General features: G+C 36.9%; 2 protein-coding genes across 3 annotated transcripts in view; both read left to right on the top strand.

Annotated features, from left to right (window-relative positions):
* Positions 1–53,362: 53,362 nt before the first annotated feature.
* Positions 53,363–120,137, top strand: LOC141919629 (protocadherin-17-like). 2 transcript variants are annotated; one of them, XR_012622036.1, is made up of 4 exons: positions 53,363–55,990; positions 80,017–80,416; positions 118,549–118,632; positions 120,111–120,137. XR_012622036.1 is itself a non-coding variant. In XM_074815571.1 (3 exons), exons 1-3 carry the CDS (start codon positions 53,363–53,365, stop codon positions 80,422–80,424), a joined length of 2,868 nt encoding a protein of 955 aa, XP_074671672.1. In that variant the 3' UTR covers positions 80,425–80,586. The 2 variants fall into 2 exon arrangements, 1 of the variants encoding a protein (XP_074671672.1); XM_074815571.1 differs by lacking the exons at positions 118,549–118,632; positions 120,111–120,137 and having other exon boundaries at positions 80,017–80,075; positions 80,244–80,586.
* A 12,681-nt stretch (positions 120,138–132,818) lies between these two features.
* LOC141919630 (protocadherin-17-like) overlaps positions 132,819–144,179 on the top strand; it is a 15,079-nt gene continuing 3,718 nt past the window's right edge. Inside the window, exons 1-2 of the mRNA XM_074815572.1 lie at positions 132,819–132,883; positions 143,336–144,179. The exon at positions 143,336–144,179 is cut by the window's right edge and continues 3,718 nt beyond it. Coding sequence (XP_074671673.1) covers positions 143,401–144,018 — 618 coding nt within the window. The 5' untranslated portion in view covers positions 132,819–132,883; positions 143,336–143,400 and the 3' untranslated portion in view covers positions 144,019–144,179. The remainder of the gene's footprint in view (positions 132,884–143,335) is intronic.

Genomic DNA, 144,179 nt, shown 5'->3' with positions numbered 1-144,179 from the left:
TCTGCACTTGACCTTGAGGGCTTCTCCTTCTGTGTGTAGATATTCCTTACAGGTGCATATAAGATGGCTGAATAAACAGGGATTTAAACCGAGAAATGTGTAGTCTCCTAATAGGTCTTCCTACTGCATGCATATATAAATTCTAGTTGTGACTACCAGAGAAATAAATGTTGAAATTTCATCTGATCTCGGTCGGCACAGGCACATTGAAGAGCAACTGCCATTGCTCTGCCCCTATTTCACTCTGCCCCTAAATCAATGTAAGGCCCTGCTGCATGTGAGCTGTTGATTTCAGACACTTCTGCTGTTGATTACAAACAGTGACTCATGAAACCTGGATTCCTACTCCACTAATACAGGGTTAATATTAGAATTACTTGAAGATTAAATGTTCCTGAAGTACCACTACTATTAACCAGACAGGGTGTTTTGTTGAAACTTGTCTTCTCTGCTGAACCTATGTTTGTTTGAGACAAAGAAACAAAGAAGGTTTCTGGAGCACATATTATACTGAAGGGCCTCCAAGGTCATTGATTCCTACCCTCTGCTCTAACATGCATTTCCTGCATTCTATAATCCCATTCAAAAATGTATTAAGCTCTACTTTAAAGCTACTTAAGTTGTTTCCCTCTGTTACTCTTATTGGAAGGCAGTTCCAGACAGGTGGAAGGTGGCTAGACAGTGGTATTGATCTCTAAATTCCCTGGAAATTCTAGTTACAAAATGTTAAGCGTTTCGTTAAGGATTTCCAAGTGAGTGTTTCTGATTGCTCAATATGTAACAATTGTTCTGCTGATAACAATCCTCTATGTGTTTCATTTATAATAAACCATTTTATTTTCCTTGTAATAATAGCATATTGCCATTTCATGCAGCCGTTACATGTACTTTATGAGTGTTCCACTGTTATTTTAACATAATTGACTCAGTCCTTTGAGTTGCCAAGCACCTTATCTCTGATTTCTGTGAAAGAGCCTTAAGCAATACCCTAAGGTAAGCACTGTATCCAAGGACCTTGTTTCAGGTATGCACACTTCTTTTTTTAGTCATGTATTTGAAGTGCTCTGTCTCTGTGCATAGATCTGATTAATACAAAGTACTCAGTATAGCATCTCTAAGAACATCATGTGTTTGCTTTTACTTTATCTATCTTTAACAATTATAGCACACTTTTTTTAAGTTTTACCCTTAACTATGAAGGCCACATTTGAGTTTCAGTTATCTGAGTTTAAATCTGAATTAAAAAGTGAAAAATAAATTACTCTGGAATTCATTTCTATTTAAACAAAAGTAAAATTTAGCCCTGCTTTTTTTAAAGTGCCTGAATGTAAGAGGGAAACTAAATACTGTGTATGGTAGCAGTGTGTTCACTTCCTGTAGTCACACTTGCTGTCATGACTCATTTGACTGTGCTCATGGACTCCGAAGTGTGATTACAATGACGACATGTAATCAACGGAGATCTCCACTGCAGCATTCCTATGAAAGTAGTTTCCTACTGCTCTGTTGCATTTTAGCTTTAAGGATTAAAACTGATCCTGCATGTGGTCTGGCCTCATGTTTGAAGGAAGCAATACTCTTATGCACCTCAAATTTTTTTAAGTGAAAATAAAAGAATGCTATTAGGAAACAAGTAAACCTACATATCAAACTTCTGTGTGGGTACATTCTGCATCTCACTGGTGTATAGAATACCTGATGATTTTGACTGTTCCCTTTCACTATCTGTCTCTGACACTGCTACCATTATGCATTATTAAGTGAAAACCTGACCCCTTTGAAATTAATGGAAAAAAGCCTTCCTACTTTTAATGTGAGTTATTATTTTTCAGTAAAGCTATGGCATGGATCAAATCTGTGCTACCAACAAGCGCTGTCCCTTGACTTGAAAAGGACTCTGCAAACATGTAGACGTTTGTGTTATTATATCCTGCTGAAGGATGTGAATATTTTACTTTAAAAACAGCCTTTAAAAAATAACAGCTAGTAATATATCTCATTGGACTGCTGTGAGACCATTCGTACAGTACAAATCAATATTTGTACTATGAAGCACCTTTGGATAAAAGATGATGTGTTTAAATGCAAATTATTAAAATTCCTCTCTGCAGGGAAATTTTAAGAAAAAAAAAAGGTGAACAATTCAGTTTAATTAGTCAACTAATCAAAAAATTAAAAATGCTTAACAATCTACAATTTACATTTCTCAATGGAAACCAATATTATGCTTCGATTATAGTCAGGATAATATTATTAGTAGAATGACTGACTCAAATTAATCATGACTGAAAATCTGATTACCAAAAGGGATCATGCTGCTATCATAGACTTCACATACCTTTACTTTTATCTTCTTATTACAGCACCAAATTTCTCCCTCTGTGGAGAGTGTATACAGGATTTTCAGTTTCCAGTGTCTTTGATATTATAATGCACATCTTGTGAATGATGGGCCTCAAATTAATTTTATTCTTACAAAGAAGAAACTACAGACAAGGACAACAGTTTTTAATAATATTATTTACAAGGTGCTAATGTGCAATTTGTTACTTGTCAAAACAGTGGGAATTATGTTCTCATTCCATGTTAAATATAATTAGCTAATACTTTCCAAAGGATGTGCAGGCAGAAGAGGTATCTCATATTTTTAGCTTTGTTGCAAATTTCATTATTTGCCTTCATTTGTTCTTTCTCTCAGAATGCAAAAGTGGGAAGTTATGTCTCCAGTATGCTCAAAAGAAATCCATTATAAAGAAGTTGGGTTTCCTCAGCTTCAGGAGTATTCATGTTCTGTGTATGTACATATCCATAAAGATCTTCTAAAGTAAATAATCGTGAATTAGATTTTGTACAATGAATTATTACATACATTTTCTTCTGGGATTTAAAAAGTTTTGGGCCCCTCACTACAAAAAAGACATTGAATTACTCGAGCATGTCCAGAGAAGGGCAACGAAGCTGGTGAAGGGTCTGGAGCACATGTCGTATGAGGAGTGGCTGAGGGAACTGGGGTTGTTTAGTTTGGAGAAGAGGAGGCTGAGGGGAGACCTCATCGCCCTCTACAGCTACCTGAAAGGAGGTTGCAGAGAGCTGGGGATGAGCCTCTTTAACCAAGTAATAAGTGACAGGACAAGAGGTAATGGCCTCAAGTTGTGCCAGGGAGGGTTTAGACTAGATATTAGGAAGTATTTCTTTACAGAACAGGTTGTTAGGCGTTGGAATGGGCTGCCCAGGGCAGTGGTGGAGTCCCCATCCCTGGAGGTGTTCAAGAGGCGGGTTGACATAGCACTTAGGGATATGGTGTAGTTGGGATCTGTCAGTGCTAGGTTAACGGTTGGAGTAGATGATCTTCAAGGTCCCTTCCAACCTTGATGATTCCGTGATTCTGTGAAAAAAAAAAATCACTTTCTAGCATTTGTACCTTTTAAAACACTTTTCTTCCCAAAGAAATTACGCAGAATGCATTATAAATATATTTCTTTTGACTAACTAAATTAATTTATAGCTTCTTTAGTTGGGGCATTGAAAAACACTAATTTTATGATCTTCCTTAATTGAAAGGAACTCTACAAACCTATAGTAAAAATACGCCCTACCCCAAAGAGTTTACAATAAAATAACAAGATATGAAATGTAGATGAAATAAAAAGTAGAAAAAGAAGGATAAGAGAACAGCCTGATAACATGCAACGTTTTCTAGTATCAAAAAGTCGCGGGTACGATTTGTAGCAAATCAGACTACATCTACTCTTCTAACTGCATCCACCCCAGAGAGGGATGCTTGGCAGACAGCCTCAGAAGTAGTCTCCTCTTGGGTAGATTAGCCATATTTGCATGAGCAGTTCTTGGCTTTAGATCCTTTCTGGGCCTTGTATAGTTTATACAATGTTCCATTTATATATATGTATATATAAAATATATATGTATATATATTTTTGTCAATCTCTGTGTGTGTGTGTCTGGGTCTATGTATGTGTGTATATGTATTATTGATGGGAGGGTTGAGGAAAGGGCTTTAAATTAATGTGTCTGAAATAATGAGACAATTGTGTTGCAGCCCACCTGAAAGGCTTTTTACAGCATCAATATGTGGCCATATGCCACATATCTTGAGGGGGTGACCAAGGACATAAGGGAGTGTAGGAAGGTCGCCATCCTGGTAGGAGGACTGCTCAGGGCAGGGGGAGAAAAACCCCTCTCATCTGTAGTGCCTATTGAAAGCATTTGTTGGAGTGTGCAATCCACTGAATCATGCTTGGATTTAATTTAGGAGGGAAGTGCTTGGGTCAGAAGAGAATTTAGGAACAAACTAACATTTATAAACCACGGATAGTCAGTATATAAGACCAAAACAGAGCTTGAGAGAGAAATTATTTGATACCCAAATAACACTAATGAGCTCCAAGAAACCCACTGAAATCAGGCATTTCTATAAGGTTCTACCAATACTAGGATAATTTATAAACCATATTTTTTTAGGAAGTCAAGTGCCTTTTTAAATATGTGTAGAATTCACTTCATCCAGATTCTAATGTCTAATAATCTTTAATCCTATCTATCTTTTGCATTTTTATCATTTTAAAACCTGATTTAACAATCTAGGTTGACTATAGAGTCTCTCTGGAGAGTCTTTCACTCTCTTCAGAGAGAAAAATTGTCTCTGGAGAAGCCTGCTTTATGTACTAACTATAGAGTAACCTAAGGCAGCTACAGTCTTAATTATTAAGTCCTTCATTTTAGAAATCTGTTGATGATTGGGTACCTAAGTGAGGTGATTATGGGCTACAACTCTCACTTTTGCTTCACTTTACATCTCAGAAGTTGTAACATGCAAATTGCAATTCAGAGCAATGACAGTTGTTTCAGGGAAAAATAAAAACCCACAACACATCAAAAAAACAAAACAAAACAAAAACCAAACAAAAATCCCAAACAAAAAAAGCCAACACCAGTGCCCCCCCCCCCCCCAAAAAAAAGAAAAAAAAAACACCAACAAACAAACAAACAAAAAACCAAAACTAAACCAGACTCAGGAGGTGAGGCAGCAGCCTCAGGAGGAAATGGAGGAGAGGGTTCATGTCATTTTTATCCAGGCAATACAGATCCTACCTGTTAGGCATATATCTTTCAGATTACAGAGCATGTGGGGATGCAAAACAAGAAAGGGAACCCACCACAACGGCTGCTGAGATATGGCCAATATGTAGCCAAGATGGGGTAAGGAAATAAGGCAAGGGAAAATCTGATATTGCAGTTTAAAGGCAAGAGCATAGACCTGAGAGACAGTAATTATAAAACCTGATCTTGGGGTTTTTATTAATTTTATATTAGGTCTCAATGGATTGAATGCTGAAGCAGTCCAGGGAAAAGAAGCTAAAAGACAGGCTTGTCCTCACAGTGCGTAGGATGATAGAAATAAGAATGCATGCCCAGCTTTCTTCTCCCTTACTTTTCTTCTGGTTCCATGATGCTTCTATTCTTGAGTATAAAATACACAAGAGATACACAAGAGACTTAATGGCAAGGGACCCCACATTCATCACCTAGTTCCTCCTGTTCCTAGATGCAGGGTTAGGCATCCTCTAGGCTAACATGACAGAGGAATTGCTCCTTGGAAAAGTGATTTAACCATTAGGATACAATACAAAAGTATCTACATCAGTGACTGCTGTGATATGTGCCAGACTAAATGTTAGTCATAAATCTTGGTCAAAAGGATATTCCAGCTATTCAGCACAACCAAGATGGTGAATCTCCTTGGCATGTGTAGTAACAGGATATTAATTTAAAGAAAAAAATTTATCTTAAATGGAGAAAACTTCAGTGCCTGCCATCCTGCCATTTTCTGAGACTGAAACATCTCAGTTCTGCCCAGTTTGTCTTCTAGATTCTCTAATACCTTTAAAGATCTTACTTTCAGCTTCCTTGTGCCTCAATTTTCTGTTTTCTTTCTTTTGACAATAATTATGTTTCCCTGGAAAAGTAAAGGAATTCACGTTTGTAAACTGCTCAGACACCCATGTAGCGCAGACCAAACAAGAACCTTGATAAAAAGTTTAAAAAATAAATGCAATATTTCCTATACTCCTCTCCCTCCACTTATGAAAGCAGAGAATATAATAAGAACTAGCAGACAGAGCTTTGTGGAAAACCTCTTACTCTCTAAAATAATGAGGAAGTTGTTCAATCATACTAGAAATATTACTCAAATAATTCTGTCAAGGTCATATTCTGGCAAGTGACATTTTCTATTTGCTACTACTATGTGTTCAACTTGCTGTGGAACTACCCCAGGGCTTGTAGAGGGTTTTTTTGCATGTAACTTTTCAGAACTGTTTTGTCTATCATTTTTATCTACTCTTGTTGCTCCACCTGTGTTTCTTCTAATTCTCCATTTCAATTTATGTTGGCCCAGTCTCATTCCAAGAAAGTTCATTGTGCTTAAACATACATATGTTAATACCAGTTTAAAGTATGCTGGAGAGACTCAAAGCCACACACTTGTTTTGTACATGATACACTGTGCAAATGAAGACAGGCAGGAGAGTATATCATTTATAAATAAGATTCCAAGTGTGTATCCCAAATGTGTGTTAAAGGATACAAAGAATGTCTATCAAATAAAAAAAGAGAAAACTTTTATGTTTTCAAGTAGTCTGTATATACTGACTCACAGTGATACTCTGGAGTGAAAATTATGTGCATTTCCAAGGTGAAAGGTCAGCTGAAAAGCTTTTATATAATATCGCTCAATATTTTACTGTTATGTCCTAATATGGGAGAAGCCTTGTAATAGAAAAGCTACTTCATGTTAATTGGTGGAAGCTAGAAAAAACATAGTTATATATCCCTGTCTTCTACTTTTTCAGGAAAATAACACTTTCATGACATAAAAGCATACAGCTTTCACTATACATTTCACAGACTTCTCCATTACAACTCACAAGTTGAATCTCTCACATGTGATGATATTGCTCTCACAAAAACACTGTATGATTCTAAAATACAATCGCTGACGCATTAGCTGTGTTCTACCATTAAATCGCTATTTATTTTATCATCAAAGATCATGTTTAAAAAAGTAGAAAGCATTGGCAATCCTACACAGGGACAGAACTCTAACCTTAATGAGATATAATTCTTTTACAGCAGTTATTGTTTTAATCTTCTGTAAAGAAATGCCAGTTAACCTGACTACTGTCCAGGTTCCCTCTCTTTGACAATGGCCAAGGATGATAACATCCTGGAGTCCTAATGCACTGACACTCTGCTGAGGCATGATGTGCTGCTGAATGTGGGGCACTGCAAAGCTGAAGTGGGAGCAAAGGTCATGGATTAGAATGAATTAAGCAAACATGGATTAAGAAAGATCAATGAGCAGGGACACAGACTCATCAGACTCTGTTTAGATAATCTGCTTGCTCCAACTAACATTTTCTTCCAATGTTATAGCTGAAGAAAATGTACTTGAAGTTCACTCTTGTCAGCTCCTGAGAAAGTATCAGTAAATCATGCAGACAAGGTAGTACCCTGAAATGTAAAAACTCTGCCAAGGACTGATAGTGACCCTGATCCCCAGATACCAAGTACTGAGACTGAAAAGACAGGTCTGCAATCCCAGATGATGAAACCATCAGGTCAGTTGCTCTGGCTCAGTCAGTGCATTACTGAGGAAGGACAGAGAGAAGTAACAAATGATGCTGTAGTAAACTGTGGAAAAGGGCAACAGGAAAAATCATAAGGGCATTCTCCAATGTTGTGCATTACTAGTGATGACAGAAACATTGGCAGAAGAGACCTGTCATGTCAGAGGAAATAGTTTGTAGAAAAATAAAATCCTACAAACCGATCAGATAAAACTCTCAGGGTCACAAAAGCTGTGGGAGAAAGTTGAAATGAGTGAAGTTCCCATAAGTGACATGGTGAGTAGGGAGATAAAAAGTGTGAGCAGAAGTATTATGACATTTACTAAGAGAAGCCTCATAAAGAATTGGATCTGTCAGTCAGTAGAAAAAACAATGTCCTGACTCACGTGCATAAGGTCAAAGTTGTTGGAAAAATAACAAGGAAGTCTTAACAAATGTCCCACACTGAGATTTATTTTTTATTGTTGTGTACTCTGCTAGCTTGGAAAGTTAAAAAACAAAATAAAAATCTACCAAAGAGTTGAAAAGAAGATATAGTAGACATCATGCTATAGGAACTACCTCAGAAGTAATGGCATGTGTGCTGAACACATCTCACCCTATAAGACCTCATAGGATCTCAGATCCTAATCTCAATCCACTTTTGCTTCCTTAAGTGGTACCTAGAGAATGATTGTTCTGTAGAATTTAGAAATAGAAAAAACTTGTATAGTCAAGTTGCTTTTTTATCTGTCACTGCAGGATTGTTGTTGGTTTTAACTTATTTGCCATACTAGTTATATCACAAAGGTGCTAAAGTATTTTACAGATAAACTGGTAAGATTTTTGCTTAAGTAACAGCATACAGCCAGAAACGCTACCAATAAAATTAGGAGAAGTGTTGATTTCTCACAAAGTAACTGATGGAAAAATATTTACTTTCCTGTCAGGGAAGAAGATCTTAGAAACTGCAAATGGTAAAAAAAAAAAAATATTTAACTTCCAGTCGTCTGTTGTCCAGTCATGTTGTCTGTTGTTCTGTTGCCTGTTGTTCCAGTCGTCTGTCCATAGGACAGGGATGATTTCAGCACAAAAATGAACTGCCAGATATATGAAGAAGATACTAAAATCAGAAAACAATGTCAAAACAATCCTTTATTCACCTAATGAATAAAGGACTGAATTTGTCCCTTATAGTCTGTCAGAATAGAAAGTAACTTGCTTATTTCTAAAAACTCACCCATTCTAAAAGGACCAAATAATGTAATGATTCATGTTTGCCTCACAGTCAACTTTATTTTGTAGCTTTCCAGAAAAAAAAAAAAAATCAAAAATTAAAACCAAACTTAGTAAATGGGGTTTGTTTTCTTGGTTTTCCATGTTTTGGTATCCAGTGAAAGACAAAGGAAATTACAAACTCGGTGCTGGATCTGAATCCAGTCCAATGTAAATACTTTCATAAAATAGCAGATCGAATCAGGACAAGGATTCATCTGTTCCAGTATCCTTCCTTCAACAGACATGAGTATGGTGAACAGGCATGCCTGGAGTGATCCTTTCTCCTGGCATGCTCTTGCAGCAGTAAGAGTCTGAGGGACTTCCTGAGATGAAGGCTCCAGACTTCTGTGTTCAATAGAGAAGATGGGCCTGTCCTCAGTCCTTTTAAGAATCTAATTACAATTTTGGCATCTGCAACATCTTGTGGCAATGAGTTCCACAATTTAATTACAGGCGCGATATGACAAAGTATTTCCTTTGTTTATTTCAAAACTGCTGCATGAAATTTGTGTTGAGTGCTCTCTAGATTTTGCATTGTGAGAAATAATGAATAGTTAAACCGTTTACCATACATATGTGCTAAAGAGCAAATTATCATCCTTCAAACAACTTGAGCTAGATGGTTTCTCATTAGGATCACTTAGAACAGAATACACTGAAAAAAAATACATAAATATATGAAGACTGTATTTGTATGAAAATCACAGTATCCTGAAAGGGGAGGGAGAGAGAAATTATAGCAGTTATTTGTTCACAGTTTGGGGGTTTTATTTTTGGTTTATATTGACTAAGGAAGCTTTGCTTTTAATCATTTGCACAAGTAGATTTTAAATTATCTAGCCCTGGGAATGTTCTAAGAGAAATGCATTTTTAAAGGGTATTCTGTTAATGTAAGTGTAGAATGATTCCTGAAAGTACAAAGTTCATAATGTATATGATTACAAATTCCTTTTGCAATCTGTGTACTGCCTTATTCACTCCCTGATATTTAAGGGCACTTATTGAGGGAATGTAAGTGTTATTACAGTGAGTGACATACCATATGGCAAGCAGGATCAGCTGCAGCTTTGCACGCTGTTGTCATTTTTTCCCCTTGTACTACAGTTTTACATGATGTAATGTTTTTCTGTGATTGTTAACATTCTACCATTTAAGCCTGCCATATTATAAAATGTCATTTTAGGGGGTTGCAGCTGAACCTGCTCACCATAAGTCTGCATTTATTTCACAGATGTCTATCACACTGTCATCCCACAGGTGCACTCAAACTTTAAAATTTCCCTGTGCCTCAGCTTCTAATGTAAGAGTGTATTATGCAAGATGAGGAAATGGCAGCCAAAAAAGTAAGTGCTGCTAAATGTCACTTTACAATACAACATGGGCATGCAAATGCAAGTAACCTTATTGGATGATAATATTTGCACTCGCAGTAAAGTGTGATGTGCAAATGATAGTGTAAGGGCCAGCTCCTGAAAAGTAAAGGCTCTCCCAGGGTAAAAGTAAGAAATAAATGGGGGGGTGAGGGGGGGTGGGGGCGTGTCCACTAATATGGGAGAAATTCTATTATTTTCTGTATTAAGTGGAGTTACAGCTGGTTTAAATCATAGAATAGAATCATAAAATCATTTAGGTTGGAAAAGGCCTTTAAGGCTATCAAGTCCAACTGTTAACCTAGCACTGCCAAGTCCACCAACCATGTCCCTAAGTGCCACATCTACATATCTTTTAAATAACTCCAGGAATGGTGACTCAACCACTTCTCTAAACAGCTTGTTCCAATGCTTGACAATCCTTTTGGTGAAGAAATTTTTCCTAATATCCAATCTAAACCTCCCCTGGTGCAACTTGAGGCCATTTCCTTTTGTCCTATCACTTGTTACTTGGGAGAAGAGACCAACACCCATCTCGCTACAACCTCCTTTCAGGTAGCTGTAGAGAGTGATGAGGTCTCTCCTCAGCCTCCTTTTCTCCAGGCTAAACAACTCCAGTTCCCTCAACTGCTTCTCATAAGACTTATGTTCTAGACCCTCCAGCAACTTCACTGCGCTTCTTTGGACATGCTCCAGCACCCCAATGTCTTTCTTGAATGAGAGGCCCAAAACTGAACGCGCTATTCGAGGTGCGGCCTCACCAGTGCCGAGTGCAGGGGGAAAATCAATTTCCTATTCCTGCTGGCCATACTATTTCTGATACAAGCCAGGATGCTCTTGGCCTTCTTGGTCACCTGGGCACACTGCTGGCTCATTTTCAGCCAGCTGTTGACCAACACCCCCAGGTCCTTTCCCCCCAGGCAGCATTCCAGCTACCCTTCCCCAAGCCTGTAGTGTTGCATGGGGTTGTTGTGACCCAAGTGCAGGTCAACATAGTACTACTGCTCCATTCTCAAAGAGTGTTAGAAAATAAGCATGTGGAATGTATAGCCAAAAAAAAAGAAAAAAAAAAAAAAGAAAAAGAAGAGAAGTTAAATAATAATGTAACAGGTAACTGTAATCACACACTTAAGAAAAAAGTGGGTTTCTATGACTGTTCCTGCAAAGTTCATACAACTATGAAGGACACTCTCTTCATTTCATTTCATTTCACTTCACCTCACCTTTCTTCTCTTCTCTCTCCTCATTCCTCTTTTCACCTCAACATATTATGTCTTTTTTCTATCTGTAGGTCATCAGCAAAGTCGTGATCTAAGATTCCATTTCAAGATCAAACTCCACTGCATACCTACATGAATGATCCATTTAATTCAGCTAGGCTGTTAACATACATAGATACACTGGGAGGAAGACAATGAAAAATAACTAAGGCACTTCCAGCAGGAAGTGCCATTGGTCCAAAAAAAAGATTTTAAAATCTCAGTTTGAGTTTTAGATCTCCATTAGAAAACTAGTTTTATTTATGCAATAAATAAATCCTTCAAGAACAAATTTTTAAAAAATACTTTTCTGAATTAGAACAGTATTGTTAATAAAAGTATTTTCAGTACTTCAGTGCAACAATAAATATAGATTCACAACCAGTGTTATTTCTATGCTCAAAATAAGACTTTTTAGGTTTGACATTTTAAAAATTAAAAGCTGAGTAGATGTGAAAATAGCAAAAGATAAATTAAAATGTAAAGGAACAGAAAAAATCAAAATACAGCTAAACTTTTATTTAAATATATCACCATCATTTGTTAATAGTTCTGGAGTGTGTGTCAATATAGTTCAATACATATGATCCTATATTCTGAGATCATATTGGTTTTGGTGCCAGCACAGACTTACAATAAAGTTAGTGCCTTGTTGACTGTTAAATTAATTGAGACTAGAAACGGCCCAATACTTTTAGTAAAGTCTTCTCTGATCAGTCATTCTGAAATTGTAAGAAGAAAACATGGATTTATTGCAGCCAAAATAATAGAAAACGTTGATAGTTTTGTAACTGTAGTTGAAGTTAGTGTATATTGAAGCCTTTACTACATTCTTAACCTTGTTTGTTTTATCAAGACTGGAAGACAGGGTAGCCTGGTTACAAAAAGCACTGCAACAAGGAAAGTTAAAAACCCCTCTCCCTCATTAATATGTGTATTTCATGTCTTATTTAATATACTTTAAGCACTCATTTACCAGATATTTTCTGATTGTAGTTGGTTAATAACTAGCAAACACCACTGAAATTTCTGCTTAAAACACATATCTTAATTCTTCTTTGCAAACAACAAATATGATTATTAGAATCTTTCTTGACAATAGAGCAGTTTCTCTAATTAATTACCCACAATAAATTTCACTGATGTCAAACAAACACCTAAGGCCTAATTGTTTTTTTTTTCCACTTGGAAATCTGAAAATCTGTTAAGGCTTTTAGAGAAAACAGTCTTTAGTTAGAATTTTGTTAATTTTGTAAAGTTATTGTCACTTCCTTCTTTTACATGATTTTATATTAATTTCCTGTCAAAGGATTTGCATTTAAATAACAGCAGCAGTCAAGATTTATAGCTTAAGATATTGTCATAAATGTAATAGAAAATTATGGAAAAGTCTATTGCAATTGAACGAGGTTGAGTAAAAATTGTGCTTTCCTCTTAAAGATTTTAGTTCCACTGGTGAGCTTACTTGTTATTAATAAAGGAAACAGAAACAATTTCTCTTCACTAGCTTCACTCTCACATTTGTAGTGCCAGCTGCAGATACTGTCCCAGCTGAGGCAGAACAGGGTAATTCTTCTTGTTCACTCTGATTTTATGATTCAGTGAAACTTAGAGAAGTTGGAAAACAAGGAAAAAGAGAACAGAAAAAGTAAATGTGATTCTGAAGAAAATAAAGTCTTAAAAGAAAATGATGACAGCAGGCTATTGAAAAAGAAAATATACTGTGATATGCCAGAAAACTTCACAAAAATAACACTTTTCATTTTGTTTCAATGCTTTCAAAGTGAGTTTGTTCTTTTTCTAGATTATTATTGATAAGCAGATCTCATAATGTTGCAATCTCTATTGAAAATAAGTGATATCCAGAATATATTTTTTCTAGTACATTTCTATTAATGAGCAGTTTATTAAATCTGTATTTGCTCTTCATCCAGATTTTAAGAAGTTATTTACTTTTATATGAAATTAGCATTTTCTTAGGATTCATTGAATTGCCAAAAAACTTTTGATAGAAACTATTTTATTTTTATAGTTTGTGTTTTGTTACACCAAATAATGCAAACTATGAAAAGTTTAAGCTAATATATTTTACCAACTAATATGACTGAGCTATAAAAATAACCATTTTAGTGAAAAGACCAAATAGTTCTGCCATGTAGTCTTACAAAGTACAGAGTATAAGAGATATACATTTTGCACAGAATAAAAGTATTGCAATAGCTGAAAATAACTAGCAATAAAAAATTCAGTAACATAATATATTTATACCACAGCATTTAAGTAAGTGGTCAGGAGACATCTCACCTAACTTTAGAGGTCTACAAGACATCTGCATATTTACTAGTTATTTTCAATTTTTTTATATTCAATGGAGATTAATAGGCAGGAGAAGATGGAATTTATGTGACCAGCTACAGACATCTACTTTAGGATTATGTGAATCACAGACTGAGTGCTTGTTTCTCTCAATTAATAATAAAAGAAGTTTAGTTGTAGGTGTCTGCTTAATACAGATGTAAAGGTAAATTAAAAGAATGATCCCTCATTACTATTTTCTTTACCTTATATGGTTCAGACAACTAGTTTTCCACTACAATAAATTCAGATGGTGGATTATTTAATGGGATTATAATTAAAAGTACCTATTCCATCTTTATATGGCAATAGAAATCAAATTGTCCTACATGAACTTTGGCTACTGAGAAAATCTTTTTCATGCAATAGTTAATTACTAAGAAATATAAAATCACAGCAGTTGATGTCTCAATATACAGTCATTCTCAACATCAGTTTGAACCTATGTTTTATGGGAAAATTCACACAAGAACATCTAGATTATATTATGACTTGATGGCAATGCCAAGTGCTTTTGGAAAGTTACTTGTCTCTACATTTGCAATAAAAGCTTGATTGTGTTAGGTAATATACAGAATTTGATACACAGCATGTCATATCCAGCTATAGTCATTTAACAACAATTATTCATGAAAAATTACGCTCCTCAATGTATCAGAAATTTTAGCAAGTTTAGAATGAGAAGTTTAATAAGGATTATCTTCCAACTACAATTATAGCAGACACAATAAATAATAACAGTTAAATGCAGACATAAACGCTGACATTACTAAAAAATGTCGTGTTGTCTTTTTTGATGAGCATTGGGAAGAGTGAGGTAAATCAGGTGAAAGATTAAAAGCAGAAAATAAATCAGTAAATATGATACAAAACATATATGGAAAAGGTATAGAATAAACTAATTCAAACAAGGCAGTGGTGGATGTGGAGAAGATTTCATTATATAAAAAATATTGCTAATTGAGAAAACTAACTAGATTAAGTAGTTCAAATCTTAACAGTACTGTATGACAAATAGTCATATGGAATAATCTATGGAGTCATACAGTTATCTATGGAGTCATACAGTTTCCCTTAGAAAATCATCTGGGGATAAATTCCTATGCAGTGAGAAGATATGCATGGCCAAAGGAAAGGAAAAGCTTTTGCTCATATTTTTAAATTACAGATGATCATCAATAACTTTTGGGGCTTATAAAGGAAAAAATACTAAAAGGTACAAGAAAAAAGTCAAATATTTACTACTGATGTGACAAAACTTAAAAAAAGAAGATATCAAATCCCACACAGATTTTTTTTGTAGACTTGTATTAGTTCAGCATTAGTCAGAATTAAAAGCTGTTTTAAATTGAGAATTCCTTATAAAAATGCGACAAATGTTTTTATCATCTAGAACTCTTTCATAGCAGTTCTAATAATAAATGGGAAAGACATTTAAGCAAGCTGAAATATTAATAATTTAACGGTAATTTTTTATATTTTGTATCACAAAATAATTGAAACACTATTCTTCAAAGAATACTTTATATCATGTGCGTAGCTTCTGTTTAGCTATAGTATTTGTCAGTGCACAATGTTTATGTGTAGAACTTCAAACATAGCTCATAAATTCTCATGTTCAACTATCATGATTGATCTTGCCATTACTTTCAGTTGTAAAAATCCTAATAATTTAAACTCAAGTGTTTTCTGCTAGTTATCCTAGTAAATTTGGTCTGACTGAAAAGATCAAGCTATTACAATTTTATGTTTCTAAAAAGAGCTGCTTATTTGCTGTGAAAAGATTAAGGAACGTGTTACTTCATCTGTAGCAGTATATAGATTCTACAGCAAAGAAATCCAACAAATATGGGGAAACTGACTGCTCAAACAGCTTAGTGAACCATTAAAATGGTTCATGGAACCTCCTGGCTTTCAAATTCTCTTTTGGTTATATACTGTCTCAGCATGTTCTAGGAAAATGCAGAGTTCCTCTGTCTCAGGGCATAAGTTGGGAAAATGCATAAATAAATGCTTTCTGTATCACTTTTCATCTCAGGAATCTTGCGTAACTTGGAAGTACTTAAAAAAAGAGGTGCCACAAATACTGAATATTAGATTAAATATTTTACTAGTTCAGAAGCTACAACAGAGGAAAATAGAACAAAATTCTCTAAGATAGTTTCTTTAATACGCTTTCTGAAAAGATGTACTCTTCATTTTTTCCATACAGAGTACAAAATATTTTGGATCAGAGTATAGTTCTGTATCCAAGTGTCTAGGATGTTCCGCTGTGAGTTGAGAAGTTCCAGACAGTTTCAGACACAGTGTCTGTATCTCACATTCAGCACTAATTGGAGAATAACTGGAGAATACCAGTATATGTGTCAGTTTACCCAGGCTGGTACTAGGGTATACTGTCATTTTCCCTCCCCTTGACTGAGACTCTGAGAGGATTTTGCATGAAAAAATTCTTGCTTCTGGATCAAAACCACAATCACAAGCAGGTTCAGCCCTGACCTCAGTGTCAATATGTTCAGTGCTGGACAGCCAGAGTATACACATCTCCAGCTACTCAAAGAACCTGAGAAGCAGCTTTGCGGAGATTTAAAGAATTGTAAATATAGATTAAGGCACCTACATATCACTGAATCATTGAAATCCCATTTCGCTTTTTGCTATTGAGCTGCTTCTTCCTGCTCTTCCCAAGCAGACCATTGTTTCTGCCTGTTAATCTGTGAAAGAAAAGATCTGGGCCAGAATTCAATGGGAAAAACTAATAGAAAAATGCACAGCAAAATCAAGAGACTGTCAGCCTGCTTTAATTAGTTATCTTCTTATTTTAATTTAGTCTGATGTGCAAAAAGTAACTGTAAAAGCATTACTCCTTTATATATCTAAATACTAACATAAAAATATCATTAAAAAATCTTTTAGTGACTTTCTATTATGTCTCATAATTGAAGTAATGGTTACTCTACAATGCATCTACTGTGCTAGTACACATTAAGCAAACATTAGCAAAACCGGAGAAATTTCAATGGAATGGAACAGTATTATACACTGATTATTATCTTTTTCTGCAGTGTATCTTTCAGCCCAATAACACTATTGAATATGTTTCAAATTCTCACAGACCCTGAAAGATGTCACAAGAATTTTCCAGCCTGGTGAAAATCTCACACCACTTTATCCCACAGCACCACACCTCAGCAGCCTTGCCCTCAATTTTGGTGACCCATTGCTGCACGAGAAAAACTCCAAACAATTTTTCAAAAAAGTCCCACTGCTGACCTTAACCACATCTCTTCAGTACACTGGTTTCTGCTCATGCATTTCACCTACCACAGTCAACTTTTCTCTGACGGAGCTTCTTTCCCAACATACAATCTTCTCCAATTTACTCTCATAGGAACTTGTCTCCGTACCGTAATCTCCCTGTAGCCGGGTAATATATCAGTGTTGCCAAAGTGTTTTGGATGCACTGGCTACTTCCCTGTGTGGCAATAGCTCCATCTCACCCCTGCTGGTAATCTTTCTGTCTTCTGTGTAGTTTATCCTGTAATGATCCTTTGTTCCCTTCCTCCTTCCCATTTTTCCACCACCTGATAAAAATGTGTCCATTAGTGGTGCTGAAATCACCTTTAGATAAAGAACCTTACCAATGTGAACTGCGTTAGTAAAATAGTATAACAAGTTTGGGGAGGTGTAGTCTCTCCCTTCCACATTCCCTTTCTGGCTAACTGATATTGGTGTTACTACTCTTTGGCGTTTTGCTTACAGAAATATTTCAGAAACTTAACATTAACAGCTTCTTATTCTTTACTGGTCTCATCTCCCTTGAGAAAAAGTGTGCAGAGAAGAGCATTTGGTAAAGAAGTACTTTCCAATATCTTTCCAGTGTGTTTTACACTAAGGAGAGTCAGGTTGGTGAAATAATAGCTGCTCTTTTCTCTCTGAAAACAGAGAACAAAGGGAAAGATTTAAAAAAAAAAAAAAAAATCCGTTTTTGAAATGGCATATAGGAAGACCATTGAAATTAAAAGAATGGAGATGTAATTCTCTGCCCTCTAACTTGAAGGAGTCAAGGGAGGTCTGAAACCAGAGTTAAGGCCCCCAAGTGCATGCACATGGGTAATTGCATAACAATGTAGTTAGAGAACACTGAAGAAAAGACATTCAGGGGAAAAAAAAAAAAAAGGGCTGATTTAGCTTTTACCTTCTATGACAACACTTAAAGAAAAGAACAAAACTCAGGTCTGATTAGCACTCATGAAAATTTCTCCAGAAAATTTCATGGTACAAATGCCCAAATATTTTTTAGACAAAAATGATAAGCTGCATTGTGGTGGGTTCACCTTGGCTCGCTGCCAGGTGCCATCCAGTTGCTCTCCCACTTCACCTCCTCAGCAGGATAGGGAAGAAAATAAGATGAAAAAGCTCATGGGTCAAGATGAAGACTATGAGATCATTCATCAGTTACCATCACAGACAAAATAGACTTGGGAAGATTAATTTAATTTATTGTAGATTAAAAATAGAGTAGGATAGTTGGAAACAAAACCAACACTAAAACCCCTTCCCTTCATCCCCATTATTCCCAGGCTTAGCTTTGCTGTTTTGTTCCTGACTTCTCTACCTCCTCCCCACACTGAGCAGCACATGAGGACGGGGAATGGGAGGTTAGGGACAGTCCATAACAGCTCCTCTCTGCCACTTCTGCCTCCTCACGCTTTTCCCCTGCTCCAGTGTGGGCTCTTCACTGGCTGCAGTTTCCTCCAGGGCACATCCACCTGCTCTGGCGTGGGGTCCTCCATTGGCTAAAGATGGGTATCTGCTACACTGTGCTCCTCCATGGGCTGCAGGGATACAACCTGCTTCACCATGGTCTTCTCCAGAGGCTGCAGAGGAATCTCTGCTCCAGTGCCTGGAGCACCTCCTCCCCCTCCTTCTTCACTGACCTGCCTGAGTGTCTGCAGGGCAGTTTCTCTCACATTTTTCCCACTCGTCTCTCACATAGATGCTATGTAATGTTTTCTACACTTTCTTAAACTTGTTTTCCCTAAAGTGCCACCATCTTGGCTGCTGGGCTCAGTTGCCGTGCCCTGCGGTGGGTCAGTTGGAGCCGGCTGGAACCATCTGTGTCTGGCACGAGGCAACTCCAGCTTCTCCTCACAGAGGCTGCCCCTGCAGCCCCCTGCTACCAAGACCTTGTCATGGACACCCAATTCAATTTTGTCTTAATTTGGTTCAGTTATAAAACAAAGCAAATAAATCTTGAGACTAGCTTTCTCCTGCTGTATGATGTGATCATAAGATCTAACCAATTTCATTAAAATAGACATTTTCTCACAAGTTCTATTGATTTGGATGAACTCCCATTTCTCCATGAAATAATTTTCTTATTAAAAAATATCAACCAGCCAATTATTAATAATGTTCTAAGACAACCTCAGCAGGCTAACTAAGCTTCTTTAATAACAGAAAATGTTTAGAAAACAATCTGCCATGGAAATTTGAAAATTCAACCCTAAAAATTTCATGTGAATTTTAATATTTAATTGAAATTGAGAAAGACACTGTCCTAGTATTGGCTGGGATAGAGTTAATTTTCTTCCTAGTAGCTGGTACAGTGCTGTGTTTTGGATTTAGTCTGAGAATAATGTTGATAATTGTCACGACCCGGACTGGAAGCCCAGAGAGTTGCAAAGGTTCTATGATCCGTTCAGGTTAAATTAAGGTGAAATGACTCCAAACAACCAGTTAAAATGTTTTACTTGTGGTAGAAAACAATTTAAACCTGGAAAAGGATAATATGCAATGTGGCCTCTTATAAATCTGTAAGAAAGAAGAGAAATTAAGGAAAAGAAAAGGAAAGGAGTGAAAGAGATTCAAAGAAATCTGGATCACCACCCCTTGATCCAGCATTGTCTCAGGTCCAGTAATATTGGTTGGTGGGTGCACACACAGAAAGTTTTCTGTCATATTTTTAAATTCATCTCATCAGCTGATTAGCATACTAGACAAAGAGAGGCAGATATTCCATTAACTCATTTCCATGAGAGACGGGCAAAAGGTGGAGCATGGGTTCTGTGTGTGCATTGTGGCGGAGTGGGGTACATTAACCCTTTTGTCTAATTGAGTCAGTGGTCACGATCTCCCCCTGCCACCTTTACCTTTTCCTCAGTTTTTTTTTTCTTGGGCAATTATCCAGTCATTAGCTCCATCTGGTGTCGGTTGTTTATCTTTCTTACTAGTCTTTTAGCTCTTCTTCAAGGCTATAGTAATAAATTAAAGTGTAGGCCTTAACCCAAACATACAGTTTTACTCAGTCTATGTGTCCTCCCTTCAAGGCTTATCTAAGGAATTTGGTTATATGAGTTCAAGGGAGCAGAGCCATGAACCCTTCGATACACCCTGTGCTTCCCTAGGCAGATAATTCATTCCTTAGACTAGTCACAAAGGCCACATTTTTTCCTTGAAGTTTTCTGTGTTAATGAATATTTGAGGCATTACTTCCTTCAGTTCCTTACAACAACATACTGATGTTTTAGTTGTTGTTAAGTAGCAGTTATCGTGTTAGGGTTTTTTCAGTTTCACATGTTCTGCCAGCGAGGAGGTGCACAAGAAGCTGGGAGGGGGCACAGTCAGGACAGCTGACCCGAACTAGCTAAAAGGGATACTCCATACCATAGAACGTCATACTCAGTATATAAACTGGGGGAGATGGCCAGAAGGGGCAGATTGCTGCTCAGGCATCGGTCAGTGGGTGGTGAGCAATTGCACTGTGCATTGCTTGTCCTCTCTTGAGTTTAAATTTTTTTTTCTATTATGTTCCTTTTCAATACAATTATTAGTATTATATGTTATTATTGTTATTAGTTTCATTTAGTTTAATCATTAAACCATTCTTACCTCAAGTTTTACTTTCTTTTCCGATTCTCCTCCCCATCCACTGGGAGGAGGGAGGAGTGAGTGAGCGGCTGCGTGGTGCTTAGCTGCTGGCCGGGGTTAAACCATGACAGACACTTAACAACTTTTTTCTCTTCCAAAGAATATTCAGTGATTATATCCTACCTAACACATGAAATTACACATGAAAGTAGATGAGAACATTTTCTCTACTGTTCAGAGAGAGCTGAGTGCTAGGATATCCATTTTGGTGATACTGCTAGATGAAGGCAAAAATGAGAAATGCCCTGGATTTGGGGTTCTGAAGGTAAAAATAACTGGGCTTTTTGTGCAACAGTATTTCCCACTGTGTCCCCTGTCTCAGTAAATGACATCCTTATCCACACACCTTGAAGAGGCAGATGGAGAACTGGGTCCTGTGCCTCTGTGTAAGTGGATTCCATTAAGGAAGAGGATAAGTGGTTCTTTGCCTTTTTTAAAAAAAAGATGAAATAACAATAGTGTATATTATAATTAATAATGATCACTTTCAGAATACCTTACAGCTTCAAAGCACTATGAAACCAAGTAATTAATGTTTACTTAGTGAAGTTAACATAATTTAATATGCAAAGATGCTGAAACAACAGAATTGTTTTAAAACACACAAGCCAAATCCCAGAGCCCACCTGAGAAGCTGCACAACTTTGTAGTCAGGTTCTACAGAAACCTTGATGTGCCATGTATGCACAGTGTCCAACAGCAGCAGAATAGATCAGTGGAATAAATCATATGGAAAACAATAAAGTCTCAAAGGACATTCAGGCTTTTAGATGGTTCTCCAGAGGTTCAAAATCACATACCTTGATGTTCAAGCTACTCATGCTACTAATAGACAGGAAAGAATTGACCAGATAAAGGTTTGTTGGTTGTGGGTTTTTTTTTTTTTTTCTTGTGACCAGTATAAGATTTTATTGTTAATTGATTCTTACAGCTCATTCACAGTATGATTCTGCATTTTTATATACTTAGAAGTTCCATTGACTTAAACAGGAGTAGTGAGTGCACAAGGAATGGAGAATAAGGCCTTTGAAGTTCAGTATCATTATTTAGATTTCAGGCATGCCTGGAGACAGCACTCTAGATTAATAAAATGCTTTGCTTCAATTAGCTCTGTGTCTCCTGCATCCCTCCCCAATTCCCTCTGCCCTTGTTTAACATACTCCCTTATCCCTTCACATTATCCAGACAGGTGCTCTCTGCTACCACAGGCTGCTGGAAGTTTCATGGAGGATATTCAGTGTGGGGAGGAAGGGGATGTATATTGTTTTCTTGGCTCTGATGCAGGAAAGGAGAATGTGTGAGTCTGTATATGAGTCTGATTTGTTCTCCCTGAGTATTGTTTCAGATCTTTAAAAAGATCTCTTAAAATAAAGATCTTAAAAGCACATTTTCACAATCTAGCACAGAAAATGTAAATCAAAGAGTATTACTTCTAGCTGATTAATACTGGGGGACAGGGAAGCCAATATAAAGGAAAGATACGTATTCTTTTGTATATATGAAAGAAATCTTTATTGTAGTGGAACTCAGATTTCTGCCGTGATTTTTTCTGGTTTTCTACTGTAATAAGTCCCCTCATTTCAGATTTCCTTGAAAGAGGCTTAGGAGCATAATGCAACGGCCACTGAAAACTGATGCATCCTGCAAAGTGGGGGCAGGAAATTATAAGTTTCACATTGAGTTCAATGGGAAAGTCATAAGGGCCTGCTCCTTCTCCCTTGGGGTATTTTCCTATTTTATTGTCAGTACTATAATGGGCAATCAGTTCCTGAAATGGTGCCCTGCTGTCTAGATGAAGCATTTATAGGTTTTTTAAGCAGTCCATTTGAACACTGAGGTATAAAAAAGTCAGCCCTTGTAAGTTCTGATTTTAGGGTCCTGATCCTGCTCTGAACTATGTGTCGGCAAACCTCCTGCCCACTTGGAATTCAATGCAGGATCAGGGTCTCGATTTCTACATTTTCCACTGCAATTCAGACCTTTATTTATCACAGCTGGAAAAAACATTACAAATAAAAATGCTTCTAAAAACCAAAGTGTCTGTCTCTTTTAAAAGTTAACTTTCCTAGATTTATGCACATATATTTACATAGTAATCCTCTGAATGGAGATACTGCTTCTAATGAATTAGGGGATTACTACAAAAAATATATAAATCATCACAGATGTTTTCCATGCAGAAACATTTCCTTTGGGGGAAAAAAAAAAAAAAAAAAAAAAAACAAACAAAAAAACAACAAACAAACAAAACAAAATACCCCAAAATCTCTTCAAACCTCAACGGAAAAAAGTCTTTTTGAGGGCCTAACATCACAAATCAGATCCAAGAAAGACCTTATGGGCCATATCCAATATGAGATTTAGGTCTAAAATGAAACTAAGAGAATTTAGGGATCACTTAAGGTCAGTCTAAATTGGGATTTAGAAGCCCAACTTGACTACAGCCCAGACCATTATCTAGGTCATCTCTTTCCAGCACTGCCTAATCCTTACAATACCTAAATCTATAAAATGCCTTCCTGTGTGGCTACTGCTGAAAGCAGTCATACTTGTTCAGACCTGGCTACTGAAGATACCCATCGCCTAGATAAATCCCACTTTTAACCAGAGGATAGTAAGTCAGTGAGGTATCTACTTCTCCAGAAAAGTCTGAAAATATTGCTATGTCTTTATACATATCTGCTTAATGCTCAGAACTCTTCTTCACAGAAGCTGGAGGCCCATTACCAGCCCTGAGTCAGCATTGGCCACAACCTTAACAGCAGCCACAGGAAAAGGCATGTTCCACCCACCTATTGAAGTGGGACATCTATGAAGCAAGAGTCATGGTATTAGAAGAGATAGCAAGTTTATGGGTGATTCTCTCTTAGTTGTTATGGCATTTAGTAGGAAAGAGGTAAATCTGGTATTTTTTTCAGGTCTTTACTGCCAGGACTATTGTCCTTGTAACTAAATGGCATAGGAAGTACATATCTATTCAGAGATAGAGCAAGAATATAATTTCTGTCCCACTTGAAGGACAGTTGAAGAACCCTTTCTATGGTCACTTGACTTTTCTGGATACAATGGCTTAGTTGTAAGAGCAACAGAAAACATTTTTCAGCAGATCTCCTCATCAACTTGCTGCTTGTGTCTCAGGAGGTCACAGAGCCTGGTGATTAAGGCCACTGCTGTATGGGGGAACAGGAGGCATCAGTTGCTTCAAGATTTAAAAATCTTCTTACTGGACGAATGGTTTAACTGCCAGTCTACAGTTCAAAAGACAGGGAGTGCAATTTATCACCACTTTTCAAACTTCCTTTGGTGCTTATTCCCCCAAGGTGTGTAGGCTCTCAAAATCAGCATCTCACTCTTTTCATCTGAATTCTTTTATATCAGAGCAAGAATTTATTCATGGGAACTAGCTACTTACTCTTAGGTGAGTGACATATATCTGAGTTCACCATACCATTTTCATTCTTGGGCCTAATTAACCTTGTCTCATGTAAAATGAAAAAGAAAGATGATAGCATGAGCAGGACTGAATTTTCCATGCAGACTTTTTTTTTTTTTTTGAAAGCCTGAGGACATGGCTCCATAGACAGATGTAAAGATTCATAAGGCAACCTATCCTAAATTTCAGCTGGCCAGCTATAAGCTGACTCCACTTCCAAGTCTGGGTGGTAGTGTTAACACAGCACTAAGCCCAACTTAACCAAGCATGAGGAATCTTGTGAGAAAATGAGAGCATTGACAACTTTGCAATTTTGAAAGGCTTGAGACTGTGTTTTAGTCACTCCCTCAGCCTCAATGAATAGTTCTGTTCAGTAGAAGGTGATTATGCTTAAGAGCAGGACCTATATGCACTCTGATAGACAGCTAGTAGAGACACCCTACTGTGAGTGGTTTTTTGGCAAGCCTCACCAGAGACTTTGGCAGCCTCTCTTCCTCTAAAGTGCTACTGTGCTTTTGCATGGTTGCATTCTTCATGCAAACAAATATCAATGCCAATCCGAAGAACATGAAGAACTGATAGTAATTATTGTTTTCACTGCTGGATAGCAGAGACCAACTGCAACATTGAGAAATATCATGATTTCTGAGTATTTTTTTAGAAAATGTATCTATTTCCTTTAGCTTAAATAATAAAATCCAGTTATCTGACAACATATTTGAATTGTGTTTTCATTATACACATGTATATTTTGCAATGGATTACAATTTTTAATTAAGGCCCCATATAGTTACCAGAATAGAGTAATTAGTAACTTCCAATAACAATTTTATGTTAATGTTTGTGAAATAATGTATTAGACAATTTTACAACAAAATAAAATAAATTTAAATGTAAAATGTCTTAAAGATCACACCATTTGAGCCCAAACTGTTTCTTTTATTCAGTATTTTTAGTCCATTCCATGTTTAACAGTGTATTGTTAGTAGATGTATGTTCATATCATTTCAAAGCTAGAAATGTTTACTTGCTTGGATTGAAAAATATCTCTTCACAGTACTTCTAATGCTTACTTAACCTGGACTACTTTGTGAAGTTTTAATTCTGGGAAGAAGGGCAAAACAAGGTCCACAAAAAATTGTGATAAAGAAAAGAGATGAAAGAGAAAGAAATGCAAACAGAAAGACACATAAAAGGTCAAATGTTTTTAGAAATGGAATAGGAGCAATACATCATCTATTCACAATGTTAGCAGTGAAAATTATTTCCAACTTTTGTAGCAATGGGCTATCATTGGCATGAAACAAAAAATTCCATCTAAAAAATCACTTAGGGCAGGTGTCTGCCTAACTTCTACTAGTGTTAACAGCTGTTGGGGTGGGAATAAGTAGAGTTTTATTGCTTGTCCACTTGCCTACAGGCTGCAGCTCTTTGCAGCACATTCCCTTCATGAACCTTGTTGGCCAAAATCAGGGAACAATAAGACCTGTTCACAAGAGGGAAAGTCCCTAATCTCTAAAAAAAGATAAAATGTTCTTGGCAAGATGACTCCAAAGGTTTCTCTGAGACACTGAAAATTTGTGCTGGCCAGAAGGCTTTATTCTGCCAAGCAAGCACAATTTATTCTGTCTTGTGAGAAATGCCACAGTGACTATGCAGGGAGCAGTGAAGTTTCTGCTAGGCAAGGTGAGAGTTCCCCTCTCCTAGAGTTCTGGGTTGTGATACAGAAACAATACATGTGTTAATGACTAGTCTTGCTTCCAAGATCTCAGTAGCAAATGACTCATCTCATGCATCACAGTGCCTCCTAACCTCTTGATCCTGCTTAGATGCTAGGCAGACTGGAGACCTATTGGAGAAAAACGTTATTACAGAGCTCTGAATTATACCATATTCTAAACGCACAAAGGCTGACAAGGCCGTGTAGGTGGAAGATGTCACTCTTACTATATGAATCTTCATTACTGAAATTCCCACACTAGCTCTTTTAGACTCCAAGTCTTCTGTTTGCAAATGAAAAATAAGAAGTCTAATTTGATAATTCATTCTCACACCAGGTATCTTTGACTGTCTTTTGTTTACTCATAGTTGGCATAATGGGGGCTTTCTGGTCTAAGGGCCAAGAGACAGAGATAAGCAAACAATCACAGAAGAGCTAACCACTATTTCTGTTCATTTTTGGTGGCTGTCGCCTACATGTAACCAGCATAAGTATGTTTAATTTTTATTAACAATTTTAAATTATTTGGACCAGCAGCTGGTAAGCAAAGGAGGATACCAGTAATTTCTATCAGTGATTTTTTTGTCATCCCTTTGACTCCAGGTTTTTATTTGTCTTCAACAGTCTAGTGATCAAATATTTATCCTCCTAGTTCTCTTACCCTGATGGAGGAATTCCATTGGTATTTCCATGGGAAATTTTACTTCTTCAAAAGGAACAGAAGACAAAAGTTTTCACTATCCCAACAACAGGATGTATGATCTTAAAACTTCTCCCCCACAGTCTTTCTAAATACCTTTTCTCTCAGATGGTGTAAACAAATAATGTTACAAAATTAAACTCAGTGCTGCTGTCTTCAAACTAATTTAAATTTGAATGTTGATATTTCTATTTCAACATGTTTACATGTGTGCCTTTAGGTTTACTGGTTATGAGTTAATCTATTGTAAGGCATCACCTCCTTCATATCTAGTCTCACTTATTCATCAAGACTTCCTGTCCTTTTCATAGCTTTGGAGAAGACACTATCTAATACCTTAGAAGTAAAGGGATAGAAATGAACCAGACCCAAAAAGTTTTGTTTGACAAGTGTCTCAATACTCCATGTCATCTGCTTCTCAGAAAAAGGAATCCTACAAAATGTGCATGTTTTAGAATAGAGGAATATTTTCAGCAGTTTGGAAGACTTCAATACAAACCGAAATTTCAAACTTCGAGTACCTTGCTTGGAGACATTATTTTCCTGTCTCTACTGTTTCTGCTGAAGTAATTTTACCTGATACATACTAGGGTTGTAATTGCCTTTTGAGGGAGCTGCTTCATGAGGGAGTGTTGCTCCCTGATAGACTATTACAGCTAGTTCTTACTTCTTTTTTTTTTTCACTCCCATTTGATCGAGCTCCCAGTTTATTACTCTCTAAGATAATGATACTGCACTCGACATAAGTATGTTTCATTCTCCTTCTACACTACAGTCATCCATGTCATTAATTTTTTCTCATATCATGATCTTCCACTGAACTGGTGATCCCTCCCAATGCTCTGCAGTTCATGACATTTATGCCAAGGTCATCAACAAATATCAATAAATTCCCATCAATGATGTTCCTGCATCTTAATATGTTGCCTTCTAACACAAAACCTTTTCTCTAAGGAATAAAACCTTGGGTTTATTCACAGAAGTATTTTCAGATGTTATCAGACAATGATCCAAATTGAAGTAGAGATTGTCTTGAGGACAAATACCCTCTTCAGATGTGCAAACAGGTAGCAGCCCTTATATGTCACTGCCTGAATGTCACTGAGGTATCCTGTTTATTCTTTTTATTAGCAGCTAATGAAAGGAAGAAAATGTAACCCTTTTTTAAAAAAAGAAAGAAAAGATCCAAAACCTGTAGCAGCCCATGAACAATACTTGAAAATCTAACGACTTCAGAATAATTTGATGGAAGATTTAGGGATTAGAAGGTATGTCTACATTAGGAAGCAGTAGAGTGCAATAGCGGTGAATCTGTGGAATTAAACCATTAATTTAAGCGATATACCCTCTCCAGTATAACCATTTTAGATGGGATACTTCAGAAAAGCTGCAACCTTGTCTTACGCAAAAGTGCTCCTATGGCACAACCCTTCGCCTGTCTTCAGTGCAGACTATAAGGCATTAAAAGGTATTCTTCAGCCATCCCTTCAAATGCCTACAAAGACTGGTAAAAATATAGGGTGAAAAAATCTCCCTACAGATAAAGTGACTTACTGTGTACTGACTTTGACATGTAACGAGAGACATCAAAGTAAATCTACATCTAAGAATTCTCCATTTTTACCAAAGATATACCAGTCACACCCACAACTCTTATGACGTCCTGAAAAATAATTGCCTTTGGATTCATGTTAGCTACTTATATAAGTTAGGAGAACTAACATATCTCTTTCTTTTCACAGAATCTTATATAAATTTGAATTTTGAATGTTTTCTATTTGACATCTTTCATATAATTACTATCTTGTTTAAATATCACTGTGCTATTGCCTGAGGTAAATGCAGTAGAAAATCACTATGTTCAATGTTACTGTCTTATAGTTCCATCCCCTCTGTCAAACTGAGAACTTTTTTAATTCTGCTGAGGAAGTTTTATTTCATTTACTTGTTCATTCCTAATGTGGATGAATAAGTTGATGGCTATCTACTTACAGATATAGAATATTTCCTGTGTCGGTTAGCCAAGCTTAAAATGGATCTGCGCACTTTTGTCATTGTCATAAATAGGGGTTTTTTTCCCATTGCACAATAATGAAATGTCGAAAAAATACACTTTAACTTTTTAAAAAAATTATTTAAACCATTCATAGTCAAGTCAACTGCTGTTTGTTCTAAGTCAGATTCTCAACCTTAATACAGACTAACCTTAGGAAAGAACTGAGCACATACTTAAATCAAACTTTGGCTTCAGAAGAGTTTGGAGTGAATTCAGAAGGTGGGTGCCAAGAAGGAATTCTACATTCACATACAACAGCTGTGGAACAGTACAGCACAGTGCTTCAAGTATTCAATAGCAGGGGGAACTGGGCACTGTCTTCCCTACCCAGTTTATATTAAACTGCCTTTAGATTAAAAACTTACAGTGACTGCAAGAGTATGGAGCAGAATGCAAATCTGGCTCTTCTCTACTCAGTGCAATACCTTATGAAATAGGAGAAATAACAGGTTTTTTCCCAAATCTCCAGCTTTTGTGGCAATTGCTCTAACCACCTAGCTACTGTGTGAAAGGCAGACTCCTAAACGAGGGCCAGTCTCATCCAGGCAGCTAATTGTGTCTCAAAGTTAAATTTTCAAATTGGAAGGGAAAGGATGTTTAGACATTGTAATGGTTTTGCCCCTGCCGGGGTCTGAGACCACGCGGCCGCTGCCCCTCCCCCACAAAGGGAGTGAAATACAAAGCCCCGATCTGAGATAAGGACAGGTTTAATACAGCAGTGCAACAGCAACACAACAAACAACAACAATAACAATATGAATAATAGTAGTAACAATGAACAGGGCAAATTATCTACCAATATAGCAGTGAGAGAAAACCCGGCGGCGCGAACCCCACACGATCACCGATTCTTCCCGCGCTCTGGCGCCTGGACCTGACGTCAGCATGGCATATGAATAACCCGGCTAGAGCTTCCTCCTCCACTGCTGGGGAAACTTAACCCTATCCTGGTTAAACCAGGACAGACATCTATTTTTATCATTTCTAGTTGACTGATCTTGAAATCTACCTGCTCAGTACTCCAACACTTGTATATTCTGTCCTTAGGTGCCTAATTCAGCAAAATTCAGTTCCTGGGATACAGCAAATAACGTACAGTAGCACACAAGCTTTCCTTTGGACCTCGTCCTTAGGCTACAACTACTGCTTTAGGTATCTACATCTGAAGGTTTTGTACCAGTGACATTTGCAAATCTCTGATACCACTTAGGAGGTGACTAACATTTCCACTGGTAATATCCCCAATATAACTAAGCTATTGCCAGAGGCCATGCATATTAACACTGAACTTCTGACAGCATTAAATTGGTAGGTGTCTAGAACATTAGATTAAAAATTCATAAAATAGACATTACTCAGTGTACTCCATAGCAAAGCCTGAAACATATTTTGAGTATTTCAGCTATACTGCAATATCTGCAAGAGCTTTGGCAGGACCCCAAATCAGCCAAATCTTTGAGGTGAACCAGTCAAGATCTTCTCCCTAGAGTGACCTCTCCAAAGAAGACTGAAAACACAGAAAATCCAGGCTTTAACAGTATTACAACTAGGATAGCTGATTTTTTTTTTTTGACAGAAAAACTCAAAGTGACTAATTAATTAATTTATAAACCATTTTCCCCCACCCCAGTTACTCCAAGATCTTAAAGGTAGGTCTTTGTTTCTACACTTTATTTCAGTCAAGCTGGCAGTTTCCCAGCTGGAGCAAATGGCACAGTCCTCTGTAGTTAGCAGGGACCTTGCTTCTGTCACCCATGAAGCCTCTAACAAGGCTTTCAGTTTGCCCAAGACCTGCAGGATCCCAATTTGTTGCTGTACTTGACACTGCCTCCTGCTCTTCTTCTCTCACCCTTGGCAAACCCCAGAACTTCCTATTTCTGTGCTTGCTCAGATGCTCTCCAGAAAAGGTCCAAACTTCCCTATACAGGGAATCCACATGGCCCACTCATTTTGAAGAAATATAAACACAATTTTGAACAGTGAATTAGAAGAAATTAAAAAAAAAAAAAAAGTACAAGAAAAGTCTCTGAAAGATTTACAGTTGTGTGCCTTACCCTAAGAAAGTGATCTTTACAGCAGGCAAGTAAACATCTAGGTCATACCATTTCTTCATGGCACTCTTATTCACCACCTTCTTGATCAGTGTCCTGGTAGTTTTGTATTCCAGGCCTATCAGCCCAACACAACCTTACACTGCGGAGCAAGGATAGCGTCTAACTGCAACACTGCAGCAGTAGTCAAGGGCTGCAAAATTCATTTGTAACACTGCTGATCTCTTAAGAATGATGCCCAGAAGCCTATAGTGCCTAATGAAAAATTGTCATCATGGCTTACAGATATTATTTGAGACACAAACTGAGCAAAGCTCAAATTTGAACCTATATTCAAACTGGCTTTGTTTTGTTTGTTTGTTTTTTCAAATTTAGTACTGCCAACAACATTTACAGGATTGGTTTCATAAAGAGAGTTTTGAACCCATTGATTTCATATGGGCATTATTGGATCTCACAGAAACAATGAAAAAAAAAGAAGATTCTATGCAGAAATGTATATCCATTGGTATTCATCTCTTAAGGCTTTCTGTACTCTGTGATAATGTGACCTTTGTATTTTTTATTGACCACCAGACTTTTATTCAATATAATACTGTATTTAAATATTAATGTTTTAAAGCATATAACTGTACCATATGTTACCTTTTTGTTCCATTTCTATCTTAACTTATACTAGAGATTTGAAAAAAAAGTGAAATATGTCCTTGAAAACTTGTAACTAGATCTTTATAAATATTACAAAAACAATAATTTTGCATCAGTATGGTGAACAAGTAGCAAAGTGCCTGAAGAATATAAATTGAATGTTCTCTAGAAGAATTGGTAAAGGTTAAAATTCATCATTTTAACTGATAGGCTTTCTTTGGGAAATAACTGATGCAGTGAATACAAAATGCTATGATAATTTTGTGTTTCTCCTCAGTGTGTTTTTTCTTCCTTGAAAAACAATATATCTTCAATAATAAAGCATACCTTTTTCCATTCATTCCAGAACTAAAGTGTCCTACAATGCTTGTCTTCATATACAGTTGATATTTTTTTCACTTTAAATGGAAACTTTTTATCTGAATGGAGTGAACACTTCTGTCCATTTCAGGAGAGGCTGCAATCCTATAGGAAATACACTGTGACTTAGTTCTTTTTAGGAAAAGATTTAACCTAGACATGGTATGAAGACTGGTTGCTAAATACTACATTTACTACCACAGTTTCCATAGTGATTTTCAGACTGTAGCAGGCTGGAGGCTAAACTAGAAAAATAGGCATAAATACAATTTATGCTAGAAATAACAGCAGTACTTAGGAGAACCTATTTGTCCCAGGCACTGCACCAATGCTGGTAACACATTTCTTTTCTTTTCAAAGTCTTACTGTCTACTAAGTAGAAAGGTACTGCCATCTTTCTATAGTTAGGAAATTGAATTACAGAGAAATTGAATTACCTTTTTTTCACAGTCATGTAGGAAGACTGTCACAGAAATGAACCCAAGTCTGTTGAGTTTCAGTCCAGGTTATAAACTGGACTTCAGTTTTCCATCAAGTAACTTTACTCTGTTTAACTATTATTCAAACTGCAGATTAACCTCCTGTGCTGATGGCCCAAAGCAGCTGGCTTGCATGTAAATCAGGTATCAATTTGCAGAGATTAGCTAACTTCAAGTAATATTATTTCTTTCTACCTTGTCAGTACTTCTGCCCAAAGAAGACTCTCAGTACAATGTGCTTTGTTAATTTGGAGTGCAAAATAGCTTTTTAACTGCTTTTTCTATTTAAAGCTTACTAGTATGATTAGACTGTAGTAAAACAGGGGCATACAGGGTGCAGATTTGTAATTAGCATTTCTGGCAATCTAACTACATCTAGTTCAAACATTTCCAAACCTTCTCCATGAGATATTCATTGCCCACCATGAATGTCAGGCATCCCATGATCCCCAGAAACTGGTAGACAGACCCAGTAGCTTGGCATGGAGCACCATTTTGGTAGCCGAAGAAAGGAGCTGCAGGTGCACGTACCCAAGCCCCATGTGCAGAAAGTACACTGTAGCATTGCAGGTTTTTGCTTTCTTAATTCACCTTCAGACAGACATATCCCCCCTTTGCTCAAATCTCTCTAAAAGTTCACCACAAAAAGCACAATGACTCCAAGTATGTGTTTGTGTGAAGTTCACCCCTAATCTTTACATAAGCTAAGAATTATTCCTGCTCTCTTTATACCTTTCTCTTTTTTTTCCTTTTCTTTCTGCGGGCTATTCAGATAAGGATTTTCATTGTCACTGTTCCCACTTTACTCTGAATAAGTGGAGTGTACGAAAAAGCAAAACTCACAAAAGAATGATTTGCAAACACTGATGCCACCATTGGACTTGAATTTAAAGCTATCACACAAGGACACTGTTAACATTTATCCTCCTCTCTGTAGGCCGACAAATTAAAATATTACTTGAAGTCTCGGATCAGTTTCTGCTACAGCGATTCATTTTGATTGATGTGCTCTATTAATATCAGTGATGCTAGTTAGCTTTAAGACACCCCAAAGGGTAGTCAACTAGTTAAAACTCCAAATGAACCTCATGCCAGCTGTTTAGCCCCTTGAAAGTTTTGCTGAGCATTGACAGAAGACCTTATCAATCATTACAATTAAGTGTTTTCAGACTGTCCCTTCTAAGGGGAGTCAGCTGAAGTACCATCTGCTATTTTGCTTTTAAAACTCACTGGTCTCCTTCTCCAAAGCAGCTGTTTCACTTTTGAAATTACGTTTCTTTTGCAGGAGAGTGATGGGCTGATGAAGAAAACTTTTTGTTTTAATAATCAGCAGTTTCTACGATGTGACATAATTTTTGCAGTGCTCAGGGCCTTTTTCAAATCAAAAGGAATCCAACTAAAACAGTAATTAATGTCAAATGACTAGTCACATACGGCCCTATTTAATTAAAAAGTTCTAATCTTTGATTAAACCTCCTCACACGTTCTTGTGACTGCAAACTGTTGTCTGAAAAGAGAAAGTAATTGGGTACATAATCTATTGTGTCTTCTAACTGACACCTGCTAATTGTCTCAGCAGCAAATGGCAACAATTTAATTTAGAAAGTTAAAAACTGTATCCTAAATATTCAACATATTTTTTTTTTCTGTATCATGTATCCCTCCAAGAATTTTCTGCTCTCTAAGAAAATCATTTCATTGTTTTTCAACAACATGCTCTCATGCTCTCCTACAGTAAACACAAAACATATGATTTCCTGGTCCATTCTTTTAATGTGCAGTTAATGTTTTAAATGCTATTAATCTCTAATAATTTTTTTCTTAAATATTGACTAATCTGTACAGCAGCCATTGCAAACAGGTTTCTATACCCACAGCTTATAGGAAGAAAACCAGGATGAATGAGCCACAGAAATTACCTCCACAGGAATTCTAATTCAGAATTTCAGCTGGGAAAAAACACAGCTATAACCATCTTCAGCACTATGGTGAAGGACGTCCCCCCTCTTCATCATCCTCTTGGGATCTTAGCTTCAGCACTAGCACTACAAAGATGACTGTTAAGGCAAGAGTGTCTCAGAGGAAAGAATATCCTTTACCAGCTTCCACCCTTTTTTTTTCACTCATCAGTGCAAAGTCTAACTCTGTGATTTAGCAAAAATTATAGTTGCTGTTATGTCTGTGTTTACTGTTGAGGTGCTCTTGCTTCCTAGGTTTATGGCTAATCTATCAGCTAGAATTTTTTTTCTGTCTTCTATGGCATGATCATTTGTTGTTTGTAGTTTTTCTGAACTATAATTGGGACACTCCAAATATATTGGTACTCCCAGCTGAAATTACCAATAAGTATTTTGTATGCTTTATGTATTATTTTACCAATATTTTAAGAAGTCCTTTGTCATATTGAATGAAGCACTTTCAGGGAAGAATACCACCACTGTCTTTTGATAGCACAGGTTTCAGAGACATGCATAATCCCCCAAGCAAAATGTGTCTGCAAATATTTTTTGGTTATGATGGCTTCAGACACAGCTGAGCTGTCACACCTCCTGTCAAAACTACCTACTTGGGCACTGTCATTTTCAACTTTGTTGCAATCCCAAACACATCTGGACCCACCCTGGTGTGCTGTCACTATAAAGGGACCATTGCATCCCAGTGGTGGTTGTTGAAGGTGTCCATGTGGGTTGGCTTGATGGTCCGAGGACATCTTCTAACAAAGCTCTACAGAGAATTCTAAGTCCACTGAACAGTATCTAACCTTTTTTTTTCTATAAATGTACAAAGAAAGGAAAGAACTGCTTTCAGCATTTTACAGGCAGAGAAACTGTAGCACAACAGACGGATATAACCCATCCAAGATTACAGGGCCAATCAGTGGTAGAGTCAGCAAAATAAACTTGTCACCTGATTTCTATATTACTGCTCTACCGTGAATGTATATAGAGAGATAAAGATATAAATGATCTAGTTAGCTTTGTGACTTTTACTACAGCAAGTTGGCTGCAGCATGCCACTACAGCAGTGAATAAATAGCAGAAGCCTTGAATACATTTTTTTACATAATCATCGACATTCAAATGTCCAAATTTTGGCTGCTTGGTCAAATCATATCTCTTCTCCATCTACACTGTCTTCAGTTATTCATCTTTTTTTCCTCCCTGCTTCATGCCTTCATTATCTCTCACCTGCTGTGACCTCTTAGACACTGTAACCTTCTTCCCTCTAATCTCCCTCCTCCACTGTACTCCAAACACTGCAGCCAAGGTTATCTTTCTTGTTCACCACTCTGACCATGACAAGTCATGTCTCAGTCCCTCAGGTGGTTTTTCTGTCTCATTACACTACAAGGTCAAATTTCTCCTCTGCAATTTCAAGGCTTTGCAAGAATCTGCCTTAGCCTACCCCTGGACTGAGTCCTTACTCTTTCCTGGCTCAGATACAGTCCTGCCTACTGTGTGTATCTGTATCTTATGCATGACTTCCTATTTCTATTCTCAAAACTGTTTCCAGTGCCTAAAATATCCTCTGTGCTCTATTGTGCCAACCAACCTTACTTTCCTCTTTCAGGTCTCTTTACACATTCTGTGTAAATTTGGTTATGAGTGCTTTGGGGCAAGAGCCTTGTTTCTGAAAATACGAGGCATTTGTGAAGTTCCAGGTGTAACAATGATGTTGAAGAAATAACAATTATGAAATTTTCCTTATCTTGCACCACACTGTAAACAAACATACAAAGTAGCATTTAAATATATTCGGACTAAGTAAACAACAGAAATGTCTCCAATCTCTTTTCCTTCAGATTTATACTCAAGCAAAGGAAAAGGAATAGCGGTTACTATGTGTGCGTCAGATATACTTGACAATTTTGATTCCCTCACCAGATTGCCTTTCCTTTGAAGATTGACCTCAACCAGCTGATACATATTTAAACCACAGCTTGGACTTTATCATGGACTAAAGCATACTTTTGATTCTTATTAAGACAAAACCCCTGACAGCATGCTATGACTCTGTGACTTTTTCAAGAGGCTTGAGCCATAGTTAATTCTGAGATAAATATGCTGCCTTTTGACCAAACAGCTCCTACTGCAAGAAGGCAGATACACCTAAATCTGTAAAAGAAAAAAGAGGAAAGTGGATCATGGAAAGAAATCATAGGCAAGGCTTATATCAATTGAAAATGTTGGGGGAAAGTTTATGACAGCAGAAGAAAAAGCCACAGACACAGCAGAACATTTTATTCCCAGGCGTTCCCTCAGGCAAGGGGCATTTCAGCTTGTTCATCATACAAATCTTTCCCATAATTCAGCTATTAGGCAACAAGATTCTATAATCTATTGTCAGTTAAATTAATGTCTGTAAATCTTTACTGCTGATGATATTATAATATCAGAAGCATCTAAGAGCAGCTGTTTTCAGTTTTATTGACATAAGAAGTGGGAAATGGAAGCAAAAAACTTGCAGCAGCAAATCAGTAACTCTAAAGCAAATGCAGTGTATGTGATCCATTTTTTTAGTTTATCTCTGACAAGAACTAACAGAATAAATTGAAAAAAAAAAAATCCTGGCCACACAAGGTTTGCATCTTGATATGTAATTAACTCAATTAATTAGCAGCACACTTCTTAAACTGTAACATGTAGATGAGTTAAGTGAGAAAAAAAATATCCACTAAAATTTTCTGTATCTGATGTTATTGTGGGAAAACAACCCCCCTCCCCAATTTATCAAAGTAATTGAAAGAGCAAAAGAGATAAAAATGTGTCATCACAAAATGATATAGAAGTTAATCTGCTTGAGAGCTCAACATGTTATGCTGATCACTAGCTGCCTAAATTCAAACATGCTTTCACATTATTTGTGACACATACTCCACAGATCTGGAGACACAGACTATAATGCATGCCAACTCTTCATCTATCTGCTCTAACAATGGTGATGATAGAAGTTTGCTTATATTTCTTTCTTTGAAATACAGCAACGTTAGAAACATTGACATCTACAATTAAAGCACATCTTGTTAAATTCAATCACACCTGTTAATGTCAGGTGTGATTGCACTGTACCTAGCCAAAATGAACCAGAGACTCTACTCTCCACTTTGTGGTGCTAGTGAGTCAGTGTTGATAATAAGTCTAAATATTTTGACTGAAAGTGTTTTATTTGAAAAAAAAAAATCCACTGGAACAGGCTACTTTTTCTTTCTCAGCATATCTCTGAACCAAATTAGAGCAATATTTCAGTGTGGCAGCCAAGTATATTTACATACTTAATTTTAAATAATTTACATTACCCTTTACTGTAATAGTTTTACTCTGATTGTTATGATAGAAAACTTATAAATTATTGATTGCAAATTAAATAATTATTGTGCTCACCTGTACTAAGATAAAAACCCCCTATTTTCAGTATCACAGTGTGTACTTTTGCTGCCATGGTAATCAATGGCAAAATTCTATCTGATTTCAGAAGGATGAAGATAATCTCCCATGTTTAAATCTGGCTATCTGTCTCCTAGACTTTTCTTTCAAATGAATTGAACACATTTATTCAATGCAAATTACTCAAAGTTGTTTATTTCACTGCAAATAAACAATGTATAATTGGAAGTGAATTCTCATTTATCTTTTTGCAAAAAGTGTTGTATGGACAGAAGCAATGATGTAAGGTAATTCTGATATTTTTACTTTTTAAAAAAAAAAGAAAAAGAAAAAAGGTATATGCCTTTCTTTAGGATCTGTCAATAGTCATCACTGGGTTTTAGCTCAGGGGTCTCAGTTTCCTTGCTGTTGTGGAACATAGCATCTTTCCATTTAACGCTCCAAAATTGTCCCTGTGTGATTTTCAATACTGTGGCATTTAGAAAGGATGACAAAACCTCAATACTTGTTTATTCTGCAGGTCAATATTCCAAATAATTGTCCTGATAAATTAGAAATGTTAGCTGCATTACCGTTAGTTTTGACACCTGCTATTTACCCAACAAAAGGGAAAAGGCACATGTTTTTATTATCTTTTTCTTTCTAATTAATTGCATAAATATGCTTAATACCAGAAAAGGCCTTTAAATCTGATGAGAATTTGTTCTTCTATTCAGTAGGGTAAGAGTTAGGCCTTGGTTATACTACAACTGACTATGAAGTGATTTAATAATTTTAAAATTGTGTCAGTCATACACAAGAGAAAGTTCCCTAAAGTATTAATCTTTGTCTAACTCTGTTTATTAACCATCTTTTTTCCCTTTATGTGATCAGGTGTGAACACTAACTATTGTCATTTTTCTTTTCAGTCCTGGAAGGAGAACATGTGTATTAGAATCTGCCAGAGAGCATCCACAGCTTCAACTCTAAATGAGCATACTGCAAAAGAATACTTCCACCAAACAGAATAAAGAGATTAAATATTAATCTGCAAATAAACTTAAGTTGCTTAGTAGAGGCTATACACTTTGTGTATGTGGACATTTAGTGACGTATTGCTCAGGTCTGCCAGCTGTAACTTTGTATTATTTCTTATTTTAAACTCTTTGAGCTAGACAGCATAGACAACAATTTGGTCTCTGAGGTCTTTCAAAATCCTCCTGTGAACCTACTCTGTATTTTTTACAGTTTTTCTTTTATGCACTTACTGTACAATAAGTGGCTTTCCAGAGGTTTGGGCCAATTCCCAGGGTACTGTAGACAGTTGAGACAGTTGCTGTTTACTACAAGACAGCAAACAATGGCCCCTGTTTGTGAACTCTTTCCCACAAAGTCTGTAAGTGAAAGAGTTTGCTATAGGAAATGCTTAAGAACAGTCACAAGCTAAAATTTAGAATTCTCCTCACTCACTGGTTAAAAAAAAAAACCAAACAAACAACAACAAACCAAAAGAAGTTGTGATTCAAAGTTCATTAGTTAATTAAACGTGTTTCTCTATAACTTCAGTTGTTGGGGACTTCTTTGATTTTTGCATCACATGGGCCAAATGACAAGAAGAAGATGATGTAGGTGAAGGCTTAAAACTGGCTGTGCTTTGATGAGCCTTTAGTAGGAAAACTCAGCAAGTAGCTACTTGATAAAGTTCTGCAGGAGAGCAGAATCAGGACTGCAGCCATAATACTGTAGAGACAATTTACGTCTGCTGAAGAAGTGAATGCGATACTAACGTGACTATAGCCTTTAAAGATCAGAGACAATGATCAGGAACGCCACTTTCTCTTAGAGAAGAAAATAGCAAAGCAATTTAAAATGCACTTCTTCAGCAGTTTTCTATATGATTATGTCTTGTAATAAGAGCTCAGTAATGTCTGAATTCAGACATTTTGGTGACCGAATATATTTCATACAGCTTAGGTCCCTGACACCACATATTAGCAGTGATTTTATCTTTTTTTTGGTCATATGTGGTCTTCTCTGATATACAGGTTTTAGATAGACATTCATCACTGTAGCATGAGAATATCTAATATTAGTGTACCAAGCAGTACAAATTATTTTAATTTTGTTCTGCCATCCTTGCTTCCAAGAGAAAAGTGTGAGCTGTTTTGTCTTAATAAATTAAACTTACCTACATATAAACCTTCCTATATATTTCCATTAAAGCAAGCTAAGTAAAGAGAAAAGCTTTGCACCTAAAGCAGAAACTTGCTGAGGTGTAAAATGGTCATTGTTTCTTGTGGGATTTCATTCCACTGTATAGGATCTGTCCACCAAAGGTGTCGGGTCCTTTTCCAGATAAAATATATTTACCACAGACTGCTCTACTGGGACAAAAAAGCAAAATTGTCAACCACGGTCTTCATGAAGGACTTGGGCTTTTTGATACCTTGAATCATTAAGCACCTTCAGATAAGGGTGAGATATTGAACTTGACTGATACAGCCTGAGTCAGACTTCGTGCTCTCACACATCAGGTGGCAGCCAGTGTTACGGAGGAGTTGCACTGCAGCAGCCTGTCAGATGGAGTTTCCCATGCAATGAGGGTGTATGGCCTCACCATTACAGAAATTGGGATGTAGCTGATGCTGCATCATATTCACCATAATAAAATGGCATGTTCTTGTGCCCCACAGATGTTTACATACCCTTAATTTGGCATGTAAATTAAGTAGTTAATTAAAAAGTAAATTTTACTTCTTCAGGAAAACTTTAAATAGCAGTCCTCCAAAAAGCAATTAATTTAGGTTTAATAGGAGTTACTACACATTAAACAGGAACGAGTTATTAAGAGATACAGAAGTTTAAAAAAGGATAAAAATCAATTATATATTCCTTACATCTGAATAAATATTTAAAATAACTATGCTATTTTAGTAATGTAACCAACTCATTAGATCCAGATTAAACACCTGTAGTGTAAACCAAATCTTAATTTAAAATATTACCCATCTTAATGTAGTACACTCCCCTTTACACACCACAGTGGACACATTTAGTGGAACAGGCAAATGGCAGAAGTTATCCATTTAAATACTTAATGACTGGGCACATTAAATAAAAACTGTGTGCAACATATATTTTGTAGTGATTTATTTGCAATTCAGATGTTATCTCTAGATGTATGTAAAGCTGTTAAGTCTGCTAACAATTTAAGATATTATAATAAAACAGAAAATTGTAGCAATTCATTTATGTTAATTTATTGACACTATAAATTCCTCAGGGCAGCAGCCATGAATACACTTCTCTGTATAAAACTAAAAACTATTTTGGTACCTAACAGATAAAATTTAACAATAGAAATGCTAACTAGGATTTATATTTGCGTGGGGTTTTTTTTCTGTTTCTCTTTCTTTCGCTTTTTTTTGCATAGGTAATCCAACTTTTCAGAGTAACAAGTGATTTCATGTACTCATCAATAAGATGCCTTAAAGGACCTAATTTCTGGGACACGGACACTTTGCAATTTTTAAAAATCAAGCCTCTTTAAAATGTCTTTCATAAAACCAGACAAATTCACTAAGAATTTTTAGTGGTCTCAAGGATACAGTATTTCGTATTTTAATTTTAGGATCTGTTTTTGTTTTTGCAGCAGGTTATAGGATTTTTTTAAACATTAATTTTGCACCTTGGTTATTACATTTGGTCCTGGGTTTTTTATAGCACTGGATTCTGACTAATCACTTATGACAAGACTGTAAGACAACAGTCTGCCTGCAGAAAGAGGGATGCATAGCAGCACCATCCCAGGAGCAAACGAAGAGAGGAATTAGGACTTTTAGAAACATAATATCCTCTCTTGCTTGCCCCAGGCTCTAAGGGGCATACAAACTCCTACTGTTCTGTCCTGGCAGCCAACTGTCAGGTCAGCTTATCTCAGATGGCCAATGTGTTGAGGGGATGAAGCCAAAGCCCTGCATGTCCCTGAGCGCCAGCTGCCAATGCCCCATCAGGACAGGGACCGGCAGCCCCACACAGGCTGCTGTCATCACTCTCCAGCTTTCACTGTGACCTGCAGTCCCACTAGCCCACGCCAGAAAGCAAGCCCTCGGGTCTCCCTTATTTTCCTGTACACTGGGGATAAGGGAGTTTGACAACCCTATTTGGCGATTACACCACTGAAAACAGTATTGAGGCCTCAATTTGGTAGGCAAGCAAGGCAAAGCAATCATCTGCTAACCCGTTATCAAGTTGTAGCTATGCTGGGCACAGCAGGCAAAGAACCTAATTTTGTAGTTCCTATGAGCACTTGCAAATTCATCAGAGGTGGGGCCCTCCCTGGATCCTCAGTTGCCATCAGAAAATTAAGGAAGCTTCGTACAAATGGGTTGTGTTGCACCTACAGATGTGTCAAACTTTGAAAATCTCATGCTCTAGACAGCCTTGCCTTGCTGCTAATTGGTATGTTTTTCTTTAAAAAGTGAAGATTCTAACCTTTTACTTGACAGATATGTGGGTAAAATGCCACATAACATTTTGAAAGCTTATCTATAGTCTGCTGTTTACGAGTCTTGTTTATGTTGGAGCTCACACAGGAGTATACAAATGAAAAGGGTTAGCAGGAACAAAACTGAATGGTTGGTTTCAAATAGATGTGTAAACTAGCGAAGAAAGGTTTTCACTTACAGAAAGTCTAAAGATGTTTCTCCCTTTTAAAAGGCAACCATACAAATGTGACACTTTGACTCAACAGATTTTTTTATTATTTATTCCTAGTTGTGTCCCTGGACTTTTGGGGTGGAGAGTAGAGACGGTTTCATTACCTGTTTTTTGGTTGGGTTTTTTTCTTTCTTTCTAATCTTATGAAATTGCAGCTAGGAGAGAGTAAATGGGTTTCCATTTCTCTGCCAGATTTAGCAACAGAATTGTTTACAGTGTTGCAATCAGTCATGTTTAAAGTAGAGCTACTAACTGCATAACTGAATAAGGGAATACTTTGGAAACAAAAGGGTTGCATAATAGGCAAATTTACCTTGTAGAATTTTTAATATGCAATGTATAAGAAATTTCATAAACCCTAGGGAGAGTTTGCAATTTTGTCAGTGGGTGCAAAATGCTAACTTAGAAAAAGTAAAATGACAAAAATATGGAAATAACTGATAATCAGAAAGCTGGCTTAATTCCTTTTTTCTGTTATTTTTGTGTTTGGTTTTTGTTTGGTGGTTTTTTTTTTTTTTTGGTAGGAACTTATCTTCTGCAAATGTATACACACAGATTACTTTGCATTTCAGGCTTATTCTCTTCAGGAAACTAAGCACTGTACTTGGAAACCAAAAGTTTCAAAGACCATGATATCTTCATCCCACCTGGAGAGTTAACTGTAAGAATACTGGCAGAGGTGAATTTCTGTGTCTCAGGAATACATAGTATTTTACATCTAAATTATTTTGGAGTCTTCCTCAATCCTCTGCTTCCTGCCACTACTTGGAGGTGGCAGCACCAGCTCTGAATTTCAACAGACCAAATACCTTGGTCTTGCCTTCGCAAGCAAATTGCTGACCCATCTGACTGATGTTTCAGCCTTCAACCTCTAAGTAGTGCTTTGAAAGGAAAAAGTAATGCATTGAACTCTACCACAATTCCTTGGCTACTGCCAGTAAACATTAGCTCTGAAACAATTGTGATAGTGAAATACTAGAAGAGAGTGAAAAATAGAAACCTACCATTTCATAATAAACAATACCCCGATGCTTAAAATTTGGGAAAATGTTTTGAATAACTGACTCAATCTCCTGCAGCTTGAAGGTGTGAAATGTGGGAAGCCTGCGAAATTCCAGTTAAAAAACTTATGGGCTCTGCTGGGTTAGCTAGAGATTCAACTTGAGTCAACAATATCAGCCTGTTCTCAATAATATCGTAACTTCGAAGGTGCAGTGAGCTTCTTCCTAAAGGAGGGACAGTGACTCACTATATTGAAATTTCAGTGCATTCCAAATTATTATTATTAATAATAATTACTTATTTGTTAAATATTATTTACTATTTAGTTATCAATAATATTATTACTTAATATAATATCTTAATATTATTAGAGATATTCCTGCATAAGAAACATGAGAAGTATCCAGCAGCTTCCTCGGACTCTGTTGGGCCAGTAATCTTGTTTGTTTAGTCTTTTTATTTGGTTGCTTTTTTAATGAAGAGAAGGAAAAAGATTCGTTCCACACCTAGCCTCACTGAGTATAACCTTAAAGTCTACTTGGCAGAGCATCTTTCTTACAGCTCCATGCAGCACATGCTTTTGCCCTTAGACTGCCCTCATGAAACACATTTGTCAAGACTTTCATCAGGGCCCTCATTTTCTTTGACTTTCGTGACCTTTCATATCATCAGATATGTTCTTCTTGAAATGTTACTTTAATTTTGGCTTCTCCAATTTCGTCCTCTATCAGTACTCTACCAGTACTTTTATCTGCACAATGGATGTCACTTAGCCAGATTTTTGAGCTGGATCCGCTTCTACCTCTTCCTTAGAACAAGCACTACCAGCACTCCCAGAAAAGTTTTAAACACTGAAGATCAGATTTTGCTCCGAAACAAAGCTTCATAAAACATCCGAAATGAGACAGAATAGAAAAGGTGTAGATGAACATCCCCTGGCTCACGCTGCTGTGAGATGGCAGGTCTGCTTGTCCATGTATGGTCTCAGTCCAGCAACTCTGCAGGTTTGCGGAGGATTGCACACAGTTCCCTTCCCAAGCCCAAGAGAACATTTTCTTTCCTTCCCCTCTGAGACTTGAATAGCAGTTCTGTTCCCTGCTTTTCTCAGCACTTTCTGGAGTTTCTGCTCACTCTTGTCTTTTTTTTTTTTTTTTTTTTTCCCCTTCCTCCTTCTCCTTTTTTATCCTGCACTTCCATAAGTTTCTCCACTTCTGCATTCTTAGGGAAGGCACAATCTTGCCCCTTTCCAGAGTGCAGCCTAATCCAGAAGGGAACAAGAAGATAAACATCTGTCCTGTCCTGTCACATAATCTTTAAAGGACATAGGAGACATTAACCTACAATAACTGCAGACAAACTAAACACTGTTTACTAAACAAAGTATTCAGTAAATTTTAATGATGTTTATAAAAATTTCTAAACAAATATTTAAATCATTATAATAATAAAGGGCGTGTATGCTCTAATCTCTAATAAATTTGCCACTAATGATTCACAAAACAGATTTTCATCAGCAAAGTACTTCATTATTCAGTGAAACAAAACATACTGCTGATCTTTATAGGGTTTAATGAAATTTACCATGTAAGCAAAAATTGCCAGGTTTAAAAAAAATCCATAAAATATTTGCTTCAGAAAAGTTTCTAAATGCTTCAGAGAATATCCTTTATTTGAAAATGAAAATATTTTCTAATCTATATTACAAAATCTAATGTCTATACTTACACGGTATATTCCTGTCTTACTGGTAATATCAGTGCATGCATTATGACAACATGCCAAGTGGTATCATATGACCATATTACTGAGCCGTATTATACTCCCAGAATTAGGGTCATATTATAATAAAATGGCTCAAGTGCTTTAATTTTTAATGTTCTAGGGTTTTTTTAAGCAGCCTACGTAAGTAAACAAACAGCCCACTTGACCATTACCTGAGTGTCTCTCAGTCATTCTGCCCAGTAACTTTGTGAACTACTGGACAATTTCAATCAAATTTGCAAGTGGGGTAGACGTTTCAAAGGTGATCGTAGTTTAAATTTCATTCCAGTTGGTGGGTATGTATGGGACATAAACTGATACCCTGAGAGAATGAAAAGTAGCCATTTTACCTTTCCAGGCAGCTGCTGCCTGGCCCAGCAGCATGTCCCTCTCAGCCAGCCACTCACATCTGCAGGGTAACCATCACTGAAGACACAGGAGGAAGCTGGTAGTAGTGGCAGTGGAAAAATTAAAAGACACACCTGTAGGAAACTGGTTTTCATTAGTTCAATTGCTCTTAAATAAATTGCTTTATTTTTTAAAATCATTAAGAAAACTTCTACTTAATCTGTTTGAAACACTCTGAGTTTGATCTCAGTGTGTCCTGTTTTCACTGTAATAAAAGAAAAAAAATGTTTCTGTGTTCTGTAAAGAGCCATTAGATAACATGCCTCAAAAGAGGCATGAGAATTCAAGTCCTAAGCCACTAATCTGTGGCCTAACAAGTCACCCTTTCTGTAAGCCTAATGAATCTTTGTGTTTGCTTGTTTGTTTGTTTCCAAAATGACACAGGTACAACTGTAAACGTAATACTTCCCAGCTAGATAGAAGTAGGTCTCAACTGTTTCAGTGACAATGTTAGGCTTATCTCCTACTAATTCCCTTTGCCTGACATCTTTTTAAATAGCCCTATGCCACACTTCAGCACCCGTTTCCTGGTTTCTCTTCTTGGCTCCTGCCCCTCTGTTAGCCCACTAACATCATTTGCAGACACTTACCTTCTCTTGCCTTTACCTACTGCACTGCTATTTCTTGTTCCGTTTCTCAGCAACTATCCTCTCTTCTACATGTCTTGCTGGTGTGGAGTCATATTTAAATTGACATAAAACTGCTTAAATACAGAGTGACAAAGGTAATTTTATCTATTGTTCTGTTGCTACTTTGAAACAATACTAATAAACAGAAGAAATGTCCTTTTAATCTATGCAACTGGTGCTACTTCACTATTACAGGATGAATCAAATCAGTGGAAATGTTTCTATTGATTTGAGTTTCTGGACACTACTTCTCTTGCATTTCTCTAGATGCCATATAATTTCTATTTTTAATTGTTACTTTAACTAATTTTCCTAGTACTAAAAGTAAAGCTTGCCACACTGTAATTCTTTGACCACCCTTTTAGTCCTTTTAAAAGACAAACAGATTTTGTACCTTTTCATCCTCACACATAGTAACTGATCTTAATGACTGCATATTTTTAACAGTCCATTTACTTCATTTTCAGATTCTGTAATAATGCTTGATGACTACCATTTAGCTGGATGCTTTAAGAATCTCTCTGTTGCCACCTCAGTACACACCCACATCTCATCTTTGGTACTAAAAAAAAGTTGACCTGAGGAAATGTCTTAATTTGCTGTGAGTACTGAAGAACAGAAATTTAATTTCTCTGCAATACATTCTCTTTCATAGCTGGCCAACTAATAGGCCTGCCAGTTCTGTCCTGACTTCCTCATACTGGTAAAGTATATGCTTGTTTTTTAACAGCTAATTCATTCTCTTATATATGGATTCTTTGTTCTTCAAATTCCCTCCTTGGCTTTTCTAATTTTACTTCTTTCTATTGTTTTCAAGATGATTGGATTTGGGCTTTCCCAATGATACATTTTAGGCTCAAATAACTTAAATATTGAACCTTGACATTTAATGATATCGATCTTTTCCTTGCCTTCCTGTTTTCTTTTATTTGTTTAGGGATATTTGTTCTGAGACTTTTGTGCTATGCTTAAGTACCCTCCATGCTGAGACTAAAGATCTTCATTTCAACACTTCTGATTGAGGATACTTCTTATTTATTTCCTTTTTTTTGAAAGTAGAATGGTTTACCTGCCTTTCCTGAGGACAGAATAATAAACTATTAGATTTTGTTATGAACATTTCCCAAAAAGAGTCTGAATGATGTTGTATTATGTTCATGATTAATCAGCATTTTTTAAAAAGTTGGTTTTGAGATGTATCCTGTTAATACCTGTTATTTTGGTTGATGTCAGTCTAGAGCTTCCAATAAACAAACATTTCAAGAACCGAAAATCAGTTTTCTGAAGCACAATTTAACCCTTTCATATATAGGTTATTGTTAGGGCTGTTACACTGGACTTTGCTCCTTTGTTGAGCTTCTCCTATCCAGCGCATTTAATGTGTTTTTCTTGATCTGTCAGGTAGTGTAAGCCTTCTGCATGTGTATTCCTATTATCAAGGATTTGCATTTTGTCAATGTATTAGCCTCTCCGCAGTACAGCTTTCTCACCAAGCTGGTAATAAGCGTTTTTTAATTTTGTTTTTATTTTGTTTCACTTTTTCCCAATAAATATACACTATATATTCAATACACGGTGACATGGCACAGCATATAGGTATTATTGGCACTCACTGGCATTACCTTCATGCATTTTATTTCTGACTTTTCTATGTGAAAAAGACAGCAATTTCCCGATGAATGTATAGAAACTTATGATGCCAGTCTAAGCTATCAAATATGTAGTGTGCTACAAATTTGACAGAAAGCATTTTAGATATACTGTAAAATCATCGAACAAATAAAATATTCATTACTTGCACAGGTGGATTAAAATCAATAAATGCCATTCTGTTGTAATAAACTGTCTGATGTAACAAACATCAGTCTGACAGAGGTATATATTCATATGCAGGCATAATTTTTTATCTGGCTTTTTCCAGTTAGGCATCTAAGTCTCTACTGGGTTTAAGAGCCACAGTTTTTAAAGATGTCAATATTATATGATTTCCAGTGAATCATGAGAAATTGCTAATAATCAGCCATACCTGAAAATGAGCATTAAAAGTAGCTCTGTTGAAGTTAACACTAAAAACCACAGTGACTTGTAGGGCAAGAGGTAAGCGTTTCATTTACGGTCATCAGGTGGTAGTCAGTCATAGGTTTGAAGACCTAGTGCTAGCGATTCAGATTTTATTTTTCCTCTAAGTATTCCATGCATGTCGTTGGTATCAATGGGATGTTGTAAGCTGCAAGATGTTTGATAAAAAAAGGCAGATTTTACAAGCAAAGACTCCAGTTACGTGGATAAAGGGTTATATAGTTTTCCCCTTAGTTCAGAGTCCCGAGTACTTGTTTTACAAACTGCAGAGTGCCCTCAAATGTATTGACTTCATTGTGGAGTCAGAGTATTTATTGTGTAATGCTGAGTCATATAAAAAAAAGAAAGGCATTCACTAGGCATGAGAAAAAAGTGGTGGAGACTCTAGCCTCCTCAAAAAGTCAAATTCATCTTGGGTTTTGTGGCTTTTTTTTTTTTAACAGAAGTACACCATGAGAAACACTGTCAGAAATACATTACATAGTATATGCCACTGTAATAGTGAAATTATTGTTTTAACCTGCTGGTGCCTTCCTGCTCCCTCATAAAGGAAACAAGAGACACCGTTATGTGCACACGCATACACAGTATATGCCCCAAATGCAGCAGTACCGCTAGCACGCTAGAGGGAGCCATTACATAATTGCAATGACCCTTTTTTCCCCCCAATTAGCAGAACTTGGGTAGAAAATCTCTGGACGTCCTGAGACATCCTGAAGGTTTGGCATAGGCTACAGAATAAGGAGAGGAAAGCGCAGGACTCAAGTCACAGTGCAACGAGGTCTCCTGATATAGCTTAGGGGCGTTCTCAGGTGTTTGTTCCATTTTTAAAATTGTGCTGCTCCTATAGAGGACTTCTCCAAGTAAGTGACTTAGCCGAATACGCCGATTTTCATCAGCCAATGTGAAGCCCTCATTCAGAAAGCAAAGCCCATTTTGTAAACGTATCCTTTATTTCGTCTGTCTGTCACTCTCACACAGAAAGCTGGCACGTCTGAGAGTTGTGATTTTACGCTGCCACTAATGTATGTACAGTTTATTTATATACCACATTTTAACACAGCATTAGTTTTATAACGGTTACGAGCAGACTCATTCTGCATTGCAAACTATCCGTTTCAAAGCTATAGAGGGGTCTTCAGGATGGGAAGATGGGTCTAGAAAGAACATTTATTTGAATTTATAAATTCGTAAGACTTTCTCCAAGTCAAATAGTATTTATGGACACAGTAACTCAGAAAGGGCTGAAGGTTATTCTATTGAGCAAGGCGAAACAGCAGCTTCCTTAAGGGAATCTTTTAAGAGCCACTCCTAAAATAATTGTCAGGAGCGTCTTGTAATTGCTCCGACGTCGATTTTCCTTCTTTTTGTTTTACCCTTTTTTTTTTTTTTTTCCTTTTCCCCCTAAATGATTCATGCTACTTACAAGCTCATCACTCACAGCTCACAAATGGCAGCTTCATTTCGGGACGCGCGGGTCGAGACCGGCGCTCCGGCGGTCCGAGCACTCACCTTGCCAGTCTCGGGGTGTCCCGGCCCCTCCGTGTCCCGCCCTCCCCGCCCCCCCGTCGCCCTCGGCCGACAGCCTCCCACCGCGGCGGGGGCGGCCGCCGCGCCGCGCCGGGGGGGGAACGGAGGGGAGAGAGGGGCGGGGAACGGAGGGGAGGGGCGGGCAGGGCGCTGCTGCGGCCCCGAGCCCCGCACCGCGGGGCTGCCGCCGCGCCCGCCCCCCCCGGCCCCCCGCTCCGCGGGCAGGGGGGTGCCGCCGTCCTCAGGAGCTGCCCCTCGGGGAGGGCGAGACCCGCTCGGGGCGGCTCCCGCAGGGCCGGGGGGCGGGGGGGCGCAGCCACACGTCCCTCGCCGCCGTGCACCCCGGCGGGGGGTGGCGGGGTGCGCCGGGACCCCGGGGGACTCGGGGACCGCGCCGCGGAGGCAAGTCCTCGCCCTCACGGTGCTGTAGAGGAGCGCGGGGGAGTCGCGTCCTCCGTCCTTTCCCACCCGTCATCACGGAAGACTTGCTAATATGTCTTAAAAATAAAGAAATGGCGGGGGGGGGGGGAATAAATAAATAAGTACCGCGAAGCCGGGGGGAGCCGGGGGCGCGGCGCTGCGGTGCGCGGCGACGAGACACCGCAGCCCGCCCGCCCGCCCGAGCCTTTCGCACGTTGCGCGTCTCCCACCGAACCGATCTAATCAATGACACCCAGCGCCCGCCGCGGCCCCGCCCCCCGCCTCCTCCCATTGGCGGATCGCTGTCGGGGCCGGTCGCCGCCACCGCCGCTGATTGGCTGGCGGGGAATCCGTATCAATGTTTAAGCCGCGGCGTGAGGTGAATAGAGGCAGTCGGCGAGCGGCGCTGGGCGAGCGCGGCGCGGCGCGGCGGCCCCGCGAGTGCTGCAGTGAGGGAGGCGAGGCGGAGAGGAAAGGAGGAGGAGGAGGGGGGGAGGAGAGAGAGAGGAGAGAGAGGCGAGAGAGGCAGAGAGCGGCTCCAACTGTTGAATTTTCGCTGAATTCTCCACTTACCTGCGGGAGGCTGGCGAAATGGATCTGGCTTATCGGGGATCGGCGTTCGTTTCGCGTGCTGCCTGGCTAAGACTGGCGACCGTCTGTTTGAAAGGGGCCACCCATCAATGAGGCAGAGAAGAATATTTATTTTTTCTTTTTCTTTCCCTTTTGAAAGCCTCTCTACCACAGGTTGCAGAATTAACTGTGTACTTTGGGTCTGGACTCAAATAAAGGAGAAAAAAACAGTGCAGAACTGAGACTCGGAACTAGATCTGTGAGCTATGTATTGGGAACCTATGTTTTCGGTTTTTTTCTTTTAATGTGAAAGATCTCTGATTTATTTCACACATAACACTGAGGAAGGGTGGTTAAAAACACTCAGCAAAGCAGGAGACAGACGCGCCTCTGTGCCAGTGAGTGGATAACAGCCTTGTTTTCCTGATCCTCAGTCTCCCGGAGAAAGAGGTATAGTAAAAGTGTAGCTGGATCCGAACCCCCAACCCCCACCCCACCCCCCATTCTCTTTTTTTTTTTTTTTTCCTTCCCCCACCCACCCCCTCCAAAATATAAATCTGATTTTTTTTTTTTTCCTGTCTATAGAGTGAGTCAGAGAAGCGTTAGGAAGAAGCTGCAACTAATGTCTGTGAAAGGAGGAACATGAGGCGATAGTGAATGTGATTTGTTCCTCTGGATCTGACTCATCCAGCAGATTGAAACACCTGCATTTCTAGATGTGCCATTCATTTATTTCTAGTTATTAAAAGAACCTGAAATAAAATTTAGTTACCCTTCCCCAATATTTACCTATACACTGTATTGCTGGGAAAGGTATATCAGAGAGGGGGAACGCATCTGGCGTTGCCACCGCTCTTCTCCCCTGTACCAAGATGCCCAGAGAGACGGTTAAAGCTTGAAAGGGCTGCAACAAAAAAAAAAAAAAAAAAAAAAAAAATTGCATCACACCAATCGCGGAACTGCATAGGGTTTAATACAAGCGAATTAGTCGACTAAAAGATCTCCCACTTTATTCATCGCCAGGATTGTTTTTCCTCCTCTTCTCTCCTCCCCTAAATGAAGAGGACTAGGCAGCAGTGTCATTGGAAGGAGATGCTGAATAGAAAGAAAAGAGAGGCACTTGATAGCGCAGCCCTGTGAATACAGAGACTGTTTCCCTTTTAGCGAGAGACTAAGAGAGAGAGAGAGTGTGTGTGGTGGCTTTTCTTTCTTTCTTTCCTCTCCCCCCCCCCCCCCCCCCCCCGCTTTCTCTCTCTCTCTTGCTCTCTTTTTTTTTTTTAATCTATGCGTCCAGCCATGGGTTGCCTGTTGATTTCCTCTCGGCTGGAGAGAAAAGCGAACTGGAATTAAACTGCATCGAGAAAAGTGCAGCTCCTCAGACACGCATACGCACACACGCACAGATACACGGAGAGAAAGGATGTGGTGGTGGCGGCGGCTACTGGCCTGTCTTAAAGAAACCCAAGTGTGTATCTGATTGAGCGCAGCCTGTGATTTGTCTCAAAATATATATTTACTGCTAATGATGACCGTCAGCCGGTGGGTTTCTTAATTTTTTCCCCACAAAAGGACGAGTGGGAGGCTGGTAGTAGAGGGAGAGAAAGGAAACTACAAATCCGGACACTAGTTTTTGCTGTGTTTTGTTTTGTTTTTTTTTTTTCCTGTGTTTTGTTTTCCCCCCTTGCCCTGCAGCCCTCAGTCACTCGCCTTCTCATTCGGGAAGGAAACAGTGAGGGTGTACGAGACAGAGAGGGGGGAAATACCGATGGCAGCGAGATGCAGCTCTCCGCCGCAAGCAATGCAAGATTAGATCTCTAAATGCAGCAAAACACTCCCTGAAAACCAACAACCCCGCGGTGCAATCAGACATTTCACTGCCTCTCACTGCACACGAAGAGGGCTTCAACAACAAGCTGAGACTTTTTTCCCCCTTCTGTCTCTCTCCTACCCCTCCAGTCCATCAATCGCATCACAAGCGATGAGTAGCAAATAAGCTTTTCTACCCCTGCTTACAGACCTGTGGCCACCCCCCTTTCCTATGTATATATAAATACACCTATTTAAAAAAAAAAAAAAAAAAGCTTTTTGATCGTTTTTAGAAAAACAACCACTGCCGCCGATTTTTTATTATTGTTATTATTTTTATTATCCTTTGTACATCGGCGGGGATTCAAGGATCGGGAACGCTTCGCCTGCCCGGAGGAGAAGATCTTTTGCAAATTTTCTGATTTTTGAAATCCTCCCACTGCCGAAGTTGGACAGCCGAAGTAACTGCGAGGGGACTGCAAACACGGCAAGCGCTTGCTGAAACGCTGCCGAAGCTGCTCCCCCCCCTTCCTCCCTCCCTCCCTCCCTCCGGCCCCCCCGATTGCTCCCTCCCTCAGAGCTACATGGTCTATTTGCTGCCTCTCATCCTGTGTCTCTGCAGATGTTTTAGAGCAACAGGTTCAGGAACTTAAAATATAGGGGTGGGGAGAGAGAAGGAAGAAAAAAAAAAAAAAAAGCAGCAAGCCGACGGAGGAGGAGGAAGAACAAACCCAGCGCGGGAGACAGAGAAGACGGGGACAACCCTGGTCGCCGCTGCAGCTGCTGCCCCCCCCACCCCTGCCCGGGGATGTACCTTTCCATTTGTTGCTTCTTCCTCTGCTGGGCTCCCGCCCTGTCTCTGAAGAACCTGAATTACTCGGTGCCGGAGGAGCAGGGAGCGGGCACGGTCATCGGGAACATCGGCCGCGATGCGCGGCTGGCGGCGGGCGCGGCGGGAGGCGGGGTGCTGCCCGCGGAGCGCGGCGCTGCCGGCGGCGGCCCGGGCGGCGGCCGCGGCCCCAAATCCACCTTCCGGGTGCTGGAGAACTCAGCCCCGCACCTCCTGGACGTGGACGGGGAGAGCGGGCTGCTCTACACCAAGCAGCGCATCGACCGCGAAGCGCTGTGCCGGCGCAGCGCCAAGTGCCAGCTGTCCCTCGAGGTGTTCGCCAACGACCAGGAGATCTGCATGATCAAGGTGGAGATCCAGGACCTGAACGACAACGCACCGGCCTTCCCCTCTGACCAAGTGGACATGGACATCTCAGAAAATGCTGCGCCGGGCACCCGTTTCCCCCTCACCAGCGCCCACGACCCGGACGCCGGGGACAACGGGCTGCGCACCTACCTGCTCACCCGTGATGACTATGGCCTCTTCTCACTTGATGTGAAGTCCCGCGGTGATGGCACGAAGTTTCCAGAGCTGGTCATCCAGAAGCCATTAGACCGTGAGGAGCAGAGTCACCACACCCTGGTACTGACGGCACTGGACGGCGGCGACCCACCACGCTCGGGCACAGTGCAGATCAACGTGCGCCTCATTGACTCCAATGACAACAGCCCCATCTTTGAGGCGGCCTCCTACGTGGTAGAGCTGCCAGAGAACGCACCACTGGGCACTGCCGTCATCGACCTTAATGCCACCGATGCCGACGAGGGTACCAACGGAGAGGTGCTCTACTCCTTCAGTGGCTACGCACCCGAGCGTGTCCGTGACCTGTTCAGCATTGACCCGCAGAGTGGCCTCATCCGTGTCAAGGGCAACCTGGACTATGAGGAGAGCGGCCTCATTGAGATCGACGTCCAGGCTCGGGACCTGGGACCCAATCCCATCCCCGCTCACTGCAAGGTCACCGTCCGCCTCATCGACCGCAATGACAATGCGCCCACCATTGGCTTTGTCTCCGTTCGCCAGGGAGCACTGAGTGAGGCTGCCCCACCAGGCACTGTCATTGCCCTGGTGCGGGTCACCGACCGTGACTCGGGCAAGAACGGGCAGCTCCAGTGTCGGGTGCTGGGCGGTGGCGGCGGGCCCGGAGCCGTCCCTTTCACCCTGGAGGAGAACTATGACAACTTCTACACTGTGGTCACCGACCGGCCCCTGGACCGCGAGGCACAGGACGAGTACAATGTGACCATTGTGGCACGTGATGGGGGCAACCCTTCGCTCAACTCCACCAAGTCATTTTCCGTCCGGATCCTCGATGAGAATGACAACCCACCCCGCTTCAGCAAGAACCTCTACGTGTTACAGGTGCCTGAGAACAACATCCCTGGAGAGTACCTGGGCTCTGTCTTGGCCCAGGACCCCGACCTGGGCCAAAATGGGACAGTCTCTTACTCCATTCTGCCTGGGCATGTGGGTGATGTCTCCATCTACACCTATGTCTCTGTCAACCCCACCAATGGTGCTATCTATGCTCTGAGGAGCTTCAACTACGAGCAGACAAAGCACTTTGAGTTTCGCGTGCTGGCCAAAGACTCAGGTTCACCCCACCGCGAAAGCAACGCCACGGTGCGCGTCACCGTGCTCGATGTCAACGACAACGCGCCCCTCATTGTCCTGCCCGCCCTCATCAATGACACCGCTGAGCTGCAGGTGCCACGCAATGCTGGGGTAGGCTACCCCGTGGGCACTGTCCGTGCCCTGGACAGTGACTTTGGGGAGAGCGGGCGTCTCACGTATGAGATTGTAGAAGGCAATGAGGAGCACCTCTTTGAGATGGACCCCACTAGCGGTGAGATACGCACCTTACACCCCTACTGGGAGGAGCTCAGCCCTGTGGCTGAACTGGTGGTAAAAGTCAGTGACCATGGCAAGCCCAGCCTCTCTGCAGTGGCCAAGCTCATTGTCAGGGCCTTGGCAGGGCCCCTGCCTGAGGCTGGTGAGCCACAGGTGAATGGCGAGCAGCATCGGCGACCACACTGGGACTTGTCGCTGCCCCTGATCGTGACGCTGAGCACTGTCTCCATCATCTTGCTGGCTGCCATGATCACTATTGCCGTGAAGTGCAAGCGAGAGAACAAGGAGATCCGCACCTATAATTGTCGCATTGCCGAGTATAGCCACCCTCAGCTGGGAGGAGGGGGAGGCAGTGGCGGGGGAGGAGGAGGCAGTGGCAGTGGAGGGGGCAAGGGCAAGAAGAAGAAGATCAGCAAGAATGACATTATGCTGGTGCCCAGTGAGGGCGAGGACAGCCGGGGTCCCCTCAATGTCATGAACGTGGTGAGCAGCCCATCCTTGGCCACCTCACCCATGTACTTTGACTACCAGACCCGCCTGCCCCTCAGCTCTCCCAGGTCTGAGGTGATGTACCTGAAGCCCGCCTCCAACAACCTGACTGTACCCCAGGGACATGTGGGCTGCCACACCAGCTTCACAGGGCAAGGGACTAACGCCAGCGAGGCTCCCCCGAGCCGGATGTCCATAATTCAGGTAGGAGACTTTTAGAATACCCTGGACCTCACTTTAGACACTGGTTTAACTTTACCTTTTGTCTGCAGTGAAATCTGCTGTAAGGCATCACTGAAGGGACCAACACAAGTCACTAAAGAGAGGTGGACTTAATGAAAGTGGAACCAGACCACATCTGGTGAGTCTGGTTCCACTGTCACACCGGTGTTTCCTGTGTGATTCAAAAGCAAATGCCCACTGAAACAGAGACGGCAGTGCAAAAGAGGTGCATGTGAGAGGGCAGACAGGCGTTTAGTATGGGGCACACTGGGGTATTTTCTGAGAATATCATCAGGCAGAGGTGGGCGCTTCCACACATTTCACTTCACTTTGGTTTGGGGTGGAGAAGGGGGAGGGCATTTCTGAAGCAGTCATATCATCTGCAGTAACTAACAGGACATGGGGGAAACTCTACACACTGAGGACATCTATTGCAACAGTGTATTATAGCCCTCTAATTCTGTATGTAAATATGAGCTATCTTTCCAAGATGTATGTTTTAAATTTTTTAAATTTCCTTCTTTAGAATATATATATATATTTTTTTTTTTTTTTTTTTTTTACGCAGAACAGTATCATTGGGGCCCCATTGCCTCCTCCTCTCCCCATAAACAACCAAACCTTCAGCACTGAAAATTCTGCTTAGTCAAATAGAAAGAAAATGTATGTGGTGATTCCCTCCTACCCCCAAATGTTAACAAAACTCACATCCTGTCATGAAACAGCAAAACAACTAGTCAGATTTCCAGCAGCCTGAGTCAATATTGATGATTGCTTTATAGCAAAAGACTTACATGCTCTGTCTTCTACCAAAGCTTATTTAGAAATTACAGCTGGGCTGCATTCTGCTGCCAGTTATATCCACACTGTCCTCTACCGACTTTTGTGAATGTGAGAAATGGCAGAATTTGGACCATTGGATATAGGGTGCTAAGCAAAGAATGACTTAATTTTTAGCAGGTAGTTTAAAGTCCAAACACAGAAGATGTATTTCAGAGCGGTGAACTCTTAGAGTGAAGGTGAGGGCAGAATTTGGCTCTAGTTGATTTAATTTAAAGTATTACTTCATGATTAATGCAGCTTAATGTTCAAATACTACAGGTATGTTCCAAAGTGATTTTTAACATTTGGATTGAAAGCAGGCTCTGGATAATGACTATTAAATATATTTGAAATGTCATATCTGTTTTATCCTGTGGTTCTCCTAATACGCTGTTCTGAGTCATAGGGGAATGAGCTGAGTGTATCAGAAGTGACACAGACTCATTTTGTGTACACAGCAAGTGGGAAAGAAGGTGCACTGTAGATGCTTGATGTACCAAAAGAAAATTCACAATACCTTGGAGTTATCATACCCTGTGGTCTGTGAACACCGAATGTTCTAGTTGCCAGCTGTATCTAATGTTTTAAACTAAATAGAAGTGGCCATTGGAAATTGGTAGGTTAAGTAGCCAAAATTCCAGTAACTGGTGGCCTGTAAACTAAATATTTATAACTGGGAAAAAAAAATGAAAAAGGCTGTCTGTACAAGATCTCTGTGAACTAATCATCAATATACTATCGAGTTGTGTCACAGAAACAATTTCATTTTACATCTATCATGAATTTGTGTTGCTATCAATTAGGTGAGTGGAGCAATACTTAAAATCTGAAATTGATTTTAACAAAAAGTGACACTTCAGGAAAGAGTTTAGGTTAGGGCACAATCGGAGATAATTTGATTTATAATTCATGCTTTAAAAAACCAAACAACTTTCAACCACACTTGTTTAAGTAATGTCAACTTCTTACTGTGAAATGGAGTTGTCAGAATGATAAAAAACCCCCACATTTTTTTCCGACTGACAAGTGTAATACTTACTAAAAACCAGAAAATTATACTTTTCTCCAACCATGTAATGTCTATATAAAGCAATTAATTCATGTATTGATGCTACTGAGTAGTAAAGATTCAACTGTAGTGTAAAATCCCTATGGAAAATATGATTCCTTTTTTTACAGTGTTCACTGTATAATATCAGTTATGATTTTTTTTTTTTTTCCTGAGATCTATATAAAGCTAAAAGAGGAATTTCCTCCCTTAAAAAAGTGTGTTGTGGTTTCTATGAGTTTTCATGATGACAACTGTGCGAAATATTAACCGTAACTCCTCATAGCACATACTGGTATACCTAATACTGGCTTTTCTTTCCCTGAATTTCTACACAGAGTGTTTTGGATGTTTAGATGGTCTAGTCAGTAGGTTGGATTAGGAAACATTCAGTTTTCCCTACTGAACAACCTATTCAAACATAGTTATTGGTACTGTATTGTGTAGTTATATTGACAAAACAAATGCACAGTATGAAACAGAGTAGTTGGTTTCTATTTAGGAAAGGCACAGACTTAAAGTAGCTAGATGGGAAAATCTGATCCTCTTCACTATAATTTTGCATTACTGAAATACATTTTGTATTCTCCATCTCCACATCCCTGGAGTAAATTTTATATAAAATTTGCATTTAGAATGTAGACACTACTTTGTGTCTGGTCCTGTACTTCTGCCTCATGTAAAATTCAAACTGCAGACTTAGGGAGAAATAGTAAAGGATCAGCCCTCTCTCTGGATCTGCAATATCCTTAATCACTCCAGGAAACCTGTGTCTGGAAAAGTAAATTGCACAATTAGGAATCAAAGGTATAGCCAGTGGAAAAAAGATACAGAATCCAAACAGCTGCTTTATCATCTCCTTTCATTAGTCGATTCAGAAAAGCAGTTTTCTTCGTTACCTCAGTAAGGGGTTACCTCAGTAAACGATTGTGTAAGTGTTCTCTAGTGAATATTCACTTTAGTTTTTCCAGATATATTACTGAATCACGATAATCTCACACTATATAATTCATACAATGGAACTGCTTTTCTTCACTCTCATTTTTTCAGCAAGTGTTTAATGGCAGAATTCTCTAGCAGGATCCTGTTACTAAAACTTTATGGTTTTATATATATATATGTATGTGCATACTTATATATCTATGAAGATATATATACATGCTAAATATTATATTATTACTTAGTACATCCAATTGAGTCCATAAATATTTAAAATCAAATAAATAATTTCTTTCTCAGTAAGATCCAAATTTTCTCACTCTTATTAGGAGTGCATAACAATTTTTTTTGCTTTGCTTACTAGTAAGAGCTAGTAAAGTCAATAGGCTTTATGATTCCCTTATTTCTCATGAATAGGATTTTATTCTACAGATAGCCCAATTTATATCAATGAACACCTGTAAAGTGTTGCTTTGTGACTGTGGGTTTCAGCCTGACCCAAAATGACCAGCAGTTGAATAAAATATTGCCTGATACGTGTAAGAGCGGTGTAGTCTTGCCTCTCTTTAAGTGAGTTCTGTTATACATTAGTCACACTGTTTAACAACTTGTGTCTTTAGTCATTAATTTGTAGCATTCAGCTATGTCCCATTTTGCATGTGTTACTTATATGAATCAATGAACTTCTTCTGTACCCTAAAAATTAAATAATTTAAACATTCATACATACATGTATGTATAAAATTTTGGAAGGATAGCCAAGAATGCTGTGTACCTTCAGCTTTTATTGGCACAAGAGACTTGCAAATACTTAGGGCCTCTGAAAATAGACCATTTGTGATTTGATGTGCACATGAAATTGATGTGTATGAAGAACAGTGTTTAGTAACACACTGGGAAGTTAGAACAGCTACACTTCAGCATGTTTCATTGCTTGTAACTTCAGCACTCATATTCTAAACATTCTTTAGAAGCAGTGCTTTTGAATGCAAATCTATTAAAAAGATTTAAATATAGGCCAGTGCTATACAATTCTCATTGCCAGATTCAAAATTCCATGCGACCTTTGAATCACTTAAGGTCCAAACTATTCATTTTTACTGAGGAGGAAAAAGAGGAAAGTAGGAGAAAATAAAAACGCTACATGGCTGAAAGATTTTTGTTTACTCTAGACCTTAAAGACTACTGGACAAATTCTGTTCATCTCATTTGGAGTAAATCAAGCTAACCTGCTCACCTGACTAAGAGAAAAAGAATTTTGCTTTATTTTGAAGAGCAGACATTAGAAAAAGAACTATCGCATACAAAAATACACATAGATGTTCATATGTCTCCTACCAAAAAGTTCTGGCTTAATCAGTTTGCTGTTCCCTGGGTGAACAAGTCGCAATTTCTTCTTGCAGGTTTTCAATAGATAAAAGAATGGATAAAAGGAAAAAAAAAGTTTCTTTAAACAAATAGGTTCTGGAAATAGGTTCCTCAAAGTGTAGAAAACAGTAGTGTATAAAACTATACACATATGCAAGCAATGTTGATCATCCTAGAGATTATTTATTATTATAGTTGCGGTGCAACTTGGAGAGGTTTGTAAATATATCAGAAATGAGATGGGCATGAATAAAGAAAGCAGTGGTCACAGCTTTTGCTAAACAACCGCTAAAAAAGAATGACTGTGATGCAATAAGCTCTCAAGCTGGGAATCACTCTAGCTGCTGTACTAGGCAGTCCTGTAGCATTTTAAGATAAAGTTCAGATCATTCTTAGTACTTCAGGCACCTGATGTTTATGATGTGTCAACAGATTACTGTCAGGTCTCAGTGCAGCTTCGTCACCAGGTGTCTAGTAGTACCTAAGAAGATAGAGTCTTGGGAAATGAAAAACATAAGCTATATTAGTGCTGCTCTGTCTTTAGATATACTATCCCATGCTTTGCTTTGAGAAACTTCAACTCAGAAATTTCAAGATTGCAAAAAGAAGTCTGCAGCTGCTGCAGTGTAAGGAGAAGCATCTTTCCTCATAGAAGTTGCATTCATTCTCAGTAATTTGAATTCTTAGCTGAAAACAGAGGTCTTCATTTCTTATTTTTATATCTCTGCTGCAAATGAGGAATATTATTCTCTCTCATTAGAGCTAGTAGAAGTTAACATTTTGCACCAGTAAGATGCTGGGCAGTTCTACACATTTGCAGGTTTGCATGTTCATACTTAATAATTCCCAAATTTTCGCAGCTGCATGTTCTAGGGCTGTATCTAAGGTCAATAAATTGACATCAGATCAAACTTCAGAACTACCTGACTAAGATGAATAACAGTTTTTGCAGTGTTTTACGAGGTTAGATGTCTTGCAGAATAACTCCTGTGAATGCTTGTATTGAGTAAATACAGTCTGCAGTTAGTAGGTTTTGTGTTACGTCGTTCTGTAGCTTTAGTTTTAGTTACTCAATGAAGTCAATACCAGGGTCGGCTGTGCAAGAATTTCAGGAAAGGATCTTTTCTCTATTTTTATGAAGCATTATTTCATTTTTATCAAGATACACTGCATAGTGCTGTGACACAAAGTACATATATTTTAGGACCAGATCTGGCAACATACTGCTTACTGTGGCATCCGCCCTGGCTGCTGAAATAGAGAGAGGAAGCAGAACTGGGCTCTTGTTTTGTGTTACATCTGCTCTGGTCTTGATCTTGAACTCCTTGCCGGTGTTTATAGCAATATTATTTCAAAAGGACCATTTCTGATATATAGGTCCATATGAGATCTAAAGAACTTTCCAAGATTAAATGCTGCAATATAGAACAATAAACATAACAATTTAAAAGTCTGAAGTAGAATATTGGTATTATGAGAAACAAAATTATATTGCCAGAACAGAAATTCTTGTTAACCAATAAATTAAGAATAATAATGTATCCATAGAAATGGCTAGCGTATAAAGTAAAAGAGCTGAAGACAGTGCAGTTAAAATTAGACATGAAGCAGGATTTACTGGATCACAGCTCTCAACAGCTCTTAAAGTTCTCTGAATTTTCCTCATCTTGGTGCTCACTATCACTACCTTATCTTAAATGGGAAAATCCACACAAATTTGTCATTAACAGTGCAATTTCAATGACTGATCCTTTGAAGAGTTATCTTTTAACAATAGATTTGGTCAGAGTTACGTTATCCTTATCGACGATGAAAAGGCCTGTTCATACTCATATTTCAGTCAATAGCATAATTTTGACTTCATCAATGATTTCAGTGGTTCAAGAGTAAATTGTGACTAAGAGCCTTACAGTGTGCAGCTAAGAATAGTGTGATTGGGCCCTTTATTTTTAGATTTCAGCTTTTTGTGATGTTTCTTTACAGCTTCTTTATAAACAATTACGGAGACTGGAATTTAGAAGATTTTGTAACTATGATGTGAACTGTAACATAGAATCACACAATCATAGAATTGTTTAGGTTGGAAAAGACCTTTAAGATCATCAAGTCCAACCGTTAACCTAGCATAATCAGGTGTGCAGCTGAAAGAAGAAACCAAAGACTCCATTGAACATATCGCTGAACATATATTTTCACAGATTTTCATGTATTTTTTAAAGTGTGCATAATATAGTATTATTCTTAAAATTCAGCAAATATTGTTACATGGAATATCATCATTAGGTATGTGTAAAATATTCAAAAATATTGGTATTAAGAAAACGTAGATACAACCTGGCTTCTCTAATGAGGCAAAAATGTCATTAAAAACCAAAATTTTTTCCCAACATTTGGCTGTAAACCAGCTGGGATTTTGTTTTCAAAAGAAAAAAAAAATCTTTTTTTTCTTTTTTCCCCAGTATTTTTTCTTCCTTTTCACTACCTCCCTCCCCAGGAAACTTTAACATACTAGATAATATTTACACATGTTTTTAAAGATCCTGCTTTATTTCTCTTTCTTTCTTTGTTTCTACAAGAAATAAAATGCCTTGTCAAATTAGTTTTAGGTTTCGCTACAGAAGACACTCATTCTACATATAAAAAGTGTATGTATATGGGTTGTTGTTTTCTTTCTGAAGCAAACATAGAATACATGGCAGAGGTCTTAGGATACCTCTTCAAGACTGAGGAATGCTTGCACATATAAAGAAAAGCCATTTCAACACTAGTACTAGTATTTTCCAACAGGTAAGATTTTTCTGTGAAACTTCTGTGATACTTAAACAATGATTTGTTGACCAGAGCAGAAACAAGATCGGTTTTTATCTTTAGAAGTATAGAAACGATCCTTTGGTGTCAAAAGGTCAAAGTAGAACAGTTGGGACAAATTTTTGCAGCAGGTAGCCTAAGAGCTTTATACTTTCAATTGTATCTCTACTTCAGCTGTAAGAAGAGAAGTGGTGAAATTAATGCTAAAGGGTTCAAAAACATCGGAAACTACTGAAACTCTCATGGGACTGCAGGCTCTTACCTGAATAGGAAAAAAAATGGAAAAAAAAAAAAAGGTACTAGGAAGAGAGTGGCAAAATGACTTTGGGGAAAAGTTTCTTGAGTTTAAGTGTTTCATTTGTTATGTTTTTAAGGGGCAACAAGAAGATTAACTAGTTGCTGCTTTTGCTGATATGAGGAGATGAAAGGGAGTAGTGTACAGCTTGCTATAAATCTTAGGTAGGGTGCATTCTAAGCCCTAGTAATATATTTGTCATGGTCTTTTTAGTGCAACCTTAGTTGCAGTTTTTTAGTCTGCTGTAGACATTTTTTTTTCTTAACAGTAGATTCTGGATTAATTACTGCAAATCCTACGAGAAAGAAAAAAATAGATAAATTATTAAGCGTTTTAGATAAAATACTCAGTATTAAGTACTAGATTCAAGAACAAGCAAATTCATATGAATGTCCCTGTTAATTAGGATATTAATCAGTTCTTTAAATAACCTCCTTGAACAGTCATATATTTTCTAGCTAAATCCCAAAGGCTGCTGATACAATTCCTGCTTATTAAGGTCACACGAGAACCATCTCTTTCTTCTACTGAATTGCTTCCACTAGTTAGTCATCTTACCTGTACAGAACATATAGCAGAAGATCAATTCATCTCACTCGTTTGAGATGAGAAGACAGCTCCTTTTTTCATCTGATAATGTGTTCTCGAAATTGAGGAGTCCCTCTGCATATAAAGGTATAACTGCATAGTTTCAGCCAATTATTAGTGTTACTTGTACAGAGGGACAGCATAAAGATCAATTTGCATCTCGCTTTTGTGCAGTGAGGGGATATCTCCTCTTTCAGCCCTCGTGAGAATCAGTACCATGCTGATCTATTTTCAGTTTAATTTAGTATGCTATAAGCGATCTAGGCAAGTAAAATCCTTCAAATGAACAGTATTTTATTTTAAGCCATGGACCCTTCTACTGGCTTTGTGATGTATGTATCAGATCAGAGTTCCTCTGGTTCATAATATACTTTTACCTATAATAGAAAAGTTTTGAATCACATCCTGTTCCTGCTGGGTGGTTGTGTGCTACAGTCTCCATGGCATGCCGAAGGAGGACTCTAAAGGGGAAAGGAAAAGTCTTGTAACAAGATACAAATGTGTAATTTCAGCTGTGTGGGTGGAACCTCTGATCGATGCATTGTAAGTTCTTGCAGTGATAGACATACGAAATTAGTTTCAGGCAGTGTTTCAGATCATCTATTGATGTATGTGTGACATGCTTGTATTTGCCTGTACTAGTTCTAGTGACACTATGATTACTGGTATTTGCAGTCCTTGCCCTGGAACACTTCCAGGCAGTTTTATTGTATTGAAATGGCTCTCACAGTTCATTGAGCATCCAGCATAACACTGCTGAATATGATTGGCGCGTTTGCATATATTTATTCAAAAAAAATCAGGCAGTTAAACTGCATAATTATGGGAAAACGAATCATAACAATAAAAGACCATTTAAGTTAACAAGCTTTGTGATCAAAGGATAAATACAGGTTGGATAAATGAGACTCTAGATGTAACTAATCTACATAAATAGGCTGTGGTCTGATTAGAGGAAAGGAATATATTAATCTAAAGTATTAAAAAAGCATTTTACGTCAGTATTTTTATAATGTCTGGTTTTATTTAATCATATTTTTAACATTTCTACTCAATAAAAATAGCTGTGTTTAATGATAAACTACTTTTATGTGGTTTTATTTCTTGATTAACGTTTACAGTGCAAAGAAATTCTAAACTAATACAAGTAAACAAAAGTAATATCATAAGTTTTCATTCTAGTTTGAATGCGTTGTGTGTCAAAAACCTTAAACATTTTTTAATGTCTTAATTTTAAAATTTTTAATGTTGCAATGTTTTTTGATTGATTTTTAATTAAAGAAAAACATTAAAGGGAACATTTAAAGGACAATTTCTTGTTTACCGCCTTTATCAGCAGAGAGCAGCCTTTGTAGTGTTTGAAAGCTGGTGCATTAAAAATCAATTTCAAGTCTTCAAAGCTATAAACTCTTGCTTGCTTTGTAGATATATACTGTTTTTAAAATCATTGGAAGCACACTTGACAATTGAATTAAAAACAAAAGGTAAATAATGGCTTCATCAAAACCTGAAGGATTTTAATGTATTTTTAATAGTACCTAAAGGATTTTTTATAGAGACTAGACATGTGAATCACAATTTGTAGCTTTTAAATGCATAATTTGTTCCTAAAGACAGTTATATGTATTCTTTTATTAATAGTTTTTCAGACTTTCAGACTTCTGTTGGTCTTATTCTGCTGTTTTTAATGAATGCCATGATTCAAACACAGAACGTCAGTCAGTTTCTTTACTACTATATTTCTGTCTTGTTCTTTGCTGATTGCTAAGCAACCATATATCGTTAAGGTTGTTTAGCTACAGTTTAAAAAAAAGGTGAGCTGAAACAAATTTTCATTAATTCTTAATGAATATATTTAAATTCTATAAAATTTTAAAGGTGACAAAACAAAGAACATTGTTTTAATAATGCACTTTGGATTCAGAACTTGAGCTTTGTTCCTACCAGTATCGAGGAAAAGACTGTTTTTCCACAAATCTAGAAAGAGTGGGATCATGTCCTTAATCAGTGCATAAGTGATTTCTAGGCCTATGGAAACTAATTTATATATGTATAATTACATTAGTATTATGTCTTTCAAGGCATCATCCTTAAAACACTTATCCAGTGAATATTATAATTTAGGTCAATAGAACCAATGAATTAAATAGATCACTTACAGGAGTGGGGTGGCTGATGTGCATAAGCGTGTACAGAATTCAGCCCAGAATCTGTTAATCTGTGTTAGCTGAACTGCTCCCTGTTGCTTCTCTCCTTTGCTTTAAAAACACTGCAAAGCTGCAAAAGCTGTTCATTTCACTTAGCCTCCAACTGCATTCTCTAGTACTCTATTGAGATAGTCCTGATGTCTGAATATTTGATATTTTTGCTTTTTTGCATAGACTTGTGTAATTTGATATGCAGATTTGAAGATCATAAAAACAATCCTGCTTTGATGATCATGAACAAGATTATCCAGCCACAGCTGTAAAGTACCAAGTGTGTTCTTTTCTGATCTTTTCATCATTTCAGTGGATCAAATGACAATAAGAATATAGTGGAATTTAGAGTGCTTGGGAAATAATTAATTTAAAAGCCTTTTAAAAATGGCAGCCATGAAACCTTAAAAACTATTTAAATTTCTAGACTACATATATGTCAGATAATACAACTGTGTATATATGCATATGTGGAGATACTTAGATATGAGAGCAGCATGGATTCAAAAGAACTATTTAGCTGGATAAAAGACACCAATTAATGACCAATTTTTACTTTTTATTTATATATATTTACTTATACATATTTATTTACTTTTTTAATATATATATTATGTATGATCTGTACGCAACTGTGTAAGTGTTTTGGAAGATGCTGTCAATCCACACCTTTTGCTGTAACCTAGAAAACATCAAGTTTAGAGACAAATGCTGTTGTCATTTTCTTCCTGAGGCAAGAGTGTAGGTAAAGAAGGACCTAATTTTCCACTTCACGTTGGAAGTTATACATCTTGCTTAAAACTATGTATCCCACTATCAGACTTCAGGATTGAGAGTGATCATGAAAAGGAGGTATAAATCCTGTGACACGTGAGAATAATCAGCACTCAATTGCTTCCATCAACTGTGTCAAGTGTTAAAAAGTACATGATAATTTGCATTTTGCAGCTCCAAGGCAAGGAACGTATTAGTCAGTTTTGTAACCATCGGGTGAAAAAGAGGGGGAACAAAAATTTTTTATGTTATTTCTTCATTTTGTCTAAATCTGTAAAAGTATTTTATCTGTTTAAACCACCTGTAGCTTCTTTGCAGGCCTAACAAGATATAGTATTGCAAAGGGCAGAAGTAACTGATGGATTTATTTTATTATTTATTCATTGGCCACTATATATATGATCTTTCCCAACAGTATGTGTCTCTAATGTGGCAATAATGAAATAATAATTCCCTCAAGCATGAAATAACTCACTTTAAGTACTTTTTTGTGCTCAGTTGTTTCAAACAGGCTTCCCGAATTTTGAAGAAAACTTTAATTTCAGTTCATTTATAATATATGTAGACCACACACACTCTTTTCTTCGTCCCCTGATACTGGCAAAGGAACCTTAGGAACAAGTCGCTATATTTCCAGATTTTGACCTACTTGGTAGTCTACTTTGCTTGCATGAAAGTAAAGAAAGACAAAGCTGTTTCTATTAAGCCAATGTAAGCTTAAGGAATTTTGGTTAGTATTGGCAAAGATCTTTAGATAAAGATAAATTGCTTGCAGTCATACTGGACTTGCTGATACCATTAAATGAAGAAATAGGCATACACCTTGAATAGCCATGGGAGGAGAAGAATTTATGTAAAGGAATGGTTTCGTTCTGATTTAAATATTGAGTGATAGATTTTCTATAGTATTTTATAATAAAGACAATTACACAGTAATTTGGGTTAGAATGCATGCCCAGTTCCCCATCTCAAAACCCAATTTGTTACTACCTGTGGCTATTTCTATTAAAAAAGAAACATAATTACTATGAGTCTCAGCAGTCTAAGAGTAAATTTTTGCAATTACAATACCTCCCTTGGGCAGATGTGTGAAAATAGCAGATTAATTCCTGCCAGTATCTGTCTATTCCTTGCACATTCTTAAGGTTGCTGGTAGCTTGGATTATCATTATGTTGGTGCTGTTTGTTATGCTGTGGTTAAGGTTAAAGCAGCAATCCTATTATAAATTTTTAGGAATAGGGCTTTATACCATTACCTTGGAAAGTCTCTGCGCTCAAGTCTGATACACAAGGTCCTAGCAGTAAGATCCTAATTCTGTTTTCATGGAAAGTGAATGAGTTTGCTCTTGATCTTAGCATATTTTAGAAGGGCATTTTGTATTTTATTACTTTATGCCTGAGAAGATTTAAACTAAACCAACCAACAAACCCAGTTTTACTCATTTTTAGGAATTTACAGTAAAGCTAATAAAGTTGCATGTGAACTGAAGGCCATGTGGTAGTCCCTTAGTATTGTACGGCTTTTGTTTTATTCCCAATGGCACAATGATGCATTTATTTAGAAAGAAGCACCAGTAAATTAAGATGGGTCTGAAATTTTGTAAATTAGTAACTTTCCATGGAAAATAATCTAATTCGTCTCCTAACGAGCTTTTCTAACTGAAAACAAGTTCTGAGGGCATATGTGTAGAAGAATTACATGTGCAGGCTCTGCTTCTGGAGATCACTGTCTGCCCCTAAGTACCTAACTCCATGTTGAATTCCAGTGAAGTTGGAAGTTGGTGTGGCTTCATGTGGGCTCGTGATCCACCTGCAGGGAGCAGCATTAGTCTGTGTTACACATTATCCAGTTTGAATATTCAGGAAGAACAGTATGAACAATCTTAACAAGTTATTTCTTTCCCCTTTGCATGAGTTTCTGTTTGGAATTTCTTGTACTGTACCTGTTGTATTTTCATTTCTCTTCCCATTTTGAAAGAGACTCTCCCCCCCACACACTTCTTCTGAATTTTGGCTTGGATACTTTTGTGATGTGGACATTATTTAGAGAAGGTTGCATTAACTATTTTCCTTGAAAGTTCATGACTAAAAAAAAAATTAAAAAAATAAAATATATATGCAACCTTCAGTTGCCGTTGCATGCATTCTCTTTTGGAAAAATTGCTCACATGCTGGGTGATCATCCTGCTAATTAGATACAGAGCAAATTTATAATTTAATCACTGTATTCTAACTAGCCTCTCAGTCAGATATTAATGTTCATGTTCAGTCTCTCTATCCCTGGTGAAACTTGCAGCAGTGTCCTAGATGTTGACAATCCAACAACGGTTTGGAACAGAAAGGGGACTTTTCCTAATCCTGGAATTCTTGCAGAGAACATTTCTTATGTGGATCTTCATTATTTTAACAGCAAAATCTGTTTTCAGAGTCTCGGTACAGCAAACTGTAATGAGAGGGGTAATCCAGAACATTTTGTTCCCAGGCTGTTGAGAATTTGCAGGTCACAGTCATCCCTTAAATACCTATGAGTTTATAGTTTACCTGCGGTGATCCCTACATAAAAGAGTGTTATGTTCTAGATGAGGTGATCCTATCAAGAAACATAACTTTTTTTTTTGCTTGTTCTGAATCAACTTTATATAGAATCCTGTATGAAGTCATTGCAGTAAGCTAACATTGAAGTAACAGAGCTGTGGATGGTTATACAAAGCTTTATAGCCAAAAGACCTTATTTTTTCTGTCCACGCCTACCTGACCACTGGTACTATATTCAGGGTGTATTCAATCAAACTTTTCATTTTATGAGGTACCTCATCATAGGCACATGACTGTTATGGCTCTAAAATATATTTAGGGACAGAACCTCTTGCTAAATTTGTGCAAGCCTAAATTATTTATTTTATGTCACAAATAATAAATCAACTCATCACCATTTTGCAGTTGAAAATCTCCTTGCACAGGCATGTGAGGCTGTAAAGTTTGATGATCTACTATTCTGTCATAAATCCAGCCATTATTTTGGCAGCATATTTAGTGGTATGTCTTCTTCTAGTGCTAAGAGGAAATAATTATGCTGAGGTATTTGTGTGAAAGTAGGGCTTTGTATCCTGTCACAAAATGTTTATAGAACACCTTGCTGGGGATTTTTAACAACATGTTGAAATAAAGAGTTGCATGACCTAAATAACAAATTAGAAAGAGATAATAAATGTAAGTTCTAACATCTGTGATTTTCTTCCTAATTCCTAAGGACTTTAAGGGAATCATTGCTTTTCTGGGTAAGGATTTTAGGAACAGAAAGGGGATAAGGTTGGAGCTCTAAGGGGAGGGAGGTAATCTAGTTTTACCTCTGTTCTGACCGTCACCTAGGAAGAAAGCTTCAGTGTTTCTCTTTATGTGTGTTTTCTGTGCAGGCAGTGTGGCTTCAGAACCAAGTCCTGCTTTATCTTTGTTGTTAATTTTTTTCACTCTGTAGGGAAGAAGCATAGAACTGGAGTCCTGTGCCACACACAGTATTTGCTGCCTAGCTAATCACCTTTCCCTGTCACTGCCATTACAAATCTGTTTAAATGCCGACCATAGAGAAGACCATATGCTGGGATAAAGGAATATTATATTGAAGAGTTTCTTCTCATTTTCTGTCAGTATATAATCTTCTTCCTGCTCCTTTGCAGCTTTCTTCAGCATACAACATATGTATCTGTGGGAATGTAGCACGCTATGTAAAGCCTCGCTTATCCCATAATTGAAGTAAGCAGGCTGATCCAAGGGCTATTGAAACCAATTTGAAAACATCCATTGATTTCAGTGGACCTCAGGTCATGGCTTGTGGGAGTTTTATTGTTGCCTTTAGTGAGAGTATGGGTTGGACAGAAGAAGGTAAACATAGTGTATAAATGTTAACACAAACTTAACAGATCTAAAATATCCAGTGTCTCTGTTTCCCCTTACTAAATATTATGAGTACAAAACAGTTTGTCAGTGTTAAAAGGACATAATATGATCTCCTTCTCCACTCTATAGTACTGCAGTGTTCATAAGCTTTTATCTCTTCAGAAAACATTTGTGATATGTTGCTTTTAGAAACAGGAAAACAGCAGTGGTAAGAATAGGACAAATCCTACAACACTTACTGGCTTCACTGGGAATTCCTGCCGAGTAAGAGCTTTCAGATACATCTCAAAATTAAAAATAAAATGCCAGGAACTCACAATTGCACTGTAGAATCTATGTACAAGAAAGAGAAAGAAAGAAAGAAAGAAAGAAAGAAAGAAAGAAAGAAAGAAAGAAAGAAAGAAAGAAAGAAAAGAAAGAAAGAAAGAAAGAAAGAAAGAAAGAAAGAAAGAAAGAAAGAAAGAAAGAAAGAAAGAAAGAAAGAAAGAAAGAAAGAAAGAAAAAAAGAAAGAAAGAAAGAAAGAAAGAAAGAAAGAAAGAAAGAAAGAAAGAAAGAAAGAAAGAAAGAAAAAGAGAAAGAAAGGAAAGATAAGGTTGTTTCATACAGAAAAAAGGGTTCTAAACACAAGGAGAGAAAGCATTTTTGAAATTATAACAAGTATTTTGATCATCTTAAATTTCAAGGCACTATGTTTTTAAGTTTCTGATCTTAATGTCTTAATTTCTAGACTTCATATTTAACATGTAGACTGGAATGAAAAATTAAAAAACCCACAAATGCTATTAAAGATGCACGCTCAAATGTATTGTTATTTTGAGTTCATGGTATGATATTCTTAGAATAAGCTGGATATTGTGATACATACAGATTTCATTCTAGTTAGCTAATTGTAGTTGAGTCTGTTATGCGGTAAACATAATATCTGTTAGGAATACTAAGGTAGACTCAACATGGTGGAAGCCATAGATAAAAGGTGCATTAAAGCGTTTCAAATTCAATCATTAGGTTTCATTGCACCCATCTGCTACCAGAAAATATAATTGGCAACTTGATTCATTGACCTTTAACTGTCTTTTCGGACCATGTTTTTTTAAATCCATATTTTCAAGTTAGACCTAGAGAGTTAATTTGATAAGAGAATGCCCAGTACATTTCAATGCAATTACTTTTTTCTTTTTTCTTTTTTTTAAGCAAAAGATTTTTTAAATATAATCGGGTTTAATGGTCTGTTGTATATTCTGCTAATCCAGTCAAAGTAGTTATTTAATATTGAATGTGGTTAAAAGCAACTAATGTTCAACTTCATTAAGGCTTCTATTAAATAGAAGGCTTGCTGAACTTCTACTGTTTTTTAATGCATGAACTACTACCTCTTATTAATTATTTCCAGGGGTTTCTGTTATACTAGAATTATACTTACAAGCTTGAGTTTCCACCAAGTTTATACAGCACAGTACGAGGACTAAATAAGCATTGAAATTGTGGAGTGCTTCATATTTTGTTCCTAAAATGTGTTTTATCTCTTTCCTTTTGTTTTCTGGAGCAGATATTATCTTGTGCAGGTGGGGTGGAGTGCATACATCTCTTAGCAGTTCTATATGTGTGGCACACAAGTAGACTGTCTTACAAAATAGTAGTGTTACTTAGAGCAAGCAGGAAACATAATGTGATAAATGAGTATGACTTAATGTTTCCTCGGCAATGATAAACAATGATACTATTCTGTCATCTGAAGTTTATGTAATGGAAAAAACTGATTACATGTGTTTCTTTACACAACAGGATAGAATTCCTAAAATACTTATGTAATATAGAGACAGATGTATGTAACCTAACCTTATAATCCCATTTCACAGCTTTCCCAAATACTGGGGAGCTCGATAAATAGGAAGCCGATTATATTGGCAGTATAACTCCATTAATAGGATTCGGATTTGCCTTATTGACAAGCAAGTACTGTTAATATGATCCAGTATATTAAACTGACAGGAAAACTGGAGCGATAGAATGTATCTGCAGCCTAATTGACAGGGAAGCTCTTTCAAAAGGTTCTTAATGTGGTTTTTATTGACAGAGTATCTTCAGTAAGTACATATCATTGGTGAACATTGCAATGTTCAATGCAACTGTACTAGCAGATTCAGGTGAAGTAGTTATTGTTCTGTTTTCCCATACTTCCATCTTTACTTTGATATAAGTTGTATCAAGCTCTCTTGGAAGATCTTCACAAATGCCTCTTAAAGCACCAGTCTAACTGCACTGCTCACAAGCATTTGACAAGTTGTGAATTATTTTAAATGTGTTCATCATTTTTAAATGAATAGAGGCAGTACAGAGCAATGCAATAATGTGTCATGAATTTCATTATGTTTATTTATTGACACCGTGATAGCAGAAGCAGAGCTATTGTACTTTCAGCTCAAGCTCTTTAGGTAGTGTGATGTTTGGCACCTCTTCCTACATTCTGATCTTGCAGCTTCTCCAAAAAGTAGTTCATTTTAAGAGCTTGTATTATAATTACTTATTCCTAGTCCCATTTGACAACTTTCCACATTCTCTTCCCAGACAATGCTAATTTCTTTAGATGCTTACATTTCATGTCTCTCCAGTGCAAAATAGAATGAGGCTCAGAAAGCTGAAACCACTGTGAAACAAACAGCAGTCTGGGTAGAAGAAAGTTTTACGTTCAGTTTCCACACTTTTCCCTAGTCCTATCTTTCTCAGAGAGAGCAGTCTGCCCTTAAACACATATCCTGCATCTGCTCTGGCTGAGAAGTTGAAGGCTTTTGTTAAACTGAGTTCCCCACTGATGAGGAGCCAAACTTGTTCCTGAAAGACTTCAATCTTTTATTTCATATCAAAATATCTGATCAGGGTCTGGTCTCACCTCAACTTTAGAGTGTCTTTCAAGTCTACTTTTTTACCAGGGTCACTTAAAAATATGTCTCTCTATAGTGACTTTTTAACTTCTTCAGATTTCAGACTTATGTAACCATCAATGAGGTGAGAGGAAGCTTGACGTGGTCTTGTGACTTCTGATCCTTGCACTGTGTTAAATCCCTTGCAGTCTAGGCTTCTGTCTTCTTTTGTGTCTTGTACATTGCTGAGTAAACTTGTAAAAATTTGAGAAATAATTGTTTTCTTAAATCAGTAGTACAAACACAACTGAAATATCTTCAGTACCTTATTATGAATGCTTAAGCAATAAACCAACAATTTTTTTTTTTTTTGTAACAAATACAGTACTTGCTAAGATAAAATAATACAGGGACTAGGCATTTATATGGGGAAAGTCTGCATTCCTTAGCTTACAGGAAAGGGTGGTAGTCTCTGTCTCCAGAGTTTCACTTTTGAGAAGTCACTCTGTACATTTGACTGAATAGCTCTGGATTTCTTTCCCTTTCTTTTCTCGGTCAAGAAAAAGAAAACACAAGCCACCAGCCCTCATCAATAAAGAGTACAGCACCCTGGTGAACGATACTGACTTGTGCATCTGACTGTTTTTGTTGCTCTGTCTTTTTAATGTGCTTTTGAAGAATGTTACATATGTCAGAAATTCACATAAACACACCGTAAGCCTTTTAAAACCAAAATACACATTTTACAGCAAGTGTGAAACTTTCCAAATATGTACATGTCATATAAATTATGTCTCAAAAACATTTTCAAAAGAATGAATGGAGAGCACATAGTAGGACAAGGTTTGTTAAAACAGCCTATTTAATTTTGTCCTTCAAAAAGGTGGAATAACTTATTAGAAGTTTATACCCAGTTCTCTTTTTTTTTTTTTTTTTTTTTTTTTTTTTTGCTATTGGGCTAATATATTTTCTTAAAGAAGTAAGTTTTGTGAAAACAAAAGCTACTAGTTTAGGCTAAGTGGATACACTCACTGGAAGTCTTATAGTGAGGAGCCTTTGTGAGAAATTGTACTATGTTGAACCCAAACTGTTCCTAACAAAATGAAGAAAATTGTCTGCTCTTTCAAAACTAGATTTAGCAGAATATAATTCTTGTCTTCAAAAGTGATTGCCATTATATAAGATCTTTGTTTCATGGGGAAAGGGTGAATACTTGGAATTATGCTTTTCAAGAAAAGACACAGAAGATGCTTGAGTTAGGCATTAAGTGGCAGTCTGATAAAGGGGAGAGATGTTTCATTTTTGCATTTAATGTTTAATTAAAAAAAAAGTTAGAGTCAGCAAAGACATTTTGCTTTATTATAGTTCCAGGTATGAACACTTACATAAAATAAAGTCGCATTGAATCATTTTTGAAAATGTGATACTTGTTCTTGTAATTCTGAGAAAAAATTATGAATATTCTAGTGGTCTAATATTCATAAATCTGATTAATGTTTAAGTACTTTTTTTTTTTTTACATTTTAAAATACATCCTTCCCTAATATGACAATTATTTCTGGGCATAATTTGTCAAGAATGTTTAAATATTGCATTTCTCTCTCATCTTCCCCACCTTCTCTCTCTCACTTTCTCTGTTTTTTTTTCTTTGTAGTCATGTTGATTCTAAGATTTTATTTTTTTATGAGAGACACCTGTCAAATTGAAAACCTCTTCTTTTTCTCAGATTTTATTAAAACAGTATGGAATACACCAAAGATTGCTAAAAATCTTCAGAATGGTGGTGTAAAAGAGATTTTGATTAAAAAGAAAAAAAGGAAAATAACTAGGAACTTCCAGTCTTCAACAGACAGACTTCTTTTTGTAGGAATTCTGGAAAGCAGAAACCTTGTGAAGTCCTCTACCATTGTCTTACTGAGCAGTAGTAGAATCCCTGAATTCTGGTTGATTAATATCATTAATATGATGGCTGTAATTTTAATCCTGACTTTTTTTGGAAAAAATATATATGTGTGCAGAGTCACAGTGGAATGTCTTTTTATTTATAAAACTATCAAAATATTTCAACAGAAGTCAACACATATACCTTGTGAACATGAATTTATGAAAAAAAAAAAGAGATTAATGTAGCTCATTGCTAAAAATATTCCTCATAATTCATTGTGTAATGCTTTTTCCAGGTTCATTGAAACTGTTTCCAGTGACAAAGCTTTCACTTTTTCTTTTTTTTTCTTACGAGATTATTTGAGGTTAATGGATCCTATGAGGAATTTGCTTCTCATACTCTGTTCTTGGTTATAGTTCTTCATTTTCCTTTTTCTAGATTAAACTTTTGGAAATCATAGCCACTCTAAAATTAATTAGTAGAACCTTAACAGTTGACTTGCAAACTTTGGAATGTTTTAAATTTGATTTTATAAAATTCAGTTTTCCAAATTCACCATATGAGAGCAATACTTAGCACCAACTGAAGTTTATATACAGAAGCCCTAATATGCATAAGAGAATGAAAGGTTTTATAGACAGTTGACGACAGCTCTTCAAAGATGGTCTACATGTTCAAGCAGACATTGGCCAGTAAATGATTCTTCAAGTTATTTAACTCTGGTAACTTTCAGAGATGGATTATTTCTGGGGGTTTTCTTGGGGGAGGGTGAGGATGGAGCTTGTTTTATTTTGTTCTTCAGGAGGTTAACAGTGCTGACATTTGAGTATTTTTTGGTTATTTATCAGGAGATTGTAATTCCATGTAATTCACTTCTGATAGGATGCATCTTGCTTAGCTTTAGCTATTACACTGAGCATCTTGCTGGCCATATAGATTTCCCTAGTTATTAGTGAAAGTAATTTCCAGGAGCAGTATGTACCTAAAGCTAGATGCCCAAAATGGGACAAATTATCTTGTATGTCTCTAAATGCTTATAGAGCAATTTTAGCTGATTAGCTCAGAGTAGGTGACTAACTTTTAGATGGTTATCTGCAGGTGACCTGAAACCTACCTGAAAACTGGAGGTAAACAGGGAGACACAGTTGTTCTAATTTCCTAGAAAGGGCTGTATACACAGAGAAGAACAAATAGTTTATTTGCTGTTGATAGATTTTTAAAGTAGCACTCATTTCTTAGAGTTACAGCTATTCAGTGTAAAGAGGTATGATTAATGCATGAGCTGAAATATGTAATGTCACTTCCACAGATGTTGAAGTATCAAAATTTTAAGTATATGACCTCTCACTTCAACTGGGATTAAAAAAGAAAAAGAAAAGTTTTTTAAGGGAGTTAGACATTTATATCTCTCTGTAATCTGTTGTGAAGTGGATGCTTACCTAAGATTCCTCTAAAACACCTAGCCTTAAAATTAAATGTTTGTTTAGTATCCAAATTTGTGTATAGATATTATTATACATGAAGTAATTCTCTCTTTGCTGTCTGTATCTTAGAATGCTCTGTTACAGCTCAACACAAACATCAGACTTTCATAGTTCATAGAAGAAGGTCTAATGTTTTTAGAGCAGAAGGAAAAGAATTCAACTCTGAGCTCTGTGGCTGTATATGATTACCAAGTATCTACATTTGTTCTTTTGCAGCAAGGAACTCACTGTAACATGGCACCCAACTGTTTGTATTGCTGCAAAGTAACAATATGAAAAAAATTGGTCAAATCATTATTGAGTTAAATGTCATTAATGATTACCATAAATACAGAATTTCTCAGAAGAGGCTTCCATTTTTAGGATGGCAGCTAAGATGTGGTCATAACTTCTGTTTTAAACTTTATATCTTGGCTAGCCCAGGGTGTGCAAAATGCTTTTTTTGCTATGAAAAAGTAGAAAGAAAAAGTATGACCAGCTCTTACTGTGGTCCAGCTTATAGATAAGTTCTTAGCAACATCTTTAAGGAGATGTTATAATTAGGGCAGAAGTCTGATTTTTCTAATGACAGAGAATTATTGAAAAGGCAGTTTATAGCAGGCATTTTGCCTCACAATAACATAAAAAATGGAAATGTTGATTCTAGTAGCAGCTGTGTTTAGGAGGAGGTAGATATCTTATGCAAGTAAAAGCATAAGGTCAGTTTTCCTGGGCATCTATAGTTGAGATACTAGACCTAGAAAACAGACGTGAGTTCTGCAATTGTAAAGGTTTATTTGAGTTGAGAAGTATTGGGCTCTGTGAGTGTCACAATGATTATATGTGTATATATATATGAGGTAGATTTGCTGCACACAAGAGAGATACTAGTTTACAATTTGTGACAAGAAAAGAATAAATGGCAGAATTAAGGCTGCTTCCAAAATATGATGTGCTACATTGAAGAGATTACTTATAAGAATGCTGAAATATTTATCTTTATGCCTCCATTTCTTCCTTTTTTCTGTTTTCAATGTTTGTTTTTATAACTTGAAACATGTTAAAAGTTAAGACAAGCTTTTTTTCTAATTGCATATATTTAAACCAAGATCTTGTCTGTTTTTAAGCTCAAACCACTAAACTGCCCCCTAATTGAAGTGTCCAGATTTTAAAAAGTTTGAATACCTGTAGCTGAAATCATTAGCTTCTGAAATGCTGGCTTGGAAAAGCAGTGACACGACACAGAGTCTGATGTCCCAGATCTTCAGAATTCTCCTTCTGTAACATAGCGTATTGTTTGCATTTCTTAGGCAGTATTTAAGAACTTTCATAAACCCATGTTTTAATAATGCTGCTGAAGAACAAGTCTCTAGTTGCACATAAACACCCAGATTTCCAAATTATGTGCAATTTTGATATGATAAAAAATAATTTATAATTACAGGCATAGGTGCTTTATGCTATATTTTGAAAATAGATGAGTAAAAACTGATTCCGTCGTACAGTTTATCATAAAAGAAAATTTACTGATAAAACATCAGATTATTTTTGTAATGACATATACAATGCTATGTACTCCACCGCTTAAATTAGAAATTGCTTCAAAATGTGAACACAGGTGTTATAATTTTTGAACCTAAGAATTTAACTAGAAACAAGAAGAAAATACAGTGTGAACTGATTTCATAAATGCCAAACAAAAGATAATTCTTTATCTTCTGTTCCTTCCGTAAATGGCACAAGATATCTGTGGTATATAAGCACATCTATTTCACGTGTACCTTGAGAGTGGTAGGTGGCCACCTATTTTGTGTTGCAAACAGCAGTGACTGTTAAATTTCAGATACAAATTCATGCATCTTTTCCAAGCTCCAGTAGTCCAACCATACAAGAATTAACAAATATTTCTAATTACCACCTGCCTATAGAACCAAAACAAAGCTAAAAAACTGGAGTGGGGAGTGGCAGGGAAAAACAAATATCTAAGACACCAGTCACTTGTGTAAACACTTGTTGTGCAACATTAAACCTTACCTTGGGCCTTCTGCTCCATTAAGTGAGCGCTGCCTGTGTTACCGATACTGATATTCTAGATGCTGTTGTAAAACTCATAGCTGCTGCAAAGCATAATGGTGTGATATGAAGTGATGCAGAAAACAGTAGAAGCTCTGTCACTAGGTCAGCTGCAAGAAGAAGTGACGTGTGTGAATGTACAGTATATGGAGTTTTGTGAAAGATAGTCTCTCTTTCTCCCAAAGAACTTCAGCTGATGATACAAGGGGAATTCAGTTCCCTTTGGCAGGACTCCATGTTGGTCTGGATGCTGTAAATACTTGTGCTTCTACAGTTACTAAGCTCATGCTGCCAAATATATCCTCATGACAGACTTAATAAAAGTATCTTCTTTTAAAAACTACTTGTCTTCAGCAATCATTTAATGTTCTTGTTTGCATGTGTGGTTCTCATTTTTCTGATATAGTTATTAATACTGATGAAAATTAAAGAGAGAAAACCCAAATATTTTCATATTTGCACTTTTCCAGTAGCATTTAAGAAACCCCACAGCTAATCTGCCATAAATTTTCTTGATTTTTTGTTTATTTTTTTAAATTCAAGAGTAATGTAGGAATATATGGAATTATATTACAGCGATAAAGGCTTCAGAATCCCAGTAGATGATGTAATTATGATTAAAAAATAGTATTATTGAATAATTCACTTTTGTAATATGCAAAAGTAATTTTTTCTCTCATTTTCAAGAACCATCAGTCTTAATATCTAACTAATGAAAAAACATAAACAGTGTCATCTGTCAGGTTACTAACAGAGAATACCACTTATTGGAGCTTCATTGTTTACTTTAGCAGGTAATTTGTGGACCGGAATCATTTAATTGTTCTGAACACATAATTACATGCCCGCATTTTCCAATTTAATTAAAATGTACAAATCTGAAGATTAAGGGAATTTTTGAATTATTAATCATTTCTCCTCTAGGAAATCTTGTTGCTCTGCAGGAGATTTGTCCAGTTACAACTATACGTATTTTTTTCCTTCTCTTTCACAGACAGACAATTTTCCCGCAGAGCCCAATTACATGGGCAGCAGGCAGCAGTTTGTTCAAAGGTAAGGCCTATTAAATAACTTTCTCGGCTTCCCCATTTGCATTCTTGTCAAAATTGCTTTGCCAGAGAGTACAATTCAACTTAGAACAAGTAAATACAACTCTCTCTCTCTTTTTTCTTTTTCTTTCTTTTTTTTTTTTTTTTTTTTTTTTTTAAATATGTATTTCAGTAGCTCCACGTTCAAGGATCCAGAAAGAGCCAGCTTGAGGGACAGCGGGCATGGGGACAGTGATCAGGCTGACAGTGACCAAGACACTAACAAAGGCTCCTGCTGTGACATGTCTGTTAGGGAGGCACTCAAGATGAAAACTACTTCAACTAAAAGCCAGCCACTTGAACAAGGTGAGTGAAGCCTCCAATGCTTACAAAAGCGTAGAGTTTAAGCCATCATTATAAACCTATTAGTTTTGCAGTTGCAGTTTATCAGGGTAGAATAGCCCACTGATAATACTATCAGAGAAAACAGTAAATCTTGTAGCTAGCCCAGAGCAAAAACCGCTCAGTATCTTTCAGAATGAACATGAAATGAAACCACAAGTACCCAAAGTAGATTAAAAAAAGCAAAAAAAAAAAATTAGTACTTTTTTAAAATGATTAAAATATATTTTATCTCCACTGGCATTGCCTGTGATATATTATATACAGTCCTTCTGCCAAAGGATGATTTGGAAATTCAAACTAGTCATGACTACAACAGATAGAAGAATGCCAGTCATTTACATTGCTCACGTAGTTTGGAGAAGAGCGAAAAGCAAAAAGGCAGGCTCAGGATATCAGGCAAGAATAAAACTGGATCAGAAGATGTTTTCATTTCATGGATGTATTTTCCTATTTGTAATGTTGATTTCACAATTAATAGTAGTGTGAGAAGTGTCAAATAATAATATAATCTGATTTTCAGTATAATTTCATTCATATCCTGTGAAGGTACCAAAGATAAGTGCCTGAAACATCTAAAATGACTTAGGACGATGACAATGCTCTCTGCAAGCATTTGTTCTGACAAACAAGCATGTTTATTTCCTCAAACTCTGTATCAAATTCATTTTTTTCCAGATGTCTTTTATCTAATTATGAGGTCTTTTTTTTCAAAAGGGACACTTTTTTCTTAAAAGCATCAGAGTAGTCCAGAATTGTGTGTGTTTGTATTTTACTTCTAGACTGTAAGCAATAAGTGCACCACTGAATTATTTTTAAATGTTTTGTATGTTTACTATTATATTAGTTTGTTGTGGGGAAGATGATTCAGTGTTAACCAGTTAAAAGACTATTAAATAAGTCAGCCTTAATAAGAAGATATATTTATAATTAAGCAGAAAAATATTGTAAGGTTTTTATTAATTATTGATTAATTTGGCCTAGGTTTTTTGCCTCTTAGCCTAGTCTGATCTATAGTACAGTCATCAGGAAATACATGTTCAACTTCATTTTTCTGATTATGTTGAGATTGTAATATAATTTTTGCTGCGTAGAATATTTAGAATGCTGCAGTATAATTTATTCTGTATATATTTGAAGGTGGACCTCATACATGACCTTATTTTCCAAGTAATAAATGCCAGAAAGATTATTTTTTCCTGACCTTTTGCCACAGCAACTCTGCTTATAATTGGACATTGATCTGTATAAAGATGCAGTACTGGACTTTTTTTTTTTTTTTTTTTTTAAGAAGCTGTTTGAGTGTGTGTCTAATTCTCTCAGTTTTGTGGAAGAAAAAGACAAAATCTCTGGATTCCTATCTATCAAGCATGGCCATGAAAGAGTTCTAGAATTTTAAAAGTTTCATTAGGAAAATGATTTACTATTCACATTAAAAACGTGGTTTCTTGGAAAAGGATGGTATGGCCAGGGTTCATAATACTGCAGTTTGTCCAGCAGCATCAAGCCCAATACTGGTCAAAATATAAAAACTCCAGTAGGGAGATTAAGCCAACCATTCCTGTAGCTTGTTTTCATTGTAATGCAAGGAGTTATATGGAGGTTTGCACTTGTCATTATATCTAGATGAGGGGCCCTATTCATCAAGAAACAACTTATTCCAGTGGCTCATATGAATTCCTCACATTCTTATTAAACATATATTGAACTGTGAATATTAAGTACTGTCAGCCACTGAACTGCAGCAGCAGGTGTTATGTGAATTTTCCTACTGAGAAAAAAAAAAGAATGAGGATAGAGAGATAGACTACTTTTTTCTTTTTTTCCCCTTTTTTCCCTCCTAAATATAATTACAAATGGTAATGATATCCACTTGTTTACTTGTACGAACTCTTCCATCTCAAGTGTGCTGTAATAAAATCATTGGCATATTATGAAAACTGAACCTGCAGTAAGCACCTTATGGGGTTACCAATCATTGCAGTAACAAATGTGGTGCAATGTGGTGTTCCCAATGAAACCAACGATTGTTTGTCATTGAGCTTAGTACAATTAGGGCTCTTAGCCCAAACTAACTTTTCTCTTTTGAAGGAAGAGAAACAAGATTGCTTTCTCTAGTCATAAGCCAAATTGAAGGAGAGTGAGAAATACGATATATGTGATTAGGATAGAAAAGGATTGTGTTTTCTTTAGAGAAAAAATGTTTTCTGGGAAAAGGAAATGGACAGCTTGCTAGAAACAATTGTCTACAGCAGCGCGTGAGGCAGTATCAGAACTTGGGGTTCTGTCATCATCCTGGGTTGTGCACAGGGATGGGAATTCACTATTTTGTAGCAAAGTTGCAGGCTTGATTACTGTTGTTTAAAGATATTTAAAATAGTTTAATTTCTGCTTTTAGAACAGTGCTAATTATTAGGTCTTCTGGCATTTTTGAAAAATGATCAGGATTAGCTGTGAATTGAGGATCTTGACTTGAGATTCCTAATTTAAAAATGAGTTAAGTTTGAGTTTGACATCCTCTGTATGTGATTCCAAACACTATTGTCACGGGTCCAATTCTACCCATGTCAGTAATAAGAATGCTAGTGGTACCAGTAGTTTAACTACAGTTTTGAGCAACTATAGACTAGACAGCTTGAAAATGAAATGATCATACTGAGACAAAAATTGTGTCAGTAGCAATACAGGAACTGTTCTTCTATCAGGAAGAGAGAAATAAGAAGTTTTATGAAAAAATAACTTTTGTAGACAAGACATCTTCTGATTTCAGCATAGGATGGAAGGCAATCAAGATTACTTTATGATTTACATTAAAATAGTGAAAACAGTGGATGGTAAAGCCTCGGTAAGTTTACTATTAAAATATTTGATTTCAAGGAAGATATCTCCAGATAGCAGTGGTGGTTGTAAACATTCACACAAGTGGGAAAGATAATGCAAATTAAGATATCATTATGAAATGCTTATGAAAACTCATCAGTTGGCTTTAATGGAAAGAAAGGGGAAAAAAACCCAACCCAAGAAAAGTTATCAAGACAGTAAATCTTGTGTTAAAATAAGCATGTCCCTTTTTAGTTATCTCAACCATATATCCTCTTGCTGTGAATTCCAAGCCACTTTCTGCATAAAAATATATAGCTGTCTCTTAAACTTACTTAACGCAATCTGAATTAGCTGTCTTACTAAGCAGCTTGCTCCATATGCCTGCTACTCTTTCAGTGGAATGGTTTTAGATAAATTTGTTTTGTTTACCTCTCTTTTTTCACTGCTGTTTCTAAGACTTTAAACCCCATCACTAGTTTGGACACTTTGAGATCACTCTACTTAGAAGACTTAGAATTATTAAGTTTGAATACATCTGTCAAGTTACCTGTTTGTTCCACCTGAAGTAGCATATATTATTCACATTTTATATTTAAATAACAGAATAATCTTTTTGTTTGGTATGGTTTAAGCATTACAGCTATAATCTGTATTTCTTGAAAAGATATCCAAAGCTGAAAATGATATCGTAAACCATAAATGATATCTACAAGGAAGCAGTACAACAGCAAGATGTATATTTTATACCTTTCTTAATGAATCCTGGATATATTTACCTTATAATCAGTAAAACAATATAGAGTTATGAACTTTTCTGTAGTTACACATAAATCATTTCTTTGATAGATTTTCCCAGGAATTTTTCCTTCCTTTTTCTTTTGTTTTTTTGCTATGTTTCTTTGCTTTAACATAAATCTATATTTTCATGTCACTGTCAAAAATATCCAAGGGATTAATTATCTCCAGATTTGGTAACTTTATTGTTGACTTTTTGCTTTATCACTTGCATTACATCTTTCTTTCAACACGTTTGCTTGCTGTTCACACCTGCATTCCATAAAGGGGGTATTTCTGCATGTTCTGTTGCCTCCTTAACAGTAGCACAGATCCTGAGAATAAACAGAAAATGGAGCCATCTCCTTGGAGGAAGGGTAGAAGGAAACTCTTTAGTGTTGGTGTCAGAGAGTCCTCTAGGACCTCTATTACTCACCAGGCTTCTCTGTAGAACACCATCATTTCAATCAAGGATATAGATGACTAGTATAAAATGACTGTAATGTATCTTCAGGAAAAAAAAAGAGATATTTAATATAACTTAAAAATATAATACTTCTTTCTTCATCTTCACAACAAAAATACATTTACATCACAGCTGATGCAGTCCTGCATGCATCATTTAGGAATAAAAACTGTATCAGTGCTGTGGAATCTCTATGAATACTGGTTCTTGAGTTTGTCCACTGAACACATTCGCAGAATGAGTCTGTAGTAACTTGTACATTTATATTCTCAATTTTTGAACAAGAATGATCTCTGAAATCGAGTATTCTGCATTATCCATCTGCAGCAGAGCAGAAATTATCAGAATTTTTTACCAAGATTTTTTCTGAACTATACATTGATTTTCTTGCCTTAATCTTGCTTGAGTCTGTAAGATAATTAAAATCCATTCTGTTTAACTGAGTGAGAATCAGTCTAGACTGATAAGTGCAGAAAGTTCATCAAGCAAATTTCTGCTGTCTGACATCATCACCAATGCTTTCCATGTCATTGGGGATGATGGCTTATTTTATGAGTACATCAGCTTAATGAGATAATGGAAAAGAAGTTTGTGGAGAAATATTTCTTTTCAAAGTTCTCTGAGTTGGTGATGGCCTCCACTGAGAAACCGATGGAGGCTGGGAGTCCCCCCAGAGCTGGCATGACCTGTGAAATACTTTGTTCAACATTGCTTCCTCCCACAGTTTTTTTTTTTCCCCCTGGACAGAATATCTCCTATCACATTCTGTCTGTGTCCAGAATGTGAATAGCTGTCAGACTGCACTACTTGTTCTGACGCCACCTAAGGGTCTTTATGTCTAGGACTATTGTCCCTTCCAAGTCGCTTACCTCTAACATGGTCAGGTAAGATGCTAACTTGCTGTTGTAGATCAGGGCTTGCATGCAATACCCATTCTTCACTTATGTCTGTTATCCAGGTAAGAGTCTCTTTCATTTTCTTAGTATGACCTAGTAGTAGCCTCTACAACTAGTTGAAAGGAGGTTGTAGCGAGCTGGGTGTTGGTCTCTTATCCCAAGTAACAAGTGATAGGACAAGAGGAAATGGCTTCAAGTTGTACTAGGGAAGGTTTAGACTGGGTATTAGGGAAAATCTCTTTATGAAAAAAGTTATTAAGCACTGGAACAGGCTGCCCAGGGAAGTGGTTGAGTCACCATCCCTGGAGGTATTTAAAAGATGTGTAGATGTGGTGCTTAGGGACATGGTTTAGTGGTGGACTTGGCAGTGTTAGGTTTATGGTGAACTCAGTGGTCTTAAAGGTCTTTTCCAACCTAAACGATTCTGTGATTCCATTCTGTTTCTATAACTGTAAATTCTGGAAGTGCTTAGGTGAAGCCCACACAAAATGAATTTTTTTCCCCCCCTTTCATTTGATTTTAGCCTCATATTTTTCTCCTTTTTTTGGCTTCTGTGCTTTATACAAGCACATGTGTGATCCTAGATGATGACTAGCATAGGTCAAAGACTAATTTATCTAGTCTGTAAATGCTTCTAATCGACCAAATTTGTTAACACCCCAGAGTTACTTGATTTTGGCTTCATACTAATACTGGGATTTTTAATTTAAGACTAAAAATATATGTGGAATTACAGACTTTTATGAAGAATAAGGCCATATTTATATTCATTCAATGTCCACTTCAGTGTGTTTAACATATTCATTATGATGTTTAAGTCACTGCCAGTACTTCCTTCCTACTTTTCTGCTGTGAGTACCTTGTTCAGTGAAACAGTACTTCTAAATTTAAGAGCATTAGCAGCATTATTATTGGTCTCATCCTTTTATGAAGTCCGTGTTGAATGGTAATATTGAAACTTCTATTGGCGTTAAACTTTTAAATTAATGTATTTCACTTTTAGTCAGAGGAGTACTCATAAAAGTTTCAAATGTTCTATGTGCCTTGATCTCAAACACTCATTTAAAGATGATCTGGGTAACACTTTTGCAAGGCTTCCTTACCTAGGCTGAGCTAGACTATGCAAATGTTCTGTAATGCCCTTTTTTGAGAGATCAGAATAATCTCCCTTTGAACCTAAACTAATGAACTAGAGAGAGAAATACAGGTCAGTTGCCTTTGCTGTACAGATGATTGTCATAACCTTTCTCATCTTAATACCCAGTAATATGTGACATATCTGTTGCTGTATTATGTATTGAGCAAATTATATGATGGATTTGGGCAAAATAAAGACAAATCTCTTGTATCTGCCAACTTGTATTTACCCAGAGTTCTAAATATTTCTTTTTCCCTCTGTTGTAGTTACATTGAATATCTTTCTGGTTTTGTTTTTATATCATCTATTAGTCTAACAGTCAATTTAGATTCATGCTTTACGTATCAGTTATTTCAATACTGAGCCTAGATTTGTGGGTGACACTGTATGACATCAGGTTGAACGATGATCGGGTGTGCTTCAAAGCAGAGTCCAGTTTGTTTGGTGCTTCCTCATTAGAGATGGGAGTGTTGCCAGGCATAGTTTCCCTCGTAGCGTGCTCTTCTTAGAAGTATATGAGCAGCCTTGGATTTCAAGCAAGACTATCCAGGTGAGGAAGGAGAAGTTTGAGGAAGCAGGTGTTTGTCCTTAAAGAAGTCAGAAAAAGAAGTGAAGTGGCATCCTAATGGAGAAGGGATGGATTAACTTAATGCCTAGACTGCTTACTTATCTGCCTTCATTGATACAAAATAGAAAAGCAGTGCAAACATTCTGGCAGCTGAAGTGACAGTGAATACACTTTGCATCAGAGTATTTTAGCCTATTATTGCCGCGTGTTATTGCCTATTATCCTGCTTTTCAACTGGAGCTGAGTTCTGCCAAACCAGGTTTTTAATCAGGTGCATGTTTCAGCATCTGGCAGATTATTATCATCATGTATCTGGTAGTAGTGAAGTTTTGTGAATAGCATATCCCACATTTAATTAATGTATTTAGCCACAAATTAGGGGGAAAATTTCTATAACTGACTTTCAAAACATGCAGAAAGAACTTTCTGCATCTGTACACACACAAAACATGTCACTGTGAAACAAAAAAGGGATTACTGCCATTCAGCACAGCTTCATCTATGCACTATTTGGTGTGTTATGCTACATTTTTCAGGTAATTTCATTTCTTCCCCCCATTATTTCTACTTATTTTATAATTACAAATTAATTCAGTGGTTGAAAATTATCTATATTTTGCCCTGTATTTTGTTTCAACTGGAAGCTTCACCATTGAATCAATTTAGATTATTACCAACACCTTAAAAGTTCTAGACTGTACCAATAAATGTAATAATAAATTTCCAGAGAGTTCTCTTTCATGATCTTATTTGCAAATTAATGCATAACATGCACTTCAAGATCACAAGTCTGTTACCATAAGGCTCATATCTGAGATGTGAGTGCAAATTGTAATATTTGGCTGCTGTAGCTGTTGGTGCTCATTTCTTCATGCTTTACTTTAGAGGCAACACAGCAGAATATCCCTTCCCTGTCATAAGTGTAAATCTCATTACTTCCTTTCTGTACTCTCTGTTTTGACACTGCCTTTCCCAAGTCTGAGCACAGTCATTGTACTGCAGTTTGTTCTTGGAAAGCTTAGAATCCATAAGTTATCTTTTTTATTCCCACTAGAAGAGCAAGAGAAGAATTTGCAGTTCTCAGTAAGATGAAGGCCTTCTATGTCAAAATCATTATCTTCAGCTAACAATTCTTCTTTTCAGATTCTTTTTATAAATTGAAAGAAAAGTGAGGGCATAGAAAGATCAACAACTTTTGAAACAAGGAAATCGGAAAATGGATAGTTTTCATTGTTTCAGGCTTTATGCATTTCCCTTGGTGGTAAATGGATGTTCTCTGACTGCTTACTTTTTAAAATGAATATTTTAGGGCATATATTCATATATTAGATACTTAATATCATGGAAACTATTGTAATGGGTCTAGAAAGTCTATTCCTATCTCTTAGTCCGTGTCTGAAAACATCCTTGTATGGTGTATTTACAGTTTTCTTTTAATTAAGCTTGCACAGATTTATAGATTTAAAAAACATATATATATATGAGAGTGTGTGAGTTTATTCAGCTATATAAAGGAGACAATTAAAATGAATACATGTTCTCCTCTCTTTCTCATTTTAAATCATCATTGTATGATTGTAACTCCTATTATTGAGTCAGCAGAAAATACAGATATGCTAAACAGCCGTAGTAGTCAAGTTTTAACACAACCCCATTGCATATTCCAGCCACATTCTTGTACCAAAAAAATTAATATTCTGCAGATGGTGTTACTGTAAAGTACATTAGTTGGAAACCTGAACTTGGACTGTAAGTAATCAATAGCTTTATGTCTGGATGGGGAAGACAAAACAGAAGTGTCTTAAATAAGAGATGGGAGTTAATTATTCCATTCATCAGTTCTTCAGTTGGAATAATACTAATTGTATTTTGTTCTTCTGGAACAAAGAGTATCTCCTAATTTCTGTATACAGTAATCCAGTCTGTCCTTTTCCTGGTCCTTTTCCTGTGCACATACTACTTTTCTCCTATGCCCTGGTTTCCAGAGGGAGAAAAGTGGTATAATTTAATTTGGGCCAGAGTTGCAGCACACTCTAATTAGTGACAGAGCCACTGTACCCAGTTTGTAGGCATATTTTTAAGGAAGATCTGGACAAATTCAAAATCAACAAAGAGGGAGAGTAACAGCAGAAAACAGAGGTTTACAAAACATGGCCTGTGGGTGACATTTGAAAGAAGTGTTTGTTTAGAATTTGTGTTTGTTTAAAGGAACAAAGACTGGGGTGAAACATAATAAAAGTCTTTGTGTATATAAAGTTGTTATAAATAGGATGGTGACTGGTTTTTATTTTCTTTTTGTTTAATTTGCTGGGAGAGCTATTTAGGTTACATATGACGGCGAGCTTTGCTATAAAGATATCTAGGCACTGAAGCAGGGTACCCATGTAAGTTAAAGAATACCCCTTCCTGGCAGTTTTTAAAACAGGTTAAGTACACATTTGTCAGTGATAAACTAGATTTATTTTGACCTACCCAGGGCCAGTGGATCCACTCTAGCCCTGCTTTTTATGATGCCATAATTAAATGTGAGGATGCGATATACTGTCTAGTCCTGAGTAAAACTTAGTGAAAGGGAACACTTACACTGACCCGTTCTGCAGCCTTTTCTCTGCGAACATCTTCTATGGGAAGACCATGTTAGAGAATCACAGGGAACATGAAATATGTAGAGCTTCATAACAAGAATCCCTGATACGATATAATAATACTTAGCATTTAACATGGACTTTGCTCAGTGGCAGAGCTGCAGCATGGTTAAGTAATTACTGCTCAGTGAAACTTTGTCTGCTCTCTGTACATCATATACGCATGCCATGTATCAGCCTCTGTGCACCTACTGCCCATCCCGATTTCCAGAATGGCAGAACAGCTGGTTTCCATTCCCTGCTGCTGCTTTCTCCTATTCCAGCTGCCGCTCTCAAATAACCTCCCTTCCCCAAGTGGGCTTCATATGGTTTGAAAGGGACTTAATGTACCTCAGTGCATAGGGAACTTTTGATGCATATTTCATCATGTTTCAGTTCTTTCTACAGGGAACACTGCATGTATAACAGATGTTCCCTGACTACTACCCTTTCCTGAAGGTGACATGCCCTTTTTTGTGTTTCATCTCTAATGTATATGGAGCTGGTAATGCCTGTGTGGTACTAAAATATACTGCTCCATGGCTGCCCCTGTGCTGCATGCCAAGCTATATTTAATTCCATCTGCTCCCCTCTGCAGCATGAAATTGAGAGGAGCATATGCCCAGTATAACCAAGTCATACTGTGGCACAGAAAAAAAAACCCTTTATTTAAGACAAGCAAGATATTTTTTAAATTTACGACCACATTCTTCCAGCTTTTTATACATAAACTGTCTCTCATAAATCAGTGGGGATGTTCAGGTGTCTACATGTCAAAAATCCTTTATCTTTTATTATTTCTTTTAATATTATTAATACTGTATATGTAGTATGTGTTTGTTTATATAGGTACACATGCATATGCATAAATACAGAAATAAGACATCATTAACCGATGTCCCTGAAAATTCGATTTTGTAACCTATATAAACCTGTATTTTAACAGTATGGTAAATTTAAAGCTTTAAAATATTTTATGCTTGTTTTAAAACTGCAAATATTAAAGCAATTCACAAATTTGTTTACATAAAACACTATTTTCATCATAAAGCTTGTTTTGGGAACGTATAATAATTCTGAGGCAAAACCTGTCAATCTAAAATATACAGTTGAAAAATAGTATTTTAAAAAATAATGTTTTTAATATATAATTAATAGTGTACTGTACATATAGATATACATGTATATAACAATATAATTGCAGTGTCTCCTTAAATATTATAGGGTTGTGCACCTTGGATTTTTAGAGGGTAGCCTATCAACTGTTTCTCAGAGTTTTGAATTAAATTCTTCATACAAAATTTTACTATCATCTGACCCCATTTTTGCTTGAGCAAATGAATGAAGCTCCTACATAAAAAGTGCAATTTAAGTTGCACATTGACGAGATCTCTAGGCAGTTGCACAGCTCAACCAACCTTCCAAACTCTGAGACAAACATGTAGACTAAGAGCAACAGAAACACAGAAGTGGGGTTGTGTCTGTTTTCTGTGAAGAGGCTTTTGAAACACATCTGTAATCTGTGTGGCCTGGGGAAGTGTGTATTGGATATGTGTGCACTGCAGAATGTGAATATTCCTACACTTCATGTGTGTAATTAGTTTTAGCATATGGTATTTCTTTTCTACTTTACTTGTTTGATTTAAAGTAACGATTCTGTCCCTTATCCCTATGGTATTTTGTTGTAATCAGAGTTCACATAAAGACAATGTAGATCTATATGTTTATCTAAAATGCCTAATTTAAAGAAGGAATAATTTTTCTTTTTTTTTTTTTTTTCTTCCCTGAGGTATGTAATATTTATAGTGCACATTTATAATCATTTCAGAAAGTACCAGCTTCACTTCTCTTTTATAGGAATATTTTACTTACAGTAGAAATTTTGTACATGTAATGTGGGAAATCATATTATGCAGCCCTAAAAATATGTCATTTGTGGGTGGCTACTTCTTAAAAGGACCAGTATTATTTCCTATGAAAAAACTGCAAAATAGTCTATGAAATCAATTTCTGTCAAATTCTCAGCCTGATTTCTTTTATAGACTTAGTATTTACCCATAGGCAAGAAAGGCAAATTAAAACAGTTTCACTAAAATATTTGTAAGATTTATGTCTACATTATAAAACACAGAAAGTTAAATGTGACCCTGAGTTATGTCAGGTACCATGTTCTTTTCTCTCTTTTCTCAATTCAAAGTTTTATGACCCAACCACATGTGGCTGGTACCCAGGTAGGAATACCTGGGTGCATAGAAAAGTCAGGTGTTTCTGAGGGGAAGTGAATGGAGTAGACAGGAATAGAGAAAGAAAACTACACTGAACAATACAGGCGCTGCTGTGAGGAAAGTTTTAAACTCAGCTTAAGTTGTCAGTGTGCTGTGGCTGCTTTTTGCTTCTCAAGAGTACCGTAGAGTAACCAGAGCACACTACTGAATTGAACCATAAAAATTAAAATAAAAACGACCATGTAAAGGTGATACTGCATATCCTTAAGTCACTCAAAATATATAATAGCATAAAATATTTTTTCTTTGACATTCAGGCTTATAATAAACAAATAAGGACATTCTCAAAATCTAATTACGTTGGAAAGTTCACTTAGTAATATATGGCAAAATATATTACAGCTTGCAACTGTAAAGCAAGCAAAGCAAGCACTATTGTATTAACTCAGGACACTTATATTTAGCATTTATTAAAATTTTCAAACAATAAAAAACCAATAATAAAAATGTAAATTTTGAACAGAAGTATCAAATACGTTGAAGCATGTAGTGAAGACAATCTCAGTTATCATTGTATGGTTATTTCAAGATAAGACGAGAATTTAAATAGTTTGGACTGCCAAAATAAACCTTATCTCAAAATTTTCTGGTTTCATGATCTTTATTGTGAAAATAAAATCCCACAAGTTGTTTAAGACTAGTTATCGATATATAGTTCTAAAAGTTGTGATTTTTGCTTATGGATACCTTTTCTTTATATGGAACTACTGATAATATCCATATTTTTGTTAAATTCAGAATGTGCTTATCTGTCATTAATAATCATGTTTATTGTATATTATTATTATAGATTTGTAATAACACTCATAATCTAATATTAATAATATCTATTATTATTCATAATGTTTAATTTTATTCCCTTATTTTTAATTTTATGTGCTTTATTTTGTGTACATTCACATTTTTTCTTAGTATATGGAGAATATGAAAAATATTTATGTTGCTAGAATTTTGACAAAAGTAAAGTCTCTCAAAGTCAGGTTAGATGATTGGTGAAAATTGGGAACCCACCTTCCTCTTGTTTTTAAGAAATCATCCCATCGTTAATTTGCTATTATTTTACAGTGATCTCAAGAGATGTGTAACCTCTTTAAGTAAGACAAAATAGGCTACTATTTAAAGCCTGAAAATGTCTTTGCTATTTAAAACCTAACGATTTCTTTAAATTCTTTGAAGACATAGATTCAGATGTCAGTAGAATTACATATCATTGTAAATTTATTGCATTTCTGCAGCTTTTCACAGGTATACATGACAACAGTGTGTGGTTCATTGTTTATTAATGACTCATATTTAAACTTGTTACAAGCACATTTGAAAGATAACTACCATATTGTAAACTTGATTCTTTTCCTGATATGCAGAAAAATTGAAAGACAGAGAGAGAATGAGTTACAGGAAGAAGGAAGGGGAAAAAAATTAACTTAGAAGTTTAAGGTTTGGGAAGATAACATATAACACAGGAGAAAAAAAAGCAAGTAATCAAAACAAACTCATATTTCTTAAGAAACAAGAAACTGCCCTACTGTCAGAGTTAGCGTGGTTTTGTTGAATTTAATTCTCTTCCAGAAGTGATCAAATTTTATATTTTTCTTAGCTGCAATTAAATAATCCAAAATTGGAGTATATTCCATATCAGACAGGTGTTGCGGTTTTGCAGTGGAGGCTCATCAGAGTCAGCAAAGTTGTACCACCTTGCGCTTTTTGAACCAAAAGAGTATAATATTTATTTATTGTTATAAAATTACAAAACATAACTTTTTATTTTTAATCTGATGTCAAATAACTTCATTCTTTTGCGTAAGCTTTTGTAGCAGAACAAAAATAAATAAAGTACTTTCTCAAAATGTAGATGATGATAGATTTATATAGGGATTTAGTGCCTTTGTTCATTTTACTGGCAAGATGTGCAAACACAGTACTTTGGAAAACACAACAAAAGTAAAAAATTAATTAAGTTCAAGACAGCTAAAAATACTCTTCAAAATCTTAATGAAACCTAGGAAATACAAGCTAATGGCATCTTCATTTAGAGTGATTTTTACCTTTCCAAAATAGATTCAAAACTAAGGCTCAGATTTTCTCCTAGATATTTAGTCTTCTATAAGTACAAGGAAACTGGAAAACCTAGACCTCAAGGTTTTGTTAGTTAAGAAAAGAAAAAGAAAGCTTAACATCCCACGCCTCTACATTTTCAATCCTGTTGAAGGAAAGAACAGTCACAAGGAACCTTGTCCCTGCCATTTCACCTACCAACTTACCTACCTCTGAGTTAGTTACCCTGACTTTTTAATTAGTTGACAAGCACTTTAGAATTAATTAAGAAAGCAATAGGTACGTCTGGAGCATGATTAATTTGACCTATTTTAGATGAAGTATGCCCTCAAATGCTCATTCATTTCTACTGCCAGTAAAAGATAGCTAACTCAGATGTAGTTAAACAATTGTAGATATCTAAAGTTATGATAGAGGAATTGTAGTTCTGTGATTTTGCAGCTTTTTGCACACTGGCCATCATTTATTCCAACTTTTTGGCTTCTGGTTCTCTTATTCATGTTAAAGGTGTTGATGGTTCCAGTCCGAGTTTATTCTGGAGGCATCAGCATTAGTTTATTCAGCAAATCTTTCCCATTTTGTCAGAGTCATGATGTGGAGGTGGTGAAGCTCTCTTTCATGTGAGAAATACGATTTCTGTTTGAATAGCCGTTGTTCCCTCTTCCATGTATTTGCACTTGGGAACTGTTACTTCCCTCAGAAAATTGGGTGCCTGTGTAAGGTTCATAGTTTTCGATGCTTTGCTTAAATATTCATCTATTTGGCTTTTCTTTTGAATTCTTATGGCCAAATTTCTGGTGCCAGAAACAATAAAGAATAGTGTGTTAGAAGTTTAAAATTAGAATCTTTGGCTTCTAAAAAGTCCTGTGTGCTGAAATGCTTTACTGAAATGACTTGCAGAAAAGGAAAGGGATGGTCTTAGATTACATGGACCTCTACTTAAAATCAAAATATCTGACTGCTGGAACTATTACAATTTAAGTTAATTAAATACGAAGGGATGAATAAAAACATATTAATTTAAGGATTAACCTCTATGTAAGATATCTGTACCTTACATAGTGTTAATCTTCAGTAAATTTTTATCATTTGGTGAGTTGAAGTAATTCCTGATCTTATTAAACCTAACTTCTTATTACATCTAAGATGGTTCTTGTATGTTCATTAAATAGCAATGGATTCTGGAATAGCTGTTAATCCCTGGCAAATACATTTAAGAATCAACTGGCATTTCATAAACATACAGTAGCAATCCTATTAAATCTAAGTAAATATTTATTTTAGATACTTCAGATCTATCCTGTTGTATCACACCTACTGTGGTATGTGCCATTATTGGTGGTAAGGTGAAGTTTATCTGCAGGAGTACACCTGCTACTCTCATCTCAACTCCATCACCACAGCCAGCTGCTGGAGACATTGCACATGGTGGCACAAAGAGGTCTCGTTCTAACCTTTCTGCACTATGTCCCTGAAAGAGATAAACTAAACTAAATATATATTCATATAGCTATGTGAATGTCAGAGCTTTCTGTCAAATAGCTGTGTGAACTGGGGTTGTCATTTTTTTTCACGCTTCTAGGTGACATAGCTTTGCCAGCAATACTTCACAATATAGATCCGGTCTTAGAAGTTCAGTGTTATTAATAGTGAACATAGTCTGCTTTCTTAGAAGGATCACACAGATAAAGACTGAACTGTATTTTTGGCAAATTGAACGGGTTTGTCAAGAATGTGTTACATACCTTTTCATGTTCAGGGTAACCCCAATAACAACTATTTAACTCTATGAGTGCCTCTCAGAACTATCTCAGAAACTAAATCTCGTGTGTTGTACATTACTCAAATACCTTTGACTGTGTTTTTCTTTTCTGTTTGCTCTTTCAGCTTTGCTAACTGACAAACAAGTAGTGGTTCTCCTCTGGATTTTTTTTTTCCCCTCAAGGTAGTCAGTTTACTTTGGGAAATTTAACTACTTTCTTCTTTTTCTTATCCACAAGACAACATTTCCTTTTTTAAAAAAGAAAAAAAAAATATTTAACTACTATTACAGAGGAAGAAAAGATGGAGAATACAGCTATAAAACAAACAACCAAACAAAACCCACCCATTTTATAATTGAAAACCCCAAGATTTTTGTGAAACCCTTAAGTAGCTAGTTTTTAATGACTATAAATTTCTATTTCAGAAATGATGGGAAATGTAATTCAGATTAAGATCCTGTTATACTAATTTATGCTTTACTATTCACAATTAAATTTACATTTCACAAAATATTCCAAGTTTATCTAGTTTACAGAATGAGAAAGCAAAAGTGTGCATTACTGAAAGTAGTACCAACCGTTCTGTGTGTTGTCTTGTACCATTATACATCAATAGAGTCGATAATGAGTAGTTTAGTCCCTTAACATTGTTTCTGATTTGGCCTTTAGAACTCTTGGTTTTTTGAAAGTTAACTAAGTTTTTTATTTCCTTTCATAAAAAATAATCAGAAAACTTAATTTTAATAAATGTAAGAATTATTATGATTAATTACTGAAAACAATAGAACAGATCAGATTTTGAAAAGAAAGGAAGTTCAGCCTAAAACAATAGTTTAGTAATAATAGTGATCATACTAAAACACTATTGAAAGGGTAGCCAAATTTTCTATTGGACATTTGAAATTTTTTATGTGACTTCATAATCCTGGTCCCCTCTGGCTTTTTCTATATCACTATTCTAGTGTAAACTGTAAAATGTTACTCCTTTAAAAGGTATCTTGTCTGGAGCAGTCATGTAGTTAGGTACGTATGCATTTGCTTTTATGAAACTAATTCTTAATAAGTCATTCTTTTAATTTTTCTGGTGCAGATATTTTAATACCTTTTATTAAACTGAGCTAAGCTAGTACTTAAAAATAGCTCCCTGACATTCAGAAGAATGGATATAAAAGCAAGAGTAATAAAAATTGCTGGGAAGGTGCAGTGCAAGCACTGATTCAGCAACTACCACACTGATTTAAACATTTTCTGTAGTATGTAAGATATTAATCTATAGGAATTAAAAAACATTTGAAAACAACCCTGCCTAGTAAGGGTTGACATGTGGAAGTTATAACGAACTACAACTCATCATACAGTCTAGGGCATCTGTACTATATGTATGCCCTTCACTTATACCAGCTGAAGGTAACTCAATCACCCACCTAGATGTAACATCTGAGTCACCTTGTGGAATTTCCTGTCACTCCGGCAATTGCAGGAAGACTTTAGAACAATTATACCCCTGTGCAATTAAGGGTCTAAAGAAAAGAATGCAATAAAATTGAAAAGACATTTTTCCATCAAATCTGGGTGGATTTTTATTCCATTAATTTGTGTAATTATGTTATGGACCCTTGGCATCCATAAAGTTCTGCACAATGATCTCCACAATTTAGGTGTGTGTACAAACACAATAGTGTTGATTGAAACCTGCCACATGATAATTTCATTGGCAGTGCCTAGTTCTTGCTTTAGGAGAAACAGTAAATAATTGTTTCCTATCAGTCTTCTCAGTGACAATCACAATTCAAAGATCTGTTCATATTTTCTCTTTGTTGTGTTTTCGCCAAGCTAAAAAATCTTAGTCTATTTAATCTCTTCTCTTACAAAGGCCTTTTCATAACTTTGATTATCTTTGCTGCCCTTTTTTATCTTTTCAGTTCTATTATATTCTTTTGAACATGGCAGGAGCAGAACTGCATGCAGAAGTCTAGACACAGCAGCTGTGGATTTAATCAGAGTAATGTTTTGTCTATTCCTTTTCCAAGATTTCTTCTTATTCTAACTGATCTCTTGATGAGCTGACATCTTAACTGTCCAGAATAATACAAAGATCTGTTTTAGAGTCCATAGTTTGTGTATTGAGAATTGTTACTATTTTTCATCATGCACATTACCTGCATTTGTTGACACTGAATCTCATGTGTCATTTTATTGTAGTCATTCAATAGCATGACATCTATCTGCAGCTCTTCACAATCACTCTCAGATTTTACTACTCACATTTGTTTGGTACCAAAGCTAATTTAAGTGATAGTGTTACAATGCTCCAATTTCATATTTGGGTTCCATATGGTCTGCTGATTTGTTAGGAGTCATTTTACACATTTTCTCTAAAATTTAGTCTATTAATCTTTTAGTTGCAGGCAGTTTTTATGGCTCATTTCTATGCCCAAAATACTTGCATTGTGGGAATCTCCCTAAGCTCCTTTTTTTCAAAGCTTTTTCCTTTTTCTTTTTTTTTTTCTTTTCTTTTTTTTTTTTTTTTTTTTTTTTGAGGAGTGGGTACTTGTGACCTCATCTTCTTTCAGTGTAATGGTAATTTTCTTTCAGCCCTACTGATCCACTGATCCTCTGGCAGGCTTTCATTTTTTCCATTTTTTTTGTAAAAATTTTCCTCATGACTTGCTATGTCATGAACAAATTATCTTCAAAACCTTTTCCATCCTTCCTTACAATATTGTAACATTTAACTTGTTTGACTTTATGCATTTTTCTCTTCCTAATTTGCACACAATTCCCACTTTTCTAAGAGTATCTTTTTACTTCTAATGGCCTCCTTTACTCTGCTGTTTCACCATGCTAGCTATTTTTCTGTCCTTTGAAAGTGTTTTTGGTAAGTGGTATACAGTTACTTTGAACTCTTAATATAGCATCTTTAAGCAGTCTGTCATGCTATCTCCAAGCATTTAGTCTTCTAGTTGTCCTTTTCAATTTCCTTTTAAAAAGCTTTGTCATGTTCAGGTAGTTCCCATTTTTTAAGTTAAATGTTACAGTAGTAATTTTTTTTGCCGTTTTCTTTTCTACAGAGACATTGAATTTGAGTGCTTTATGGCCAGCATTACAGTGTAGCATGTAGATAATTACATTTTCAATGTGGCCTGTTGAATGCTAAAAAGTAAATCAAGTAAGCAATGTTTATCCTCTTGTGAACTCTTCAACTAGTTGCTGTAAGTGCAATGTACTTCATCATTTCTGTATAATTTGTATCTTGGCATTAGAATTACACTGAGTTCTGCCGGGTATTTTCTTTCTACTGCCTCTGTGAGGTATCTGTTATATCACATTCCTCACTTAGAACCAGCTGCTGCAGTTCTTATTTTTTAGACTTAATAGACAGAATCAAATAAATATTTGGTTTTGGTCTGGTTACCAATTTTTATATGCCCTATTCAATTGGGATTTTATTTGCTGAACTTTTTCTTTGCTATTCCATCTCCAAATATGGTAAACTTTTACTCTAGCCTTTTTTTTTTTCCTTTTTGAGTGTACAGTTTGTGACTTCACTCTCACTGACAATTTATCTAAGATTACATGCTTTTCTATGCAACCAATTCAAAAGTCACCAGCCTTTTTTCAGTGCTGCAGTGCTGACTTGCATGATGCCTACCCTTCTTGGATGTGTTCCATTCATTACAAACATTTTCTTGGTTACTAAGTAAAATATACCCTCCTCTTATCTAAGTCAATTTTCAACCCAAAAAAAGTATATGAACTTTACCATCTAAACTCAGAAAGAAGAATCAGAATCTCTTCAGAAATGTGGAAATGTTGCAGAACTGTGATGTCATTTTCAATTCTTACTTAGGCCATAACAGAAAGACAGGAAAAAAAAAAAAAAAGAAGACATTTTTTCCAAATCAATTATAGAGAGATCCATAGCTGTCTTATTTTCATCTTGAATTTTATCTTTCACTTGTGATTCAATTGACCCAAGTCTACCTCTTCATAATGAATTTTTATAAAAGAGGAACTTGATAGTTATACCTGTTACTAACATTCAAGCAAAAATGCAATGTTTTGCTTTGTTTCATTGGAAAAAAAAAACACATTACATTGGTAGTCTCCAATGACTGCCACCAATTTCCTATTTTCAGCTCCTTCTGATTTTTATTCTCACACTTCCTGGGAGTTTTGACAAATAAGAATAACATTTTTTAAGTACATGTAGTGGCAATGTCCATTTTTGTGTGGTATATTAGTAATAATGCATATCAAAGACAAAATTTTAATGATATTTTTATTGGTCCTTTGTTACACAATTTGCCAAATGCTTATTTTAGACTGTTTCTTACCCTGTTGTCATTTTGACTTTCCTTACCCTTGGAAAAATATTTGTAGAGATCTTTCACAACTTACCATTGCAGAATTCCACTCAGGAATGGAAACACCCATTATTACTGTTTTTCTCATTCCAGCACAAGTCTTAATATTTTTGTCTTTTTCTACACTGGAGCAGCTGTGAAAATTTGTCCAAATTAATATTACAAGTAGATTAGTCAAATCACTTTCAATCTCTGTATAGATATCTTTATTTGAACTTAAAATACAGTTACTTCGGCTGAGCTTAAATCAGTTCCAAAGTAAATGAGAGCAAAGTGAATCAGGAGCATGTTAGTTCTGAATAGGAATAAGAATAAAAATAAGGCAAAGAATAAGAATATAACAATGAGACTGTAAGAATATCCACATAGTGCTTTAATGCGATTGAACAATTAAGCTTTAAATTCTCCTGTTTAATTGATAAGGATTAATTTTCCAGACTGTTTCGGTGTAGCCTCGGACAGAAGTGCGTGTGATCTTACGTTCTGTGGTGTTCACCGGTATGCTGTGGAGGTCTTTCATCAAAGCAACACCTTAGGCTGATTGTCCACTCCTGCTTTATGGACTGTTGTGGGATCTGTTTGGGTTACTGCGGCACCTAAGTGAGCTGCCATAGCTTTATGAGGTTTGCTGCAGCTTCATGGCTGGGTCTGGTAAAGGCAGAGTCAGAAGACATGAAAGAACCATATTGGTAATCCATCTTTATTCACCGTTGCTCAGAATCTGTCAGGTAACACCTTCATAGCCCTACTTTGTGCAAATAAACCATAAAGACTCTGACAGCAAGGGTTCTCTGACCCTGAAATCAAGCTCCATGGTCTGCCACAGACATCCTTGTAGTCTCTTTTACCCTGCAGCATAGAAAAGTCACCTGCTTTTGTAATTACTGAGGCTCTTTTTCGTACATAATTTTTATGAAGGTCCAAGGTAAAATCTGGGAAGAGCATTATGCTAAGCAGAAGGATCACACAGCCATGATTCCTACACTGACTTCTGAATCATATCTGAAACAGTCTGGCAGAATGGTAGGTGGCCCAGGCCAAAGGCGTGCCTTGTATCATTCCAGCTGCATGGACTTTAATAGTTGGAGTAGTTACATGGTATGGACAGTTTCCTGCTGTGACACTTTCACATTTCCTAATGTGATCCAGCCAAAGAATCCATAGAGAAGGAATCAACATTTTGAGCTCCACAGAGTCTCGCTCACATCTTCTTAGACAAGGATAGGAGTTTCTCAGTTTGTCTGAGAGGTTTTGCATTTTTTTCTTAGATTCTGATTCAACTACAATATATATTTATTTTAAATTCCTTCATCTGGAACCTTAGGAAAAGCAAACTTCTTTCCATTTCCATTTTAAAAGGTGGTTAAAATAAAACCTGAAACTTGTGGAATATTTGACCCAGTCATGTCCCATTAATAGCTTGCTTGCTGATTCAAATGAGCAATGTCATCAATCTTGTATTCAGGATTTCCTTACTGAAAAGAACAAAACAGGCCTGAATGTAAAGCTATGGTATGCTGCACTGTCAGGTTGAACAGCTCAAAGGTAGACAAGGATACCTGCAATTCTGTTCAGCTGAGCTTGAATTCCACCCTGATGCATGCTGAGAATTATCATTATATGCTTTATTCTCAGTGGTGACTGCCAGCCGTGTAACTCTTCAAGCATATCCTGCCATTTGTTCTATCCATCAGAACCGGTTTTGATTTCAAAGTAGCTCTTCCAGCTATTTTGTAGGAATAGTGTGCAAGGAGAGTGCGTTTGGGCAAATAGTAAATAAAACTTGACAGTAGTGTTATATGAAGGGAAAAAAAAAATTACTCCCATTTCCTTGTAAAACATGTGAGGATGTAAAAAATGTTATAAGTCATATTTCTAGTGAAAAGACAAAGAAAATAGAGCACATTCATTTTGTTAAGTACAGTATGCTAAAGTCTATACGATTCAGATCTTACCTACCCCTTAATCACATTTGCAGGTGCCTCTTACCACAGCTTGTGAGAACCAACAACCTCTACTATTTAGATATTGACATGACCAAACTGTGAGACCTGCCTGTGCTCAACTGCTTACTGGGACAAAACCCAGGATGGGACCCCACACGTCTGTTGAATTAATTTTTATCTCTTCACCCTGGTTTCCATTAGAAGAATGGGAATTAGGTATGTGGATAGGGGACCAGAGGCAATATGTACATCCCAGTCGATCCACACCACACAAGTTTGATGTAGTCATGGAGGTGTTAATGACAGGCTCAGCTTTCCAACCCTTAGCTTACAGATGTGGCAGTTTTTATTTACTGCTGTTTAGCTTCTGGTTTTGCTTACTTTCATTATTATTCTTGGCTTTGATTACTTTCTCAGTTTAGGAGAATCTGACTGGAGCCCCTGTTTATTTCTTGTGATGTGTCTTTTCCATCAAATGACAGCCATCAACTGAGAACATTTTATTTCTAGTCTTGAGAGCTTCACACTCACGAGAGTGGCCTAGAGGGACACAGCTGTCTCACTGTGCAGTGAACAGAGAATCAGATGCATCCTGCTCAGCAAAGCCTTAAATATTATGGCCAGGTTCTTGAACTGGCATTGAAAGTAAATTGAGAACCAGTGGAAAATATGAATTGTTAATATGATATGTTGTGGTAGCTTGTCCTTTGAAACAACTAATTTTCTTGTTCTGTGCACATTATGCACGTGTCCTCAACTCTGATTTCTACATAATGCTAATTACAACAGTATGAACAGGAAGAGATTATCACATTAATGGTTGCTATCAAATCTAACTTTAAAAAAGAAAAAGACAATATTTATTGAGGTAGAAATGAGGAATTTCTGTTCCTTTCTCTGTATGTCTAATGAGATCTTGAGACTTTGTACTACCTGAGTAAACATACGGTATATAATTTAAGGAAACAGAAGATATTCCTAGCATATAGGTATTCAGAATGTTCTATTTCTTCCCATCATCACATCCTTCTTCAGCTGGCTGACCTTGAATCAGTTAATTTTTACCCTTTAGATTTTGTGACACCCTTGTGATGACATTACTTCAGAAGCAGATGTAAGGCTAGGATCTATCAGTTTGTGCTCATAGCAGCTATACTTATACTGTCTTTGTAATGCACGTGGCAAGCATATAACTTGTGGTACCAGGTTGCATGGGGAGACTCGTGTCCCCTCTGTGAAGAATTCACATCCTAGAAATGTCTTCTGTGAACAGCTTTCTTTGGCAGTGCAAGAAGCTGCAACCTAGGAAGGACAATTCCTAGGACTGCATTAATATGTTTAAAATGATAAAAACCTTTAACGTTAAAGGGAAGGAGAAAAATTCGAGCGACTGTCCATGACAGCTGTTAGTGCCTGATGATCTCATAGTCTCTCCAATCTTAGAAAGTTACTTTCTGTGAAGGCACAATTTCACAGTTTTAACTGGTCTAAATTAGTTAAATAGTCCTAGTTCCATCAATATGGTATGTTCCCCTTTCTCCAGCTGCGGGTTTTCAAGAAGAAAGGGCTCACATGGTCCTGCAGCAAGTGAGTTCAGGAAGGTGAACTGACTGAAAACTATTTGCTTTTATTTTCTGCTCTTTTAGCCGCTTGAACCAACTCACCATAATATTAAAACAGGGTAGAAACACAATCAGAGTGAGTGCCAGGCAGAACTAATCTAGCTTAGCTTTATATATCATGGAACCACAGCCTAAAGAAAGAAGTTTGCTTCTGTCAGAACCAGGTCTTTTCTTATGATGTTTGCTAGCTGAAAGGTCAGGAATCCACACTGCGAGGTTGCTTAAAACAAAACAAAAATATGACAACTGCCAGTTTTTTTTTCACACCTCTGGGTAAAAATCTTATTTTTGACCAAATAAAGAAATGGACAGTTACTTTAGCCTGTTGCAATTTATACAGTTTTCTGAAATGATACACATCCTAGCACAGAGTTTTTTATATACATTTTCACAGATGCTGCAACAGTAAAAAAATAAAAGAAAAAAGGTCTTTTTTCATCTTCTAAAAAAATTACATCCTTTGAATAAGAGTTCCTGCTACATATAGGCAAGATGTTGCATGGTAGTCTCAAACTATTACAATATCTGTTCCTGCAATTTTGTTCTATTTTATTTTATCTTTTTGATGTAAGCTACTTGTTTTGCATGCAGCATGAATGAATATCCATTCTGAGTATGCAAAAAATATAGGTCTTAAAATTTAAGCAATAGGTTAGATTTTCAAATTACCAGACCAGAATTACAGCAAGATGGAAACTATCATTGTGAAAATATGAGACATCAAACTCTTAAACTGAATGCATTCATATTACATCACATTTTAAAAGAGACATCTTAATTATAAATATATATTACAAATAAGAGCTTAAAAGTTCCACTGTTATTAATTTTTTATTATTTTATAATTGTATTACAGGCCTAATCAGATTACAAATCCCATTTTGCTAGTAACTACCCAAGAAAATGTGTATTTTTATCATTCTGGACTGATCAAATGGTGCAGATTTCTGTTCAGTTTCTACTTCTGTTTAGAGTAAGGACTTTATGCTCTCCCATCTTAAATTGGAGAATTATAAGAAGGATATCAAAGAATAATGTTATTTTCTTGCAAACCATGAATGACTACTGTGAAATAATTCCTTTCCCAACAGAAAGTTCAGACTTATACTACAGAAAAACAAATTTAAAAGAATTCTAAAGTTTCCAACACCTATAGCAGTCAGATTTTGCAAATGTAATACAAGTGCAGATACAATGCACCTAGTTAAATGTGTTAAATATCCCAAGGTGTTAATAGGAAACTTTAGAATTATTTTTTTTAATTAGTCTAGATAAAGAAGGTAGACAGTCCACTTCTACATCTTGAGGTTTCTTAACATCTCTAGTATGAGAGGAGATACTTTATGAAATAATTATAAATAGAAATCTACATTGGAAAGTATTTCTAGTTCCAAGACGGGTGCAAGACTGAAATTTTCCCCTTAGTAGAACAAGAAAACATCAGGCATGAGGACTGCCAGTACTTACATGTGTTTAAATTCTTCCCACATCTCCAGTTGATTGACATCTTCAATAAGCTGTTAATGATCCACTCCATTTGCTTTAAATGAGCCTTAAATTTTTAGATCTGGTGTAGTTTTGTAGGAAGTGGAAATTAAGTAAATTTAATTGCCTTTTTCAGTTTTTGTTTTTGTTTTTGTAATTCATCATTCAAAGGAACGATACGCTTTGCCATCGTAATAAAGTTTCTCAGTAGTCTTTGATTTGAGTTCTAGATGCAAAACTGTGTACTAGTTATAAAGAATCAGTGTTCTTACTCAGGCTAGGCTGTGTGTGTTAGGTACCAGTTGTTCATAAAATAAGCGGTTTTCTCATGCTGGCTTTTGGTGTTTTAAAGTAGTAATTTAGCAGCTGTCTTGAATAGGGCTGTGAACACATCGGAAATCAAAGGTGACTCTGGTTCTGTTCATGAGATGGGTTGGCACTGCATTTTTATTAGCATATTTGCTTTCCTTGTACTTGATAGTTTTATTCCCTGGGGCACAGAGCTGAGAAATATAGATTGTAACTATCATGCCAGATAAGGAAAACAACGTAAGTGATGATGCAAATGTATTGTCTCTGACAGTGAACAAGCAGAGACTGGCTTGTGTAAAACAAATTTTTACAGTCTCACTGTGATGGGCTATTCTCACCACAGTGATACCTGCTGAGGAGCTGTGTTACATTTAGTTGCATTGTAATAGCATTTCTTTCAAGAAATGAATTACATATCTGTAGAGAAACGATGGTACAGGTAACCATGGCTGTTAGTATGCAGCTGGCATTTTATATTCAGGCATGAACATTTATATTGGTGCCAGACACTAATCTGTCATTGTGATAGAAGAAAAATATTGGCAAGAGGACTGGCAAGTGGGGAGCTGGACATCAAAGTGCTTATCAGCATAAAAGACTTTATTGCTTCAAAATGAATAACACGTGATCTTTCCCTGGTAGGAATGAAAAAAGCTTAGAAGACATCATAGGTAGTGAACTATTCTACTTCGGTTCATGTTAGGCATTCGTATGGGCAGTACTTCACGATATGAAATCTGAACTCAGACTTCTGATGCAGGCTTATTAATAGTATAGTCCCTGAATCCATATGCAATCAACTTTCCACAAATATTTATGCTAGATCATATTTGCATAAGGTGGAGTGTATACAACTGCAAATTTTACATATGAGATACGGGGAATGGTAGTCCATATGATCTTCAGTCTTGAGCACAGAACAGTGCCTGTCTGCATAACCTCTGCAGTCTGTACCTCCCTTCAGAAGGAGGATAGCTATGGATAGCACTTATTTGGTAGGCCACACTTTAGCCACTGCACTTTGGAGAGAAGGGAATATGCCATTAGCTGAGTTAAAATGAAATAGAATATTGGGTATAAAGTAGTCACTGTGCTCTTTGTGACCTCATCCCTGCAAGGCAGCAGCTAATCAGCATTATCTGGTGGGGTCTTTCTATTATGTCCCCTCTCTTACAATTCCTATCTGCTCAACAAATGACATATGATCTTTCATCATCCTTTGTGCCTTCAATAAGCATAAAGTCTGATGGAGGGGCAGGAGGAGAAGGAGACTAACCTTTTCGGCTCGATTACAGAGAGAACAATTTGTTTTTGTAATTAGAGCTCAGCAGTGATCTCTGTTTATTTCACTGATATTCAGCTCGGTGTAAACAGAACTCAATTTTGACAACTGTTTAGCTCACGGCACAGTTTTAAAGTATTAAAGGATAATGGAAGACTTATTAGATTAGCTTTTGCCATGATCTTTTTGTGTCCCAGATAATTATTATTTGTGATACAGCTGAATGGTTTAGGCTTGTATTATTATGCATGCATTTCTGTGTAATACTTTATGTACTGTTGATGGGCACTAAAATATGCATTAGGAAGTATATATTTAGTCAGATATTAGCAGTATTTTCAAGTGGCTCAAATTGTTCTTTTTGTAAATTTTATTTCATTTCCATCACAAGAGTTCTTAGTTCCTGACTTTTCTTTTTAAAACAAATCAGTTCAATCATCTTCTTCATCATTATTATTATTATTAATCATTCTTAGTAACACTTGTGTGACTTCTACCACACTACTTTGATCCAATCATTACATTACATTTCTCCCCCAGCATTTTACTTTTAACATTCCCTCCGTTTCATGTATTTTGGTGTCCTTGCATATTTTTTCTTGCACTATCACATTTTCTATCTTTCTTATTTAGTATTTTAGATCATTCCTGCTAGTCACATACTGGTTTTCACCTTGCTATTTGATTTTTCCTCTTATTCCATCTTAATTATGATATGTTGCTTCTATCTCTGATCTTATAATTAGCTTTCTACCTTTTGATCACTTTTTTTCTTATTTTGTGTAAGGCATGTCTTTTTGATCTTTTCACCACTTTTCCCTACACAGTTTTCCTTTTTCATTCTTTTTTTCCGGCTAACCTTATTCTATTAGTTTGACTTCCTCTGATCAGAAACACTACTTCTAATCTTATTTTTTATTTATAGTAAGAATTTTATATACTGTTTTGTCCTTGTTTACATCTATGTAATTTTCTTTTTTTAGAAGGCTAAGTTTACAACTTCTTGGTAGTTCTCTATAGATCAGGGCAATACATTTGAAGGTGATTACATGATCATCCTAGACATCCAGACTAAATTACTAGAATACATGAGGAAAAAAAGAATATATGGAGTTTTCACTTTTGAATAATTACACTTTCTCTTAAGGTGCATCGGGAAAGCAAGTCTATGTCAGTGACTAAGTGGGTACATTTAACAAAACACGAGTACTAGTCCATGAGTGAAATACAGTTGTATTTTCACCTCAGTCTCCAAATGAACACCAGTGGCTCATGTTATGAAAGCACAAAGATTGCTTGGGGCAAAGAGACCTCTGTCAAGGTTAATGGCCCCAAATCCTTTCTGCCCTAAACATCTTTTAATGTTTGTTTTTTTCAGACTTTTTAAAAGTTTGCTCTTCAAAACAAGAGTCCAACAGGAAAAAAGTATAATAGTAGCTACACTTTGTGATCCACCTCATTGTTTATCTTTTATATATTAATCTTTATGCTGCACTCATTCCAGTGTGCTACCAGCCAGGAGGATGGTTTGTTGCTGGTTTTGTTCATGTTTCATGCTTATGATTAGTATTCTTGTTTGTTCAGGCAAACTGTAATAACTTAAAAGCATACAGGCCTTTCAGCCATATTTTCAATTTGGAAGTGAAAGGCATGTATCTCTTTCTGAAGAAATCAGACTTGTCAAATCAACATAGTGCAAAAGAGGAGATTGTTATCATCACTGTGTAGTACGAAAAAAAGGATTATAAATATATATGCATGCCTTGCACATATGCTGCTAAGTTATCATGAAAAGAGCAGGTAGTTCTCTGAAAGTCAACCATTTGCTTTTGTTATGTATTAGATATTCCTATTCATTCTGTTGATACTCATCACAGCAGTATCTGAGTACCTCCCAGTGGTGTATTAAGCTCTTGACTTAAGATCTCTCATTTTCTCTCCATAAGAAGAAAACAGCTGAGTGCCTCAACTTCAAATGAATGCATTTTTGGTAGCCTATGTCCCAAAGGACTCCGATTCTAGGTAAAATTTGTAATTCTGGTTGAACTACAAAATTTGACATTTCATCTGAGAAGTGAAGACCTGAGCAAGGGCAGATCACTTTCTGCTTGGCTGAGACAGTTTTGCAGCCAACCAGCAAAAAGGGAAAATATTATTTATTTGTGACAACTTCATACTAACAAAGAACACAAAAGTTAAGATACATGATATAGAATCATAGAATCATAGACTGGTTTGATTTGGAAGGGACCTTTATTGATCATCTAGTTCCAACCCCCACACCATGTGCAGGGACTCACCACCCTCATTGTAAAAATGTCTTCATTATATCTAGTCTAAACCTACCTTCTTTCAGTTTAAAACTGTTGCCTCTTGTTCTGTCACCACAAGCCTTGGTAAAAAGTCTCTCCATCTTTCTTATAAGCCCCATATATATATATTGATAGTCTGCAATATGGTGTCCCCAGAGCATTCTTTTCTCCAGGCTGAACAACCCCAACTCTCTCAGCCTTTCCTCATAGGAGAGGTGTCTCATCCCTCTGTCTATTTTTGTGGCCCACCACTAGACCCTCTCTAACAGGTCCATGTCTTCCTTGTGCTGAAGACCCCAGAGCTGGACACAGTACTCCAGATGGGGTCTCACCAGAGCAGAGGGGGAGAATCCCCTCCTTCAACCTACGGGCCACTCTTCTTTTGATGAAGCCTAGGATACAATCAGCTTTGCCAGCGCACATGGCCAGCTCGTGACCAATTTTTTATCCACCAGTATCCCCAAGTACTTCCCTGCAAGGTTGCTCTCAAGATATTAATCTCCCATTCTGTGTTGATACTGAGGGTTGCTCAACCGAGGTGCAGGACCTTGCACTTGGACTTGTTGAACTTCATGAGTTCAACGACTCTTCTGCCTCATTTTTGGCAGCCAAACAAGAGCGAGTGTTTACTCCAAAAGTATTTAGTATCTATATTAAGAATTTAACCTGAGTTTCCCTCTGAAAGAGCCTCTCTTCTTCCATTGAGTAGGTAAGGAGCACAAAAAGATTAACTTCTTAATTTACATTTCTAAGCAATGTAGCCTTCCCAGAACACAGATTATTTTATTCTTTATAGTGGTACAATTTCAGCCTCCAGAGACTACAGTATAGTTGTGAGAGCTTCACAATACTTCTGTGAGTCTTTTAGAACCATTTACTCTGCTGAACAAGTAAATATTCCTTCATGAGCTGCTTTAATCCAAGTATTTCCCTGGTGAAGGTAGCATCATTTTCCTGAGATACAGAGAGGTCAAGCTGTCTGCTACATGCAGACTGTTGGCTTTTCAGACCATATCATGTTAATTATATCACCTAATATACACGATATATCATCTTATCATGATACATGGATAGGACCTGAAAGTACACTGATAATTATGCTATTCACCACAAGTGCGGGTCTTAGTCATGAAGAGTAGGTTCTATTATTGCTAATTTATGAGAAAAAGTTTTAGCACATTCTCCCTAGATCAAACAAGAGAGACAGATCTCATGGATGACAGTATTAAATAATGCAGAGATACAGGAGTATAAGAATAATGAATGTCTTACCTTTCTCTTTAGATCAACCACCAGTGTACTGTCAAGTCTATGCTGTGACCCAAGTCCAGGCTGAATTTTCAAGAATATTAAACTGGATTAGATTTTTTTTGTTAATTAACATCTTCCTGAGCTTGCTCGGGATTTAGATGATTGGGTAGTAAATGTCAGTTTCTTATAGTTGGTGAATCTCTTAACATTTATTAGAATACTCTTTTTGCAAATAAAGAAAAGATGACTTATTTGACTGTCTGTTCTAGTTAGTATCAGTACCAACCACCTTCCAGTTGTCATTGATTGTCTTCCTAAGCTAAAAAGGGCATGATTGAGATTTTTCGGATCACCCTTTCCTTAGGGTATGATCCTCTTTTTTGGTGAATAGCTATATTGAATTTTGGGACTTTTGGTAAACACATAGTTTGTGCTTGTTGCTGAAGTATATCCAACAGTCTAGGAAGCCTTCTGAATATGAACTATGTTTTAAACACAAGTTCTTTATGGTTATTTAGATCACTGACTACAGTTCAGCTATGTACTGTAGGCATTGAATTGATTATGGAGTTCATCACTTTGATTGGTGACTTGAGGTGAGATATGACAGGCTTGGTAAATGCTGATGGAAATAAATCAAAAGGAGTTCTTAGTCAGCAAAAAAAACCCCAAGGAAATCGCTAGAGATGATTAAAAGTAAAAGGTTAATCTGAAGGATAGGCTGTCAATGGCTGAGACTCAGATATAAAGACTTTCTATGTCTTCATCTGGTGGCCAACCACATTTTTTTTCCTGAAGTGGACTACGGAATTTTTTAGACAGACATAGATGTTTTTCTTTTTTATATATATAAAAAACCCCCCACAAGATAATTGTGTGGGTCTTTTTCCTTCTTTCTGAGAGTTGAGAAGTATTTCATAGAATCACAGAATCATCTAGGTTGGAAAAGACCTTGAAGATCATCTAGTCCAACCATTAACCTAACATTGACAGTTCCCAACTACACCATATCCCTCAGCGCTATGTCAACGTGACTCTTAAACACCTCCAGGGATGGGGACTCCACAACTGTCCTGGGCAGCCCATTCCAACACCTAACAACCCGTTCTGTAAAGACATACTTCCTAATATACAGTCTAAACCTTCCCTGGTGCAAATTGAGGCCATTCCCACTTGTCCTATTGCTTGTTACTTAGTTGAAGAGACTCATCCCCAGCTCTCTGCAACCTCCTTTCAAGTAGCTGTAGAGGGCGATGAGGTCTCCCCTCAGCCTCCTCTTCTCCAGACTGAACAACCCCAGTTCCCTCAGCCGCTCCTCATAAGACCTGTGCTCCAGACCCTTCACCAGCTTCGTTGCCCTTCTTTGGACACGCTTGAGTAATTCAGTGTCCTTTTTGTAGTGAGGGGCCCAAAACTGAACACAGTAATCGAGGTGCGGCCTTACCAGTGCCGAGTACAGGGGTAAGATCCTTTCCCTGTCCCTGCTGGCCACGCTATTTCTGATACAAGCCAGGATACCATTGGCCTTCTTGGCCACCTGGGCACACTGCTGGTTCATATTCAGCCGACTGTCAATCAAGAACCCCAGGTCCCTCTCTGACTGGCAGCTCTCCAGCCACTCCTCCCCAAGCCTGTAGCGCTGCTGGGTGTTGTTGTGGCCCAAGTGCAGAACCTGGTATTTGGCCTTATTGAAACTCCTACAGTTGGCCTTAGCCCATCGCTCCAGCCTGTCCAGGTCTCTCTGCAGAGCCTCCCTACCCTCGAGCTGATCAACACTCCCACCCAACTTGGTGTCATCTGTGAACTAACTGCGGGTGCACTCGATGCCCTGGTCTAGATCATCAATAAAGATGTTAAACAGGAGTGGCCCCAAAACCGAGCCCTGGGGGACACCACTCGTGACCGGCTGCCAACTGGATTTAATTCCATTCACAACCACTCTTTGGGCCCGGCCATCCAGCCAGTTTTTTACCCAGCAAAGCGTGTGATCGTCCAAGCCTTGAACAGCCAGTTTCGCCAGGAGAATGCTGTGGGAAATGGTGTCAAAGGCCTTCCTGAAGTCAAGGTAGACAACATCCACAGCCTTTCCCACATCCAATAAGCAGGTCACTCTGTCGTAGAAGGAGATCAGGTTTGTCAAGCAGGACCTGCCTTTCATAAACCCATGCTGACTGGGCCTGATCATCTGGTTGTCCCGCATGTGTTGTATGATGGTACTCAGGATGAGCTACTCCATCAGTTTCTCGGACACCGAAGTCAAGCTGACAGGCCTGTAATTTCCCGGATCATCCTTCCGACCCTTCTTATATATGGGCGTCACATTGACCAATTTCCAATCTGTCGGGACCTCCCTGGTCAGCCAGGACTGCTGGTAAATGATGGAAAGCAGCTTGGCGAGCACTCCAGCCAGCTCCTTCAGCACCCTTGGGTGTATCCCCTCCGGTCCCATAGACTTGTGTGTGTCCATCTGATGCAGCAGGTCACTGACTAACTGCTCCTGGATTGCTGGGGGGTCATTCTCCCAGTGTCTGTCTTCTGGCTGAGGAGGCTGGATTCCCTCAGTACAACTAGTCTTGGTATTAAAGACTGAGGCAAAGAAGGCATTAAGCACCTTCAGCCTTTTCCTCGCCACTCATTACCATGTTTCCTCCCACATCTAGCAGGGGATGGAGTCTCTCCCTGGTCTTTCTTCTGCTGTTGACACATTTATAGAAACATTTCTTGTTATACTTGACTCTGAAGCCAGATTAATTTCTAGCTGGGCTTTAGACCTCCTGATTTCCACCCTGCACAGCCTCACAGCATCTTTGTAATCATTGTGAGTCGCTAGCCCCTTCTTCCAAAGGCTGTAAACTTTCCTTTTCTCCCTGAGTTGTAGCCAAAGCTTCCTGTTTAGCCAGGGTGGTCTTTTCTGCCACTGACTTCTCTTACAGCACCTGGGGACTGCCTGCTCCTGAGTCATTAAGATTCCTTCTTAAAGAGTGCCCAACATTCCTGGACCCCTATACCCTTCAGGACCGTTTCCCAAGGGATTCTGTCAAGCAGGTGCCTAAACAAGACAAAGTCAGCCCTTTGGAAGTCCAGGATGTCAGTTCTGCTGCCCCCTCTCCTGGCCTCTCTAAGAATAGAGAACTGTATTATTTCATGATCTCTGTGCCCTAGTCGGCCTCCAACCACCACATCATCCACCAGTCCTTCTCTGTTCACAAAGAGGAGATCCAGCAGGACACCTTCTCTGGTCGGTTCGCTCACCAGCTGCATCAGGAAGTTATCTCCCACACATTCCAGGAATGATTACTACTGTAATAAATATGGTCAATCATCAGAGGCATTTGCAGGTTAGTATCCTCTATCTTGACACAGAAGGCCAAAGATCAGGGCAAGACTATCTGTAATGAAATGGCTCATGCAGGAAGGCAAGGGTAACATTGGACTCCGGCTATGTTTATGTCAAAAAGTCCCAAATCCATGATTTTTCTATTCAATTATAAATAAGGTATCAGTGAACTCATTTTTCAATTCTTTAATGAAAGGTCCATAAATTGGCACTATTATTTTAAGTTACCATACCTGAAGTTTGTTCTGTGTATAAATATGTATTTTATAATTTTAACAACATAGATGCAGAGTTGCACAGAATTGTATCTTTAGAAGACTACAGATTCAAGCAGCAGATACCAGATAAAACATTTCCTAGGAATTTTGACAATGATCTCAGAAAACTCTAAGGTGATGAAATCTGTAGATAAGAATACAAATCAAACCTCCTGATGAAAAAGACAGTTATCACAATATGTGGAACAGCACAAATATTGAACACAGAAAACATATGAAATATCAGAAAATAAAGGAAAAAATAATAGTTGAAAATAATTCAGGAGGAATTTTACCATGTGAAATATCAGTCTGCCCATGCACATCTTGTGGGTATCCAAGAAAACAAGATGGAAATCTTTCTTTTAGAGGCCTCTAGTGAACTGCAAGCTCAGTATAGAGAAGACTGGCAGATGGAAGAAGAATCAAAAAAATATTGGTGTGTCTAAATTGAGGCTTGTCAGCTTTGTAAATAGCATATTTTAAAGCCAGGACAATTTCCCTCTGCAAAAAATATGAAGACATTACTTTCTTCTGACAAATATCATGTCTTGGTAGAACTTTGAAGTGATGTCATGTGTATACAGTAATCATATCTTTACTGCTGCACATGAAACATTACTTAACAGCAATTACAAAATCTCTGGTGTTGGTAAGTAGCATGAAAAAAATCTTTAATTTCATGTATAGAAAATATTTTTTTTCTTCTAACAAGAAATAAGTGTTCTCTGCTCTTGTACTTTAAATCTAAGAGGAAATGTTTTTGCATAAAATGAGTTCCTCAGAATTACCGTAACATACATGCAAAGAGTATGTAAAGTAGACATTCACTGTCAGTAGCAGTATTATGAATTGCTCCTCCTGACGTCATGAAGTCATGTCCTCGTGATGTCTTGAAGTCATGACTCTGGTGATATTAGTCATTTTAAGAAGATATATTTGTGCATCTTTTTGACATCAGCATAGTAAGCAATGAGTCCAATATCATAAAACTAAATTAAATCATTGTAGTAACTTACTGTAGTACTCTGTTTAGTAGAATTCCTATCAGTAAGTGCTGAAACTGAAGAGAGTTGTATGATGCTTGGAAGAGGTTATGTGAAGCTGACTGAGGAGGGTGCAATTTGCAGTGCAGCAATACAGTACTGCATTACTTTTTCATACAAACTATGATTATGTGCAGAAAAACTCTACCATAAACCATAGCACACATATCTATCTCATATAAGAGTTTTCTGTATTTGTGTTGAAGATGCTGTTGTATTCTTTGTACTTTTTTGTTTTCTTTTTTTTTCCTTTTTTTTTTTCAGCCCACGCTGATAATCTAATTAAACTTCACTTTAAATTACAGTCTGCCTGGATCAGTTCCAAGAATCCTAATTTTCTAGGCACACATGAGTGCACAGTAAGTAGCAACACACTACACGTCAGGTAGTTCTAAGCAGACTTCCTACGTAATTTCAGGATATACCAGATGTAGGGTGTCTTTCAGTTTCTTCTCACATTCTTTAGCGTTTCCGGCCTGCTTCCAAACTGCCTCTTCTGCTTTGATTCCTTTGCTGGAAGCAGGTGATGGCAGTGTGGGACAAAAAGAGTTTTCTGCAACTTCAATAATTTAAAAGAAACTATAAAGATAGTCTTTTCAAGCTTATGCTGAAGAACTCCTTCATGGAAATTTTATTTTTTCACAAAGTGAAATTTTTCTGTTACGTATGCACATATTTATGGCTAACTTGACTAGGCACATTACAAAAAACTATCCATGTAATCTTTCATTATTAAAGAGCTTCCAGCATTAGATATTGTTTAAAAGAAATCAAATGCTTTTTCTTACCTTATCACAAAGGGGATTTGAAATTGGAGTTTGGTTTTGGTTGTCTTGGAGTTTTCTTTCCATTTGAAAATTATTTTTAACCTCTGCCTCGGAGGGAAACCAGACATCTTTCAGAAGAACAAAGGAAGATGAAATAATCTCATAACCTGTAACTATCCTACACATAATTTTGGAAAAAAAAAATATATATTAATCTCTCCGATTTTTTAAAAAATCATATTTAGGTAAGGAACATTCTTCTATTCATCTGTGTCAAACCTACTTTACTACTGCAATGACATAATTTCTCTTTTACTTTAAACTCTGCAGGTTAGAAGCTGCAGTTTTGTGACCCTCTTAAACAACAAACGTTTCACAGATAAACTAGGAATTTACATGTGTCTTCTGTACTAATTTTTAACTATTCGGCACCTCTTCGGAGACAAATGAAAGCAGATTATATTTTTCCTCCAGCAGCAGCCATCAGATTACATGGTATCTCTTTGGTAAAGGGTAGTATCTTGTCCAACTATAGTATAATAAACATGTGAGTGAAACTCCACGTAAATGTAAAAATTTCATGCAGCAGCCAGGCTGGGAAAATATTAAAATCAACATTTTTTACACAACTCTGCCAGAAAATACATAAAATATACAATGGTTGCCTCAAATACTAAAAACATAAAAATAAACCAGTGACAATATGAGGTTATTCAGTGCTCAGAATGCAAATGTGAAGAGGTATACATTACTAAACCCATGGGGAAAATGTTCATCCTTATTGGGCTGTTTGGATTCATCTTTTATAAACCAATTCAACATTCCTGGAATAATTCCAGTTAAGGTATTTATGCGAACCTGAAGATAGAATCCTCTAATTACAATAGGTTGTACATTCAATTACACTTACTGTGCTTTGTTTGTTTACATGTATCACATAAAATGAAATCCATTCTATTTCTGCATAGCATTGTCTTTTGCAATTTATATCCTCCTTTTTTAATGGTGTGAACTAAAGTGAAGATTTACTAGACTTTCAGTACTTTTTTCTCAGTTAACCTGGACTTCTTTAAACATTTTTCCCAGATGAATTACGATCCTTTATTTATCTTAATCAGTGAACTCCAGAAATTCGGGGGAAAACAGCATCTTGTACCTGTTTCTGCATGGAGGAACTCTTATATTTTAGCGGACCTTTTGAACATCTGTCAGTATAACATTTTTCCATCTCTTTTAGGCTAAATGTCAAGTGCTAATTACTGAACTGAAGTATTGCAAAATGAGGACTATTTATCATGGAGCCATGATTACTTTTGAGATGTGTAGTGAGTTTATGTCAAATATAGAAAAGCAAAGTGAACCTATTTTAGAGGAAAGAAAACATATACATAGACATATACTGAAAGACTGTCAACCTTTATACAGAATGGCTTTCAAAGGTCTGGAGGTCTTTCTGGAGTGAGTGTGGTGAGAGACTATCATCTCAGTCGAATTCCTTCTGCTTTAACTGGGCAAAATGAATTTCGCTGTCCTTTTAAATGCACTACATATCAAAATAAAGGTCTTATGAACATGTGCATTTCACAGACTTATTTTCAGGTGCTTCCATTTGTTGTGAGGGCATACTTCAAGATCAGGAAAGAAATGTATACAAATTAAATGAGAAGCCAAAGGAAAAAAAAAGAAAAAGAAAGAAACATCTGCAGGGCATCAGTGTGAAAAAATGTTTAAGCTGCCTGTTATTAACTGCTCAACCTGTTTTATGCTGGATTTCTGCATAATTATGTTACAGTGGAGGGGGGAAAGAACAGATGTTGAATAAAGATTGAAAATAAGAAAATGAGACTGTTAAAAAAAAAAGTAATTGTGGTTGCTCTCAGCTAGAAGTTTTTTGGCAAGAATTTTAGACAGCAATCTATTTCTCAAATTCATTGCCCATTTCTGAAAGATTAATGTAAAACAAAATGTTTCTTTTTAAGTCTGATCAGTTGAACAATTATACAGCTCAAATAATCCCCAAGTCAGTCTTTCAGAAAGCAGCTGATTCTTTCCTCAAGCAGTTTCATAAATTAGATTAAATGAATATGATATCAGGTCAGAAACCCTATAAGCTCTTTCCATGGGAAGTTGTTGATAGCTTATGTAATTAGCTGTTTTTTTTCATGCTTTGCAAATATCCAAAAAATCCAAAGAAGATACATTTTTCACAATCTTTATGGAGTAAATGCCAGCAAACTATACTTGTGTGTTTTTCCATCCCTTTTCTCACATTTGCGTCATGCTTTAAAGCAAACTGAACTATCATTTCTTAAGAATGTCTCAATTTTTTTCTCCACTTAGTTGATATTTTCTGGCACTGGACTTGAAAGCATTATGAAATTGCTGTCAGGATAAAGCTATCTAAAAAAAAGAGGATGAAACTATATGCAGTGTTACTACACTAAACCGTGTGCATCACCACTCCGCTGTACGCTCCCTTTTACCCTGAGTTGAATATTTACCTCACTGGGAGTTATTCCTGAATATGATCTGCAGTGGCCCTTAACTGAAAGAACCAAGCGCTTTAACAGAACTGCTACCGCACTTTTTCAGACATGGCTATTCAGAAGGTTAAGATGAAATCAGAGACCATTTTGGGAGAGGGATTCAGATGACAAATGAATCCTTTCCACAGCATTTTAATTTTCTTCTTGTTAACTAAAAATATTTTATTTTTCAAGCATTCCCGACTTTGCTTTCCTTTGCTATCCTCACCCTACATACCATCACAAGTAGACTTCAGTCTGTTGAACTGCTTCTTTCAGGTGAGCAAATACTTCATCTGCTAGCTGTCTTCTCTTGTGATCCAAAATTTAAATGTGAGATTATAAAGCTGTATAGGGTTTGTTTTTTGAAAAGTCGCAGCTTAAAAAGTCACATCTCAGAACTGGATAGACTGTGTTATTTCTTGAAGAGCTCACAAGTAATTTGATGAAGAAACCACATACTTGTATGCATTTTGTATTTAAAGGATTTGGACTGAAATTTCCTCAGAAAAAATATTCAAAATTATATCACTGTCTTATTCTATTTACTTTTATTCTCATAGAGCTTCTCAAAGAAAGTATGCCATTTGGAGGAAGTACAGATGTGAAAAAAACAACTGTGGGAACTTGTATTACTTCTGGTGTGTGGTGTGTGCAAGCACATTTTCTAGATACATTCTTATTACAGATTCTTACTGTAATTGTAAGTGAAGAGCAGTAGCTCATTGTTATAGTATGTTTAATACTGCAACTGCACCATTACCACCAATCTCTATAGGAAAGCGTGGTTCACAGGTACCAGCAAGTTGATGGATCTGTCTGTGGAATCAGAACAAATCTTTCTTATGATTCATTTTTGCCACAGATAAGCCATAAAATGAAGACAGCAGATTGATGGAGGTTTAGTTTTTCTGCTCTTGTTTTAAACAGTAGATGTAGAACAGGTTCTTCTATTTTATAGCCCGAAGCTGAACTGTCAACATAAAAGATGTACGGACTTAATACCTGAGAGCTGGGCAGAAGAATTTCTTCCCACTTTTTTAAGAGCAGATTAAACACTGCACAATATAGCTTATTACTGCCAAGTGTAAATTTATTGAAAAGGCAGTTTTTGCTAAAGCATTAAATACTTTGTATTATTACCTGCTTTACAGCAAGACACAGATTTCAGCTGAGAATGAAGAAGTTTTTCATTTACAATCTGCTTGTCCATATTGTGAGAATTTCTATACCTGACCAAAAATATAAAGCTTGAAATATTATTTTTGCTTTTTGCTTCTGTGAGTTCATGTGACTGACTCCGTGTCTCACTTGGTGTCATGTAACTTCTGTCAATATACAATTATGAGTTTATTAATTATGTACTTCATGAGGAAAATACCCAGAACTGATTATAATATGTAAAGTAAAATAACAAAATGTGATAACAATTCAGGTTTGTTCAGCTTTGGAGATTAATTCTGTGGTTTATTTTTAGTTCTGGTTATTTTTATTTCACAGAAAAAGTAAAATTGTGGACACTTTAGAAAACCAGATGTCAGTATCAAAAGAGCATTCTATTACATGTTATGAAGGAGGAACAGAGGAAGAGAAACATGAACACACAAACAAAAAAAGATGAGAAACAAATACCAAAAAATAAAAAATAAAAAAGAATTGTTAATTAATATATTGTGTTTCACATATTTGGCAATAATTTATATTTCATTAAAGCAAGCATAGTTTTCAGAAGATATTTCTCCTGTTCATCACTACAGATATACATATATATTTCTAAAAGGAGATCCTCTAGATGTGCATAGGATAAAAAGTCCCGCTGTCTTCATTTCAGCTCACCTCCTTTTCGGTAAGACCCTGCAGGTATGGAAGAACTTAAGTTAGGGCGTAGCCAGAGTCCAGTTTTGGACATCTTTTAAAATTCATCACATTTCTTTTTCCCACAAAGCAAAATTAATTCTTAATTTTAGATTATGGATCTGGTTAGAGTTATGTATTTTTGCTACATATGTATAACAGAACCAATATTGGTAAAACAATCTTCAAGTAAAAATGTTGTACTGAAACACATTCTGGTTTAGAGCTTACTGGAGATAAAACTTCATTTCTGTTACATCACCTTTTATTCCAGTTTTGTTTAATACCAGTTTAAAGGGAAAACAAAACAAAACAAAACAAAACAAAGCCACACCTCATACAGCTCCTCTTAAGCACAACCATTGAAATAAGCTAAAAGTTAGACTTGAAGGGATTTGTGACTTAGTGAGGAAAAGAAACTGTTTTAAAAGCGGACTGTGAGTTTTTTATAATCACTGATTTTATTTTTATTTTATTTTGGTTTTAATAGGATTTTTCCTTTAAGCAAAGCAAGTATATACCAGACATTCCCTGCACATTTGCCAACATGTATTAGGTGCATACTTGTAAATTTTTGTTTGTGCTTTAAATTCCTCAGATAGACCTATTGATAAATGTTCCATTTTAAAAGATTTTTGTTTTCTACTCATGTAGAAAATGGAATGTTTAAGCTTGCTAGATTTAAAGTTTGTTGACCTGAAAGTTTATACTTATAAATTTCCCTTCCTTGTGTGAACTGTCGTTGGATACTGCTTAAAACTGGATCCAAATAAGCGATATTTATTGTGGCATGAAGATTTATAATGTGCATGCTGGAGAATGGTAAGGCTAAACTTACAATTCTGATTTAGAGAAACAGTTCTCAGCAGAAGTATTGCCTCAGCTTTTTGCTTTTTTTCCTCCTAATCTTTATATTTTGATCTGATAGAATATGTTGGCTTCCTATGGTTAATTTTGTCCTGTAATCTCTTGAAACTTCTCCTTTCTTGTCCTTTGCTCAAGGTGTGAGAAGCTAATCTGCTCTGTTTTTTAAAGTAGCACTAGGAGATCTTTATACTTATGGAAGAGGTAGGAATATAACCAAGTTAACTTAAATTAGTTCTTTTTTGAGTGGTGTAGGATGATATAGTTTTCATTATCATGTGTGAGTGTGTTGTTGTGTGATGTAACACAGCTGGGCATAACAAGCTGGAGTGTGTCTTCCAAGAAGTTTCAGAACAGCTTTCTTGAAAACTGCTGTGAAAGAAATAGCATGTTTTTGTAGCAAGACTGATTAATCAAAATAGGCCTTTTCTAACACAGAAACAAAAAGAATCCAATTAGGTGTCAGTTCTGCAGCTCTGCTCATAATCACTGCCAAGATTTTGTGCAAAATGTCTCATTATAGAAGACTAATAATGCCATATTTAGGGTAGGGAACCAAGTATTTTCAAATATTTCTGCCTAAAGATGGTAACCTACATCTATATTTAAACATCTGGAGTGCAATTTTGGTCCACATTCATACAGTTAATTAGCAATGGGATTCAGATCAACTGTAAATATCTACATTAGCATGTGCATTGTGTTGACTCTCCTGAGTAGGTCTCCATGTACAATAATGGGAAGTTAGACACCTACCTGGCATATGGACTCCTTCCTTGGAGGCACAGAAGTGTCAGAATCTGGGGCTAAGTCCCACATACATTCCTTAGTTAGGTGTAAATATGTGTAAATATATGTACTTGTATGTATGAAGAGCACAAAGTAGTACTGAGTGGAAGTGTCTGAGTTAGCTCAGTGTCAGAATCAGTCTGGACACAATAGTGAATCATTTTAATCAGTCTTATCTGCTTCTCAACGAGAAGTCATTTAAACATATTTTACATTGATTTGGTCAGAAAGTGAGATTTGAAAAATGCAGCAAATAAGTAGGTTATGGTAGCATTCAAGATCTCCTAGGTACCTTCAGGATATTCAAGAAAAAAACCCACCCTATGTAGGGAGATCAGTCTTTCAACAACAGTTATGGAAAAAGAATTTGATTTTAGATACATTATGAGGTTTTTTAAGAAATAACTCTGTGAAAATGCAATCTGTGTCTGCCTTTTCCCTGATTAACTGTAACTTCTGAACCAGTATCTATCCAAGGACACAGGCCTCAAAAATAAGTTTCCACAAATTTTGTGGATATAGACAGCTGTAATAGACTACGTAAGTGCCCAATATAAGTGAAAAACTGATGTCACAGATTATTAGACACTGAAGACTCTTGACTGAAGAAAGTAATTAATAATGACTCAGTTACCAAGAAAGCCTCAACCAGACTGTGCCTTCCAAGACACATTAGCCAATAATAATACAAAGATTTGCAGAAAATAAGCTTTAATTAGTTCAATTGCTCATGGAACTATGTGTTATTGTTAGTATGTTATATTTGTAGACAGTGCAACAGAAACAGGTCTAGTGAACATAATTAAGCACAGGGAGCCTAACAGCCCTGTGGAGAAGCTCAAGGAGGACAAAACTGTCATGACCACGCATATTAGTGGAACAAATATGATGGAAGGCCAGTGGATGTGCAAAGCTATTCAGTTTTGAAAAAGTTTGTTTCCTTTGGTGGCAGATGGAAAGTCATAAGATGGAATTGTCACTGAAATGACACTCCAAAAATCAGGGACAAGCAATCTGACTTCTGAGGATCTTGAGAGTCTGGCAAGACATTTGATTTGCAAATACTAAAGGAATATACATGCATTTAATGCAGGGGGCAGTTGTCTTTTTCTTTCCCTTCTCATATTCTTTAAGCAACTTCTTTTTAGAAGAATAAATTAGAGACAACTAATAGCTCCTCAGCCTCTCCTGATCTGCTCCCAGGTCCATTTCACTGAGTGATGGATTCTGCATGCCTCTGGGAGATCTCCATAGGAGAAAGGGAAAATGCAAACACCACCAGCATGTTTTGAGAATGTTACAGGTTTTCCTCTGTGCATGAGAGATAAGCAGGTGTTTCTTGATTTAATTATTAATTAGTCATAATTATCACAGGATACACTTCTACGACAATAAGATTGTAATGTATGTCCTTTCTAATGCCTTATAGTCTGTTCTTAAATTATCCTGTATTTGTGATTCTTTACCTGCTTTTACTCAAGTATCTCTAAAGGTGCTTGTTAAGAGAAAGCATTTTTAACAGATGTCCTTGCACTCTGGGATGAATGCATTATGGACATAAAATTGTCTTCACGCTTCTTACAATCACCTCTTTTCACCTCTTCAGGCAGTGAACACCTCAGCCTTGTTGTCACTGCACTTGATTGTATCTTAGTAGGTTTATAGGGTGAATGCTAGTCTTGTATCTTTTTGTTCTGTCATGCAAGTCTTGAAAGCTTTACTCTCATGGATTCAGTTTTAAGATGGCTTTTTTGTACTTTTAAATTTTTAATAGGGTAATTAAGTACTTTTCATACATATGTGCGACAAATGTATGAAAATGTATGTATTGTAGACACAGCTTTGACTCTATAATATAGATTCAACAATATCCTTGTGAACATTTATGTTTGTGTATGTATATGAAGGTGATTTCTGACAAAAGTGTCATTGGGATACAAAAATTGCCTTTTTCCTCTAACTTTGCCAGACTCACCCACCCCCAATCCACTAGTCTCCTTTGCCAGGATTTATTCTATAATTTGAAACCTATATGTACATCAAAGAGACACAACTAAAAAATAAAATAAAAAGAAGTCATATAATTATCTTGTAATATTTTGAGCAAGGTTCAATTTTTATAGATGAAATTAATGTCTGCACTAATAGCAGCTTTTCTGTCACTATTATATGCCCTAGTTCAGGAATATGATGCATTCATGTTTGATTTTAATCATATGTGATTTCACTGAAAATGAGGGAAATTGTATATTCTTTATGAAAACCAATTAAAATTGAAAGATTAAAAAATATATATCTTAATATCGTAATTAAAATTATTACGATTAAAATACATATATGTCGTAAACAGTTGAACAACAAATTTGATAGAACTTACCCTAGTGAGCACCCGGCACACCTTAAGACATTGAAAGAGGACACAGAATAAATAAGAGGTTTTAAAATGATTTTGTCTTTTTCCTGTCCCAAACACTTAACATTCCCCATAATTTTGGCGAGTAGAGAGAGATTTTAGACAGGCAAAAGAGATCTTAAATTTGGGTGTGTTTTAGCACCCAAGCTATTGCTACATTTTAAGATAATCACATGGCACGAGTTAAGGATTTTATCTATATTACAGATCTGTTCTCAGAAGGCTTTACATTCCCCATTGCAGCCTTTGATAATTCAATTAGTCTTTCAAAAATTTAGGAGTAACTGATAAATTCACTTTAATGTTAAATCAAGTACCCCAGCAGGTTTTTCTTAATATGATCGCTTCTCAGGGAGTTTAACTCTAGAGGTGATACCTCCCAAATGTAACTTTCTGCAAGGAATATGTGGGCCTTTGGAGCAGATTAAAAGAACTGTCTGTGCCAACATAGCTTCTCACCATTAATAAAGTTACTTCAGATCATGACAGCCATCTCATTCACTCAGATGGCTGTCCATCTAGTTTAATTTATTTTAATTGGCAGCCTTAGGTCCCTCCATGGAACAAATTCCATGAATATGATGAATGATCCCAGGAACAGAGAATGTCATTAAACAAGCTGAATTTAACCCTTCTCTTTAAACGTTGTCTTTTGGGATTCCCAAATCCTATTGGCAGAAACTGATTGCTGAATAATAAGTAGGAGGGGATTAGCTAGATCTGCATTGACTGTGTCTTTGGAGAATGCTAACAATAACACCAGTTCTGCTTGTCTACCTCTAGGAAATGAACAAAGGATATGTTTAGATGCAAAAGATGAACAACAGGATTTAGTGTGGTAAATAGATGCATGTCCCTGCAGATATCATATAGCAATGCAGAGAGAAAAATCCTAACAAAAATGCTGCTTACTACTTGCAAATAGTTGTCCTTAATAGGCAGATTGTCATTGACCTTCTGTACAGGATTACAGTTTTGCTAGAAGGAAGACTTGAATTTCAGATGTATTCATCCATGTCATCAAAGATGCATGTTGTCATCATAGTTAGAGCAGTCTAACTGTGACACTGAAAGCTTATAGAAAATGCTGTATTTTTGTCTCTAACGATAGAAAATAAAAAGTGACAAATCTACATATCCATCTCTATGTGAAATGTTTTATATTGTATTTTTACTCCACTTTGATTTCCTGTTTGAAATTAAATAGGCAATTATATTCAAGGATAAGATTTGTCAATTGTTTTATAGAACAGATTCTCACAGTAAACAAAATAAATGTATTAATTTAGATATTATTTTTTCAAAGAAAGATTGCAAACAAATTAATTTCTAATGAATTAACCCTAGGAAACATGAGGGAAGACATTTTACATAAACAGTTAGATTTAATATATGATTTCTTCTCTTTTGCTTTTTGACTTGAAAATCAGACTTACATAATAACTTCTTTTCATTCAGAGTGGTTAACCCAGTAAAGAACTGCCCTTTATTTTCCTGTATTAGTTTTATATTTTTTCATATAATTTTTTTAATGATTGTTTTCTTTTTAATAGCCCTTAGCTTTTTTCCACTGAAAACAAGCATTCAGTTTTAGAGAAAACTGAAAACATTTACCCCAATATATATTGTATCCCAATATATGTTGTGAACATTGACTTTACTACGCTGTCCAGCATGACTCTGAAATACTTCCTGAAGTTATAAAGGTGCAGTGAACTGTGGATGAAGGCAGTTTGTAACATCAAGCTGCAATTGAATTTATTTGTAAATCATGTAGACCAATAGGCTGTAGTGGCTAAATGTATCTGTGGTAATATGAGAACATTTGATAATGCAGATGCCCTCTACAGGATTACCATCACTGGTTTTCCACATGATTATGTTTAAAGAAAAATTAGCTGCTAAATAAGTGTGTCAGCTTTTCAGAGGACTGTGACTGATATTTAATGAACAAAGTTGTTGACAGTTGTTTATCACCCCAGTCTGACTCTCTAAGAAATACCAATTCAACATTGTTGAATCAAAAAGCACATGCCAAATTTAAGCTGAGATTTTACTTAAAGGAGTATTTAGGTTGATGTTGAAAGCCACAGACTTAATGAATAGAAGAGCTCAGTCCTACTCAACGTTTAAAATAAGAATTTTGAGATCAGAACTATTTCTGAGAATGGAATCAGTGGCTGATGAGTATTCTGGGTACGCTGCTCTATATCAATAACTTTTATTTTGTCCTTGGAAAGGAGAGAAGTGAGATACTATGATTGAATTTTGGGCATCTCAGATAACTTTAAGTCTGAATTCCAAAATCCAAGGCTAGCAATTCTGTACTCCCAAGACAGACAGGTAGTCATGAAAAATCTGATACATAAATATGGGCTATAATTCATGAAGCTCCCTTCCTTTTATTTTCCTATTAAAGCAAAAGCTAAACATATGCTTTAGTAATATTTGCAGAAGATCTGTAAGTCTGAACTGTAGATGAAACAGAAAATTGGAATTTAGCATCTTTGCAAGGTATCCAGTACTCTTCTGTGTTTAGGATTCAGCTAGATCTGTGAGCCAACACAGCCTGGGCTGAAAAAGCAAGGTATGACTGGACAGAAGAGTTGGCAAGGACACTGGCTCTCATCTGCCTCCAACTCTAAATTCCAGTAGGAGCTAGGATGATGTTCTTGTCATACTTCAGGTGCCAACTTGCTCTGTAGACAAAGTATAGTTGATCAGCTGATTTGGATTTCCCTTGCTAAATTTCTGGAAATAAAATAAAAATAAAATAAAATAAAATAAAATAAAATAAAATAAAATAAAATAAAATAAAATAAAATAAAATAAAATAAAATAAAATAAAATAAAATAAAATAAAATAAAATAAAATAAAATAAAATAAAATAAAAAAGCCACTTCACACTGTGTCAAACATCTTGCCTGTATAAAGGTGACAACACCTATAGGTCAGCAAAACCACTCCCTGGTAAGGTTCTGATAAGAACTTGGAGCCAGAGTAGCAGCTGCAAGAAGGGAATGGATCAGCCACATTTCGTGTCAATGAAGAGCAGCAGATTCCAGTGTGTTCGTTCAGGCATTCAAAATGCAGCACTTACTTTGACACAAACTTTAATTGTGTAAAAAAAAGTACCAACTTGATATAAGCACATCTTGGAAAGGGGGATTCATGATGCTGTTACACACCTAAATCACATCTACATTAAAATAGGGAATATTGGACCCGTTGACTCAAAACAGACAATTTTCTCAGTGCTGAAAAGCTTAAGACAGCTAATGGGAAAAGCAAGACTGATGGGTATGTATCTGTAACACAGAGGTAGATAACTTCAGGACATCAACTCCATGCACATTCAGTGAAGATATGCAGGCCTGTCTGGGAAGTGGTTTAGATCTGGAGCGTATCACTGACATTCTGAATGGCTCTTTGAATTCATCCTTCTCCATTGCCTCTAGAGACAGCTTAAGAATTCTAGCCTAATTTTAATTGTCAGAAATCAGATTATATGGCTGTCTCTGTTTCTTGAATGAAATTATTTTCTCTCTTGTAGCTGCTGCTAGGCATCTGATGAAGCTAATATTCAGCATCTAAGTCTGCTTCCTGTGGGTTTTTTCCCAGTCCCTTGATTGACAAGAATTTTCCCTTAAATAGCAGGTTAGATGGAAGCTCTCTCTGGTTTGCTTCCTTGTTGCATGATAATAAAGCTTAAACAGGAGGTGTGAAAAAACTATGGCCTGTCTTCCTGCTCACTAGGATTTAGTGCACACGGTAGGAGGAAATCAGGGTCTTCAGAAGACCTCAGCTGTAGGAATATCTTTTCCCTGAATCCTAAATAGACTTAGGCAGGTACAGTTGCCTTAGGAAAGACTATGCTTTATAGTCTTGCTCAAAGAAATAATCTTAGTAAAAGAAGGACCTTGAACATATTTCATTTTTGCTATCATGAATGATGTCAGATATCAAACCACCAGCATTTTCTTATCTTACTTTACAGGAAGAACTAATTTCTGTGTGTTTTCCCAATTAGAAACAGTTTTTTTACTTTGTTGGGACATTTTGAGATGAGCATTGACACAAAGGTTAAAATAACTTCAAAAGGCCTTCAATTTAGTATTAGTTCTATGCAGCTACCTCCATCTTTTAGAATATTACTGTTCTCATGGTCTGTCTAACCAAAGAATAAGATTTGCCATGCTCTTTGATCTTTTAAAAAAATATTGAAATCTGAAATCAGGTGCTTTGCATGAGTCTTAACTTTGCTAACAACAGTGAGCTGAATAATGTACTAACATATAGAGTCCCCCTAATATCACTTAAAAAAAAAAATTACGTATCTTCAGAATTGGTCCAGCCAAGTCTGGCAAATGATTAAATGCTCTGAAGTCTGATGTGGATAAAAGAGGGAGGATCAACAATCAAGAAAGGGGAAAAAATTAAAAAAAAAAAAAAAAAGGAGAATAAATGGAAAAAGGGATTCCAACTAAAACAACCCCATTTGATTAAGAGGCTGTACAAAGTGCCAAATGTCATGCTAAGAAAAGAGCGTGATCTTTCTTTAAAGTTATTTGGAAGGCAGAGCTAAAATATTTTGCCGATAGTCATAGTGCAGAGCTCTCTGCATATCTTGCCAATAATGCAAAAATAATTCTACAAAAAACACATATATCCTTTCATTTATATTTTTTTTAACCATCTAGGTTAGAGGCTTTTTACATAGTAATACTAGGGACAATTAAGTCTGCTTAACACAGAGACAGATGCCAGATGTATGCATGTAACAGTTACAGAGGAAGCATATGCGTAGTATCAATTCTACAAATAGTCAGGCTCCCTAGGCACTCGACAGTTTTGAAGCTCCGGGAGTGAATGTTTTTATGTTATAACATTTTCCCTTGGTGGTAGCAAATTAGCTGCCTTGTATCCATCTTCAGCTGGAACTGCAGAGAGTCACTTGAGAGCTTACAAATAAGTTTAGAACTCTGCTAAACTGTTTCTTAGATACCTGAGAAGTAGGATACATACCATGCATGTGCTGTAACAGGTGGACTTAAAAAAAAAAAAAAAAAGTTGTTTTTTTTTTTTTCTACAAGAAAATTTTTTCTTACCTTAATTCCTTACAGAATTTGTTGAAGGTCAGAGAGAGCCTTGCTTTCAGATATGGTGCTTCACACACAATTTTTGTCTCCTTGGGAATTAAAGCAATTCTTTTTCTTAAAGAAAAACAAAGGAAAGCTACGTTTTTATTAGGAAACCCAGAGACTGTTTTTGAAAAACCATGCCATAGATATTGGGGCTCAGTTTTCTCTGCTTTCCATTATCTGTGATACTAAGAATTCAGACTAATAATGACTGTACAGGTCTCTTGCCTTTTCTTTCCAATAGAACAAAAATGCTGCGAGAAGGGGAATCCATTAAAATGAAGTCATGGTGGAAAGCACACATGAAACTCTAACTCAAGTAAATATTATAGTGATAAGTTCCAGTAAATGAAAAGGTCTCTTTAAATACCCCAAGAAAGTTGATCATGATCCATGTCTAGAATAGGTTTTACTGCATTTTACAGTATGTCTGACCCATTTCTAGGGTTGTAGTTTCTTCATTACCTCTACAGAGTAAAGATTTTCTTAAAGTCAATAGATTGACACTGACTGACATATTCTGAATCCTTCAGCAGCTTTAAAGGTAGCAGCTGCATCTTTTACTCGATTTTCCAGAACAGTGTTTAACTTATCTACTGCCTCACTGTTGGATATCCTTTGTAGGGTGCTCAGATAAGTAAGCTGAGGGCACAGCTGAAAGAAATTACACTGACTGCATCTTACTTGGTGGTGATGTTTGTAACTAGCCTTTAAGTCTATCACCAGGACTAAAATACACTTTTTATAAGAACATGGCTGAGATGAAGGGTTGCTAGAGACCAGAAAAATAGCTTCTAACAGTTGCAGGCTTAAAAAGTGAAGATATTAGTGAAAACAATGAACACATAGTGACGTCTTTGGAAATAGTTCCCAAATTACCAATTTTCCTTAAAAACGTGTTTTGTCATATCACAGTATGCTGACATCAGTACAAAACTTGAAGCTATAACAAATACAAAGATGACAAGTGAAAAAGTGACTCTCAGTTGAGCAGCTCAACTGCTGCAAATAGAAGTAACTAGCAGGAGAGATTTTGTGTATTAGTGTTGTCAATATCTATAATCTCCTCGATCCTTGAAATACAAGAAAAAGATCTGGAATTTAAGGTTCTTGATGAAGGATCTGGGAGAAGAAAGATTTGAATATTCTGAAGTCATCTTCAGTAAGTGTCTTTCAGAAATTTGTTTACAGTACATGGAGAACTTGAAAATATGGTATTGAATCTGTTTACACGCACAATTCTTTTTGCCAAACTAGTTTTATTTAGAATCAGATTTGAAAAAAGCATACTTAATTATGCTTTCTGATAGATCTAACTGGAGCACTATCAGGGCAGAAAGCTAAGTAGGATAGCATTATGAAACTCAAATTCCTAAGATAATGCAGGTGCTTCATAAATTGACATAAGGGTAATACTGTTCTGCAAATCTCTTTTGAAGGTGGCAATAAAACACACCACCAATCTGCTAAACAATAGTCTAGATCATCATCTAATCAAACAATAATGAATATGTTACTTACCATAGCATAGGAGAGACTCTATATGAAGCTTTTAAGTAATTTTTTCCTAAGAAGGTATTTCTGTATCTGTATGTCCGAGTGACAGTTCCTTAAGATGCCCAGACAACTTCAGGGTTTTTCTGGGAGCAGCATCATGAAAAATGTTCTTACTCCTATTCTGGCAGATGCATTGTACCTCCCATGAAGTCCAAATTATATGACCTGTATATGACATCAACCTTTTGAAGCAGAGAATGATACCCAGTGGGCTTTTCCATCTATCAGTATAAAACAGACGTGGTCTCATTATGTCTGGTAAAGGAGATTTTGAATGTAAATCTAGGCATACTGGCAGGAATGTGGAGGAAACTACTCTCTTTCACCAAAGTGGCCAGATTTTGAATGGTTCAGCATCCATATAGCCTGTAGCCAATTTTTGTGAGACTCTGTAAAGGAAAATAAATAGCATTTGAAAAGCTTTACTACATTGTTTCATTTTTTGGACAAAATCATGCTCCTACACAGAACCTGATAGACTTCCATTCAAGAGAGTCTACCTATAGACAGGATGTTAACAGAGCCACCAAAAGGACATAGAAACAGATTTCTTCAGAAGCCTGTCGTCGCTCTCCTCAGTGGCACCCTCATCAGTCAATGTCTGTAAACAAGTTGTCATATCCAAATTTGAGACAAGTTTACAAAGCAGAAAGCTTGGTGCCTTCTAATTAAAGTTTTGTATACTGAGATAATTGGCAACCAGTGAGGAAGGCTCAGTGGTGTAATATATAGCTAATCGTTGGTGGCTTGATGGTATGACAGATGGGGATATCTTCTTTAAATTATATAGCTTTTATATTGGTATTTTCAGGAAATGTCAACAGCATGATTATATTTTTATTAATGTTGTCTTTCCTTCCCATTCATTGCTTTTGTTAGTCCTAATCACTTGTTACCTCTTGTCTCTAACTGTACAATCTATTAATATTTGTATAGGATGCCTCACAATGGGCCTGGTTAATGACTGGATTCCTAAACATTGCCACAGTACAATATACATTGTTAGTATTTACTAAATATTACAAATTAGATACAGAAATTATTCATAATTATAACTAGCTCACAATTCAGTTAGTAAAAAGCAATGTGAATATCATTCAAATTCTGCAAATGATTACACAAATAATTCAGTTAGGTTTCAGATTTAAGACTCAATGCATTTTTAGATGCCAGTACTGAAACAATTCCACTGTAAAATCTGTGGAACTGCCTTGATCAAGAGTAGGAAAATGTGCTATATTAAAAATGTTCTTTCTAACAGATCTGCAAGCCTGCTCTCTTCTGTTAATTACTGCAGGTTTGTTTCTCTTCTTTTCTAGGAAACAGATTTACTGTTTAAAACTATGAATTTGTCCGATTACTAAAGTTTCCCTGTACCTTCTCAGCTAAGCACAGGGCTGGCATATCTAGCCCTTGTACATTTCCTCCCTGCAACCCTGGACTAGGAAGAGTTTTTTATGGTGGGATCAGGAAGAGGCCAAAATATCTTTTCATGACTGTCATATGGTCTTTTTACTGCAAATTAGAGTAGGTGCCAGTCTGACTTAAAGGCAAATGTTGGAAACCAAAACTGAGTGTCCATTCTCAGCCTTGCCTCTTTGGTAGAAAGAAATGAGACACCCTTTTTACTAGTCAGACATTTTTAGTTCACTGCCAGCTATAGACTTCTGTGTTTTTATACCTTTGAGAAGCATAGGGAAAAATTTCAAGGGCTGTGAGCTATGCCTGGGCCGCAGATAGAAATTGCTTTTCTGCTGTGGAAGTTTTGACATTGTTGTGAATTTTGGAAGCAGAGCCTATCCCTGTCTGTGACTCACAGGTCTGATTTGCCTCCAGAACAGCAAGGCAGAGGCCAAAGACCCATTGTTGGGATCTGTGGACCAGCCCGCTGTGAGGATGGAAAATTTTCAGGTAACAGAAATGTTTTCTTGCTCTTACTCTGTCTTTAAATAAAAATATGTGATTGCCATTAAATTTTAAGCATGAATTTAAAGCATACTTCCATTAAAAAAATGTTAAATGTTCTGTAGTGCTCCATGTAATCCTGAAATATTCCTCCAATATTTATGGTTCGGAACAAATGTCAAGTAGAATTAAATCCATAGGCCCACAATGTTTTTATTGCTTTTGAAGTGTTTTATGCTATGTCAATATAAAAAATATATTCTCTTTATCCTGTGTCCAGAAAACAAGCAAAGAAACAAAATAACCAAACAAAAAAACAACCAACCACAGGCAACTATGTAAGGATTACAGACCTCAGAAGCTTGTAGCTATATTACCAGGAAAAGACCACAGGATCCAAGAGGTTTAAAAAAGTGGCAGTCCATTCTCATTTTACTGCCAGTCATTTTGCTAATCTGAGCTACATAATTGCTTTGCCTAACTGAAAGGAGCCTTTAAACAGACAAGCCAATATAAATACTCAGATTGGAGACAGCTCTGTTTAATAACAGCAAGCATGTGTATAGAAGTATTTGTTTACCTCTGCTCATTTATGTCAAAATCAATTGTAATTAAACAGGAATCCAACCACAGAAGTAGTACTTTAGCTGATTGTTCTCATCAGAAGTGTCATATAGCCCCAGTGTTTAGGACATGTCAAAGCAGCCCATTATTTTTCTCCTGTAATAAATACTTACTTACAGTCTTTTCAGTTCTTTAGTAAAGGCAATTGCCTGTCTGAAATAAAAAAAAGACACCATTTCATATTAATTCTGCGAGGTTTTCTGGTCATATTACAGGAATTACTGACATTCTGAAAGGCAGAGTTAATTATATTCTCTACTAGACATTAGATGCCATTTATTGTCCATCTGTTTACACATACGTACAGAAAATATAGGTCTTTCATATCTATTCAAGGTATTAAAATATATAAAACTTACATTATTTTATTAGTCTAAGGCAAGTACTAGTGGTTTTTTTTATGTAGTGTGTTTGGGGTTAGACCAGAGAAATATAAGCTACAGAGGATTTTACACCTTGTTTCATTATTGTGTGAATTCTAGATGGAATTATTTTCAATAATGAACACAAATTCACAAAATCAAGGGTGAAATGAAACTCTCTCCAAGGAAGTCAGTGTGAACTCCATGTATGCATCAAAGGCAGATCTTTTTCTTTTTAATGTGAAACAAGGGTCAGAAAACATGTGCATTACTGTTCACCCTGTAATGCAATGAAGAATAGAGCATTTCAAGGGTGGAGGTAGATTGTATCAGCAGTGTGAAACCTCATGCTTCAAAAAGAAGACTATATACGTTTTAGAATGGGTCCTCCAGCGTATTTTTTATTTGGAGCTGTTAGCTGATAGCCATTCTAGTCAACTGAGCCAGCCAGTGACAATTAATGACTATTTTTTAGCTTCCATATTTATAGGAAAGAAGAAAAAAAAAAGGTCAGTTAGAAGGAGGTGTTTATGTGATAGTAAAGACTAAGCATCACCTGTTGAGAGAGAGTAAGAGTAAATAAAATATCTGAAAGATAGGCTAGCATTTCCTAAGCTAATAAAAAATAACAAAAGCTACTGACATTTTAAAATATTCACTGTTATTCATGTACTTATCTAGCCATATTCTTATTTAGCTTTCATCAATGAATGTATGGTAATACAAAGCTACATTTTTTTATATTTCACGAGTAAAAAGTTCTTAGAAAAGAATGCACTTGAATGACTATTTGCCAGATCAAATCTTGTAAATTATAATGATCTGAACTCTCTCTGCCTTGTTTAACTTCAAATACAATTTGATAACATCATTTACAAGTTTTGGAGAGGAATATGAGTGTATAGATATAGGTATAGTTATATGTCCAGGCTAGTGTATAGAGTAAATCAGTTTTTAAATAAATGTATATGCATATATACATATATGTTTTTAGATATATGTATATATGTATGTAAATACATGTATATACACATATATTTAAAATCTGATTTCCCCTATACACAAACCTGGACATTTACTATTACATTATATGGAGCACTTCAATACGGAGTATAGCGTTTTCATCTTACAAACATAGTGCATGAAATATTTCTTGAAAATATTTGTATGCTGATGTTTTATGTACATGGATTTTTTACTTTTCATTTGGCTCTCTGCTTTGTGTGTCTATGTGTAATTTAAATAATTAGGGTCCAATTAAATTAGAAAAAATATTGTATTTATTAACTGGGTTCAGTTAATAACAGTGACTGAGCCACTGTTCAAAAAAAAAATTATTGATTTTTTTCTTTGTTATCATTATGCAAATTTAATATAATTAGTGAGTTAAAGTAAGATATCTCAGTTTTAGCCGTTGAAAGGAGTCAGCTATCTAAAGCATTAATTAATTAACTATGTAGTGCAATATGTTTAGGGTGAAATTGGTACCCATATTTAATTCTTCACAATATTTATGAGGAAAGCAGGGGAAATTAAAGATAGCACAATAAACGTATCTTTTGCTTTAAGCTTGCTACAGAAGGCAGATGTTAACTACAGCTCTTCTGGTAATATAGAATAAAATACATAAGCTATGTCTTATGTTGCATCAAAATACATACCTTGCATTGCATTTTATATGTTGACAACATAACTTTCATCCTACACCATCTTAAATTTCTATCCAGTATACATTTCCTTTCTAGGTGACTGTTGTTTCCGGATAACTTGTTTCCTTTTCTTTCTATGGGTGATAAATTAGCAGTTCTTTTTTAGTGTATGTTCTCCCCTAAGTGCATAAAGCACTTCTGACTGTTTACGCTTAAAACTCCAGAGAGTTAGGAAAACCTCTAGGCGGCTTCTGTTTATTGTACACACTTGCACTGTTAAGGGTTTATTTTCAACAGGAGGGAGACAAGTATAGAGATAAAGACCGATGGTGCGTATCACTCTACCGGCACAACTTGCTGTACAGCACAGTGTATGACCTATTTTACATACATATATTTATATATTTACCTTTAAATTGATTCTATTTTCTCATATATACTAATTTGGCCCTTGGTGGTGATAGTTCACTTTGTGTTTATAGTTTCTGCTGTAAAAGTGCCTGTTCGATTTTCTTCACTGTCTACTAGCTGTAGCCATCAAAATTACAGGCTAATGGTGAGATGAGCAGCTTATACTGTATGATAATCAATACTCAGAATCTGTTTCCTATGATGTGACTTGAAAGAGTGAAGTGTAAAGACACAGATTTTCAAGACTAGATCACCAAAGCTCATGCAATGCAGGTGGTTTTCATTTCAAGGTCATTCAGTATTTGTTTCTTCTTCTTTTTTGGCTTCATATTTAATTCAGTCACTGCTAGGATGCCCAGGGAGCAGAAATGGAAAGTTAGTCGATACTGTGAGTATGAATGCAAGTATAAAAACTGCTTTAGCAAATGCAGGAAATGAGAAGGGGAAGGAAGATATGGCATGCAATATATATAACATATATATGCTATATGATATATATCTCTTAGAGACTGCCAGCAAACTTGTATTTTTATTGGCAGTAATGAATAATGTAAATACTCTGTAAGAGTTATCCTCATACCCAGTCTATGTGTACGCACATGCATAAAAGCTAAGAATTTAAAATCATATAACGTAACTTGGTTATAACAAAATTAACCCAATGAGTCTAGAAAATCTCAAATCATAGTTTATGGCACAGTTCTGAATACCTAGTGTAGTTAACTTATTTCCAGTGGCTGAGAACTTTTATGATCTTTATCTTTCATCTGATGCTTGTTCATTTCGATTTCAGTTCAGGGAATAATTTTATTATTATTTTTTAAACAAATACAGTTCAGTCAAGTTTTCAAATAAGAGAGAATGTCGAAATAAAATTTCCCAGTTGTATATTTCATATGCATATATATATGTTGTCAATGTAAATAGCAGGGAATTGTATATAAATATATGAACATTTATTTAATGTATTTTAAAATAATATGACACAGAACTACTGCCTGAAAGACAGGAAGAGTTTCCCTTCTATACATGGTCTTTTTGCGGCTTAACGCAATAGGCTGTAATGTATTGAAATCTCAGTTGTGTTCACTGATGGTCTCCCAGTATACTATGAGTTCTTGACACATTAAATATGGTTAGAAAGTTTTACAGTAAGTGCTATTTTTTTTTTTTTTTTGTAAAAGAAAGGAGCAAAGAGGAGTCCTGCTTTGATGGAATAATTGAAAAGAGAGCAACAGAGAGGAGTGCTGGTCCATTGATTGTACAGTTCTGAGCATTTTATGGTAGTTAACATGTAGCATGTTTTTATTTTCATCATTTGTTAAATTATTTACATAACTTCATGCAAAGGATAGTTAAGTCTACAAAATAAAACAGTTAGTTGGAAAGCTGATTAATTCCTTAGGGAAACCTTTAAAAGTGCCAGAAACCTTTTACTCGGCCTTGTCATGAGTTCCATATAAGAGAAAAATAATTTTAGATATGATTAAAGAAAATCCTAAACAAGACAAATGTTATTTCTACTTACTATGTAGGCCCACTTCTAAAGCTAGAGGCTGAGCTTGCCACAAATCTATTCTGTAGGATTAGGAGGAAGAGAAAAAGAACAAAATGAATTAATAGCAAACATTTGCAAAATCTAAAGTTCTAGAATTAACATTGACTTAGGGCATTTTTTTTTTGTTTGTTTATTTCTGTTGTATTTCTGTGACAAAATGTAATCAAACCTGGCTAGTATTAACTATTGCCCATCCCATATTAAAGCTTGGAACCTTCTTCTCCAGTGCTGTTGCCCAATCTGTGTTTTAAAACATATTGATTTGGTTTGTTTTGTGGAGTTTTATTTTTTCCTTTTTTTGAGAGAGAGAGAGACTAGCAGTTTCACTTAGATGTTTTAAGCAGCAGCTGTTTGATGCTGTAGAAGTTCTGGAAAACTACATACAGAGAACTTTAGTGGAGGTGAACTAATGAGTGGAATGAGGTGTGTAGCAATGTCCTTTATTTGTATGGCTTCCTTTTCATTAAGCAATTGTCACCGCATATGTTGTCTCTATGGTTATGCATACCAATATCATGTCATTCAAGCGAAGTAAAATCAACTACCACAAACTTAAATCTCTTCCTTAAACTCTTCTCAGTTCTGCCACTGTGTTACTGTCCCAGGGTTGTGGTCATCTTTTACTCTTGCTTTTCATTATGATAATTCTGATTTTTATTGTACACTAAAAACAGCATTCAGCTTACTTTTCCTTGGAGGTCATAGAATCATAGGATGGTTTTGGTTGGAAGCGACCTTGAAAGATCATCTAGTTCAATCCCCATGCCATGGCCAGGACATCCTTCATTAGATCAGGTTCCTCAAAGCCCCTTCAACATGATTTTGAAATCTTCCAATGATGGGGCATCCACAGCTTCTCTGGCAAAGCTCTTCCACCATCTCACCACCCTCATATTAAAGTTTCTTCTTCATGTGCAATCTAAATTTACCTTCTTTCAGTTCATGCAGCCCAGGATACAATTGGCTATCTGGCCTGCGAGTGCACATTGCCAGCTCATGTCCAATTTTTCATCCACTGGTATCCCCAAGTCCTTCTCCTCTCAATCCATTCATCCCCCAGTCTGCATTGATACTGGTGATTTCCCTGATGCAGATGCAGGACCTTGCACTTGGACTTGTTGAACTTCATGAGGTTCACATGGACTCACTCCTCAATCCTGTCAAGGCCCCTCTGAATGGCATAGAATCATAGAATCTTAGAATCGTAGAATAGTTTGGGTTGGAAGGGACCTTAAAGATCACCTAGTTCCAACCCTCCTGCCATGGGCAGGGACACCTTCCACTAGAGCAGGTTGCTCAAAACCCTGTCCAACCTGGCCTTGAACACTTCCAGGGATGGAGCATCCACAACTCCTCTGGGCAACCTGTGCCACTGTCTTGCCACCCTCATAGTAAAGAATTTCTTCATTATATCTAATCTAAATCTACCCTCTTTCAGTTTAAAACCATTACCCCTTGTCCTATCACTACACTCCCTGATAGAGTCCCTCCCCATCTTTTCTGTAGGCCCCCTTTAAGTATTGGAAGGCTGCTATAAGGTCTCCCTGGACCCTTCTCTTCTCCAGGCTGAACAAACCCAACTCTCAGCCTGTTCTCACAGAGGAGGAGCTCCAGCTCTGTGATCATAGTCATGGCCCTTCTCTGGACTCGCTCAAGCAGGTCCATGTCTTCTTATGTTTGGGTCCCCGGAGCTGGACACAGTACTGCAGGTGGGGTCTCATGAGATCAGAGTAGAGGGGGAGAATCACCTCCCTTGACCTGTTGACCATGTTTCTCTTGATGCAGTCCAGGATACAGTTGGCTTTCTGGACTGCGAGTGCACATTGCTGACTCATAGTCATTTTTCTCTCCACTAATACCCCCAAGTCCTTCTCTGCAGGGCTGCTCTCAATCCACTCATCGCCCAGCCTGTATTTGTGCAAGGGATTGTCTCGATCCATGTGCAGGACCTTGATGAACTTTGTGAGGTTTGCACGGGCCCACCTTTCAAGCCTGTCCAGGTCCTTCTGGATGGCATCCCTTCCCTCCAGTGTGTCAACCACACCCACATCTTGGTGTCATCAGCAAACTTGCTAATGGTGCACTTAATCCCACTGTCCATGTCACCAACAAAGATGTTAAAGAGCTCTGATCCCAATACTGATCCCTGAGGAACACCACTAGTCACTGGTCCCCACTTGGCCATTCAGCCACTCTTTGATTGTGATCACCCAGGCAATTCCTTATCCACCGAGTGGTCCATCCATCAAATCCATGTCTCTCTAATTTAGAGACAAAGATGTCATGTGGGACATGTCAAATGCTTTGCACAAGTACTGGTAGATGATGTTAGTTGCTCTTCCCTTATCCAACAACGCTGTGAGACTGTTGTAGAAGACCACCAAATTTGTCAGAAGTGATTTGCCCTTAGTGAAGCCATGTTGGCTGTTACCAATCACCTCCTTATTTTCCATATGCCCGAACACAATTTTCAGGAGGAACTGCTCCATGATCCTGCCAGGCACAGAGAGGAGACTGACTGGCTTGTAGTTTCCCATGTCCTCCTTTTTTTCCTTTTTTAAAAATGGGAGTTATGTTTCCCCTTTTCCAGACAGCAGGAACTTCACCTGACTACCACAGCTTCTCTAATATGATGGATAGTGGCTTAACCACTTAATCTGCCAGTACCTTCAGGACCCATGGATGCATCTCACCAGGTCTCATGGACTTGTGCACCTTCAGGTTCCTTAGATGTTCTTGAACGTGATCTTTTCCTACAGTGGGTGGTTCTTCATTTTCCCAATCCCTGCCTTTGCCTTCTACAACTTGGGCAGTGTGACTGGAGCACTTGCTGGTGAAGACTGAGGCAACAAAGTCATTGAGTACCTCAGCCTTTTCCATGTCCCTGGTAACCAGGTCTCACAGTTCCTTCTGGAGAGGGCCCACATTTTCCCTAGTCTTCTTTTTATCACCAATATACCAGTAGAAGGTTTTCTTGTTGTCCCTGGCCAGATTTAATTCTCTTAGGACTTTGGCCTTCCTAACCTGATCCATGGTTGCTTGGACAATTTCTCTGTTATTCCTCCCAGCCTACCTGTCCTTACTTCCACCCTCAGTAGGCTTCCTTTTTGTGTTGCAGTCTGTCCAGGATCTCTTTGTTCATCCATGCAGGCCTCCTGGCATTCTTACCCAACTTCCTCTTTTTTGGGATGCATCACTTCTGAGCTTGGAGGAGGTGATCCTTGAATATTAACCAGCTTTCTTGGGCCCGTCTTCCCTCCAGAGCTTTATCCCATACTACTCTGCCAAGCAGATCCCTGAAGAGGCCAAAGTCTGCTCTCTTGAATACTGGGTAGAGAGCTTGCTGTGTGCCCTCCTCACCACCCTAAGGATCTTGAACTCCATCATTTCATGGTTGGTGTAACCAATGCCACCCTTGAGCTTCACCTTCCCCACTAGCCCCTCACTGTTGGTGAGAACAAGGTCCAGCATAGCAGTTCTCCTTGTTGGCTTCTCTGTCACTTGGAGAAGGGAGTTATCATCAAGTCATTCCAGGAACCTCCTGTATTGTTCCTGCTCTGCTGTGTTGTCCCTCCAACAGATATTGAGGTGGTTGAAGTTCCCTGTGAGGACCAGGGCTTGTGAACGTAAGGCTGCTCCTATCTGTCTATATAGGGCCTCATCCTCTTGGTCTTCCTGGTTGGGTGGCCTGTATCAGACCCCCCACTATAATGTCACCTATCCCTGCCCTCCCTTGAATCCTGACCCAGTCGGTTCCTCACCCATCCCCAGGCAGAGCACCATGCACTCCAGCTGGTCACTGACATAGAGGACGACACCCCCTCCTCATCTCCCTTACCTGTCCTTCCTAAAGAGCCTGTATCCTGCCACTAGATTAGTCAGACACAATCTGCCCTTGGTGAAGCCATAGCATCTGTCTCTAATCACATCCCTGTCTTCCATATGTTTTGATATACCTTCCAGGAAGAATCTGTTCTATGATCTTAACAGGCACAAAGGTGAGGCTGACTCACCTCTGTGAATTTTATATTTAAAGCTTTTCTGTTACATTCTTTTCCTCAAAAATCACTCTGTGTTATCCTCTCCCTGTACCTCATTCTCGCTTGTGATATTTTTTTAGGGTTTACACCAGCCTTAGATTTTAAACTCTTTAAGGAAGGGAACATCTATACAGCATGACACTTTTTCACAGAACTGTATCATTAACAAGTACCAGTTCTGAGTAAATTCTCTCACCCCGATTTAACTGATTATTGTGATATAAGATAATTTTATTTAAATTTAAGTCACATTTATTCATGTCTCTTTAGAAACGTGGACAGTTAAAGCTCTTTACGTTATTGGATTCTCACAGATCACCTTTGGTGTTTCTTCTGTCTCAGATTTCTGCAGTGCAACTGTCCATGAATCTGGTGGTGATATTCTAAGATTACTAGGATTTTAGTTTCTATTTTAGAAAGGTGATGATCACTTAAATTTTCCCTGTCTTTGTGTCAACAAGTTTGTTCTGCTTTTCTAAAGACCTGTAGTGCATGTCTCTGTGTGTTTTATTCTTGTTACAGATTCTTACATTTAAAGGTATACTCATAGATTTTGTCTAACTGTAATTCCATTTTGTAAATACTAAATTCCTCAAGTAAAATTAATATTTGAACCTGTCTGCCCATTTTGGTGGAAGAAAATGCTTAATCGCTAAAGACCAGTGTATAGCTGATTGAAACCTAGACATGATAAAAGGATTTATTCTATCAGTATTCACTAAAGAGTACTGAGAAGAAGAAAAAGAAAGCAACTTGGATCAGAGCTGTTTTTTTCTAAAAAATTTAAGCAGTATTTCTGGAATTTTTTTTATTCGTGATGTTGGGTTAGAGTCATCTGTACAATTATAAAATGGTAAATGGTGGCCCAAACGTATTCTGTTAGTGTAAAATGACAGATAAGAGAAGGTTTTTGAAGTGGAAATTTTTCTTTGAATTGTAGAACAGGAAGTATCAAAATTTATGTTCTAAAAATGTGAATAAAAATATCTTATTTAAACATATCCTTTAAAGAAATAAGAATATAGAAATCCTACCTGAAAACGTTATCAGTTCAAATAGTGTGTCACGGTTTGTCATTCTTCCAAATTGTATGTATTGAGCAAATCCATTTTCACTTACTTGCACCAAAACAAAAAAGAGGAAAACTGATTACGTGATCCATACTCATGTCTAATAAAATTGCAATATGCACTTTTTGACAAGCTTATATTTAATGCATACTGATGGAAAATTCTAGTTCTCTGTTCTCAGCAGGAAAAGTAGGGTTTTTAAGAAAACCTTTTTATTTTGTGGCTGTCACACAACATAACAATTATAAATGAAATGGAGGTGACAAAAATGAAAAGCCAACTTGCTGATTTTTATGAAGTGTTTGTATTTCCAGAAAGACAGTCATTGCTCAGTTATTTGATTTGAAAAATTAATCCTGATAATGCCTTTTGAATTCCTTAAGTACTGTTCACTCTTTTCTAGGATGAGTTTTACAGAACAAAGACTAACAGATTTCTACAGCAGATTAGTTTACAGATGGAGCTCAATTCCACTGAGAATGATTCTCTAATGACCCCTTTATACTTCCATTGGGTTGTGTGAATGCTTTAATATGTAGAGAACAGAGTTAAATAAATCTATTGTCTCAACTAACAGGTTTATGCAATCCTTCTGAAATATTTTAATTATAGCTTCTTCTTTTTCTCCATAATTAAGAAATGAGATGTCAAGTAAGCCCATCATGTGTTGATCATAGCCTATCCATTAGTTTAAAGAAATCCACCTATACTTAGAGTTTTTTCTCTTTCTCCTTTGTTTTACAGAGCAAGAAGAATGTGTTAACTGCACAGATGAATGCAGAGTGCTTGGTCATTCTGACAGGTGTTGGATGCCACAGTTCCCTGCAGCCAGTCAGGCTGAGAATGCAGATTATCGCACAAATCTCTTTGTACCCACAGTTGAAGCTAATGTTGAGACTGAGACATATGAAACTGTGAATCCCACTGGGAAAAAGACTTTTTGTACATTTGGGAAAGACAAGAGAGAGCACACTATTCTCATTGCCAATGTTAAACCTTACTTAAAAGCCAAACGTGCCCTGAGTCCTCTGCTTCAGGAGGTTCCCTCAGCATCGAGCAGCCCAACCAAGACATGCATTGAGCCTTGCACCTCAACAAAAGGACCACTGGATGGTTGTGAAGTGAAATCAGGAGCCTTGGCTGAACCAAGCAGCCAGTACTTGTCAACTGACAGTCAGTATCTATCGCCTAGTAAACAGTCAAAAGACACTCCCTTCATTGCATCAGATCAGATGGCTAGGGCCTTTGCAGATGTGCATTCCCGAGTGAGCCGAGACTCGAGTGAGATGGACTCTGTTCTGGAGCAGTTAGACCGTTCAGCCCGGGATCTAGGCAGGGAGTCGGTGGATGCCGAGGAAGTTGTGAGAGAAATAGACAAGCTCTTGCAGGACTGTCGGGGAAGTGACCCTGTGGCCATCAGAAAGTGAGGGGGAAAATAAGGACAGGCTGGCAGTAACGTTTCTCTTCTGCTGATTAAAAGTAAATAAATAAATAAATCCCCCGGTTGTAACCCATTTAAAGGAATGAAGGAAGACCAATGCTGCTTTAAGGCTTTTAGTGAACATCTGAAGTGCCCACAAGTATGTTC

This window comes from Strix aluco, chromosome 2 (assembly GCF_031877795.1).
Source record: "Strix aluco isolate bStrAlu1 chromosome 2, bStrAlu1.hap1, whole genome shotgun sequence".
NCBI classification, from domain to species: domain Eukaryota; kingdom Metazoa; phylum Chordata; class Aves; order Strigiformes; family Strigidae; genus Strix; species Strix aluco.
The sequence above is the reverse complement of the archived record's forward strand: the minus strand, read 5'-3'. Positions and strand labels throughout refer to the sequence as shown.

Coding starts and splice junctions, on each gene's coding strand:
- LOC141919629 (XM_074815571.1), top strand. CDS start 53,363: ATGTACCTTTCCATTTGTTGCTTCTTCCTCTGCTGGGCTCCCGCCCTG. Junction 55,991..80,016: donor GCCGGATGTCCATAATTCAG/GTAGGAGACTTT, acceptor TCTCTTTCACAG/ACAGACAATTTTCCCGCAGA. Junction 80,076..80,243: donor AGGCAGCAGTTTGTTCAAAG/GTAAGGCCTATT, acceptor TATGTATTTCAG/TAGCTCCACGTTCAAGGATC.